Source organism: Amblyomma maculatum, chromosome 6 (assembly GCF_055883805.1).
Source record: "Amblyomma maculatum isolate TAMU_Amacu chromosome 6, ASM5588380v1, whole genome shotgun sequence".
NCBI lineage: Eukaryota > Metazoa > Arthropoda > Arachnida > Ixodida > Ixodidae > Amblyomma > Amblyomma maculatum.
Window position 1 is genome coordinate 12299590 of NC_139349.1, and position 123222 is coordinate 12422811.

General features: G+C 47.0%; 1 protein-coding gene across 1 annotated transcript; it reads right to left on the reverse strand.

The window, feature by feature from the left end:
- Positions 1 to 3764: 3764 nt before the first annotated feature.
- Positions 3765 to 95579, reverse strand: LOC146185091 (homeobox protein engrailed-1-B-like). Its single transcript, XM_084606079.1, has 2 exons — positions 95157 to 95579; positions 3765 to 5577 (listed from the first exon to the last, which is right to left on the reverse strand). Exons 1-2 carry the CDS (start codon positions 95548 to 95550, stop codon positions 5243 to 5245), a joined length of 729 nt encoding a protein of 242 aa, XP_084462205.1. The 5' UTR covers positions 95551 to 95579; the 3' UTR covers positions 3765 to 5242.
- Between the last annotated feature and the right edge of the window lie 27643 nt (positions 95580 to 123222).

A 123222-nucleotide genomic window follows, 5' to 3' on the forward strand; every position in this document is an offset into this window, starting at 1 on the left:
AACTGGCGTTGCAGCTCACTTTCGCTTTTAGTGCGAGCTACCACGCAGTTACAATAGAGTGATGTGAACCATCATCAGTACCGCATGGCTATGTATATACGCTGGCTCGATTCAAGCTTGCGACATCACCTTGTGCCAATTTACACGACTCTTATCCGCGAGATCTCGGGTTGCAGTATGTTAATTCGAATTGCATAGATCGCAAAATACACACCTCATCATTTTTTTGTTTTCATATGGTCTGAATCGTCTGGGTGTTGCCTTTGAAAAGGTTTTCTTTTTTTTTTTTTTTTTTTTTTTGCTCAGTTCTATGCATGTAGGCTCAACTCACCTAACTCTTCTTTTAATGCGTGCCGTGTGTGTTAATCAACGTCAACAAGGTACAGTCGTCCTGTAATTTTGGCTATCCTTACCAAAACATCTGCATCGTATTTTATAGGTATACATCTTGCAGCGATGCTTCCTGCGGTCGCTCACTTATTTCGACCTCTGCCACAGTGTATGTGCGAACAAAGCTGACATGCTGTCTTTTTGCTCTGTAGACTGCGTGTATCGGGTATCATGAGGCGGGCGGATAGCTTAGAAGGTTGTCTTCCGGCTGATGATTAAGTGCAGAGGAAGAAAATGCTACATAGGCTTGAAAGCAGTCGTCACTGTTTTAATGAGCCCCAGTTGAAGAACGAACGCAAAGCATGCCGTCATTAAAAGCTGTTCACGGTTATAAACGGCAGCCTTATTGCGCGCATATCTAAGGACACCAGGAAACCGTAATTGCGATCGAATTGCCACTGGCTTTTAAGACGGGAGAATTTACTTCAAACGCACCGTTGTCGCGCATGATTGCGCATGACTCATGACCATGACCATGCGCATGACCTCGAGCGGAGGTTGACAGTTGCTCGTCTTAATGACTGGTCAGTGTCTGAATTCGATATTGTTCAACGCATTGAAATCACCGACCGCATGTTTGAGTGGACGCTGCGGTTATTTGTGTAAGCCTGTGCAGTTTGCTAATCTCTTTCAGTTTTTGTTTTCCTGTTCGTATTTTCTTCTGTGTAAGGTATATGGCAAGTCAATTACTGTTTATACCTCCTAAAGTTGAGTTTTTTTTTTTATATTGCGTGTTTTGAGTTCGTCGCACGAAGCGCAACAAAAATATTTCAAGCGCTATATATAACCAATTATGAAAATTTCAATTTTAAGCACCTCCGTCCACACCAAGTCAGGATGTTTTTCTTTTTCATGTAAAACCGAATGAAAGCGGTTGTCATATTTCGTGTTTAAAATTAGCAACAATGTGAACTGCACCACAGCTAAGCAAGAGGGTCGAGCCGAACTCGTGTAACTCTAGCTAGTAGAAAGAAATGGTCAAGAAAGAAAAAAAATAAGACTAGTGCAGCGTTTTTTATAGCCCCATCAACGGTCAATATAAGCATATTAAGAAGAACAGAAAGCTGGGCGAGTTGGTGGTCGCGCTGTTAAATAATGGATAAGTATTTTAACTCAGTCAAATACAGGTATACGTGTTTCCAGATAGTAGTACTTGTGACGATCCCTCCCATGTGTCCCCGCCAGAGCGTCTTCTCTACGGCAGCCGAACTGGTCTGCGTGGGGGAAGAAGCGGGAAGGGAAGGAGTTAATAAACGCTCTCGCCGCGTACAGCGAGGAGGGCCAGTTTGTCTCCCGCTAGCGTGGCGTCACATGGTGGGTCACGAAGAGTCGGACACGACTGAACGACTGAACTGAACTGAGCAATGTGTACAGTCTCCTTTTTTTCTGGGCGCCTCACCCGGCCCGCGCCCTTCTCAGGGCACGTTGGTGACCCGGGCATAGACGTCTTCGGGCTCGGCTCCTAACAACCCCATAACAGTACTATTTTCATTAAGCCTCCCTTCCGCGGAGAAGTGGCCAACGTATTGCACATCCAGATATCGAGAAATCAATGGAATGTTTTACTTGGTAGAACACATAATATTTTTGCGGACAAGTTGGTTCATTGCAGATAAAGAAGTATATACTGCCCGAAAAAAACGGGACACTGGACGAATAATATATGTCCCGTTTTTTTCGCGCAGTGTATACATTTTTGTCTGAAACACATAATCATCGGACAAGAGAAATTATTGTATCTTGCCATATCATGAAATGGAGGGGAAAAGTATGTTTGTGACGCATTTATTACCTTAACGAAAAATGTGTATACCTTAATCCGATTGTCAAATGTTAATGCACGTGTTGTTTTTTTGTTGTTTTTTTAAGCCATGCTTTTCTCCTGAACATTTGTCACTTCCTCTTCTTTTCATGTTTTCTGTTGCCTTTTATCCACGTATTCTGTTAGCTTGACCAATATAAAACAAACACTGTCGTGAGTAAGAGCTTGTGTGTATGTGTGTATGTGAGTGTACTACCTTCTTTCGTCCTATTATTTGCGCTATATACGTTCCAAAATGCATGTACGGGTAGGTTGGAGAAAGACAATTATCGGGTCCCTGTTCTGATAACTCTACAACAGAAATTGAAGACTCAGAAAATTTTCACCCTTTGAACCATGCATATGATCTGGATAAACTGAAGTTATAACTGTACCATATCGAGACTTGTAAAATATATTGGAAGGGAAAGCGAATGGTTGGCACATATGAAAACGCATTGCTTTTCGAGTTCGGATCAATATGGCGAGGTGTTCTATCTAAAACGTGATGCTATAATAAAGCTGGCGCTTGTATGTCATATAGAATGGACTATTACACAAATTCGAGATATGCTTGAGTATTTAAATAATCACAGTGTAATAAAATGTTAAGAGATATAGAAACAGCAGAACAAGAGGAAGATCTGACAGAGGCAAATGGAGAGAGTTCATAGTTTAACTAAGAAGAGTAAATTTGCATTATCTATTTTTAGAAGACGTTAGGAGAGAGAGAGAGAGAGAGAGAGAGAGAGAGAGAGAGAGAGAGAGAGAGAGAGAGAGAGAGAGATTTTAATGGCAACAGGAGATGTCTGCCTGGTGGGGAACCTAGCATGCTACTCCTGATGAAGGGGGAGAGATGATGGTGTGACAAAGTGTGAGAGGGGAGGGGAAAATGAAAAAAAAAAAAAGGAATCACTGCCGCACACTTTCACACGCACATAATCACACAGATGAGTTTTAAAGGGTCTCGATCAACCCTGTGTCCTTGAGAAAAGTTAATAATGCATTTGTAGCTCTCGCAGCCGGCGACCCGTCGCACCAAGGACCCGGGACATGTTCAAGGCGCAAGGTTATGTCTTTAGATAATCTAAATTATTACTGACTGTCCTGCGATGGGCAGTAAACCGTTGACAGGAGGTTAGCAAATGTTCGAAATCTTCAGACACATCACATGTATAGAGCACAGAGGGCTGATGGCTATACCTATTTTATGTACGAAGTAGTTTGTGCATGACATTCAAGCGGATTCGATGTAGACAGTTGTGAACTATACGATGGCACCTGTTCAAATTAGGAGTTCCTGTAGCTGACACTTGCAATCACCTCGATAGAAAGGGGCTGCTGTTATCTTACTATCCATAATGCTTCCTGCACACACACACACACACACAAAAGGTACCTTTGACTTTTTTGTTTCTCAAAATGATACGGTGCGCATATATTCCGGTTACTGCGCAGTCGGTGTCTCACGGCTCGGAGCACCAACATCGGAGAGGACAAGACCACACAGCGCTGCGAGGCAGCGCATGGAAGCAGGCCAAGGATGCAACACACAACAGTGAGAATTGTAGGATGTGTATTTTATCCTCTAAGGGGCGCTCGCGAGATATAGGACAGTGTCCTTGCCGCCAGTGCAAGGACTGAACAGTGAGAAGGGACATCAGGCAACCTATGTACAGAAAGGGGAAAAGGGGTGAGAGCCGCCAGCACGGCGGCAGTCAATAGCACGAGCATGTCTTTTGAGTATCTGTACAGGTGACTATGCAACACACGCGCACTGACGCGCCAGTCATTGGGCCACCGCGCAGCACTGTTCCACTGCTCCGCGCGCTGGGCTACCGAGTCACGGCCAGCACACGAGACGCAAACAGCTGAGCCGACGGCAAGCACACCACTGCGTCGTTCGAAAACACTAGGCCTTCATTTTACAATCCCACGTGGTCGGCGAACGGACGCGCGACTATGTCCAGCACACGGAAACGTCTCACTTGTGCGGTATTCGCATGGGCCAGGTGAACTCGAACGCTGCGGTCGTCCTCGCCTTGAATCTCGGCGCTCACAAACTCGATCCCGCTTTTGAGCTTGCACTGGTGCACTCGTTGAGAGAACCTCGCAGAAAAATGGATTTGTCGGGGGTGCAATGCATGCGATTAAAACTGGGTGCAGCTTGTAGACTGATTTTACAAGCAGGGGAAGTGGTGTAAGTGCCTTGCGGCGTACGTGGCCGAGTTCATGTACGCCCGTTCCAAAAAAATAACCTGCGGTGCCTCTACACAACTTCCTATTGCTGGTGCGCACAGTAGTGACGGCGTCCAGAGGGCACGCTATAAGGTCTTCGCACCAAGGGAGTGACTTGCGTTGCCGCAGGCCATTTTCTGCTGCGCTCCCGTGTTCTGACATGGGCCGAGGCCTCGCGGTTCCACATGCTGGCGTCCGACATGAGCGATGCGCTCAGAGGCATACGTACAGGTCGGGGCTGCGCCCCTGGTGCACGAATGTCGGCCGTTCAAAAGGATCAGCATCGTTCGAGTCGCTGTAGCAGATTCTATAAGTTTGATTGCACCAGTCTTTCGGTGGCCGAAATTATTGCTTAAAACCCATACAACACTTTGTGCGCGTTCTTCTTCACTTTCAGCAACTAGTGCATGATGGCTATCCAGGTATACGTGCACTGCATCTTTGCCCGTGTCGGCACGCAAAGTGTGCAACGCGTTCAATCGTTCTGTCCTTGGTACGTCACTGTAAACCTTGAATGCGTCTCGGTGAAGAGTGCCTGTAACGTTGCGCGCATGCAGCCGATGGATCGCTGCTCTTTTATTCCACGTCATAACTGTCTGCCTGCACGGAGCCAGCCGTATGTAGTCGATAGATCTAACCAAGCAGAAGTCTCGGATATTTGTCTCATTTTCCTCGTTTGTGATTCTCGTAATCTGCTTCCTGTTGGAAGCGCACCTGCGTTCGTCAGTTGCCCGACAGCCTGCAGAGGAATCCGCAACGTGCGCTCGACCTCGCGCGGCCTCTGTTGGTCCCAGCGGCGGCGGAGGCTCAGTGTCACGAGGATGAGTTGTCGTCGTCGTCTCCCGCGTTGCTGCTCTGCTGAGACGAGGTGGTGTGGTTGTAGAGGCCCTGCGCCATGAGCTGCAGCGCCAGTGGGTTCCGCTGGCCCGACGCTTTCTTGATCTTTGCGCGCTTGTTTTGGAACCAGATCTTGATCTGCGACTCGTTGAGGCGCAGCTCCCGCGCCAGGTCCTGTCGGCGCTTCTCGGTCAGGTATCGGTTCTCCTGGAACTCCTGCTTGAGGCGCGCCAGCTGGTCGGCCGTGAAGGCGGTGCGTGGCCGCTTCTCCTCCTTCTTCTCACGCTTCTTCATGCGCCGGGAACGGGGGCCTGCGCAAAAACAAAAGGAAACAAATACACAGGCGCCGTTTGTAACATGCAGAAAGGACACGTCGTTGCACAGGTTACGCATAGAGGTCAATATTCCCTTAACACCTCTAGGTGGCGTCCTCAAACGACACATTGTGCGTGTCTCAAATGCACAGAAGTCGCATGCAGATAAAATTCAGCTGTATCCATTCTAACGCAGAAATTGATTATATATGGCTTGTGTATCGCTGAAATACACTTTGCTCCTGGACTGCCACATGCAGAGCACACACTGGTTTTTGTTAGTGTTCATACACCGCGTACATAGCCACCATGCTGCACGTCACATTAGGCTTCTTCAAGTGCACCCATGGATCAAACTAATCCAAAAGAAGACAAACTTGTATCCTGCATGCACATTATTTATCAGATCTCAACTTGATATATGCATCCGTCACGGAATCCTCCTCAAACTTACATGACAATTAAGCGCTATTGAATAACTTCAGGATAAAGCAGCCACGCGGAAATTTATTGCTAATGGCTATACCATCTCAGTATAAACCTCAAGCAACGGCTTAGCAATTGTTGCCCAATTCGCCATCAGAGTCCATATTCAGAGTATGTGTCGTTATAGAAAGTGTCGCTATCTCCTCGACGTCGAGATTATTGGTGGAGACACCGTAACCGGAAGTGGCATTGACATCCGTTGGAAAACTGCAATGCTGTTCTCGCTACCTTCCTCCATGTCGCAGCCGCTAACGACATGCATGTCGCTGAAGCGTGCCCATCAAGAATGGTGTGCCACGCAGCACAGCAAGAACATCGCCAATAATCAACAAGATCAAATGAATTGCTTGGTTTGGTTTGGTTTGTGGGGTTTAACGTCCCAAATCAACTCAGGCTATGAGAGACGCCGTAGTGGAGGGCTCCGGAAATTTCGACCACCTGGGGTTATTTAACGTGCACTGACATCGCACAGCACACGGACATATAGCTTTTCGCCTCCATCGACAGGCGACCGCCGCGCGCCGCGGATTCGATCCCGCATTCTTGGGCACAGTAGTCGAGCGCCTTAACCACTGCACCCCCCGATGGCGTATCTCAAATGACTGCATGTTGTAAAAGGCTGTACTTATTCGCGAACAGCTTTACAGATACAGAGCAAAAAAAAATAAAAAAAAAGCAAACGTGCGTTTCCGCTGAGTGTGTATAACATCGCTTGCTCGCATAAGAGCCATGCTGTCGTGAAAATCACGTCTATATACATTCACTCAAAGCCTGAGAAAACTCTTGTTCACAACAGCATCGGTGCATGGAAGCGAAGCACTGATTTGCTTCGTCATGTATATGTGCTGTACCGTGCACATGTATACGCATGAGAGTGCACGCGGAAGCGCTGCCGTCACGGCTGCACTATGCACTGCGTTCCCCCTTGTGCACAGCCGCAGTAGCGCTTGAAGAACCCAATAATTGAATGGGCGAGGAAGCGACTTCATTTCAGTAACAATGCACTGAATAATCTGTCCCATGCGTCCAACCGTAACCAAAGTGCTCAGCGTCTTTATGTATACACAGACGACCCAACTTTCCCAACATCATGGATGACGGAGTACATGCCTGCAGGCATGTATGTATACACCGAACGTAAACCGAACACTGCGTCATAAAAACCCAGCAAGGATTTTTGGAAACCGCCGCACGGCAAGTTGACTATAAGCGTAACAAATACAAATCGAAATACACAATGTATAGCAGGTACACACGCGGCAACCTCATTTATCGTTGAATAAGCTAGTATATTAGTCTAATTAGCGAGCAACGGTCAAGCCGGTTTCAGCAGTTAAACTGTATTACCTTTAGGTGAGTCAGTATAATGGCGCTGTAATACTAATTTGTCGTCATGCATGGCGAAATACCTATATGCCCTCTTGCATGAAATCGACTGAGTTATACGACGTATGCATGTGCTCAGCTGAAACCAGCCTAAAAGAATTTTAATCATCTTCGCAGTGACAGATCACTAGTCGCCCACCTCCACTCGTACCAGTAGCGGCGAAGATAAGGGGATGCGCTGTCTCAGTTCATCGCAGAACAGCTTAGGGAGATTGCAGGTCGCCCGGCCAGAGCCCCATGCGACGGACTCCTCTTGGCGGAGCCGATATGTGATACGCCGTGCCCGTTGAACGCATGTTTCCAAGCAGCGAGAAAGGGTATTGAAGGCGCAACGCATTCACTGCACACCGGACGGCGGAACCCAAGGCGTGTTCGCACGATCTCGGCAGGAAGCTCCTCGCGCCCCTCGCTCACCCGACCGCGAGGTTTTACGACCGCGAGGATCGTCACGCCCCCGAGTGGTCGGGCATCGCGCGCGTGCGTCCCTGACCGCTGGTCCAGCATCATCGAATCGGCGGCGACGGGATCCGATGCCACCCAGGGTGGCGCCCCATTATCGGCTCGTTTCCCGCAACCCTGGCCGCGCGTCGATAAGCGTCTTTCCCACGGGCTCTCCCGGCTCCGAGCGGCCGCGTCGCAGCCCCTCGCCTCGGTGCAGGTCACCGTGTACCGGAGCTATATGATTCAGATGACGCACCAACAACGCTGCCGTATTGCGAGACGGCGTCCAATGTAACTTCTACTACCAACAAGTGTGCCGTGAATACACATAGTGCAGCCGTGCTAGTAACGAAACGAACTCGTTTTCTATTGATCGACTAAGCATTCCTAATAAGCAACCTGCATGACACCAATTTTCTCAATACAACATTTATCCAAAATATTCGATATCGGAATAAAAGGTGCGCAGCAGCTATGGTAGATGGCTATATATAAATCTGTCAAAATTGGTTTGGTTTATGGATTTAATGTCCCAAAGCGACTCAGGCTACATGAGAGACGCCATAGTGAAGGTTTCCGGAAATTTCGACCACCTGGGGTTCTTTAATGTGCACTGACATCGCACAGCACACGAGCGCCTTAGTTTTAGGCTCCATCGAAAAGCGGCCGACGAAGCGGGGATTTGATACCTCGTTCTTGGGCACAGGACGCCGTATCCATTGCACCACAACTGCGAAACTTGTTAAAATTGTATCTTTCCCCTCCTCTTCATGAGGTTTCAGAAAAGTGGGAGTCACGCGCTTCGACATAGCGAAAAAAAAAGTATGCAAACACACCACTGTAATTCGACAGGCATTGAAGTACCTTTAAAGGCATATAGTATATATATATATATATATATTTGTACCCGTAACTCTGCAATCAATGCAAAAAAAAAAAGCATCCCCCGTGCTATATATATATGTATATATATATATATATATATATATATATATATATATATATATATATATATATATATATATATATATATATATATATATATATATATATATATATATATATATATTATAGAGCGAAGCGTACGCTTCATTTAAAGAAACATTTTATTGAACTCGACGTTTCGACCAGAAGCTGGCCTTCATCAGGAGTGCGAATGCCACTGCTAAAGGCCAGCTTCTGGTCGAAACGTCGAGTCCAATAAAATGTTTCTTTAAATAAAGCGTACACTTAGCTCTATAACTTTAAGCGGCCAAGTGCGTTAAATGTTCTCGCATCCTATATATATATATATATATATATATATATATATATATATATATATATATATATATGCATGCATGCTCGCACCTCGGCCATGGCGAGCAGATGTGGGCGTCTGACGTGCGACACCTCGACTTTGACCTCCGGCAAGTATCCAAGTGGGGAAGGGGCCCACCCTAATTCACCCCTCCTCACGTTATAAAGCCCGTGAAAAAATGGTAAAGAAAATATGACGTTTCTATATTGGGATTTATAATTTCAAAAAAAAAAATACAATTATGGAAAGTACGCGTATCACCCCATGCGCGCATGGTCACGTGACGATTTGTTAACGATGGCGAGAATGAATTATAATTCCATTTGGCCTCTGCTTTATGCTGTTTCTTTTCGTTCGCCGCTACGTCTTTCGTCCCTCGCCTTCGCTATCGACCATGAATCAAGATTCCAGGACGGTGGTAGCAAATGTTATAGAAGATAATGTATTTTATACCTGTCTCACACTGCGTTAGACGTATTCAGTACGCTGTTTACATAATAATAAAATAGAACGTTGAAGCAATAAAACCGCGCTAACAAAACGGACCCTGCTATATAGAAAACAGTGCACGAAAAAGTGCATAGCGTCTGGCTCCCCTCGTTTTTCATATCTCAGGATCAGAAAGAATTTTCAACCGCGAACACAGCTTTACAAATTGGAATTCAACTTTTGTCTTGGCCGTCTTATGCCTCCTCCGTTTTACTGCAAGCGTGACATGGCGCTTGCTGCCTGCTGCTTGCCTTATAATGCACAGCCATTCTGCGTATGACACCTCCATTTCCCTCGCTCACCAAAAATATATTGATTTTAAATTATATCGAGAGTCACGTTCAGCGTGCTCTGCAGCATAGACGTGTATGAAATCCCCAACCAATAATTTCTTCATTATCTAGAGTTCATCTTTATGCACTATTGAAAAAAAAAAACAATAATAACTAGTTCATGTCTTCACAAGGCGCGCGGTAGCCATCTCCAGAACAGCGCGAGTCGTACGCTATTGAAAAACCAGCGCAGTTCTGCTACACGTACTCCTCCGAGCCTCCGTGGCTCGATTGTGGCGCCCCATCCATGTCGCGAAAATCATCTCATCGGACCCAATACATATTCGCCGAGCCCCTCTGAGCAGCCCTATTTCTACTTGGCATATTACCCCTTCAGGCGCTTCGTCCGGACAATTGACGTTTATCGACAGCGTCGAAGAGAACTGATTCAGGCGAAGCGCAGCACTGAGTTCCCTTTCGAGCGCGCTTTGGGAGCCTTTCCGGGAAAGAAATTGCGACGGAAGGTATACCAGTGTAATTGCTGCAATCATTTTCCACCGAGAAACAGGTATTCGGAGAATTCCACCTGTCGGAGCTTTGTATATATATATATATATATATATATATATATATATATATATATATATATATATATATATATATATATATATATATATATATATATATATATATTCTTAACCCAATTTTTCGGGGCCGCGCGGACCATGCTCGGACAGGGGGAAAATCACGAAAAACAAACAAACCGGGAGTTCCTCGCGTATATCTTCCTCGGAAAGCACTGAGTGAAATAACATATCAAGCCACGGCTGTTGTTTCTCTTGCATTATTTATTTTCCTGTGCTCCACATTTAATGCGCTATGCAGCCGATTATACTACAGAAATGGTCTCGACGTCATCAAGGTGCTGTAACTAGTAATAATGTACATTCTATCTTTTCTTTTTCTCACTCATGCTTGCTTAATATTTCATTCATGGGTTATCTTTCTTCAGTTATAAATTTTATATACTTCGGGTGCCGCAAAAGGACTAATGATGGAAGGACGGGCAGAATGGGCGTATCCACAGCTGCACAATTAGCGCAACTTGAAGCGTCGATTTGTTGATGAATTCAGAAGTAGCAGTGGCCAAACAGCAAAACAGGCCGAAGATCAATATAGAGCGTTATAGCTATATAATTGCTCACGGAACGGTTCTCTAGCTTTTTTCGGCAGCATGTGTCGCAGCAAAATAATTCTAAAGCCGCCCATGCTGTAACATTTGAGCCGCGTAAATGCTGTTTTAGCATCGTGCAGTTACATCAAGACCTTTGCCTGGACTAGTTATAGTTATAGTTCATGCATGGCTAAATGGCAAAAGAACAGCGCGAAACAAAGGACGAAGAAACACGCAAGCACAGGACAGCGCCCGTCCTGTGTTTGTGTGTTTATTCTTCCTTGTTGTTCGCGCTGTTCTTTTGCCGTGCAGTTACAATTGCTCAAGCAAAGTTCATTACAGGCGAGAGTTCATGTTTCGCGAACTGATTTCGTCGTGCTTTTCTTAAATTCCTTCTTTCTTGGCGCCCTATACGCGTCGGAGGCGAGCTGTTATAAAAGTCAATAAACCTTGCGAGACTCCTCAGATCAAGCCATCAAGTAATAGTCGGAGTGATGGTGACGTGTGTGGCTGAAGTGCCTGCACCAAGCATTTCACTCCATGGAAGCAGAGTATCTTCACGACGAGGGAAATATACCCATCGCCGATTAGCTGGGCACGCGCTGAGCGTCATGGGAAATGTATTGGCCTTGCACTTAATTGCGGCTCTACTCAAGGAAAACAACCCAGAGAGGACAAAATCAACTTCTCAGTAAAGAATGCCACAGCGACAAACAATTGTGCACTTGAGCAACTATACACAGCATGAGTTTCTCATTCATACTGTGAATCATGTGTTAACACCACCCGCAATGCGCTTCGTTCAGCGAATGCTTCCATGTCGGATGGTCACAACGCGAAAGCATGGTGTGCTTCGCAGCTTAACGGAAATGAGCAAGGTTTCAAATTATTCATCGAGGCATGAACAACAGCTGTCCTGTCCGCCATGCATATGCAGACCGTAACTGCCTGCAGGCAGTCACAGAAGTCAATCCCGTTGGGAACAATAATAAGAGATGATATGCCAACTTCAGTATAAACCCGTTGTGCGCTCACAAGTATGAAAAGTATACCAAACAATTTAAATTAGTCTAAATGACTCCGGCGGTTAAGTCCGAAATCCACCTCGTATACGCGGGGCTCTATCATCACGTATTGATGCGCGGTTCGCCGATTTTTTAATATATATAAAAGCTTTTCCTATATATATATATATATATATATATATATATATATATATATATATATATATATATATATATATATATATATATATATATATATAGATATATATATATATATAGCTGGCCTTATAGCTTCTCCGCGGCGAAGTGCAAGAAAAATATTTCTTAGCATCCGTCTTGTTTAGCCTCACACCGTATTGCTCTCGTAAGCCAGTATATCCTCTGGGTCATTAAAATTCATAGTCGTCATTAACGATATACATGAGCAACATCGGGCTGAGAACGGCACGACACTGCGAAGGTTGTTGCTTGTAAGGAGTGGTCGGACGCAAAAGCCATGCACTTTACGTGTATATTGACCTGATGTTTGTTTTTTTTGCGCACGTCTGCGGCGGTAGGTCTGATAAAGAGGAGACCTAGCTCGACTCAGCGCACACAAGCAAGCATGCATGCATGTAACGACATGGTTGGACATCTTGATTTGTTGCTCCTCTCACGACGCCACACTCAGTGCGTTGGTTTCTCAGGGGTCGGCATTCACAAAAACGGCCACCATAAGTCACCGCACGGACGCACATATATCAAAACCTTCCCCACGCGCCCCGATGTATGTAATAGTCTCCTGTGCGCTCAGCGAGGGGCGCATTCGTCACAACTACGCGATGAGAGATGGCATCTCTGTAAAGAGGATTGGCGATAGCGACGGATGACGCAACCTCCGGTCACGCACTCTCTCGTGCGCACATCTCGGCCGGGCACTGCTCTCATGCGCGAACAATTGCCGTCCGCTGTCATGCATGTCTCGCACGAAAAAAAGGAAAGAAAAAAAGAGAACGTGCAGACAGACGCGGTGCAGCAGGACCTTTCCAAAAGAGATGGTGGAAGGTTGCGAGTTCCACAAGGGCGATAGTGACTCGAAGACAAGCCTCGCTCAAGAAGCTACAGCGGGGAAGCTGCGTGGTCGCCTGTGCGCTTCTTCTGAACCCGTGACTCGTTTCGGCGGCACTGAGCAGCAACGGGAGATGGAGTGGTGCCGGTAGGAGAATTTGCTGTCACAACGGTTTCGGACGCGTCAGGTAAACGTGCCGCTACATGTTGTTATTGGTCAGATGAGTGCATGCGTACGACTTCGGGCTTTAATCCAGAGTTCACGTTATAGTCGTGATATATTTCTTTCGGGCCAAAACTTCCTCGTGGTGTTATACTCCTTGTCGCGTTATTTACATCATATGATTATAGTCTCTTATGAATAGGCTCGACCGAATGCGTGCAGCCACCGAACTGTTCGTATATTTTCGTAGATATTTTGTATGTATGTCTTTTCATAAGCTTTGCCGCCACAATGAAAAGCGCTAGACAAGTATCGCCGAAACCGGGCCACGGGGAGTCGGCATTGAAAAACTCCACTCCGACCTGGGATATGGGATTAATGTTTAACCAGAAGAGCGACTAATTATTCCAGTCGAAAGTTGCGAGCCTTTAAAATTCTCGTTTACATTCAGCATTTTTAAAGCGACGTAAACCTCGAAGAGTACCGGTAGCTGCGCACGATCGCGATGTTTCCCCTCGACTCTCGCAATGCGCGCAGACATCGCGGAGCAATAACACGCTTAACCCTCTTTTGAGCGCCCAGCAAACAAGGCGTAGTCAAATTCAATCTAGCGGGAGCAGCGACGTGTGAGGCCGATGGAATTACAAATGCGCTTTTTCGCACGCTTTTATTTTGCTCTAAGGCGAGGCCGCGAAGGCGCCAGCTGTCGGCGCGCTCCGCTCGCCACCTCGGGGTGTCGTCCGCCAACACCCTTCTCTCCACGTCACCGCACGAGGGAAGGCGGTGCACAACTTGGGCACCGCCCATTGAATAAAAGCGGCAGCCAATGGGGAATGGGGGGCCGACCCGGCCAGTGGGCGAGGGGTCAGCTCTCTCTCACGGTGTCCTCCGGTGGAGTTTTGACAGGACTTCCGAACTGAGGCACCCCCCTCCTTTCAGGTTTCCCTGCGTGCTGCCGCTGTCGTAAATATTGCCGAACGAGAAGGAAAAGCGACGTGTCCGCGACAGCCATTTCGCGGCGCTTCACGAAGTCTTCTTTTTTGTAACCACCTGCGCCGTGTACTTAGGCGACACACTGGTGGACCGCTGTTTGGCGAGCAGAGCTGTCTCCTTTGTTTTTCTCCTTTTTTTTTTTCTTTTTTCGACCAACTTGCCGTGTGACGACGTCGACCGATGCGGTCTCTGGAAAAAAAAACGTCTGCGCCTGGCCACTGCAACGCCGACGGTGACTGGCTACGAATGGTCGTTTAACGCCCGGTGACGAACGCCTTGTACTATGTGTGGAGAGGCGGGCGTAAGATTAGCGGATAGCTATCTGAAAAGGGCGGCTGACGTCATCGGACGGCCGTTATCGCTTGAAGGATCGAGCTCCAAAAGCGATATTTGTCGCCAACGGTTTCCGGCTTCCAAGAAAGACATCTCAATCTGTACGCAGGGACAGTTCGGTTGACTCACGGTCGCAGCGCACATGCATGCGTCCGAATGGCGCTCGATTTAATTGAGTCAAACTGTGAAAAAAACAAACAAACAAACAAACAAACAAACAAGCAAATACGAATGGCAGCAAGTATCCAGCAGTCCGCTGGGTTTCTGCGGATTGCAGGACGAAGTATAGGTGGTCTTTCGCAGCTGCGCATTGGGATGCAATAATGCAATGCCTTACGACTTTTCCGGCCTTCTTCTGGCCCGTTGTCAATACGCCCGTGAAATTCCATTGCCTGTTTTTGCACGTTCTTTTCGCTTTGAATATCTGTGCAGTCGTCGCGACTCGCGGGTGCCCGCTTGATAAACTGAGTTTCTCGCTGCACTTTTGAAAGGCGGAACCCCACCATGCGGTCCACCTGCTACACATACTGTACAAATCACAAGACACATTGGTCATACAGTGTTTTGAGTATGCTGTGCGAAATATGGAACTATAGGACAAAATATCGCTTCGCAACGCGGATAGCCCCGCTTATAAACTCGGCGTAATCTATCTCGCCAGCAAACATAGGAATTTTGCGATGACAGAGCGGAGCCAAGCGGGTGATACGTTTTTAGCTATCGAGGAGTCTCCGAATTTTCATTGGTGCTATGAAGAGGTCTAATGGCGACGCCCCGAAAGCGATGGCGCATGTCATCTATACCCCAGCAAAACTTTTTTTTTTATTAATATATTTACGTGAACTGGTCAAAGCAAACCGTGTATGGTTACATATAGGGAGAAATCTAAAACGCAATGCCTTCTTTTCTTGATCCGTGCAAAATTCTACGAGCCATGCATTGTTTCATTATATTTACTACGGGGTGTGTTAATTTTTTTTGTGTGTGTGTGTGTGTGCGTGGGGGGGGGGGGGGGGGGGGGGCTTAACGGTCCCAAAGCGACTCATATCGACAGGTCACCGATATTTATTTGCGTTAAATGGTAACGCGACTCTATTTTTGCCTGTGCCAGATTTTTGTGAATGACCAAGAATCTGTGTTTCCACTTACAAAAAAAAAAAAAAAAAAAAGAAAAGAACACCAAGAGGTACCATGACCAAAATTGTTATTCTACGGAATAAGCTATAGCTGTATACATAATGCTAAGCTATGTTCGCAATGGCTTAGCATGCTCTTTTTTTTTTTTTTTGTCTCTCAGGCACGTTTGCTTAACATTTATGAACTTCTCAAATACAGCCGCATAAGCATAGGACCAGTAGTAATTTGAAAGGAAGTGTTTCTCAAATTGTTGGGCTTTACACGCCCCCGATGAATAAGGTGCGCGTGCCCTCTCTGTCTTTCTTTTTTTCCTTCAATGCACCAGCGCGGCCGACAAAAACGAAACAACCGAATGCGATGCATATGAATTTGGCTGCACTGCTCTTCCCCATCGTCCTCACAGTCCTGCCTTGGCATCGTCAGATTTTAATTTTCCAGAACGACAGGAACATATATCCGTGCCGTGAGGACGTGACATGGAGAAGGAAAAATATACAGATAAACACGCATGCGCTTGTCATGCGAAGCCAAACAAGTTCACCGAGACGTTAATATATATGCTCGGTGGTGGTATGGGCGGAGGAAATTGTTGTAAATTTCAGAAATTTTGAACAAAGAACTCGATGGAGATAAAACAGGTGGCTTTTTCAACACTCCTCGTGCTCAATACATAGTGCAATACAGACTAAAAACACGTGTATGTTTTACCTGCAGTGAGAAGAAAAGACGGTTAAGTACACTGTGCAATGATGTTTACGAGGAAGGGACTAAAGTGGTTATATAGTTATACTTCCCTAACACATATAAGGCCATTCTTTCGTTGCACAGCGTTCAGGATATAACTTCTTGTTGCACATGGGGTGCACATGCATCTTCAATAGTTAGGTTGGAGGCAAGTCGTTGCAGAGCTAGATTCGAACCAAATGTGTGTGTGTGTGTGTGTGTGTGTGTGTGTGTGTGTGTGTGTGTGTGTGTGTGTGTGTGTGTGTGTGTGTGTGTGTGTGTGTGTGTGTGTGTGTGTGTGTGTGTGTGTGTGTGTGTGTGTGTGTGTGTGTGTGTGTGTGTGTGTGTGTGTGTGTGTGTGTGTGTGTGTGTGTGTGTGTGTGTGTGTGTGTGTGTGTGTGTGTGTGTGTGTGTGTGTGTGTGTGTGTGTGTGTGTGTGTGTGTGTGTGTGTGTGTGTGTGTGTGTGTGTGTGTGTGTGTGTGTGTGTGTGTGTGTGTGTGTGTGTGTGTGTGTGTGTGTGTGTGTGTGTGTGTGTGTGTGTGTGTGTGTGTGTGTGTGTGTGTGTGTGTGTGTGTGTGTGTGTGTGTGTGTGTGTGTGTGTGTGTGTGTGTGTGTGTGTGTCTGCGTGCGTGTGTGTGTGCGTACGTGCGTGCGTGCGTGCGTGCAGTGCGTCCAACTGCATGTTTCCGCGTGAAGCACGGCAGTATATACGTCGAAAACCCAAACACACACCGAATATAGCATGCACCAACAGAAAGAACTGTAATGCATGGTCGAAAGCATCACTCTAAAAAATTCACTTGCGGGAATTTAATGCTTTCGCTTTCTTACACGTGCGCAGTCTGAAGTGTCTCGGCTGACCTCTTTTTTTTTTTTTTTTTTTTTTTTTTCAGGCCTCAAGCGACTTATATATACATATAGGCACCTTTGACGTCTCAAACATTGTTCGGTTGAGTAAACGGGAACAAGATGAGGCAAGAAAATGAATTTAAATTGTTTAGCAGTCGAATAGCACGAGGCAGGCATGCTATATATCCAGTAATTATGACAGTGAGTTCTCAAACAGAGAAGAAAGGGGGTGGTCATAGCTGTTTGTTCACTATAGCTGTCGCTTTTACTTAATTCTGGTTGAGGTTCAGTGGTAGGGCGCTCGACTGCATGCATGCATGAACGCAGGGGTCGAATGCGGTCCTGAAACATGACATCCGGAGAGGCTCTCCGCGGTCCACGACCGGTGAGTTATATATTTCGTCCGCATGTCGTAAATTTAGCACAGTGGGAGACGCTGTGGTGCTCTCGCGGTCTTCGCGAAGGTGCTCACATGGCCGACCCGCGCGGGACACGCGCTTTTCATCAGCGCTCCTCTTCAAAGAGCCCTAGAGCGCTGAAAGCAACATACTGCAAGCTGACGTCCATATATCTGAAATTCTTCAAGATCGGAAAGGGCGAACAAGAGTCCATTTCAAAGAGGCGAATGCATGTTACATTTCTCAGTGTTCATCAACTATGCATGGCAGCTGCGGCCTGCTTCAAGCCTCGGCTTTAATTATATGACACCGAGCCTTAACGCCGTGGGAATAGTGTTATGAGAGATTTAGTTTAGCGCTACCGCCATGGAGAAAGGAAGCTACCGCTCACCGCTAGACTTTCTACCGCTAGATACCGCGCGCCGTCAGCCGCGCACGCCCTGTGCTCAGAACCCCTCCGAATTTGACGGAAACGTAGCGCCATCTGTCGTCATCAGGGTGATCTACGCATGACGCTGGCGCGGTAGAGGTGCGTGGTGGCGGTCAGCGGAAGTGCTATATAAAATCATTTCATCCGGATGGACAAAATATGTATCACCTATATATGTGCGCATCACATTATAAAGGAAAGTGAAAGCTCGAGAAATTTTGCAGCATGGTAAACCCGAGATAAAATTAGGACCGCCATATATTTCACCACGCATTGATCACCGCCACAAAGTTTGCATTCTTCCTTGTCACACAAGATGTTTTCATGATTCATTTACCTAAAACTTGTGTCAGCTGGAATCACGTACCCCATAATATTGCTGAAATTACTGATACTGTTGCCTTTCGAAATGCTGTTATAGCTTTTATATATCTGTGTGCCTGTACTACTTTTAATTTATTATCTACTGCTTTTTTGTGCCTTTTCGTGTGTGTTATACCCACTCCCCTCTGTAACGCCTAACGGCCCTGAGGGTAAAATAAATAAATAAATAAATAAATAAATAAATAAATGAATACTCAACAACGAACGAGCTTGACACTCATTACGAACATGTCGAAGTACTTCAACGCCTTTTCTATAGTTGCAAACCCTTTAGACCTCACTTCACACGGTTTTCCCATCTGTACGCATTTACCTGTACTATACAAGAACCTGCTCCATTGTAGACAAGACGGCTGGGCGTATATGGATACAGTATACGCAGTATACGCGGCGGAGAAAAAGTTCGTGAGATCTTGAGCACTTTCTTTGGGCAGAGCGGTATGTCCCACGCACATAAAGGAAGCCACTTTAATAATTTCATTTTTCTAGGAACCGCACTCCACCACAGATGAAATTTTATAACAGGCTGGCAACTTTATTTGACTGTCAGAATTATTAATGCGAACATTACTTATTGAAATGAAACCCCTTATGATCGTTCGCGCTAAAGTAAAGAACAGCAACCGAGATACACAAAACTGCACTATACAAAAATGCAAATGTGCTCGTTCCCTAAGCCAAGGGTAACCAACAGCTGCCGAGAAGCTATGCATCGATTTCCTTTAACAACACAGCTAGATGGGGCACTAAGAAATGACTGCAGTGTTGCGGTGAGAAGCGAAATTTTGCAAGACACACAATTCTCAACGGTAATATAGCGAAACGAGATTGGCACTCGAAAACTCATGATATAGAATCAACCAAGCCGGTGAGACGATATCATATAAGGTCGTTCCGGAACCATGTCACTGACACACGTGTTGTGGTCTGGTGGGTAAAATATGCGCATGAGGCGGCTAGCTCAGACCGGCAGAAAAAAGACGCCGCGTCAAGGCGCCTCTAATCGGAAGAAAAAAAACAAAATGGCAGTGTGGGAACGCAGAACGCCCGAGAAAATTCAAAACCGGTTCAATTGAGAAAATAAAGTGCGCGGTTCTTCCGATCAGATCACACCCTTTTGACGTCCCGTTCTTTACACCATGAAATAGCTGTGTTGCTTAATAAACGCTTTCATAGTGTTTTTCCTTTATCATGCGACGCGCCTCCTCTCTTTGGAATGTGCAGAACGCGTGCACTGCGAAGTCTTGAAGCTAACTGAGCCAAATTCACCTTTGCTATGTGCATTGTCTCGAACAAATCGGTCACATGCATATCTCGGTAACAGATGTTTTTTTGGACCATTTATGAGCTTGCATTTCGAAAAACACAGTGGGTATACGTGTGTGCTGTCTGTGCAGGTGAGTTTCACAATTAAGAAGGCGGTCATCATGTACGCGGTAATGCTTGATGATTAGACGACTGAAATTTAACTGAATTGGACTATAAAGCTAAATTTACTAATCAGCTCTTATTTATTTGAAAAAATAGTATTACATTGCGAAGGAGAAGGCGTCGTATATAAAGCGAGCCCCATTTTAGATCTGAAGCTCTAGGGGTGCAACGTGTAATTTCATTGGCTGTTGCACAAACAACCTTGAACTTTGACATCAAACTTCTTCCCTTATGTGTCCACCTTCCTTCCCGTAAACCAATTAACGCCTGACGCGTCCGAGATAACGAAATCTACTTTTCTGGGCCGTACTCTCTACAATGAAGCTGGTTGCACGCACTTGGCGAATGATTTAAGAGCACGGCGTATCATAGCTTAAACGTCATCACGCAACAATATATATATATATATATATATATATATATATATATATATATATATATATAGTAAGTTTCGGAATGAGAAGGCGGTGTTTGAGGGGCTGTCACGCGAAGCTTGATCGTTGCTATCGCATAATTCAAACTGTCAGGCCGTGTACAATATTGCTAAACCACGCAAAACAATGCTTAACAGAGCTTTCGCTCGTACAACTATAGGTTCCAGCCATGCTTTAGCCCTCACTATTTCTTAATTTCTTAATTGGTATAGTGTGCCTCGAAATATTACATGCCCAAATACGAGTCACAAAATGCTTGAAATTATGATTTTTTATAAATTTGTAAATGGTCATGTCCAGTACTTTACCTTTCTTTTATCTTTAGGTTTTTTGCTCTTTATAGTTTTTGCTCTGCCTATAGGAGCACGGGTGTAATATCTCCATGTAGCTTATATATACCCCCTCCCCCTCCTCCCCCCTTCCGTCAGTACACACACACACACACACACACACACACACACACACACACACACACACACACACACACACACACACACACACACACACACACACACACACACACACACACACACACACACACACACACACACACACACACACACACACACACACACACACACACACACACACACACACACACACACACACACACACACACACACACACACACACACACACACACACACACACGCACACGCACACACGCACACGCACGCACACACACACACATGTAATACCTTTGCACTGTGAGTTCTTTGATAAATAAATAAAAGTAGTTGGAAACTTGTTGAGTTGGCTTTCCTACATTACATAATTATGTATTTATGTTCATATGCATAACAACGTCGCAAAGACTGCGTTAACTTCTACATTAGGGAATACACAAACGCCTCTGCATTAGATGCAGATAGAAGCATTTTTCAGAATGTGCAATGCCAGAAAGCGCGCTCAACATCTGTCGAACCGCACTGCTTTAAAAGCGGTGTTAGTGTTTGATGTTGGTGGCTTTCAGTGTCGCGTTACAATACTGCCCCTTAAAACAAAATAAAAGTTTATTTGGTGGTTTTAGTTAACTCATCATCTAATCATCGATCTCTATCACGTACACGATGTCCGCCTTGCTGTAAAACCCAGCTGCATAGACTTCACAGACGTGTACCTTTCGTATTTTAAATACAAGTTTGTAAATAGCTAAAAGAACTCCCCCTGTTTATTGAACGCTTGCAAAACGGAAGGGTCTGTCGACTTTCACACATCACATTGCATACTTTCATCACGAAAAAGGTTTCTGACGTGAACCTCTTCTCCGCTATGCATGCAAATATACAGAGAGTTTCTGAAGTGGACGTCATTTTACAGGAACCGCGGATGATGGCAGACCCATTTGTTGTATAGATAACGCTGGTGTCCGCGGCGCGATAAGCTTGTCTTGTCCGCCGTGGCAATAACTGAGCGACACATCTATAATACTTTACATATTCACCCATGAGTATATATATAGATCCCACCTGCCCCATGACCCGTAGCAATACTTCAACATATACCCGTGACGATATGTGAAGCTCGCAGTAAATGCAATGCAACAAGACAGACTCAAAGTACCCGATTGGTATAAAAAAGGTTCCGTATACGCATATATTGTATATGACAGCAGAATGGCGGCTTTTTGTCGCTCTCTCATCGTTCGTTGCATTAACTCAGAACTTATTAACTCATGTACGAAGATGAATGCATGCAGAACAATATTTTGGTATGAACAGTGAATAAACATTCGACAATTTTTATCGTCATTTTCTACACAAGGTTAGGCAGCACGTGATCCTGCACGTGAGCAGGCAGATTGATTAGTGCTTCACGAGTGCATAGCTCTTAAACCATGGCAGGGAAGGCGCACTTCGACAACACATATAGGTCGTCACCCTATAGCTGTTTCGGGCTAAAACGGCCTTGAGGTGACAACATATCTAACGCAAACCGAAACGAGGGCCGGCAGTCTATGGCAGTCACCCTTACAGTGGCTTTAATACCAACCGTGGTTCGATGCCGAAGTGTAATCGACGAGCTAGGGTCGCCATGCACTGAGCTGTTCGAGCTTCGTTTCGAACACGAAGACTGCCCCACCTCCTTGATCAACCTCTCAAGCATACGTATACTGAGCCAAGCGAATACATTGAACTTGTGCGTCACGTCACACACTTTTATGTGCATACGTCGGGGAAATCAAATTTCGATCCCCTCTTCACGGTTCAGGCCAGGAAAATAAGTGCGACGATGCACACTGTAAATTTGAAAGACGCCCCTTCGCACCACATTTTAAGATTTCATAATTAAAGTGAATACATGTGAGCCCGCGCACTTCAGAACGTGAGTATAGTTTATGCTAACTTTAGTTTATTTTAGAACACTATATCCAACGCATGCTGTTGTTAACGGCAGGTTTTGTAAGAGCACTGCCTTGCGAAACTATATAATGCTGCATACACTCGAGCGATATGGAGGGAGCGGAGTTTTTGAACTGCATGCCGTATATCAATGGCCACGGGTAAGAAACAAAAAAAAAGTATTGCTCGGCGGTGTCCCCAGAATGATAATCGCCTAAACCTGTATATCGCGACATCTTCGAGCGAGGAAACCTGCGCGCAGCTCTGCATGCAGCAGAGCCCGGGGTAAGCGCGTGTGCCAATTGCAGTTCTCATACCTTTCTGGTTGGACGTGGAGGCCTCTGTACGGACCACTAGAACAGAGGAATGGCACGTCTCAGCACAACGCTCAGGAAATCCGCGTGACGCATGCACATATTGCCTCCTCTCCGCCTGATTTATCGCTGCCTATACACTTTGTGTCCCGGGTAAAAGTGTCCAGGTGTCCCGGGTAAAAGTAACAGCGATTGAACGACAAAAAAATAAAACATAAGGGGTGGCCAGACCGGTGAAACGAGCTGAATACTGTTGAAAATCGCATGGCTTCCAGTATTCAATAATGTTTTTTTTTGTTTAATTTATGAATTACGATTAATTATGCAATATTTTAAGATATCGTTGCCAGAAATAAATTCACAGGAGGGCAGTTTGTGATTGCCTTCCAAAACAAATAGCTGAAGTGTTCGCGTCTAAACCCCGTAAACATAGCATTTCTTTTTCTTTTTTTTCAGCCTTCCGGCAACGGCTGCACAATGCTAACGCTAACACGTATAACAGCGATAATACTTCAGTGTCCTAAGGCGAGACTCGGAGATCAACGTCCGCTTTTCTACGCCGAGCTCTCTGAAGATCGAGAGACCTGCTCCAACAGCTGTCATGTATGCACTTTGTAGATTTCGCGGGCTTTCAAGCTTTAAGGCCATGGAACCTTGGCGCGAACGCTTTATTAAGATACTGCTCAAGACAACCTGCAGCTTATGAATTTACATTTTATCCCTGAAGTTAACTTTTAATCCCAAAGTTAGTTAATTAGTTTTAATAAATAATTAACTCTGGAAACAGAGAACACATTTTAAACTGGTCCATGCGACTTTTGACAGCACTGAGTGAGTTACACTCGGCTAGGACACTCCGTATTTTTAAATACTGCGGTGCTGATAGAATACATATGCCAAGCGAGCTATAACTTGAGGCCGTATTTTGGAATGATTCTCATATACTTCCGCTGCATCTTTCTTTCAGAGTATCATTTAGAATTTTCTGTTTTCTTTTAGCTATTGCGATTCCAAATGTTAATACGCAACGAATAACGAATAATTTTATAAGGTTCAGGTTGCAGAGCCGGTAACATTTACTACTTGTTATCGACGCGTGCTCTGAGCACAGGCATGCATATGGCCAATGGCAGAGGAGCGGAGGGATCCCAAAATGGATAGGCGAAAAACGCGGCTATATATACGAGATAAAAGTAGGAGACAGACAACTGGGCGAGTAATAATTTTCATTTGAGCTTGTCTGTTATGCTCATATGTTGGAATTGAGGCAGCCCGAATAGACCGATGGACAAAAAAAAAAAAAAAAAAAAACACGAAACAACAAAGGCGCTGACATTTTCACTTCGCTTTGCATGTGGCGGCTTTCCCGTGAAGTTAGGCTTTGGCGATTAATAAGTGAATAAAGTGACAGCATATTAAAAATAACCCGATCAACGGCCTATATGCGAGCTGCTGTTAAGGACAATAAAAAAAAAAAATCGTTCTGCGAGCTGTTCTGAAATATACACCTGCCGACAGCCTAAAGTTATATATCTCTCACAGGACAGGTTTGGTGGAAGAACTGATGCAGATTCCAGTTATTCACAACGACGTGTTGTGAACTGAAGGGGACAGCAGTCGAACAGCGTCTGCCCTGCTGGCTCTGCCTCTGCTTGTTCGCGTCTTTTCGCACTGTTTCGCCCAGCCTTGCCAAACTCCCCTAAATCCGTCCCTGATATGCACGGGCTGTGGATTTAGGGAAGCTTTAGCGGGTCGCGTTTCTAGCCAGCAGCCCCTTCGCATGTCTGAAGGTAAAGCAAATTTGGAACTGAGGCAAAATTATTAGCGTGAAGAAGAAAAAAAAAAAAAAAAAAGGAAAGGATTGCTTGCACAACGTAATACAATTTTCCTGCATTACGTTTTGCAAAAGAACAAGACATCGGGAAAGAATTGATTTTGCATTAAGTACGTGCGACGCGTATTCTTGTTTCCCGTAATTTTCGGGGCACACTTTGCCGGACATGTTTATATCACGCAATCATCTCATTCTTGAAAGGTTGCAAGCACGTGTAATCACTTAAGGCCAGGTTGACTCCCTGTGCCCCAGAACCAGCCATAATATTCCATGCGAAAATCGCTTATTATTTCCGGTTTATTTCCGCACATATTTTATTACTTATTTCGTCTGAAATATTTGTATACACAGAGCTTCATGCAAATCTTTCATCGATAAGTGTGTTTGTTATTATTTGTCTTCCTGAAAAAAAAATCCAGTTTACCACTCTTGGGGTGCTGGAGCAGTGTAACGCTAAATCTGTTAAGCTTATTCAAGAAAAGTCAAGGTAGAGCAAAAGTTCCTCAAGAAAAGAGAATTTAGGGGAGAAAATCCTCAATCGAAGAAGAAATATCGACAGCTATACCTTTTCTGCCTTATCGCGTCTTTCTTAGCGCTGAGACGACGCTTCCAGTTTCCAGTTACTCCTTTTTGCGTCTAATTATTCGCATATTTTCTTTTATAACTTTTCGAGCACCAACTTTCAGTTTTCATCATGATTGTCCTCAGCATCTGTTCTCCCATTGTCGTCTCTTATTTTCTGCTTCTTTAACGCTTTGTTTTCGCATCGCTTCCCTCTTGTTTCCATCTCGCCTTTGATGTCCATCCAGACATCGACTTCTCCCACGCCCTCGAGTGCACTCACTTTCTTTCCCGGTAGAAGGTCCCCTTGTCAATCGGAGAGAAATGGAGATTTTTTGTTCCGGTGCGCTAACTTAAACGCATGAATAGTATGCATGCACAGAAGTGGTATCCGAATGAAATTCATTCATGTCAACGTTGCGAATGCATATGAAGTACCGCGCCGCGTCATCAAAATCACTGATGTATGCACAGGTGTCTTAAAAATGTAACCTTTCATGGTGACCATTTGGGTTATGGTTGGTGCCAATCTAACATAGTCTAACAGAAAACCACTACAGAAGACGTAAGTGTTCAGACAAGCACCAACAGTTACTTCAGCTTCGTCGTCTCTCACTCTGTAGTCCATCATCGTCCTCTTCACTGGTATATTTATACGTAACAATATTGAACCAGAGAAAGATACAGAAACGCAAGAAAAGAAGTACATGGGACAGAGCTATCCCATGCACATCTTTTCTTGTGTTTCTATATCTTTCGATTGTTCAATATGTTAATTGTTATGCACGCAGGTGCCACTAATTGTTATATAAACGTTATTAATTTATTTGGACCGATCTTTAACGCGCGTGTATAATGGCTTCGAGAAATATCTTTCGAGCGTTTCTAAAATGCTGCACATAAATAACCTTGCTATGTTTTCCTAACTATCTTGAACCATGCATCCAGGGCTAGGGGTTATTATTTTCCTGGCGATGATATCGGCATGCACGTCACGTTGGGCTATTCGGTTCACACATTGCGATAGACGGCTGAATTCTCTCTGTTCCGTGATCCCAGCATGGTTTAGATGGCCTGAAGGTAAGAGGTCATTAATCATGAGCAGCTGTTCCTAAGTCGATCTATATGCGAACAGTCGGTATGTGTCGCGAATAGTGAGCTATGTATAGTTACCTTCCGTCTAGCTCTGTCGGCTGGCCTCGAAGGCGCGGAGACAAACTCAGTTTCCCACCACAAAGCGCGAGCTATCGAAAGAGCTAGATAAGGTGCATGAATGAGACAGAAGTGTGGATAAAAAGTTTACTTTCTCTGCACCTGCATGCAGGAACCCTCGCTTGTCAAAATATGCTGACCTTTACAACGCGAAGAAACAATATTATATCGAATTCACGAATATGCAGTGAGGGACGATCTGAAATGTGCCTATAAACACATGCACTCCCCCTCCAAGTATATATGTACTCACAAAAGCCAAAAGAAAGCTTTACAGACATTCAAAATTAAAGCAGAGATCAGAAAAAAAAAAAAAAAAAAAAAAAGGAGGTTCTGGACAGCGCATACTTTTCGAGAATTGGTAGCCTTGCGGATTCACCCGGGAGGGCTACTCGAGTTTTACGACCTCATAAAGCGGAGTGGATGCTGAGTATCGAATCTGGTGCGTGCAAAGTCGTATATACAGAGTCGGAATGCAGCGGCGCCCGCACTATATATATATATATATATATATATATATATATATATATATATATATATATATATATATATATATATATATATATATAGGGTGCTTCAATGCTAGCGCTTCTGTTTAGGCCGGTGGCAACGCACAGTTCGGTCGGGGGAGACTCCATTTTGTTTCACATACACTCACGACTTATTGTGTATTTCCAATTTCCTTCAGAAAAGAGACTTCTATACCTGACAGCTATATACCTATCGATCGCTAAGTCCAGGCAACCGAAAATGCGCCGCTTCGAAACGGAGGGGCATAGTAGTCGCGCGGCGAAGTCGAACGTCGTAGCCCACCCTACCCGGTGCATCTCAACGGTGACATTCAGCCCAGGCCTCGGTACCCGCGCTGTTCGCGGAATGAAGTCCGTTCCGGCCGGTGGTTCAGCCCGCACCTTAGTGCGGAGTTTGCGCACGTGGCTCGGTCCGACTACCGCGCCGTCGCGCGCGACGGCCTGAGCGATGTCCCTGCGCGCCTCCCGCGGCGGAAATCTCGTTCCAATTCCGGAGGCCGCGGCGCATTACAACCGAGCAGCGGCGGCGGCGCACGATAAATAGCTGTCTCTTTTTACGGCCGGGACGCGACGTCGGGACGGCGGACCACCCAGGTCGCCGCGGCCGGTTTCCGCGCGCTGCTCTCGCCGATGCACGGCGGCGGCGCGAGACGGGCGCGCACCGCCGCAACAACGCAACCCGTGCGCCCAATTAGCCGCGCGCTTCCTCGGGACCACCTCGGATTACGCGCCACTCCGTCAATGGAAAGCGGCCGCCGCAACCGCCGGACCTGACGCCTTGGCCTGGCCGACGACACGCGTGTACGCCTAATTCCAGACCCCGACAAGCGGCCGAAGGGGGGGGCGGTATTCGTCGTTCCGGCCAAAGTGCGTCTCGCCGGAAGTGGACGCTTAAATGCACTTTCGTGGGACCCCATGGACACCTGTTCGCGCTTTCCATTCTTCATGCACTTTCTCTGCTGCGTTTGACCACTTCGCGCGTCCGGAGTTACGTAGGTCACAACAGGAAGTCACTCACTTTGTGTTTGATATAGATAAACGTTGCGACATAATCATCGTGGTGCCCAGAACCTAGGTATCTCTCTCATTTGAAAAGGGGATGGGAGGTAATTTACGGTAGCGCTTGTTCATGTCTTCTAGTTCACAGGAAAGTTTTGGGGATAAAGTTAGCGTCCCCTAACCCATCGGTATCAGAAGGGGGAGCTGAAGTCCCCACTTTAGTGCACGCTCAGTGGCATGTTACGTATATATGGTATACGGTATACGAGATATCACGTCCGAAAGTTTTATGCAGTGGTCTGCGGGAAGTAGCATTGGACGGAAGGTTGTATCCGAATTAATTCCTGCCATTTCAGGTGACATCGCACAGCGCACCCACGTTTTATGACTTTGCCTCCATGTCTATAGAATTGGAGGGAACAGCGGATCGGTCTTCGGTGCTTCCTTTGCCGATTTGCCACGCGTTGTTTCTTTGGCACTGAACACAACAAATAATCTTGGTCTCATGAGGAAAGAAAGATGAGTCATGGCATGCAGGTAAGGTGGCGAGGGGGGACATGGACAGTTGAGTTGCAGCTGCCCGCGATACTTGCTTTTATGCGTCTGAATACTGCGCAGTCGAGTTTTGCTCACTTGCGCATACACATTGTACGCCACCAGAGGAGAGATATTCCCTGGCTGTTTGCAGGAAATGAGACAATTGTATTGCATCCATGCTGCTATGGCAATCGGCCCCCACATCCACGGATCTTCTTTCTGTTATGCACGTATGTGCACAGCTGCAACTTCACTTCTTTTCTTGTTGCGAAAATCTACCAAGGCTTCACAAACCCAATCTCAATCCTGAATAAACATACGTTCCTTTTCTGTTTTCAACTGGGCTGGTCCATGACGTCAGTCTCTCCGAAAACAACCAAAGATTACAGTTCCATGTGATCACAGCGCGCGTATTGACACCAGCAACTGCCACTGAAGGCCTGTAAAAAAACAAGGTGCTATGCGTTCATGCATGTGTCCGGATTTCGTCCATTGCGCGGTTTCTGACGTTTACGGGAGTAACGATATAACCTTTCACGGTGAACTTTGATGTAGTGAACGAATATTCTGCTCTAGTAATTTAGTATGCATCGAATTACTTTTAGGTGAGACATTTCAGAGCAAAAGTAATTAATAACAGTCCAAATTACCTTTATTTCGAATGAACCGCTGCTCTTTGTGCGGGCAATGATTTCATTCCTTATTTGCGATGCAGGTACCGGGTGCCTTGAAATCATATATCAATGTGAAAAAAGGTGTGCAAGGCGGACAAAACTATAGTGAAATGACGAAGGGCATCCAATAGGGCGAAATTTTCAACGTCCACTTTGAGCTCAGCTGCTCCTGCAATGCAGTAAAGTAAGAAACCTGAAATGATTGAGCCAGCGCTGAGCCCAATATATCTTTTTTTTTTTGTATTGAAAATGAAAATTGTGTGATCAAAAAGTAATTTAAAGTTTGGTTTGGTTTATGGGGTTTAACGTCCCAAAGTGACTCAGGCTATGAGAGACGCAGTAATTTAAAGGTAACGATCATTACTTTCTGAAGTAATTTTACAGCAATTCTGATGCTTTGTGAGCCATGGTTGTGAATGTAATATAATTAAATTTTTGCAATCTCCATCAAAGTAATTATCCTTGCAAAGTAATTACTTTTCAACTTTGCAGCGATGGATCAGTGGTTTGGATGCTCAACTATACTCCGTTTCATATATCAAGTGCAACACTACCAAAGCTACAGCTCTTGTTTGCGCTCTCCGCATCCGCGATAAAAAATAGTGCCTGCTCTTGACGATAGAAAATAATAGTTGCTTTGTTTGCAAGCTTAATACATTTTACAGTTGCCATCAACTTCATAAAAAGCACCTTTTTTAGGGAGAAAGGGTCGGATTCGGCTAATTTGTATGTTTTTTTATGTCGTTTTTGTTCGTGCCGCGTTTTGCTGCCCTGCAACCTTGCCAGCTGTGCCACCAGATGGCGCTGGCTGTGCCCTCCGCGCTGCGCATCTCTTTTTGAGAAAATGGTTCTTTGGTGCGCATTTTTTCTATAAGATCCGCTCTGTGAAGATGTCTAAGCATGCGAAGCATGTTATTGCAAACGTATATGCTCGGAATATAGCCCGTTTCGGCAGGAACCACTCGCCTACAGAACGAGCGCGTAGTGATACGCCTCCTGTTTTTTTTTTTCTTGCGGACTACTTGCGTAGCTTTCGCTGCGTTGCACCTGATGTATGAAACGGAGTATACTTATCCTGAATGCCCGAGTGTGATACCGCGGTAGTGGTGTCCGCATTTCGATGAAGGCGAAACGAAAGACGTCTGTATACTGTGCGATGTCAGTACATTTAAAGAACCACACAAAGACTAATATTCCGGGCCCTTAATTTCATTACGGTTTCCTTTATTTCCTGAGTCACTTTAGCGCTTTAAACCATGCACAAGCTCAGAAAGATTGATTACTATTCGAAGGTATAATGTATGGGCCTGGAGTGACAGCGTGCATGGGAACTTCTTTCGTGTGCTGGAATATGAACTCGCTCCGTATAATTTGTGCATCCTTGCAGTGGACCTTTCTTGCAGCTGATTTATAAATATTGTGCGCACGATTAATTTATAAACCTTATACCGCGGAGAGAATAAACAGGGGCTCACTTGAGATCCGCAATTACTTTATGAAGGCTAATTTAAAAAGTAATAAAAAGGATCAAACCTCTACTGAAGACTTAACGGGATACCATATAGTCTCAAAAAAAAAAAAAGAAAAGAAAAAAAAAAGACACTTGAAAAAGGAAGCAAATTTCTTAGTTTCCTCAAATAGCAGGACGCGTCATTGCCTACATTGCACACAAATGCTGTACACGCTTGGTGCACCAGATTCGAATATATAGGCAAATAATACTGCGCCAAATGACCCTGGAAACGGCATGAGATGACTATGGGCGTTTCAGCCAGAGCTGCCTTGAACGCAATGTCCCGTCGCAGCGCCAAACCACCGCCGTTGGCTCATTTCTAAATCTGCCAAGCACCTCCGTCATGCAGGCATGTTATATAGAGGCCGAATCGGGAAGTAGGCGTATATGGGTACACATACGAGTTGTCGCAGCGCAACCTGCAGCTAGTCGACGCCACGGGGCAATAAAACCACGAATTCAAATATATTGAGTATACGTTATCAAAGCTTTAAACAATTCGAAACACTGAATGCACTCTCGAAGGCGATTTAACGATGCATGTCCGATCAAGGAAGGCATCGCGCCATTAACGCAACCCTCTCTCTCTCTCAGCGTGTGAAAGAGTTTATTGCAGCCATTGGACGATTATAGCACGCTAGTCGAGGTGCTTCAAGACGCGTTGTCCGTTTTGTTTATTCAAACCGGATTCTTTTTTTCTCACAGCAAGCGAGCAATAATTTACTTGCGCCGGCTGCACGATTTATTGCCGCAGGCAAACCTGCAGACCGAACGCCAGCACAGCAACTCATGGAGTGACCGTGTTGCCGTTGCGCGTAGTCTATCCCATGTGCCAGCGCACTTTTTCCCACACCGGCAGAGCTCGGATATGAATTGGTCGGATAGACGGTGACACTTTCTGACAACGGGAGGCGCTAATATATGTGCTGCTCCTTTTTGTATTCTGAGAATTCTACAGGACCTAAGGATTACCGGCGCGTATAGAATGTAGTGATGCGGGTATCAAGCCACCAATACGGCTGCCTGATTTCATCCGATATGCGCGCGCTGGCTCTCATGGCGCCAAGTGAAATAAAAACAAACAGACGGTGACACTTTCTGACAACGGGAGGCGCTAATATATGTGCTGCTCCTTTCTGTATTCTGAGAATTCTACAGGACCAAAGAATTACCGGCGCGTATAGAATGTATAGTGATGCGGGTATTATGCCACCAAGACGGCATGACTGCCTGATTTCATCCGATATGCGCGCGCTGGCTCTCATGGCGCCAAGTGAAATAAAAACAAACAGCACAACAAGTCTCAGAAGCTGAGGAATTATCCGTCGAGTGCGCGTGTAAGCGAATCTGAGCCGGATTTTTCACAAGAGGCCCAGCCGGCGATGTATCGCGAAGTGCTTTTCACCCACAGCTGCGGCGACAACAGTGCGCAAAAAAAGGGGGCACATAGGAGAAGACGCTTCTCGTTTCAGTCGCGTTTCGCACGTACTGCTTTTCCTGCAATCGTTTAACACGTGACCTGTGTGGCTATAGTTGCCGTATTGAGTGCTACACTTACGCATACGTTCACGTTTCTACAGGGTCCGTGGCAGCCCTTCGACACACAGTTAACACGTATAGGAACGCCTTTAAGCATCCAACTGTTGTTTTAAGAATTCATTCCATTAACTGTGGGGCAGCCACTTGAAGCCTTGAAGCGCTCCCGCAAAGTAAGCGCGCCATCCCGCAGGGCGTCCCGCGAAGTCGTCGTTCTCGTCGACGCGTCGTTAGCGGCGGCCCGTTGCGAAGGGGCGCCCGTGGCAAGCGCTGAGCGGCATCGTAATGCCGCGTTAAGTGAATGCCCGAAGGCGTCACGCCAGTTCTTTCCGGGGCTCGCGCGCGAAAGCGGCCGCCGACTGTTTGATCACGCGAGCCCCCGGTCGATCGCACGCTCGCGTGACGCCGGTCTTGTGCACCAGTGGCCGGCGCCAAAGCACGTGCAGCGCGCGCTCGCCGATTCAACAGTGCCGACTGTAACGGCACCTTGATTAGCAGTAAATGAGCTCACGTATTGTTTACCAGCATTGCTAGGTGATGGGCTGTAGAACTGCGATAATAGATGCGCGGAGTGTGTCGAAATTAGCTCCTCAGCAGTCGACGATTTCATGCGCCGCTCGCGTTTTGTTGTCAGAAACGCATGCAAGCATCTTCCGTCGAAAACAAACATCGAGAAAAGTCGCCGATTGCATCCGCAGTGGTGAGTATGTATATATATCTCCCTGTGTGTGTGTGTGTGTGTGTGTGTGTGTGTGTGTGTGTGTGTGTGTGTGTGTGTGTGTGTGTGTGTGTGTGTGTGTGTGTGTGTGTGTGTGTGTGTGTGTGTGTGTGTGTGTGTGTGTGTGTGTGTGTGTGTGTGTGTGTGCGTGCGTGTGCGTGTGCGTGTGCGTGTGCGTGTGTGTGTGTGTGTGTGTGTGTGTGTGTGTGTGTGTGTGTGTGTGTGTGTGTGTGTGTGTGTGTGTGTGTGTGTGTGTGTGTGTGTGTGTGTGTGTGTGTGTGTGTGTGTGGAGAGAGAGAGAGAGAGAGAGAAAGAAATAACATTTATTTGCACCCGTCAAAAGGTTGGCGAGGAGGATCCGAGGCGCAGCTCGGTCCCAGCCGTGTCTTCCTCCCCAGCCGTCAACCGGGATCTGGATCTCAGCAGCGGCCACAGCTAGGGGGATTACTTCACGTTGTCCTTTTTCTTCCTGTTTGAGAAGTAGCGCCTCCAAAGACTCATTTGTTCTGTCAGATTGTCCAAATCTATAGGATACTTCCATATCATATGGATCATTTTCACTATATGCTCTTGCAATATTTGCACATGCATATGAAACTTTCCTGATGCCATTTGGCAAAGCTTAGTGTTTGGAAATATACTCCGGTTTGTAGCTTATATACCTCATCAACCCGTCTTGGCTTTTAGTGAGTGGTTTACAGGCTTTTGGAGGTACTGCTCTGTCTAATTTGTACTGATTTAGGATATCTTAGTACGCATTAAGTTCATCATCGAACTGCATGGGGCTCCTCGTCGCGCAAGGGCGATGGGTTGTACTTGAAACGTGTGAAGTTTTTCTTTTCTTTTTTTTTTTTCTCGCGGACCAACATACCTAACTACTAAAAAAAAAATTAGCGCATCTGTATTTGGAGGAGCTCGCTTTGAAACGATTCTTACCGGCGACTGCGAAGAATGCTTGCAAGTGAACACCAGCAATGATTTCCTCAAGTTAACGACTGATTCGTGAAACTCATATATTCAAGAGTGTTCTTTTCAAACCAAGGTGTCGGTGAGCAGAAGCTTCTCGCATCACTGGCGGAAAGAAACAGTATTCGTTGGACCACACTGTCCAAACACCACGTCACTCCAAGCCACCGCGGCACCCCTAGCCTGTAGAAAGAATCACTATAGACACCCAAATACACACATATCTGCATTCATTATGGGACCATCGCTCCAGACAGACATGAAAAACCCGTGAAGAGTTCATGCTCTGCATAATGGCAACATGCATTGTGAAATATTACTTGGCCGATGCATTCGCCACATCAGCACTTGTCGGCTGGATCAAAGACGATTCCTGAAAATTTATTGAGGCAGTGTCGTGGGATTACGCAATTTGCCCGTAATCGCAGCTCTTTCATCACTTAATGATGAGTGCCATGCACATACATGTTTCGCGCATTTGCCCCAGGGCTACTATATAAAGGCATTTTTATAAAGGACGCTATAGATTTGGAGAACTATATACGAAACGGTTTATAGAAACACTAGTGGTATAAGCTGAACGCTGCAAGATATACCGCCACGCGCATCTGCAGCGTCGTAACAAGAACTTGCTCAATACTAATGCGAACTTCGCGAACATATATACTGTATACCTTCTTACGCTGATTCGTGGCCACCCATGCATCCTTATACGGCGCTCGGATTACGCAGCTTTGTCGTCTTAGAAAACCTCGAGAAGAGACCGAACGCTGCCATCTTTAAGAGAGCACGTTGTTGGGCGAGTCGGTCGTGCATACTTAAACAAGGGAATTGCGCTAAAAAAAAAAAAAAAAAAAAAAAAGACACGGACGAGAAGAGGACATATTTGACCGGATGCTTATTTCAGAGACGCGTAGAATGCACTGAAAACAGAGCAATGGTATCCAATCATTTTGCTTAAAAACTATTGTAAATATCACAACGAGGGGAGCGCAGATCTGCTGCTTGGTTGCCCGCATGCCGCTTTGGTTGGCGTATGCACTTGTGACCGCTGCTGCCCACTACATGAGTCGGTAATAAAAATAACTTGTCTCAGATTTCCATCCTTCGTTTTCGTCAGCCTTTCGGATATGGAAATGCAAATTAGTTGAGTTGGTGCTGCAGTCATGAGGCGCTTGCTCCGTGTGCTGTTCCTGTCCTGGGCGGCCCCGTCTTGAAAGCTCGGTTGTCGCGGATCGAAGCGCTCCCAGGGATCGACGGGTAGCTCCTAAGAGCGCTTATCTCTTCCCGCCGCGGCGCCGTGCCGTGTTCGCTGCTGCGCTGCCCCCATCGATCCCGGTCCGAGCGCTTCGATTTTCGCGGGACTTCGTTCTCCCCTCTGGCCCGGCGCCAAGGAGCGAAAAGACGGCGGCGGCTCGCTTAGCGCGTCTACCCTACGCAGACGGGGAGGGGCGCCCTCACATCACGGAAACCGGGGGCCGAGTCGATTCTCGGCGCACAGTTGCAAAAAGAGTTTATCTTCTGGATGGCTTTAATGCGGCGGGCGGCAAAGGATTGCAGCTATACATGTATACAGAACTGTCGTAATTGTCACATTGTGTACTGGAGCTACAGAGGTCTTTCTTTTATTTTTTATTACTATACATGACCTTGCGCAGCTGGTCACTGCCGCGACAAATGTCCGTGCAGTTGGCATGTCATCACGAACATGAAACTAGCGTCTCGGTGTTGTAGCGGCTGCTTATATTAGAAATTCATATTTCTCCTTTCGCCGTTGGCCTACTGCAGTCGAGTGCATATCCGCTGGGGGTGGCCTAATAAAGACACATTGTGAGAAGGTATGCATACCATGGGATACAATGGATACAAAATGGGACCGCATGTTCCAAAGCACGCGTCAGTGATATAAGACCCGTTGATAATGAAACTTGTACTACTGAAGAAGTTGAAGTACCTCCAAAGAATTATATAATTAATAGACGTGAAAAGTCGCTTTACGTATTTATGAACAAATGAAACGCGAACAAGGTACTGAAACACGAATAGCCCAATGAGCCCCTTCCTGGATGAATATCAATGGCATAAGCGAAGTTACTCCGAAAGCCTGGAGGCTGTCTTTTAAAAATGTTATTAAGTGATTTCGCTTGCATATTGGATTGAGGACTTAATATTTATTTATTTATTTATCATTCCTCAAAGGTCCACAAAGGACATTACATGAGGGGTGGGCTGACAAAATAATATTAATGTGGATACAGATGACCTTCGATGGCAGATTTGAAGTGAAGTGGATTGATGATGGTTGCCACTTCGGATGGAAGGTCATTCCAGTCGGTGGCTCTTCTGATGAAAAACGACTGCTGATATGTTACAGTGCGGGATTGCTCAGGGTAGACTGCATTAGGGTGGGAATTGCGGGATATTCTATGAGCGCGTGTAATGGGGGTGACATCGTAGATGAAGCTATGATAAAATCTGTGATACAGAAAAAGACGGGCAATTTTGCGACGACAGGCCAGTGTGGGAAGATGGAGCCTATATAGATTTTAGTTGAGAAACGTTAGTGTGATACATAGTCAGAGCAAATGAATCTTGCTGCACGGTTCTGGACAGATTCGTGTGTGGTGATAAGAATAGCATATAGAAAGGATCATACGCGGCACATGCAAATTCAAGTTTTGGACGGATAAACGTTTGGTAAGCGAGTATAGTTTTATGGAACGAGGGGCTAATGAAAGGTTACGCCGTAAATACTCTAGAACTTTATTTGCTGAATTAGTAACATGATGTATGCTTATATGTTTATGTTAGCATTGAATATTTTGCCACAGCAGAAGCTGATAGAGCTGGCAGGAAGCTAAATCAGCAGGTGTTGCTCAACCATAATGGATAGCTCTGTATTTTGAATCCACACTTACCGAGCTCTGGGACGTCATCAAAAAGGAACGAAGCCCCGCACACTTGGTGAGAGCTTCAGTGAGCTCAGGCGAACGAGGTGAATCATATGTGTGTGTTATAATTCACTGAATACCAGCACGAACTGTATACGTGCATATATGGATGAGTATGCCCTGTATATACACCAATTCAGTTCAAGTTGCGACACACGTGACAGGTCACACACCATCGCCTCTCACGGCGCCTTATCAGTGGTCAACCACCACCCAGCTTTGATGTTCCCTCCTTAGCAGCCCTCTCATTCCGATCGTCCGCAGTCCTGCAGCTCGTAAAAGTCTTTCGTCTCCCACGAAGCACCAGTGCCATTAAAATTATATGGAATGGCATGTTATAGGCACAGGGCGCCAGTGCCATCAACAGGGGATTTCGCGATCATGCGACATTTGGTATGACAGCTTACTTGACAAGGGCCTTCGTTTGTCGTTTTTCCCAGCCAGGAACTCATCCGTCGTTTTTATGAGCTGCTTTAGGAGCTCGTACTTTGCCAATATGTCCTTCGGCCGCCCGTAACGAACCGCCTGAAGCATTTCCCGTAGAGCAGAAGCTATGTACTCCGCCCTGCCCGCGTTTGGCCAAGAGCAACATTCCTCCTCTCCCTCTGTCGACGTCGCCGCAATTCACGCGCGGCGCCATTAAAGGCGACCGGCCCTCTGTCGAGGTAGCGCGTATCTCGGGGACGCTGTTTTAGCTGCCGCGTGGCTGGCGTAGCCGACCGGTCTCCGAGATTGGGCCGCGGCGGTCGAGCAGCGCGCATATCCACCGACGCGGGCCGTTAAGCTTGATTGCCCGGAGGCCGAGGTCCGAGAAACGGTGAGGCGCCGAAGCCGCCGTGGGCGCCGCGAGGGGAGACTCGATCCCACGCGGGCGTCTTCGAGCTTTACCCCCATGCAGCATTGCGTTAGTCAGGGTTAACCGCGTGTTTTCGGTAAAATAGCGCGACCCATTCCTGCTTCGCCGCAATCAGCTCCGGGAAGCAAGCGCTTAATTCACACCGGTCCAGGGGCCTTTATTATATATATGACGCGCACCCAAATCCCATAGCATCGCCGTTCCGTGCCTCTGCGCTGCGTTTTTTGCTCGAGCCTTCTCCTCATTAATTTGACCAAGATCTATTTCCTGAAAGCCTCAGACCACGATTTCAATTTGTGCAGACCTCAGCTTGTTTCCCTTTGGTCACGAAGGCACGTTTAGTTAAAGAATATATTCGATATATCCTTACATTTCCCATCTCCCAATTTTTCCCATGCATGCCACTGGAAAGAAATTTGTTCCTGAGCTCACTAGGAGATGCTTAACTATGACATTTATCGCACTTGGACAAATATCGATTCTCCGGCTCTTTATTATGGCTATGTTAACGTTTGTATAGCTTAGGAGACTGATTTTAACCACCTCCCCCTCACGATCGATTCAATTTGGTGTCTACATAGACTGCCTGCCATAGTCTTGCAGTAAATAACTTTATTGCTTGGCCTCTGAGATCAGTGTACAAAAAACATAATTCTCTGATTATAGCGCAGAATACCATATATTGATGTAGAACGGCATTATGCTATGTTTCGTTATTCGTGCGTAGTTTTGTATCCACAGCGCTAACCGATAGGGAAAAAGAATGAACGATGCGAAAGGCGCTAAACTTGCAACTGATATTTTTCTAAAGTATACGCAAGTCATATATACACGTACAAAAAACAAAAAAAAAAAAACAAAAAAAAAAAAACAAAAAAAAAACACACACAGCGCACATGTGCATATCGTCGCGAGTGACAAGGTGCGTAAGAAGATAAAACGGCTTCAAAAGCACGTTGATATATACATGCTGAATCGTTATCCATTTTGTAGCATGTTTATTTCGTGAGAAGATAGCGTAAAGGCATACGCACCCTTTTCCTGGTAATATGAAAAGCTTCCACTGGCGTCGATCAGAATTAGCAAACAAAACTTCGGTGTCATCTAAAAGAGAAGTGCGTTAATGCATTGCTGGGTTAGTTTCTCTCTTTTTTAACCAATTAGCGTGCTCCATGAGCAGCACTTTAATGCATGCATCGGCCTGTCTGACCTATTTACGTATAAGGCCGGTGAACAAAGGGATTTGGTAGACAATGCCGATCTTACAAGGAACATATCTGTATTTCACGGCTTATGTTGCACATGTTTCTTCATGCGCTCCTCGAGTCTTCATTGAAGCGTCGCCACCACTCTGCCTATTTTGTATGGAGCAGAGAACTGGATTTTTTCTCCGCGTACTTCGCCCGCGCTCTCTTAATACTCCGTTCACGTGATCCTCTTGCTCCGTGAACACAAACTTCGTGGTCTCGCCGGGGCTTAGGAGCTAAGTTGATTCTTAACATTCGCTGGGTCGTTTCCATCGGCGCCTGACTGTTGGTATATCTTTAGAGGGACAACGGATTAAAATGTATGCTAATGTGGTCCGTGTAATCCTCGACCTCACTGTGCGAGATTATATTCCAGCCGCAGACCTCGCAAGCTCGTCTGAAAACAGCTGCGAGTTGTGGCAGCGCACAAGGCATGTTTCCAAAGTGTTGTAAAAAAATAACGATTTCACAGCACATCTGGACAATCCGCTTTCATCATGCGCAGTAATGGTACAAATACCGCATTCGTACACATGACAGCGCTGAGCGCTGGAGCGTATGAAGATGTCACGGCACTTGTACGCCTTATCTAGCTGGGACGCTGCGTTAATTCCAAGTGAACTGAACTTATCATTTGTGATGGGTACATATATGAGGTAATAAAAGACTCCTAACAGCGTGTCTTCAAGAAAAGTCGTGTTCGTTACTGCTGAATGGGCGTTTACAGCCAGCATTAATATAACAAAACCAAACCTGGCGCTTACACTTCCTGGCATTACGGTGGTGGACCTCCTTTCCCTCTGGAGGCAATTTTAAAGAAACATTTCACCTGCTCTGCGCCAGCCCGCCCCGCGCAGACGGAGTGGCGTGCCCGTGGAATGCGCGCGCATTGACCCCGGATGCCTAGTGCGTCACACCGGTGGCGCTGGCGTCTTATATGAATCACCCGCCGAACAGCGCGGCAGCCCCTTTCTCGAAGCTTCCGGCTGCAGCCTGTCCTTAAGTTAAGCGCACTGCGGACACGACGACTGCGCGGGTGCTGATGTTCTACGCCTCGCCGCCGAAGCTGGCGTCTTCCACGAATACGAGAAACTCAAGAACGACAATGTTATCAGCTTGCGAGCCAGGCTACTCAAAATGCTCGTTGATTCCCTTCTTCCTCCTCCTCATCTTCGTCGGATTATGAATGCGTGCCATGCCTTGCGTCTGCGTGCGGTCCTGAGCTTCTCAGCTGATCGCTGGCTGGCGTTGATAAACATGACGAGGGGGTGTGATATAGACTCGTGGCACGTAGCCTGAACCGCCTTTGAGTAAGCGGCAGTTGCTCTGAAAGGCTCATGCGCGCACACTGAGCGACCGCAGCAGCAGCTGCCGGCAGGCCGCTCATACATTTCACTGCGGGGCGATCGCCGGTGGAGAGTCGCGGCGAGAGGACGGCGGCGGCAGAACCCTTGCCGCGGCGGCGGATGAAGCCATCGCGCTTTGTTCGTCGCGCGCGCGGACCACCCAAGCTGCAGGGCCGGTTCGGCGACTTGGCGGCCGACGCCTCGTTAGCGCTAGCGGCAGCGCCCTGGGAGACATGCCGCCGTCGCCCCCCCCCCCTCCCCCCCCCCCCGCCCGCCGACGAGGACGACGCTTCCTTGCGCCGCCTAAGGTTCGAACGCTCGCGGCGCCGCGGGTGACGAACTTTGGGTTCTCGATTACAGTAGGCAGGCTTTAAACGTCACACAGCACCGCCTCAAGACTCGAACGCTGCCACTTTGACACAGAAAATTATGTTCTGTTCCTGCTCCGAAATTCCGGGAAACAGGCATACTGAGCTTAGGTGCAAATACCCCGTGCATTCACTGTGCGCACTGTGCGACGCGACCCAGACGATCGGAATCAATCCGAACCCCTGGCGTCTCTTGTACTGGACCGTTGAACCCCGAGTGTCGCTGTTACAAACCGGGTGGCCTTACGCCACGGGCAACGGGAAAGGTTGGGATTAAAGCAGTCTTGTTTCGACAAGAAAGCTTACGGTGTTAGCAAATCACCGTTTAGAATAGCCTTCTCGTTGACCACGAAGAGACCGCGCACAGTGTTCTCTCTCCAAGCCTGAGACCGAGGGGACGCGACGGCCGCCAGGGTTATGTACTGCGTTGACAAGTGAAAACCGGAGCCAGCAAATCGGGCGTCAATCCCGAACCAAACCTGAGCTGAAACTGAGCGCAGATGATAAGCAGCGCGCAACCTGCGACACGCTCCAGGGATGTGAGAGGGAGCCCTGCGGCGGCGCCCGGGTTCCCGCCCGCTGAATGAGCGGTCGCCCGGGCGCGAGCCCCTCGGCTGGGAGCCGATAAGGGGCACCGAATTAATGGCGCGTGGCCCGGCGGCGCTCCGTATCACCGCAGCCAGGCGCGATGCTCTGTCAGTGTGATGTATGACGCCCACCGCGCCCGGCCCACGCGATCGCCACGAAGCGTATACGACCGAGCACGCTCCGTTGTGCGCTAATAGCGCGCACGGCACAAGTAATGACGGGGTCGCTCTCCACGCAGCCGAGGTCGCGGGTTCGACTGCCAGTGGGTACAAACGCGGCGCGATGAGTACCTTAACCAAGCAAGGGCGCGCGCGAATCGGTTCGGAAACTGCATAGCATCTAGCCCCGGCACGCGTAGATTTCAACTTTTCAATGCACAACAGAAACCGCCGCCTTGCGCATCTACGACAGAGGAGTGGTGTGCGCACTCGACCCCTCTCTCCCCTTTTTTTCTTCTGCATTCCCGAGTGGCCGATAGGATCGCGCACGCAAGAGCGGCCCCTCAGGATCCGCGGCGATCGGGACTCAGCGGGCGTGACGAAGAAGCGGGGTTTTTCGAGGGGCTGATAATGTAACGATTATATTCGCTTCTCTTCAGCAAACCATTTTTTCCCACTCCTTCTGTCATACGCGGACGTCTGTGGAGCTTCGGCTCGCCGGTTTATCGCCGCAGCGTCCGTTCGAAGCTGGTACAGCCAGCGATAAAGAGATGGCACGCGAAATAAAAATAAACGACCTCCTCACACGCGTGCTATCAGAACTCGAGGATTGCGGCCGACTATTCTGCACCATCCTACACAGCGGCGCTCCTTTGGTCTTACGCCCATCGACGAGACAAAGGGCACGGCACAACTTGCATGCAGACGATTAAGCCGTTTACCGTCGAGTCGTCGACTCACCCCCAAACAAAAAAGAAAACCACCTCGTCTCTCTCACTTTCTCTCTCTCTCTCCCCGTATATTTTTTCTTGCTTTTTCAGTCCATTTTAATCTGCACCGTTGCGGGGGAAACAGTGCCAGTGGACGTAAGCCAATTTCTTGCGTGATTTGGTCCGCTCGCAAATTGAAGATGTAAAAGCTATACCTGCATCCAAAGGGAAGCAGAGGTCACCGTCGTCCTTTGGGGGTCACAGCTTCGCATTTATGAGCCGAGCGTCTCGTATATACTTGCACGCCGAAGAACAGGGAGTGTGCCTTTAAACGGGCACATATTCAACACCAAATAAAAGTTGGACTTTATGGGCCTAGATGACTAGCGCACGAGCAAGAAAAGAAGCTAACAATGTGAATGAAGCAATTTTAAAATATTTAAGCAAGTGCATAAAGTCTGAGCAATGATATGGTGCAATGACGCAATAACACGGTGCGGGATGATGCAGACTGAAAAAAGATAGTGCACCTGACATACATTCAAGATCGACACTTTATGAAACAATTGTTTGTCACTGTAACGCAACATATGAATGTTGAGGCGCATGCATATAGCATTATCATCATCATTAAATCGGCTGCACTCCCTGCACTTACCCATATATCTCCAATTAACACAGTCCTGTGCCAACTGAGGCCACCTATATATACATAGTCTCCGCAAGCTTCCTAATCTTGTTCGCCCACGTAGTTTTCTGCCGCCTCCTGATGCACGTTTGCCTCCTCTCAATCCATTTTGTCACGCTTAGAGACCACTGTGGTCTCGCGTTATATGTCTTCTCCATACCCATTTTAACCCAATGACGTTAAAGGCCCCGCCCCGTTCATAGAAAATCCTGCGTCGGTGGCAGTTCGCCGGCATTGATGCAGTGAGGGAAAAACCACGAGTATGGCACTGACAGCTAATATGACCGCGCATTGATTAGACATATAGGGTTGCCCGACGTTAAGTTTGGCAGAAGCTGCCGACTTGGGCCTCCCCGTTCACATGGGTGGATGATATCAGAATGAGCCTGCCAGGACCCTTGTATTCTGAATCAGGCCCATTACCCCCTTGGGGGTAATGGGCCTGCTTGGGGGACGCTTGGGGGACGCGCCTGTTTACTGTTCTGCAGGGTTGGTGCATGTCAAATACCGTGTCGGTAATAGATGTTTTCGACTCTGCTTTGGCCAATTGCCGTGACGGCTTTTCCCAATGGGCTTCATGCCTTACATCCCCTTTTAATGAAATAAATAATTTATTTATTGATTTCAACAGGGGGCATGCTGAAACATACGCTGAAGGAATACACGGGTATTACATGTGTAGTTTCAAAAAGCACTGCTTTCTTATCAGAGCAGCCTTCTCCTATAGGCTGCATAGGGTAACATATTCCTCCACAATGAGCTAATTTTAACTGTGAAACCAACTATAGAGGCGCCGGGTGTCCAAAAATATATTTCTGTGACGGCGAACATATACTACAACTCCTCCCATACCTTCATGCGTCCGCTGTTGCAGAACGCAAGAGAGCGCGTTCGGAGGCGAACACAGACGCTGACGCGATCGGGCTCTGTCCGCCCATGCATGTTGCCGGCGCTAGCATACACATGCTCCGGTGCAAGGGAAGTCGCCAACGGGGAAGCCGCGGCGGGAATGCGGGAAGGGAGCCTACTCCGCCGCCCCCGCGCTCTAATTGCACCGCGGCCTGCCACTTGGAGCCGGGATTAATTATTCGCACATTCCGGGCCCCGCCATTGGGAGTCCGGATAATTATCGCAGCAACATTCCGCAAAAGTGTCCCATTTGTTATCCATCAAGGAGCCGGACAATGGGGCTGAGCAATTAAGCGGGCGCCATTCGTGCGACGCCGTTGGCGTATATATCTCACGAAGCTGCGTTCCACGCGCCTATAGGGGGATTCTACGTGACATATGGGCTTGGGCAACACTTCACGCTGGAAGTCTCTCAACGGCGTCTAGATCCGATGTCGACACAACTAGCTGACACAGATGCAACTTGCTGCCGTCCGTTGCCATGCCTATTGCGTGTGAGCGGACTTCTCGGCAGTGTTATTGCACTACCGCTATATACATATGATAGTTATGTGTCGAGTGAGTGGCGTATTTCAAGCGGATCACTGAGAAAAGCTATTGTTGCTTCTTATCCGAGGCTACGTGCATGAGATCAAAGGTTACCATGGAAAGCGTCAGCGATCATTAATTATAATTAATTAATTCTTGATATCTCAAATGTTGCGTAAAACACTGAGTAGACGCTGTTGCCACGCTTTTCCTGACAGCATCAGATATGACAACAGTTCTTCAATACTTCTTTTGGAAAAACTTTGAAGGACTACGATGCGACTGTGCGGCTAAAAGAGCTGCGCACGAGCTGGGAGAAGGAAAACGACGGCAGCAAATGGACAGGCGAAAATACCCTCGTGTTGCATATATCTAGTCTAGAACGTCCGGGTACTAACATTTCTTGCGCATAGTTTTCAAGAATATTTTCTGTCCGGAAGAGTTCACCATTGAGAGACATCACTGCGGCCGACAATGTATGACATTGATAGAGGTATATATCCGAGACAGATAGAGGCAGTGCTCTTTTTGGGTATACGTAGCCCCCCCCCCCCCCCCCCCCCCTCTCTCTCTCTCTCTCTCTCTCTCTCTCATTTCCATACAAGAAATCAACTTGGGCCCCTCCCGAAAACAATTTCTCGGTGTATACGCATGCCTGAAATGCATGCTGTATATGAGGAAGCTGTCCTCAACCGTTACATGAAAGAGTTCAAGCCAGAACCGGTGCATTAGAAGCGTCGTGTCCCGCGGTACTCTACGTCCTGCGCTGCGCGATGCATGCACCGTGGACAAAGCAGGCACCCCTTTCCAACTCGGTGTCCCTTGTATAAAGAGTAAGTATATAGTGAGGGTTAAACGAAACAAGAAAATGATTGCCTGTACAATTTTCGTCGTGCCATTCGTACGTTAAAACGCTAAGAACAAATGATAAAAGGTAGGAAATACATGTAATATTCAAAAGAAGAAAGGAAAATGAATACACGAAAGAAAAAAAAAGTGTACAGTAAAGAGTCGACTTCTGAGGGCAGACTGCCTGCGACGGATTCGGCGAAAGTTGGCGGCCACTGAGACCACCGCTGATTACGCCTGGGCGAGTGCATGAAGTGACGAAAACACGAGCCCTTACTCCGATCCGGTTAACCGCGCGACATATATACACAAGCAAAACGCCGCGCCGCCTTTCTCAGCAGCTTGATGAAGTTGGGGCAAGCGATAAACCTCTCGGCGAAACTTGTGACGCGCGTGTGCAAATGCCGAGCCTTGGCGCAAAACTCGCGCTACCGCACCCGGCAATAACGCCGCCCACTTTCGTTGGCCGGCATTCCGAGCGTGATTGTCTTGGCGCAGTGCCGCGCGAGCGCAGTCTCTCGTTCGCGCCTCGCATCCCGCAAGGAGGAGAATCCCGCGGCGAAGACGCTCGTCCGTGCGCTCTTCCCGGGGCACAAGCGCCGGGAGCAGCAGCAGAAGGAGACGCCGGCGTCAGAGTGCAGAGGGGAGCATTCCAGTGCGCGCCTGGTGTAATTAATCTGGCGCAGCATCGGGCCAGGAATGCCGCCATTGTTCCGGCGGAAAAGAGCAGCGCCTCGATGGGGAACCGCCGCCGGCCTCTCTCCCTCGGGGTGGGCTTCCCCGCGGTGCCTGCCACCACTTGACTCCGCGAAGTCCCGCGGGCGCGGGGCGCGCGCTTTTGTACCTCGTGAGCCTCCCGGCGGCCCGCGGTGGTGACCAAATCCGCACTGGGCTCAACGCGACGGAATTGAATTAGAGCCGGATTGGCGTCCCTGAGCCACCACGTGAGTTTCAGGGATGGATTTCCCGTGTTGCAAATCAATTCCGTGGATGTAGTCGCGGCAGCAGGCTGCATGTGGATAAGAGGACCACAACAACTTCCGCCATTTGTCACCGACAGAAAAACTTTATCGTTTTCCTTTTCTGCGGCTTTGTTAGCGTTTCTATTCTTTTTTATTTTTTTTTGTAGCAAGAGACGGCTTCATTACGGTGAAAATCTTAATTAAAACAAAGATTTTCACGCTGTGTGACCACCGGCTGAAAGTACAGGGCGGTGTGACCATGTCCTCCGAGCACAGCTATGAAACATACTCGAAGTGCATGTTCCATACTACCCTTTTGCATCTATGCATGGTTTCGTTAGGCAGCAGGTCACCTGAGTGTCCAGGCTGTACTGAAATTGTTCCACTGACGGGAACCTAAAAAAAAAAAAAAAAAAAAGAATGCTGCTGTCAGCCGTTTAGGCCGCTGTCGCGAGAGCAGATTCTGAACCATTTAACGGAGCGCTCTCAGTCCTGTCATGTGTGGCTTCGAGAGAGCGCAAAAGTTAATGCCTCTAACCGTAGGCATGCTGCGCATGGAAAGCATGGGTCGATCCAGAAGCGCTTGAATACGAAGCTATATCGACTCGACAGCAACGGCGCAGTTTGGCATATATATATTATGTATAGTGCATAATATCAACTTGGCCGGCGACACGCGTGGCGTTGGTCAGCGCAGCATAAAGAAGCTAACAACATAACGTGGCTGTCGTCATAATGCGTGCCATTTGAATGCAAAAAAAAAAAAAAAAGAATAAAAGAAAAAAAAAACAGACGAAGTGCATGAACCTTTGCACTTCGCCAGCTTTCTGAGTTCGGGGAGCGCTCACACGCTGCGCTGATGGCAACTCCGAAGACCTCCGGCGCTGCATGGTTATACACACACACACACACACACACAAAAAAAACAATACACACAAGAGAATTCAACCAGGACGTTAACACAGATGATGCGGAGGTCTTCGGAGTCGTATAGACAACTAGCCCGCTCGCAAGTACTACTGAGCTGATGGCAAATAATAACGGGAATGCGTTAACGCGTCAGTATACGCACGCCCACTCTGCCGAAACCTCAATTCCTTGTCGGCATGCAAAGGTCAACCTACGTGCGTATCACCCAAGCGTATGATTTTCGTAGCCTCGAGTGTTCGGCTTGGTCGGAATCTTGGCGATAACAACGCATGCGTACTCAGCGAAAGACTCAGGCACTGGCATGTATATATGCAAAGCCGCAGAGCGCGAGTGTTGACAGTTTATTTGTGTTGTGTTTAGTCACATAGTCGTATTTAGCAACGCGCGATATATATATACAGCATACGGAGAGGCGATTTTCGACCGTCTCTGCGCGCTTTTGTGCTGCATGTATATGGTAACAAAGAAACAGAATATAATATAGATGAAAAAATATAGTCAGGTAAAGACGCGTCACCCACTTATGGCATACAACTATTTAATATATATATATATATATATATATATATATATATATATATATATATATATATATATATATTGGAGGCTTCAAACACGTGGCCCCTTGGCCTCAAAGCATGTCAGCCAGTGTTCAGAAATAATTACACTCGCTTCCTCCTCCGACGCCCACTGTCCTTATCTATACGTCGATCAGTTAGCTTATAGTCATGCATATACCGGGTGTCCCAGCTAACTTGAACCAAGGGTTACAAAATAATATATTTGGGGTAGATCAGTGAAACCAATTGCATACAACTGCCAGCCTGTTTGCGCACTACAGGCAATTTTTTGTTTTGCAATTACTTAATTAGCTAATTATGTTAATTTCTCTAATTTATTAAATATTCACCTTAGACCAAAAATGTGAATTGGAAAGTTGTAGAGCAACTTCAGAAACCCCCATTCCATTAATTGCGATAAAGAAAGTCTCCCGTGTATCTTTTTTTCCGGGCTCAAAAGAAAGCCCGCGAAATACAAATAATACCACGTGACTAGCGCATTTGAGCGCAGCGATCGTGGTGCTCTCAGTCGTGGTTTGAGCGAACGAAATCAGCTGCAGCCGTGACCCGATGGTCCCGTTGCAGCGGCAGGCAGAAATGTTGGCGATGGTTGGAGCGAGCGAGCTCGAGCTCGCCCGTCGTCACCGCGATCTTGGCCAGGCCTGTGCACCGCAGCAGCCTACATCACGACGGGCGGATGACGATAAAGAACCGGCAAATGAAGGTGCAGCGCTAATTTTAGACGAGTCACATGTCATCGCGCCCCTTTACCCAAACCAAGCCTGTATGCGCAGATTCAGTGGCTGATACCATATCGCTCATCCGTTTGCCGTCAAGTTCGCTGATTGGAGAGAAGGAGGGTTTGTTAAAATCCGGGTGCTGTCGGCTCGCCGCTCTCGGTGCTACTTGCACCATCACGTGGGCCGGCTGTCGGACTCGGGCGAAGAAGCCATCGCAGGCCTATCGGCCTGCCGCTTTAACGGGGCAAAGGAGACACGGCCGCAGCTGATTTCGTTCGCTCAAACCACGACTGAGAGCACCACAATCGCGACGCACAAATGCACTAGTCACGTGGTATTATTTGTATTTCGCGGGTTTTCTTTTGAGCCCGGAAAAAAAGATACACGTGAGACTTTCTTTATCGCAATTAATGGAATGGGGGTTTCTGAAGGTGCTCTAAAACTTTCCAATTCACATTTTTGGTCTAAGGTGAATATTTATAAAATTAGAAAAATTAACATAATTAGCCAATTAACTAATTTCAAAACAAAAAAATTGCCTGTAGTGCGCAAGCAGGCTGGTAGTTGTATGCAACTGGTTTCACTGACCTACCTCAAATATATTATTTTGTAACCCTTGGTTCAAGTCAGCTGGGACACCCGGTATATAACGCCGCAATCATGTGCACTTTATAGAAATTAAGTAACGGACTTGCTTTAAATACTTTCTGAAATCACAAATGTGATATCCGGAGGAGCATCTGGCTTTACTGCGCGAAATAAAAAGGATTGGTGACCAACTTAAAATATAAAAAAAAAAGAAAACAACCACATATTAAAGTAAAATGTATTCAAACACAAATAAAGAAAACAACCACATATTAAAGTAAAATGTATTCAAACACAAATGCGGTCGAGCTGGAGACACTGTAGATGCCTTCACTGCTGTTAATGAGAGTTCGGACGCCTGCAGATGGAACGATTTCGGTCATGCCTTATAGAAGTCTTTGTCCATCGGGCAGCGACTGTTGCTTATATCATGACGCAATTGCCGAAAAAAATCTAATGCATGACGAGACAACAACATTCATTAAAGAACAATCGCGAAGAGACCCCACATTTCTTTTTAAAGAGATACTACATTGCGTTTATTTGTTGAGAGGCCGCTTCATATCTCACCGACGGTATATAGTCCATTGACAGATAACTGCATGGCGCTGAAGCACGAAGAACAAACAGAAAAAAAGAAGGCAGCTCCGGCCTCGAATAAACCATCAAGGTTAAAGAGGGGAGAATTTTTAAATGCAGGAAGTTAAGCCGCCGGCGCCGCAGATTATCGCTTCCGGCTTAGAGATAAGACAGGATTAGTGGCGACACGAGTAGCCCTGCTGTCTCCCTAAAAACAAGAGTGACCGTGCCACGATGGGTCAGTGACGAAGTGGCGGCCGCTTCGTCGTGCGCCGACAATGCAGATGACTGCGAGTACACATCTTGCGCCTGTTTTGCTATGAGATAGATAGAGAAAGAGGGAGAGAGAGTCAGCCCCGCTCGGACAGAAGTCTTCACCGGCGAGAGGATGTACAGGGACTAAGACGCACCCCTTTTCAAAAGTTTGCAGCCCAGAGGTTGACTCCTCAGCCGCAACGAGTGGCTTGTAATGCACCACCAGTGCTGAAAACCTCCTGCGTAGGTAAGATTTTGGGAGCACTGCAACCAATTTTCACGAATTCTGAAGGAGATGGACTTGCAAACAAACTCTTTGTGCTCTAAAGTTTGCTGATATGATCGGTAGAAATGGTATAGCAAGGTTTCTCCATGCAGACGGGCTGATAAGGTTCTTGCCCCTTATACAGCAATAATAATTAAGAGGAAAACGATATTGCACATTCTTGCGTGGTAACCGTGATTGCAGCTATCAGGCGAGCCGCATGCAAATACCGGGAACGTCGACTCGTCGTCGGATGCACTATTAGAGAGATTTAGCCCACCGTGATCCGCGATCCGCTACCGTGATCCGCCACCGCGCGTTCCATTGCGCATGCTCAGATCCCCTTGGCGCCGATAGATGGCGCCACATACTGGATGTTGGCACACAGACGTGCCGCATCGGAACCAATCAGCTTGTGCGCCCCGCCCACGAACGGTAGAGGGCCACGGTGGCGGATCGCGGATCACGGTATGCTAAATCTCTCTATTATGTCGCTGTCAACCGCCTACAGCACATTCGAGATAGCAGGTCCACCGATGAGCAATCACCGTTGAGTTGCATTTGCGATATTACAGGGCTACAGTAAACTAAGGAAAATAAGTACCACTTGAAATATTTGCGTAAGTAGAATGCCTGCTGACTGATGGCAGCTATGGTTATTCAGAAAGTTATTTGCTATTATAATTCATCACAGGGTTCGTAAGAGGACAATGGTTACGGCGATTATATTTTATTCGAACACTGTGACTGAATCCGGCCAGCTTTTTCGGCATAAAGACTTGTGTTCTCTGCCTTGTGTATGTATACTGTGTGTTGTATACCTGTGTTCTTAGTGCGTTATATCATCAGGCCTAGTATGATATCTTCCCCTCATCGAAAATGAGTAGTCGGCGCCGTTTTAAACAATCAACATCATCTTATACACTGTAAAGAGGCTCCTTCAGCCGCGAACTATGTTGCTTTTAAAGAAAGCTGCCATGAGACGCGAAGCGCGCTCGCGAAGTCCCCGCGGGCTCCAGTCGCGACCGGGGTCATCGAATAGACGCGGCGAGCCGCACACGCACGCTTGGGGTGGGAAGGGAAAAGGCGGCCGAAGCGGGCCCGAGTCTCGGCGCTCGTTTTCCGGCCCGCCGGTGACGACGCCGAGGCGAACAACGCCGACATGGGCTGCCGCTAATTGCGGCCATTAGTGCAGCGACCAGCCGGGCCGTTGCTATGGAGACCGGCCTCATGTGGCCACCGGAAACAGCGGCCGGTCCTGCAGCGCACCGCTGACGGCCCGAAACAGCTCGAAACAAAACGTGTCGAGATGTGGCGAAGGACGAGCGACTGTGCTACGTGCCGGCGAGTCTTTGCCACAACTTCAAGTCATCTGCCTTGCTGACTAGGCGCCGCAACACGGCATGCGATGGAGCACCGCTAAATATTATTATTAAATGTGTGGCATTTCGCCATATGCGCTTTCGGTAACGTTTACCTAATGCAATGGTGAGACTTCAATGGCCAACCTGCAAACATCTTTTTGTTGGCACATGGTTGGCAGACTGCGTGCTTAGTATAGCACTATATGCCACAACATAGAAAGGCGTATTGAGCTTGCCTATATATTATAATCTCCGACGGCCTCTGAGAAGCGCGGAAAGGCCTTCCTCTGCTCCACGGGCGTGAGGCTGAAGAAAAAGGGGCGTAGTTTCGCTTAGCGACTGTATCTGCTCTGCAGCAGTTTGATGTGTTCCATGTATACGCTCAGAGGTTGCAAAAGGAGCCAGCTTTCACAGGACCTATGCGGCAGGGTGAGGAGCGCAAAACGTAATTTATTGCATGAACCGAGATCTTAAGTGACGTCACACTGTCCTCTCGTCGACGCAGCGCAGCGAAAAAGCCGTTCCACTAGTCATGCGTTTGAAACCTCCGAGGAATGCCTGCGAGTGTCGCGTCACCCAGCCGTCTGTGGCCAGCGCCGGTGGTCTTGGGAGCGCTGCGGTAGGCCGGACGTCTCAATCGGCCCAGCGACGCAGCACTTGTTTGTCCAACCTGCGGGGACCGTCCCCACGCTGCGGCGGCCCCCCGTCGCGAGCTCCGCCGCCGTAGAGCGATGTTTGCGTCGCCCAAACACGGCCCGCGCAGTAGCACTGCGGGGATCACCAGCCACAAACTTCGGCGCGCTCAGCAACACCGGACGCGCGCGCGCGTCGAGCACCGAGACGGACCTGGTGCCGGCCGTGCAAACACGGTCAGCGCGCGAAGGGCTCTCCGCGTGCGCGTCTATGTAGTGTTGTGTGGACCTCGAGTGTATACGTCTCGGCTGTCTGCGGAGCGTCGTGTCTTTCTCCTCTCTCCCTGTTCGCAATTCATTTCCTGCGCAAGATGTCTCAGTCAGCTCTTAGCGCCGCTTCGAGCTCTCATCGTGCGCTGTGATGGACGAATGTTTGGAGAGAAGCCCCTCCCCGTGTTGCAAAGACGAGACATGGGTTCGCTGAACGGAACGCTTGTGCCCTGGGTATACTGCGCCATGCGATGAAGACTGCGCGAGGACTTCTAGTAATGCACCTGGAATGTCAAAATCGCGTTAGCACGTTTCATTCGATGGCCACACCCATGGAACATCTCAGCCACGTAAGACCCCTTGTATTGCATACAAGGACACACAGCCTGCCACTTTGCTTCGATTCACGTAAGCGGCTTTCCAAACACTGTCTCCGTTTATTTTTGCCTCATTTTTTTTTTTTTTTTTCGTTCTGCGTCGACAGCCGTGTGAAGGAATTTTTTCGGGCCGAACGGAGTCGACATGCTACTCTGTTTTCTGTTGCAAACATAAGGACAACAAGTCGTTTATGGCAGCCTGCGAATGGTCGCTTCTTCGGAGAGGGGGCGACAGAGGTTGGGAGAAAGGGTCATTGTTGCTAGAAAGCCTCACTGTCTGCATGACTCCTTTTATCTCTGGCTCGAAAGGAAGAAATGCTCTGCAGCTGACGCCAGATAACTTCGGCACTGGTGTCATTGCAACGGTAGTGCAATGACACGTGTTTTCCATCGGATGAGACTGATTGGCACTTATTTCATAAAATAAGTTTGGTAAAAAATATCAGCGCTCATGAGTAAACAAGGAAATATAAGCGATCACCAGTGTCACCCTCCTGGCGTGGCATCAGCGTTCACAAACAGTTGACAATCAATGCAAGTCGCGAAAATTCTCACAGACTCGGGACTCATCGGCTGAACCAATACGAGGGGGAGGCGGCCTGCGGGCGACTAACGTGCCTAAAGGCACGTATTTTATGCATGTCCTTTCGGTATCGGAACACTTATAGACATTCATATCATGAACGACGCGACCGATTGCACGAAAGCAGCACCTTAATTCCCCGATTCTAATGGAAGGGTGGAAAAGTTTGATACTCTGCGTGTAGGTATTCTTTCTCTTTTTCACTTCCTTACCCCGTTCAAGAAAGCGGGTCACTATTGCCGCATTTCACGACCCAGAGAGCCTCCTCGCCCCCAGCTCCATCCCTCGTCGGCGCAAAACTCGTTAAAAGCCGCATAAAGCAGCCGGGCGTCGAACCAGTTGTGCACGTTATAGCCAAGCTGAAGCCACGGATGGCAGAGGCGCCAGTGGAGCAGGGAGTAGACGACGTACGGCGCGTCCGGGGCCAATCAGTTAATTGGCGATGTTCGGAGGTGGCCGTTATGGCCACGGGCGGTGTTCGTCGCAGGTGGGCGACGACAAGCGCGTTCCTCGGTGCGCTTTTGTACGCGGCGCCTGCGAAACCCCGCACCTTGGCGGAAAAGGCGGGGTGAGGTACAGAATCCCGGCAGGCAACGCGCGAGCATCGATCGCTGAGCGGGTCCAGATTGCCGCTTGTCCCCGCCTGGTCCGGTTGACAGCGAAGAATTTAATAAAGCGCCGCTCTCTTTATGAAAGGGCGCTCCGCAGAATCGCCAACCTCGAGGCGCCCCGCGATATAGCGATTAGCCGCTGGGGGCGCGCCTGCATGGAGTGCAAGCTGCCATGGAGTAAGAGCACGGGACATGGCTGCTGTGTGTACAAGGGCTTGCTTCAGCACCATGATTTTTTTGTGTGCCGAAAACTTAATCCATTGCATCATTGTTCTGTTGATTTCTCGTGGTTCATTTTTGAACACATATGAGCGGCAATCTTGACGTCCGTGCTTCCGCAAATGAACGCGACGAAGACCGCACGAGGTTTCTACATGCTACCAGCTTCTATACACTGCAGATATATTCGTTACGGAAAGGAAACAGATTTTGTGCGTTCAACCAAAGATTACTTGAAAAACAACAGCTCAAAGCGCACTTTTTCGTTTGTTCGATTATGAGTAGTTTTCCTCCGAACGTGGATATATCATCCATGAAATATTTTCACCTTGAGTGAAACTAACAATACAACTCGCTGCCGGGCATGCGAACACATTTTCCATATTGAATCTCTGCATAAACACTGATCAGGAGGTTCATGTAAAAGGCGCTGTGAATGAACATCGGATGCAGGCGGCAGAAAATAAAATACAGAACATAATCGCTCACTTTGGTGCAAGCAAATATAGCCACATCCTTGCTTCATATTTCTCAAACCGAACTTCGTGTCTTCTGAAGCCATATATATGAGGCTGAGGTTTGCCTGTTCACGATTTTCGCGCTGGTAGGGCTCAATGGATGACCGACAACGAGTTATGCGTGTATTTTCCTGTGTAGTCAGCGAGGGCTCTTCACTCGTCCTCGACATTTTTAGCGACGGCTGTAAGGGAGTACAGCTTGTCACATATAATCTGGAGCAACCCTTCCCAGCAATATATAGCCTCAGCTCTACAATACGGCACACTGGCTGGCTCTGGTACTCCAAAGCTATGGACATATCTAACACTTTAGAAATGTTTACGGCTTTATACGTCCATAGCGTTTTAGGGTGTATATATAGCTCTGCTCTTCGCACTATACAAGTTCCAAGGTAATTAATTCACTTGCGCGTTTGATCTTGAGCTTCCGGAGTGGGCTAATATATTCTAAAAAAAAGTTCTTTAGAGTGTATACTATATATATAAAGCGAGCACTCCTGCCCACTGTTTTATCTGCCCCCAATCGTGGACACGCAAGCTTTCCGCTGACGCAGGGGTTTGACAACTGCTTGGTCAGCGCTTGGTTGCTCAGCTCAGCATTGCCATGAGGTGGCACGTAGCACGAGAAGATATTGCGTATAGAAGAAACGCAAGTATGGCCGTGTATACATATACTTAACAGAGCGTATACTCTCGGATAACAAGGTTTAATCGGGATAAACCTCAGCAATTTATTTAGTGAAATGTTTTATTCACAATGCCTTTTACAATTTCAACACCTGCGGCTCGGAACAGTGCAGCGTAGCGGAAATAGCCTTGTTTGCCTACAGAGTGATTTTCCTAAGATTACTGATGAGCGCGAAGAGTATAGAGGAGAACAGACAAGGACAGGCGCTATACTATATATAACAACTACTTTATTCTTCTTGGCAACAACTCATATATAGACCTCAGGCCACTATAGTGCAAGCAGACAAGAAAACGACATGTCATCTGGTCCAAGTTAACCAAGTTGCGAGCACAGGAACTGATATTATAGGCTTCGTACAAAGAAATAGAAGTTTCGCTATAACACATCCAACCAGTCTCCAACTTTTCAATTTTCCAACTGCAGTCTCCAACTTTTATCTTGATACAAAAGGCTGCAAGGCCAACTGCGCGTGTTCATTTTTGCTTCTGCCAAGAATCGGCGTCTTACCATAATGCGGTGCACATTTGCGAGCAAGAATATAAGACACGAAACCAGAGAACCTTGCTTGCAAATGTGCGCCGCGATTTGATAAGACGTGTTAGGGGAGGAAGAGTGGGGGGGGGGGGGGGGGGGGAGGCATCACTGCATGTTTCATGCAATGTTGATGCACAGGAACACAACCCTTGAGTATGAGGAGTGAAATTTTCAGAACAAGGAGGATGCATATAGCCTTTCTTATTAGCGTACAATTGCACCATAATGTACTCCTGCATGCTCGACCTGGAGGTCTTTAACGGGCACTGACATCGCACAGTAAACGGGCGCCTTACTTTTCGCCTTCATCGAAAAGCGGCCACCGCGGCCGGGATTCGGTCCCACATCCTTGGCACAGTAGTCGAATAGGAATAAATGCATATTGCCAATTTATCGTATCTAGTAGATTCTCTGCTTCTGATCGAGCACTGCCTGAAAACGAGTTTTGAGACATTCGTATAAATATATAGCGTAGCGTATACGAGAGTATCACTCAGCGACCATTCGTAACTGTCCAACACAGCATTACAAGTTGCGAACCCGGCGTACAAGGCCATGGACCGGCGGTGACGGTCAGCATCGGACCATGTGACCCCGGAGCAGAGGCCTCGGGCTGGAGACCTCTGACACACCATGCACGACGCATCCGTATGTGGATCGCAATGCGTTCCGCACCACGCTTTGGGCAAAAGCCGGCATGATTGAGCGGTTTTATTCCCAGCATACATTAGCAAACGGACGCAGGGTCGTATGCGCTCCGTCGTAGTGGGCTTTTACAGGGACCCCTGACTCGCTTCGCCTAGGCTGGTCGCGGTGCATATGCGAGCGGAGTGCGCTATTGTCTCAGCGGACACACACAAGTGTGACTGGGGGTTCGCCCTTTCGGCGACAGCGGCTCTGAACGCGCCATGATTCAGCGCCGGCGCGCCCGCAGTTCATCGAGCCGCGGTCCCCACGCCTCGGGGCCCGGTGAAAAAAAAAAAAAAAAAAAAACATGGCATTCCGGGCGGCGAGGAATTCGTTTTGACTCAACTCGCGCGCGCCGGCCCGAAATTGTCGCATTCTTTGGCGGCCCTGTTCTTGCACCGGCAGGGCGCGTCTTTTTTGTGCGCTACTCCGGGCTTGGCTGCGACCCTCCCCTACTTCAGCTCTGCTGCTTCTGCTGCTGCCGGCGTCGACAACGTGGGCTGCACTTTTTCTTTCCCGTCGGGGGCCGCTGTTTGCACATGACGCAGGGCGAGGAACGCGCGAGCCTTCACACATGGGCGCTCCTTGCGCGAAATTTATTCGCTCCGGCGCGCCGCACTCTTGCGTAGCTCTTTTTCCGGCTCCCATTGCTTGCCTCTGCTGCTGCTACTCCCAAACGGGAGCTTCTTTTCTTTTTTTTTTTTCTTCCCCAGTTTCATGAGTCTAGTAGCAACGGTGGCAGATTCGCGGACCCTGGGTCCGTCCGCGGATTCAGGGCAGAGAGGATTCCTCTGGCGACAGCTCATCGGGATCGCTCGGTGGCCGCGTCTCCTGTTGGCCACACTGTGTCGGGCGTGCAGGCGCCTGTATAAGCGGTATGCTTGCAGAGTCGTTCCTCACGCACATTTAAATGTTTTATGCAAGAGCTCGGTTCTGTAACAGGTGCCCACGCGCCACCATGTGGCGTCAACAAAGTGCACGCATGCACACACAACAAACAACACGCGCGCATATATATATATGCATCGTCACGAAGCCCTAACGCCCGGCTGTATGACAATTGCCCTTTAAATTTGCTTCTCATTGGTCGGAACGCCAAAAGCAGGGTCGCCATTTTTGCCGATTTCTCGCCAAATTGGTGACTTTTGCGGGCGTCCAGCGAAAAAATTTAGGCATGGTGACCTTGGCTCTATTTTGGCGACATTTTTCGGCAATAATTCATGTACTGTCGAGTTTTCGGTACACATGATTTACACCTTAGAACTTAATTAGTTGCTATGTGGAATTAACACGTTACTAGATACTGTCAATAGAGATTGTGGATATTGTCGGTGACACTGGCAAGAGTGACTTACGAAATGGAATGCCCACGAACTGCTTCTTATTCGCTTGCCCCCTTCCTGTCTATGTGGTTCCTGGTGCGCTGCCTCATAATCAAATGGCATACCAACTAGCCCAATTATGCCCTTTATTGTTGTTGACCTCAAGATACAGCTCCGATTGTGCCTGAGAGGCGCCACTGTAGCTCTGCATCTGATGTGCTGTGTTAAATAGTGTTGAGGATACTGACATGCCCGTAGCGCTCTTTATTTTGGATATTTTGTCTTCATATAAGATTTTTGCTATCCACCTGAATCCGCGACAGGGATGCTATGTGACAGCATTTTTTTATTATTATTCTTCATTTGTCACAATATATAGGACAGAACAATAAAATCTTAAAAGGTATTTTTTCCTTTTTTTTTTGTTCACATTGAAATGCCCGTATAAGTTTTCCTTGCCTAAGGGCGAAGAAGTTGCAACGATAACTGTACACTTCGCGTTTCTCCCTCTACTCTATATGCACCCTATACAATGCACCTGGCGCCTCTTCGTTGCCGGACCGGCAGAGCATTTGGCGACACGAATTTTCACATAATATTGTCCGAGAACAGCCTGGCCTGAACTTTTGGATGGCGTTGGTCATAATGGATATGCAAAGAAAACGCCCATCACATTATGACACGGAATGAAGGTGTTTAAGCTTTCGACAATGGCAACATTTTCCCAGAGGCAAAGTCTAATAGAGGTATCGCAGGAAAATATAGATGGAAATTGTGCCTTTCTCATACAATGCCGACTTTTTGGCGACTAAATAATTTTTTTTTGCCAGTTGGCTCCTTTTCAGATGTTTTTTGGCTTTTATTCCCGTAAGACCGTGGAAACCCTGGTCAAGATCACTGTTAAAAGCCGCCGTTACAATGTCGTGTGCTGAACTCTGCCACAAAAGCTCGAAAACCTTAAGCGACATGCGTACCGCGGGCGGAGCTTTTAAATGCATATAACGTTCATGTAAACTTCAGAACGCACAGCCTTGGCGAAAGATACGCGCGATGTCTCATTTTGATCGAGGATCATTAATTTCTATGTTTCACACATGGAATATGATTAGAAAGAAAAAACGAGAATGTAATTCCTCCATCGGACGATTTTAAAATGCAGCCGTGCGAGTGTAAATTATGGTGGCGAAGTCAGAGGCAGTGAGCGTAAGAATGTATAAAAATACTCCTACATGCCTCAGCAACAGCTAGAAAATGCGGAACGGAAAGAAAGTGCCGTAAATAATCCGAGGCGCGGATAAGTATTGCCATTGGCCGAGTCGTGCAAGGTATATATGCATGCCTTGGCACTCGGAGCACGCGCATGTCGTGTAACAGAGGCGACCCACCGACAGAGTTTGTGTAACTGCTACTGAGTTTCCTCGTTATTTTTCCTGTTCGTGCAATACGCTTTTACGGTTCGACATCGCTGAAGCAGTGGAACTTCTTTCAGCGGGTTTAGTGTCGCGATGCATAAACGGGTGTGTCTGTATCGGCACGAACACGTAACCGCGGGAAACCCCGCTCTGTCGAGTTATTTTTTAATTTAGCGTGCTATTATTCGGAAACTTTGACCGTGAAAGCACAGGCAGAAGTAATGGTCAGTACAACGATTGTGTATACGTACCGGACCTGTATATAGTAAAAAACAACCTCTTTCGTCGGCTTCATCATCTGTTTTTTCTATTGCTCAAGTTGTGTTTACCTTTGCTCTGGCGAGCACGAACATTTGCTTTGATATCCTGGCCAGGAGTGTGAGTTGCACGCACTGCTAAAGGGAACAGCGTGCACTCTATTACGCGAGTCTCACCGGCACGTGCATCCTCAGCCACTGCGCCCGAATCGAATAAATTTGACTCCGTAGCGTATATGGTACATCGCTGAAATATATAGCTCATTTCTATCAACAACGAGATTAAATCCAGTCAAGTTTATCACGTTTCTTCTTATCTTATCTGTCAACAGCTTCGCAGCTGATAGTCTTGGTTTCTTCCCATGCTTTGGCTAAAAGATAGCAAGGGAGTATCAGCATCTTACGTTTCAGCGACGACGCGCAGAGCTATATTATTTAGTGTGAAGGGTCCCGTTTGGAGGGCTTCGCCAGAAGAAATAAAGCCACTCCTGTAATGTCACGCACATCGCATGGTTCACCTAACGAGTGACCACAATGTTAACAAACGACGCGCTGGCGGTTTGGCAACCATCGTTCCCTAAACCTAAATGTATGGATGGTAAAGCGAGGTATACATATGCGTGACGTCACATAGAGTAGTGCCGAAAGACCTTAATTATTTCAGGAAGGCTCCGCTCAGCATGCCGTTATGATTTTAACTATTATGTCCAAGCCTAGTTGATCGTATACATAAATTTCTCTGTCTCCTTCTCGTATAACTCCTGCTCCTTCACACGCCCGCTTTCAGTGTATATATACCGTGCATTTCTGCAGTTCGCACACGTCAATTTGCAGGCAGCACGCGTACAAGAACAAAGGCGCGGTGCCGGCATGCATCTTGCAAATGGGTGATCACATATGCTGCCACCTCCCCTCTCCTGCGGACATGCTCAAACCGTCTCACGTGTAACAGACTGCAGCTCAAGCTCTGCCGTGGGGAGAGCTTCAGATCGGCTCCCGCTCGCAGGACCAATGGCGATCACCGCGCCCTCTCCCTTCGGACGCCCTAATCGCTCTCGGGAAATCGATCGGCGGTCGTTGCCCACGGTTACGTCGACGCTGCTGGCTCGCATGTGCGCCCCACTCCCGCGCACCACATTACAAGGAGGAGCACACCTCACTCGCAATGGCCTCTTTTTTTTTCTTCTTCTTCTTCTTCTTATCCTCTCTCCTTTGCTTCGTGTACACGGCGCGTAATTTCTCTGAAAGCATTGTTTGCGGCGCTCCCCAGCGGGCCTCTCCAATCAGAGGAGCCCGAAACGTCGCAGGGGTTCGCGCCCGCGCGACGCCGGGAACGCTAACTGCTGACGCGTGCTGCCGTGGCGGCTGACGTGCGCCCCTGTGACGGCAACCATCGGGGCGTAGCCGGAATTGCTCAACCGTCGGTCATGCTGGGCAGACCGGAAGAGCCACTCGATATAGACTATATACTTCTCTACCGATGCAACTGCGCGCCAACCTTAAACGAAAATTGTGCTCTCTACGCAATTAGCGAAGATGGAGCCATTGCGTTTCCTCTGCGCTTCGAAAATGCCATCATTTTGCAGTGTATGATGTATCCAAGAACAGACAGGAATTCGAAATTCCGTTAAGTATATTTACATGACCTCTTAAAACCCAAATTTTTGTATCAGAGCAGGACTTACAATTTGGCTCATTTGTTAATGAACTCAGACGTAGTAATTAGCGCAAAAAGGCGCACACAGGTGTGTGCCACGTCGTTTTCCTCCTGTCTGTATTTTTGCGCTGGTATACAATGTTTTGAATCAGGCCTAATGTAACCGAAGTTCAATCGGCGAGTCTCGATGAGGAGGTTGTCTGCAGGCACGCAACATTTCGCACGAAGGGTGTTGGCTTCATGAGCGCGAGTGTTTCGACTGAAAGTTCACGTGAGTGGTAAATTGATCCTGAGGAACCAGGATTTTAATAAAGGGAGATATTGTAGGTAGCGCTTAAAAAAGACTGCTATTCTGCATGCCGATTCGAACAAAGGCGTTAGGATTCAATACCGGGTATAGCAGAAAGTGTGTGTATGTGTGTGTGTGTGGGGGGGGGGGGGGAGGGGGGGAGTGGCCCAAGGTTAATTTCCGAATCGATAAGAGAGAGAGAGAGAGTGAGGAGGGAGGAGAGAGCGAGGGAGGGGGGTTTGTCATGATGCACTACGCAGCAGCAGAGTAGGCGACGAAACACAGGAGAGGCACACAATATGCACCCACACATAAACAAGGACAATGCTGCACCGAACTGATTATAGAATAGAACAAAAACGGGGTCTCTGGGGGTTCGTGTTTAATACCAGCACTGACAACTGCACTGAGTGAGTGCAGGGGTTGGGGTTGGTGGGGGGAGGGGGGGGGGTTTGAGAAGGCGTGGGCCCCCTGTGGCTCCGCCCCCCCCTCTTGTCTGATCAAGTATATAGGTACGCACACGCACGCACGCACGCACGCACGCACGCACGCACGCACGCACGCACACACACACACACACACACACACACACACACACACACACACACACACACACACACACACACACACACACACACACACACACACACAACACACACACACACACACACACACACACACACACACACACACACACACACACACACACACACACACACACACACACACACACACACACACACACACACACACACACACACATATATTATATCATCATCATCATCATCAGCCTGATTATACCCACTGCAGGGCGAAGGCCTCTCCATATTTCTCCACTTAACCGGTTCTGTGCTAGCTGCCTCCACTTGACCCCTGCGAACTTCTTAATCTCATCCGCCCACCTAACTTTCTGCCGCCCCCTGCTACGCTTTCCTTCCCTTGGAATCCAGTTTGTTACCCTCAGCGACCATCGTTTATCCTCTCTTCGCACTACATGTCCTGCCCATGTCATTTCTTGTTCTTAATTTCTATTTATTTATTTATTTATACAATACCTCACAGGTTCCAAACATGGAACATTGAGTGAGGGGGAGGGGTTACAGTGTATCAAAAGGAACAATGGTACATAGTTTAAAATACAAAAGGTAACAGTTATACACGACTGGAACTGCAAATAAGTATTAGAGCATGCATGGGAAGTAATAAACAGAGGATTATGACATTATACAATAGTTAGCGCATTGGACGAAATCAACCTGACACAGTGAACGCAATATAAAAAAGTTATTCTGACTGCAAATAGTACTCAATTCGTTTTTGAATTTTAGTGGGTCAGATATGTTAGCGATGCGTTCGGGAAGACCATTCCAACCCTTTATAGCCCGTGGCAAGGCAGAGAAGTTAAATGCATGTGTTCGGCCGAATAGACGTTGAAAACTTATTTTATTATTCAGGCGGTGGGAGGTGCGAGTCGGTCTAGTAAGTGGCACTGTTGATGCATGGTGGCTGTAGATTAGTTTGTGTAGCAAGCAGATAAGCGCGATATCCCGACGTGATTGTAAACTTGTGAGCGATAAGGACAACTTGATGTTAGTCACGCTGGTATGGCGGCTGTAATCATGGGAAATAAAACGTGCTGCACGGTTTTGAATAGCTTCCAGGGATTTGATTAGATACTCTTGATGTGGTGACCAGATGGCTGATGCATATTCTAGTTGAGGACGAACGAAAGTTAGAAATGCGAGCTTACGAGTAGAAATAGGTGCGCTATGTAGATTTCGCTTTAGATAGCCGAGCGTGCGCGATATTTTGGCGGTTATTTTTTCAATATGCGTCGCCCATGAAAGATTTTCGGTAAGATGAACGCCGAGATATTTATAAGAAGATGTGCGGGTTAGTGAAATCCTGTTGTGTGAATAATTGTGGGTTGAGAGGGAATGCTTCCTACTGACTGTCATTATTTTGCATTTTTCCGTATTAAGTGTCATTTGCCATGATCTGCACCAGTTAGTTACGTACTCCAAGTCCTGCTGAAGGATGACATGGTCAGTGAGAGAACGGATTTTACGATAAATTATGCAGTCATCAGCGAACAGCCGAACTGATGATCTTATGTGAAATGGGAGGTCATTAATGTATATTAAAAATAATAAAGGACCGAGGACGCTACCTTGAGGAACGCCAGATGTGACGTCGCTAAGGGGAGATGAAAAGTTATTGAAAAGAGTGAACTGCTTGCGAAATGACATAAAGTTTCTAATCCAAGAGAGTGTTAGGTTGTCTAAATTAAGCAGTGACAATTTAGCTATGAGGCGACAGTGGGCGACGCGGTCGAATGCACGAGAGAAATCAATGAATATGCAGTCAGTCTGGCAATTTTCGTCCATGTTCTTAAAGAGGTCAGTAGTAAATTCTAATAATTGTGTATCACAGGAAAACCCTTTTCTGAAACCGTGTTGGTGTGCGAAGAAGAAACCGTTTCGCTCCAGGTGGAAGGCAACGTTAGATGCAATGATGTGTTCTAGTAATTTGCATGGAACACTTGTTAGCGATATGGGGCGGTAGTTACTGACAGAGTGTTTGTTACCAGATTTATACACGGGGATTATTTGACCAATCTTCCAGTCATGCGGAATTTCGCCAGTTTCTAATGACTGTTTGAAAATATGACAGAGGATGAGGCTAGAGGCATCTACAGTGTGTTTTAGAATTTTGGTATTTATTCCGTCTAATCCTGAAGAAGTAGATATTTTGAGACTTTTGATTAGAGATGCAATGCCTTCTATAGTGATGTCTATTGCACTCATGAAAGGGAAATCGGTTTCTTGTGGGCTAGGTAGGTTGGAATGGTCTTCGTTAGTGAAAACAGATGTGAAAAAATCATTAAAAACTGTTGCACAGCTGTCCTGAGGAATGGGACATCCGGTTGCATCCAGTAAAGAAATATTGTCGAACGTGCGTGATGGGGGGGGAGATGTTTTTCCAAAATTTGGCTGGATTATTTTTCATGAGCGATTGAAGATCATGTGACAGAAATTTGCGCTTCGCATTTTTCGTTCGACTAGAATGTCGGTAACTCGAGTTATTTTTCTGACCCAATCTGCACGCTTCCTATCTCTTAATGTTACCCCTACCATTTTTCGTTCCATAGCCCTCTGGGTTGTCCTCAACTTAAGTAGAACTCTCTTGGTTAGCCTCCACGTTTCAGCCCCATAGGTGAGTACAGGCAAGACGCAACTGTTGTATACTTTCCTCTTGAGCGATACCGGTAAGCTGCTAGTCATAATCTGGGAGTGCTTGCCAAATGCGCTCCATCCCAATCTTATTCTTCTTGTTATTTCCTTTTCATGGTCTGGATCTGCGGTTACTATCCTGTCCTAAGCAGACATATTCGCCTACTACTTCCAGTATTTCGCTACCTAATGTAAACTGCTGTTCCTTCCCGAGGCTGTTGAACATTGCCTTAGTCTTCTGCATATTGATTTTCAAGCCTACCTTTCTACTTTTTCTGTCTAGGTCATCAATCATTATTTGCAGTTCATCCCCCGAGTTGCTTAGCAAACCAATGTCATCAGCAAATCGCAGATTACTAAGGTATTCTCCATCTACCCTTATCCCTAACTGCTCCCATTCCAAGTCTCTGAATACTTCCTCTAAACAAGCTGTGAATAGTACTGGGGAGATTGTGTCTCCTTGCCTAACACCTTTCTTTATGGAAATTTTGTTACTTTCTTTATGCAGAACTATGGTTGCTGTGCAGCCACTATATATATATCTTCCAGCACTTTCACGTACGGCTCGTCTACCCCCTGATTTCGCAATGCCTGCATCACCGCCGAGGTTTCAACTGAGTCAAATGCTTTTTCGTAATATATATATATATATATATATATATATATATATATATATATATATATATATATATATATATATATATATATATATATAAGGAAACTGGTGCAGATATAGAGGAGGAAACAACTTTATTCAACGCACTATTGAGCGTCGAGAATGTCCTGAACCGGAGTCACCAAGGCCAACTGGTCCTTCAGCTGGTCAGAAGCTAACCAAGCCCGCCAGGTTGGGGGAGGAGGGTGTGGAAAGTGAGGTGACTGTATTGCAACAGGGCAGGAAAACATGCAGTGTTCTAAATTTGCACAGTGTTCAGAACAATTTGGGCATGTGGGGGAATATCTGATTCGGTATAGAAATGATCGCGCAGGAGTAAGGATTGTATTTAGTTGTATGCGTGTAAGTATGCGCATTTGCGTGGTTCAGTTCAGTTCAGGCGTTCAGTCGTGTCCGACTCTTCGTGACCCTATGGACCATGTCACGCCACGCTTTCCGGTCTCTCACTATCTTCTTAACATCACATAGCTTCATCTGCAATGCCTCGAGAATGCCATCTAACCATCGCGTTCGCTGCCTACCCCTTCTCCGGCGACCCTCAACCTTTCCCAACATCAAATCTTTCTCCAGCGACTCCTCTCTTCTCATCAGATGACCAAAGTAGCTGAGCTTTAACTTTAGAATTTGACCCTCCAATGAGCAGTCAGGGTTTATGATCGACAATATCGACTGATTTGATCTTCTGGCAGTCCAAGGAACTCTTAAGAGTCTTCGCCAGCACCACAATTCAAACGCGTCAATTCTTCGGCGGTCAGCCTTTTTCACAGTCCAACTCTCGCATCCATACATCACAACTGGAAAGACCATAGCACGGGTTATACGGATCTTGGTTGGCAGACTAATGTCTCTGCTCTTTACTAGGCGGTCAAGGCTAACCATTGCTCTCTTGTCCAGAAGCAGGCGTCTCCTAATTTCATGGCTGCAGTCTCCTTCCGAGGTAATCTTGGCGCCCAAGAACAGAAAATCTGTCACGGCTTCCACTTCTTGTCCATTGATGCTCCAGGACTTGATAGGGCAAGACGCCATGATCTTCGTCTTTTTAATGTTCAGTTTAAGCCCAAACTTCTCACTCTCTTCTTGTACGCGCATCAGAAGTCGCTTGAGTTCCACTTCACTTTCTGCCATTAAAGTGGTATCATCCGCATATCTAAGGTTGTTGATACGTTTTCCAGCAATCTTCAATCCAGCTGAAGACTCGTCCAGACCGGCCTTTCTCATGATGCACTCTGCATATAGGTTAAATAGGCAGGGCGACAGTATGCAGCCTTGCCTCACCCCTTTCTCAATCGGAAACCAATCAGTAAGACCATGCTCAGTTCTGACTGTGGCCTCTTGCCCTTCATAAAGGTTCCTGAGGAGACAGATGAGGTGAATTGGAACTCCCATCTCTTGGAGAGCTTGCCACAATTTGCTGTGATCTACGCAGTCAAACGCTTTCGCATAATCAATAAAGCAGAAGTAAATGGGTTTCTGGAACTCTCTTGCTTTTTCCATGATCCAGCGAAGGTTGGCAATTTGGTCTCTAGTTCCTCTGCCCTTGCGAAACCCAGCTTGCACGTCCGGAAGCTCCCGATCCACATACTGCTGCAGCCTACCTTGCAGGATTTTTAACATCACCTTGCTAGCATGCGAAATAAGCGCGATCGTGCGGTAGTTGGAACAATCTTTGGCACTGCCTTTCTTTGGAATGGGGATGTAAACTGACCTCCTCCAATCCTGTGGCCACTGCAAGGTTGTCCAAATCTTCTGACATAATGTATGCAGTGTGTTAACAGCGTCGTGGTTGAGGTTTTGAAGCAACTCAGCTGGAATACCGTCAATTCCGCTAGCTTTGTTCTTAGCAAGGCTGGCTAAGGCCCATTCAACTTCACTCTTCAGGATGCCCGGCTCGAGATCAGTAATCACAACCGTCTTATGTTGGGTTTGCACATCCGGGTCCTTCTTGTACAGTTCTTCTGTGTATTCCTGCCACCTCTTCTTTATCTCTGAGGCTTCAGTGAGGTCCTTGCCTCGTTTGTCCTTTATCACGCCCAGCTTAGCACAGAAGATTTGCGTGGTAGTGACGGATTTATCAGGAAGAGGAAGTGTACGAAGCGTTTCCCTAATGTTGTAATAGTGAGCGTTGATTATTATTATTTTTTTTTTTTTGTATTGAAGAGTATAGCGTCCCACGTGGGTGGGTACGGCCAGGAAATCCCAGGCGCCCGGTGTTGAAGTTCGCGGGCGAGGCGATGCAGTATACCACATTGCCTGGGATTCCAGCGTGAGCAGGAATCCACCTCAGTGTTACAGTTTTGGGACGTAGTTTGGTGATAGCTCTGTGTAGATCATCTTGCAGTTCTTCAGGAATGCGACCCGTGGGAATGGCGCCTATAGCCTGTATGAATCAGTGTATATTGTATATCCTGAAGGGTTAGGGGGTGCTTGTGCGAGGTCTTGAATACTGGCGACTATTGGTCTCGAGAGTCGCTGTAGAAGGAGGATCTATGTAAGGACCGAGGGTTACTCTTAAGTTATCTGGGAGCAGGGAAGGAGGGGTAATGATAGGGAGGGCGATAGGTTTGAGTGCAACTTGTTGAAGTATCTAATTTCCTTTTTTGGTGCGAAATATGTGTCGATGTTGGTGTATGAGGTCTCCCAAGGGTAAGAACAGCCCTGTTGAGTATAGGCGCTCCGTGGACGTATATGTACAGGGACGTTAAGAGCAGCCTTATACAATATATGAAGTGCATGTAACCTCAATTGGATGTCTTTGGTGACAGATTGGAGTAAGGTATGGAACTGTATATAGAATTTTGCTCAGTGCTAATGCGTGGACAAGCTGCCTTACTGGACCCTCGCTAGCCCAGCGTGCTTATTGACAATGCGGCGAACTATAGATGCGTAAGCTGATTGCAAACTTTAACGGTTGTAGAAATTAACCCGGTTCTGTGTTACAGCGGGCTTCTGATACGCTGTAACCAATAAAACACACATAAATATATACACGCTATAGCTAGGTTTGTATTATACCCCATTTTTATTTTAAGAAATCATTAATTATATGCATTCTTCGACACTTCCTGCGGCGTATAGAGGGGATGGGCGCCTGGCTCACGGCGAGTTTTTGCTAAGTTCCGCGACGAGATTTTTATGCCACTCAGGTATACGTCGCTGAGTGCTTTTATTTCTTTTTTTTTTCTAGCTATTTTTTTTTAGTCGCTGCAATCAATCGCGAGCAATATTACTCCGCTTATATTGAGCTTCTATCATTTGCAAGTTACACCGACATGTTTCTATGATAACGGTAACACGATAATGTCTTATAGCTCCATTAATTATGTGTATTTTTAAATAAACCTAAATTTAATGCGGGGGGGGGGGAGGGGTATTTTTATCCATGAATATTTTTTATTTGCGATTCATCGCGGACGACTCGCTTCTGCGCGGGAAACAGACTCCATATTAATGAAGCCGGGCTATAATATGCTGTTTATATATGTCTGACCTGTCCAGAAACGTTTCGAACGTCACCGGTACTTTAAGGCTGCGTATCTTCGCCGGCATGATGTCTAAACAGTTCATTAAGGTGAATAATGTTCGAAGGACTGACAATTTTGCACCCTAGTGCTGCAGCAAAAAAAATTCGAGGGCACTTTGGCGACTAAAGTGATGAAAGGCGAAAGCCTGAGTGCTGCATTCTGCTACGCGACTTTTGATGCATGTAGCGATGAATGCTGCTACGAGTAAAGCGAGCAATCGACTACTCTCACATTCTGCGAGTGCATTTATTCAGTGAATTCCGCTTAGCAGCGACGAGACCACGCTCCTTGTATCTTCGCAGTTATTTTACGTTTACTGTTGTGTGGTTGATTTTACCGGGTTCGCGGATTTAATTAATGATTAATTACTAAGCAAATGTCACTAATGAGTAGTTATTACTAATTAGTCATTGACTAGCAATCAATCATTCAGTTAGTTAATTATTCAGTAATTATTTAGTTATTAATTAGTGATTTCGCATTGGTATATAGCTATATAAGGCCCGCATTCGCGCATACTGTGGTGGTGCTCTGTGATTGGTCGAGACCTCCATGACGTCATCCCGTCTCGAACAATCAGAGCCGCCGCAAAAGCGTCACACTTTTGTGACAACATCGATGAGGCAATAAAGGTTTTCGCCTTAAAAACGAAGTCAGCTGCGTCATGGAAAATGCAGCTCAAGCGCGTATATCCTGCGGTAGATCGGGTGGCCCGTCAGCTGGTGCGAAGCCAGCCGGGTTAGGCCCGCTACACTTTGGGAGATGCATGGTATTGAATGGCAACTTAGCAGGATAAAAGGTAACCTTCCAGATCAGTTCAAGGTACGGTGCAATGTATGCTTCAGGGGAAACGACAACGGTCAGGAAAAAAAAAAAAAGGCATTAATGTGGATGAGCGGCTGAATCAGGGAGAGGTGCGCGTGGGATGATTTGTCCGAAAGAAAGAGTGCGAAGAGGTTCAAATATGGTGACCCTATCCGTTAATATGGAAATAGCGGTGCATCAGTGTGCACGCGCCGAATGAGGCTAAGTATGATAGCACCCAACCTATATATATTCTAACTGTGAACAAAGCCGTCACAGTTTGCTCAAACTGCATGCAGGTGGTATCGCGAGTTAATAACGTTCGGAAATCAGGGTAATATTTCCTAAATAATCCTGCTCGATGCCGTATACAGATCGGTTGCCGACTTCAGATATTGTGAAACCATGGATTCCCGCCGTTAAACAATCATCATAACTAATACCCGCATTTCATGTCCGCCATTGTGAAGGAGAGAACAGCGCTACTATAGAAAATGTTTGACGAACGAGCTGCAGGCACCGGTCACCTAGTGGAAGATTGACATACAAGCATCTTGGGTGGCATGATCGTTCCGATCGAAAACAGCGAACTTATGAACCGAACGCAAAAGTTGCAACTCGGAAACTTCATCGGAATGCCCTTAATTACTTCTTTCGTCGAGCATTCAAGTCTCCGCGGGGTGGCGTTCTCGCATTTCCCCACCAGGCAGCTTTTTCGCTACCCACAGCGCGACCTCTCGTTCCGTGGTGCGCCTCCTCAGCGTAGGTTGTCGCTGCTCGCGCATACGGAGGCGAACAAAAGACGGGGCTGCCATTTCCAATCAACCCGACGGTGCTCCGGTGCATGCACACGTCACGAGGCGCTTCCGAGCAGCGCCGGTCCAAGGGCGCAGCGTCGCTTGTACGGCAGCACAGGTGTCGTGGCTGCGGCGGCGGCTGTCGTCGCCGTCCTTTGTGCGTCGCCTGACGGCCGGACCACCCGGGCGGCGGCGGCGGCGGCCGATGCGAGCCAGATACGAGCTCGCCCCGACAACACGCCGGGCGGGAGAGACTCCTTCCTCGCTCTGTCGCCGGCCGGATATGCGGGACGCACCGCGCGGGACACGCATGTACCGGCTCCCAGCGGCGGCTGCTACTCGGACAACTTCACCCACGGCGAAGCTTGCCCGGCGGCGTGTTGCCTTTCGGACTCGCGTCGCTCATCGCGATGAGCGGCCCCTCGAGTCGGCTGTTGCTCGCGCAAAAAACATTGCTCTGTAATCTCCGCTGTCGTACGCTCATGCAAAGAAAGAGGAAGGTGCGGCTACGTCACGTTCCTCGCTTCCGTCTCTGTAGCGTCTGAGGGATGCAATGAAAGCAACGGTACGGGCTTATACACGTATGTGGTTTAGCATCGCGCATGCTTTAGGATGAAGCACTGATAAATATTCCAGGCCTGCCTATACAGGTCGGATTCGGCTTAAAACCCTCCAGACTGACCTCCCCTGAAGAGATGTGGCCTTCAACTCGCCTTATCGACATTTTTTCTGCAGTAAAATGTGAAAAACGATGCGGCTTGTACTGACTTGGATAAAAACCAGGCGCTGTGTTCGCGTTGCTTCCGGTAATAGCATCACTAACTTTTCGCTTAACATGTCAATTCGTTATCCCATAGGCAGTGGCATACAACCAGTTCTGCTTGCTCTCGTAAAATCCTTAAACGTCAAAATAGCTCCTTCCGTTGCGATGTGTGCATGGTATAAATGGGCTTTAAAAATACTTCCGACGTTCTAACCGAGTAGTTAAGACTGCCATAAAAACCAACGGGTTTTGTTTGCGAAAATAATAACTGCGAGCCAACTGTAGAATATTGTACACACACACACACACACACACACACACACACACACACACACACACACACACACACACACACACACACACACACACACACACACACACACACACACACACACACACACACACACACACACACACACACACACACACACACACACACACACACACACACACACACACACACACACACACACACACACACACACACACACACACACACACACACACACACACACACACACACACACACACACACACACACACACACACACACACACACACACACACACACACACGGCATAAGCTTCCTGTGCTCACAATAATTTGTCTTTCCATAGAATACAAATGGAGTTTGATCAAGTATTTAGGGGAATCCTCGGTAGGTATAGAGTGGTTAGACCACTACGTCTTTTTTAAAAATCTATACAGTCGCACACTCACGAGCTGGCAAAAACGTATTTCCAAACAATGAAGATATAGGGACTGGGTGCATGCCAAAATTGAAGATGTTTCTTTATTAAATAGGTGAATAACCTCATGTTTATTCTTTCTTCAACCGGATATTCTGACAAAAGTCATACGCCCTTTAATAGAAGAAATCAAAAGCAAATATCAGCTATAGCTCGCGCGGCCCCGGTTGCTCTTCAGATGGCGCTGTTATTTGACTACAAGCGGCACATCTTTTCTCTCTTTCACACTGCGTCTGCTCTTGGCCAAGGAAAAATTGGGCATTTCTGCGTGCAGCTTCTATACATCAGCAGCAGCGGCAGCCGTTCGAGGCGACAATCGACGACGGCTAAACCGCGCCGGGCGACATCATGCGGCCGGTGATTTGGAGCACCTGGCATCCCGAAGGTTATCTCCCCTCGGCTTATCGCCGGCCATCCCCGCGCAAACCGACTGTACGCAGAGAGCCACCCGGGGCGTCGTAAATAAGGCGCCGAGAGAATTATCGCCGGCTCGGTAGTGCAAGCAACGTTTCAATTAAGCACTCGCCCGGAAGGGGCTGTGTGTATGCAGCATGCCTGCCGTTTCTCGGCAATAGGCGCCTCAGGGCTAGTGTTCGATGGAAATGCTCGATATTCGAAGAGAGATGGGAGAGCGTACGACAGTTTATGAAACGCCTTATCTGTTCGAGCTGGTTGTTTCGGGATTACAAAATTGGCGCTCTGGCCCTTGCTTCAGAGCAGAGTTAAGCACATAAGGAGGTACATGTGGTGTCTCAGCTATGATCGACCAACATTCAAGAAATATATAAGCGTTCTTCCCAACTGATATCAAGTGAGTGCTCTTAGCAGCCATATAGTAAATCATCACTAGGTAGCTCTTCGTTTCACCTACTTGAATAATTAGTAGAAACTCATTAACTTCTTAAATATCACTATAAAGTTCAGAAGGGAATAGCACGTGACAGCGCGCTTCGCATGCGCCCGACTGCGCCCGCGCGCTTACAACGTTCTCATACGCGACTGAGTTTAGAACACTCACATTTGCGCCTTCTGCGATGGTCAGAGCTGTGGGTTGCGCTCAGAGGTAAGCGCTACAGCATCAGCATATACGTGCTCGAAAAGCGCGCTGTCGTCATTGAAACTTAACTCGTGACTGCAGCATCAAAGCGATGCTCTGTCGTGAGCAGCGCAAAAGGACGAATTCGGCAGCGTTTTACCAAGTCGCAGAGGAGAGCGCTAGATCTCAGCACGGAATTCGGTGTCAGGCGATATTTTTTAAACTTCGCGGGTTTTCATTTTTGCTGAATGAAAACGACTATATGTCGCCGAAAACACCTATAGTTCGACTATCTTCGACAAGTTCCCCATCCATATGCATGCCTAAGTATGTAGAGCGGTTTTTGAAAAGTTGATTAACGTCGACTAACTATTCAAGTAGTCGGAACAAAAATAACAGCAGTGGTACTCTATATATACTGCTTATAACGCTTAGCATTAAAAAAAATCTTGGTCTGGAACACCCTTTGTATATCAGGTCGGCACAATGTCCTCTTTTGCACCGTCTGCTTGCCTTGATAGTATCACGTACCCCCCCCCCCCCCCCCCCCCCCCCCCGCGTTTTACAGAATGTCATGTTTAATCTGATCTTCATATTTTCATTTTTATCATCTTTTGCGCTGTTTGCCTTTAGCTTATTTATATAAGCACGTCGCTTTTCTCCGCAACATCACACAGTACTCGATGCATGCCCCGCGTGTATATGGAGCCTGATAATTTCATTGGTATAGTGCATTGAATAACAATAAGGAGCTACAGCGAACAAATCCACTGGAATTATTTAGCATGATATTATTAGTCACAGCTAGATAATATCCTACTGCCCCATATATATATATATATATATATACTCTTTTCTCATAAATTACGAGTCTCTTCTTTTAGAGCGAGAGAGGACGCAATGCTTGGATTGTGGAAAGTTCAATACCATGTACGCAAAGTAGAAGCAGAGCGCAAAAAAAAAAAAAGTAAAAATAGGGACACAAGAGGAATATAACGACAGGACTGGCGCTGAGCTTCAGCACAGTCCTGTCGTTTGTGTGCTCCTCTTCTGTCCCTGTTTTTTTTTTTTTTTTCTTTACGCAGCTTATATTTTACTTATGATAATGCCACCACCGACTAGCACACCAAGATCTTGATTGATTCCATATGTATACACTTGTATCGCGGGAACCTTGCCAAATTTGTTTCACAAATAAGCGGATCGCTTTAATCGTGCAATGAAAACGAATTGAGCGTTCCACCCTTAGGGAAAGCACCAAAGCTGAAATCTGGAGTGACACCTCACATAACTGCGGGAGAGCCAGAGCACGTAGTATCCAAAATATCCGTCCGGCGATCTGTGCGAGAACCGAACCCGGGCGGTAAGTTTGTGGCGCCCTTCCCTGCGGCACCTCTCCTTCTCTTCCTTCTTCCAAGCCCTTGCCCATCCCTTCGCTACCGCACGATTAGTGTGACCTACATAGGGGCGAAACATGTTCAGTTTCTGTTCGCCTTGTTTTGCTCAAAACCAAGGCAAGTGAACCCATGCACCACTTCATGCAACCACGTCAGCATCCTTGCCAGAGGCTGCAGCCTTACGTCCGAGGCAAAGTGTATATACTATATGTATTAGCCTTGAAATTATTATTAAGACAAATCTCACTCATATTTGCGAGCACTATATACACACGACACAAGTGCATCTCCTTGCAGCGTGCTGTGAAACACAACTCAATAGAAGCCGCGACGTGCGCTTGAGACTGCGTGGCTGTTCATAGCCAAGTATGGGACAGTCGAGCACTAAATGCGGAACTAGCTGGCAAGTGAAATGTACTAGGCCCGTATTCCGAGTTTGCGTCGTTAATGATGTTGCCTCCTCTTCCTGTTCCGTAGTGGCAAAACCCTGTTTCGACGGGAGATATCGGGAAGCCGGGGAGATATCGACACTTACGATAACGACGCAAACTCGGAATATGGGCCCTGGTGAACTATATGCTAGCAAAAATTAAGCTTTGTCACGTGGTCTCGTTTACATTGTATTGTTTTGTTTGCATAGACTTCCGTGTTCTGAAATGTGAGGCCATATATCGGAAATATATAATTCGTCTATACTATATATGCAAACGACGTTCGTGAGAATGAATCGCGACAGTCCGCAAGGACGAATTATGCTTTCAATGCGGTGTGACAGTTTTGATGCGAAATAATAGGCCTCATCCTACACTGTGCAGCATTTACTGTGCACATCCTGCACAAAGTCAATTTAGATATACGGCTTCTGTGGCACGCTCATTGTACACGCGCCGCGACAGGCATAATATGAATTAGACGATCAACGGAGCAGGTGCAGCCAGCAAGGCAGATCGGGCGGATGAAGGCGAAGGAATGCATGCACCGTGAATCCTCTCTAGAGACTAATTCAGTTTTGTATGCAGATGTACCACCCCTATCAGGCGCTTGCATGAAGGTTCGTTAAAGGCATACAGTAATGCCGGTTGGTGTGCAGGATCTACATGCCCCGCATGTAGCAACGAGAGAAGTATTACACGGCATGCATTTTATCGCCAGTTTTCGTCAACTTACGCCCATTTCAGCAGTGTTGAGCCCCGCAGCAGCAAAACTGCACCTGTAATGGGGACGAGCGATAACTACTTCCCCATCTTGCGAGTATAGGTGCCACTATCACGCCTTTCCGGAGAGCCCAGTCCTATTAACAACTTGGTGAAAAGAGCGTATACCCTTAGTTCCGTTGTCGTGACGCTGGGGCTATGTCGACCCGGCCTTCACTTGGTAGCGTGCAGAGACTCGGGGTTGAAGTAGGATTGAATCTTCGAAGTTGGTGAAATATGTACAAGCAGGTTTAATGACACTTTGAGAAAACTTATTTACAAGATTATTTACACGAAAAAGAAGGGTACATCAGCAAAATGGCAAGCGTTAAGAGTTCATAGCGAGAAGCGACTGGATGAGCCGTTTACCCAGGGCCCAGAGCGACATTTCGTGCTCTGCAGCGTCCTTAAAAACCCCCTATGTCCAGCCCCTCTCTGAAGATGCTGACCAACCAAATCCAGGGCACGCCCCTCAGGTATCGGCATCCAATCGAACACATCACTGCACTGATGGTCTGAAGCACTGACTGGTCCGGCATTCATTCGTTGGGCGTGATCACTTGTTGGCGGGAAAAGCTTGGGAACGGCGAGGAGAGGAGGTACATTTCTATTCTTCAGCAAAGAAACCACAGGCTGGTTCTGACAAGGGGTTTTACTTCTCAGAAACCCGAGTGCACGTGGCGCCGCATAGGGCTCCCAACATGGTCCCTTTTCGACAATTGCAAATCTTTCCTGCATTCCCGGGAAATCACTTAATGGCCGTATGAGTCATGCTCCTTTCTTGTCCTGCACGTCAGCGGACATGTCACTCTGTCGTCTCCTTTGAAAAGTAGACATTCCTCACTGGACGATAGCCCTTCTCGACTGGAAGGGTGAACAAAAGAAAGCACTTCCTGCTATTTCCCGCAGGGGGACGTTTCTTTGTGTTTTTCCAGACGTTCTCTTGACAGGGTCAATTTGGCATTTGCAGGTTGTCCACAAAGCAAAACAGGCTTACAAAGCAGGATTCCTGGAAACAGGCTCACTTAGAGCCATTGGACCATCACCACATATTCACAATACTTTTCCATGCCCACAGGCGAACAATAGAGCGCGCAAATGCGGATGCACGGTCGTAACAGCCTCCTCCCCCGCCAGAAGAGACTCGGAAGGCAGCAGTCCCAGCTGCTGCATGAAGAGACGACTTAATGGCCTGCACGTGAACGCTTGAAGCTCGCTGTTGCTTGTCGCGTTGTCTTGATTGTTGTAGGCCAAATTGCTCGAGCTGTCTGAAACTCAACCACATGTCGAAGCAAGCACTCGGCTCCCGTCTGAAGAGACCAGGTCAAAAGAAAACTGCCATTGTTGTTCGAGAAAAGCCCACTCTCAAGACGTTCAGGACCCACGTATTCCTAGAAAACCAAACGTGCTGCTTTACATAGTCACACATATACAAGCGCACGAAGAAAGAAAAAAAAAAACCTGATTATCAATTTGGATACATGGTGAGGAACATCTCGGACCGCTTAGAAAGAGCGGCTAAGCGCGTCCGCATTCCCATTTAACTTCCCCTTTTTGTATCTTATTTCAAAATTGTACTGCTGTAAAATCAAGCTCCACCTAAGAAGGCGACTGTTCTTCGATGTCGCAGTTTGCAGCCAAGCCAGGGGACAATGGTCCGTCTCTACGGTGAATTTGGCCCCTCCAAGATAGCACTGCAATTTTTGAATGGCCCATACAATGCAAGCGCATTCTTTCTCTGACGCGCAATAAGCCCTCTCTCTAGAACTCAGTTTTCTGCTCAAGTAGAGCACGGGGTGCTCATTACCGTCGTCATCTCTCTGGCAGAGAACAGCACCTAACCCTCGATCACTGGCATCACACTGGACCGTGAATTCTCGGTCATAGTCTGGAGCTCGCAATACCGGACGGCTAATCAGCACAGCCTTCAGGTTTACGAAGGAGGCTTCCTTTTGTTCGTCCCAGACTACATTTGTCGGTTCTGTCTTGCGGAGAGCGTCGGTCAGAGGGCTAGCCAAAGCTGAATAGTTAGGGATGTAGTGATTGTAGTACCCAGTCAGACCCAGGAATGCTCGAATTTCCGTCTTCGTGCTCGGCCGCGGGTAGTCTGCTACCGCAGAAATCTTAATCTCGCTGGGTTTCCTGAAACCTTGACCTACATTGTGACCCAAGTAGTCCACGGTCGCCCTTGCCAGGCAACATTTCTCGGCCTTTACGGTTAGTCCAGCTTGACGCAAAAGGCTCAGTACAGCTCTTAGATGTACCATATGGTCCGCCCATGAGTCGGAAAAAACCGCAATGTCGTCTAAATAAGGCACCGCGAATGTTTCACACCCCTTTAAAACCCTATCCATGAGTCGGGAAAAACAAAATGGAGCATTTTTGAGCCCGAAACTCATCATTGTTGGCTGGTAGCTGCCCGTCGGAGTGACGAAAGCCGCGTATCTGCTGGCGCGTTCAGTGAGCGGTACTTGCCAGTATCCTCGAGTAAGGTCCAGCGTAGTCACATATGCCGCTCTACTGACCTGTTCTACTCTCTCCTCAATATTCGGAATAGGATACACTTGATCCCTGGTGAGAGAATTTAGCTTTCGGTAGTCTACAACAGGCCTAGGGTCTTTACCTGGAGCTTCTACTAAGATCATAGGCGAAGCATAATCGCTTTCCGAGGGTTTTATTACTCCCAATTCCAGCATGCGAGTTACTTCCCTATCCAGAATTTCTCTTTGCCTTGGAGAAAATCGGTAGCACCTTGATCGCACTGGCACGTCTGAAGTCAGCTCAATATCGTGCTCAGTCAAATCAGTTCTGCCTGGCCTGTCCACGAAGCAGGCCTCAAACTCTGTTATTATCTCGCCCAGATCGGACAGCTGGGAGTTCTTTAGTTCTCCTCTCTGCTCCGTCTTTTTGAGAAGCTCCTGAGCGTTGCTTCCTTTTCCGCTGAGGCAAATCAAGTTATCCCCCATCTCCTCGGGAAGGTTTAACGTTAGATTTACCACGGCTTCCCTCTGCACATAAGGCTTCATAAGATTGCAATAATAAATGCGCACTGCTTTACGCCTACCGGGGAATTTCACTTCGTAGTTAGTGTTAAAAAGCTTTGCAACGACTTCATCAGGTCCTTCCCACTGTACTTCGAGCTTATTCCTGAGATCATTGGCTTGCTCCATAGCTAAGTCCTCTCGGGTTCCACTTAGAAGTCTCGTGAGATTACTAGACACTGGCGGCAAGAGGTTACTCTCAAGAACGTCCTCATTCCGTGTCTCATCAAGCTCACTTTCAAGTTGACTTATTTGAGATGCCTCGCTCTCAAAGTTTTCTGACCCGCTATCTTCCACATAGACCACTGTTTTAACTGCCGTTTCCTCCGCTGTGGAATTTTCTGGTATGAGCAGTGTAGCTAGTTCTCGCGCCTTTGAACGTGTTAATGCTTGCACAACACTGTCTCCGAAAAGGATGCCCCTCTTTCGCAGCAGCATGTCCGATTTGTTGGAGAACAAATACGGATAGCACTTAGGAAGCTTTCCTGAAACGGCAGCCTCGGTTGTTAATTCGCCGAAAGGGCCCTCGATGACCACGTTCGCGATCGGCAAGCACACACTCTGTTCCTCAACTACCTGTCGGATCCATGCACACTGTCCTGTATAGTCGGAAGGCGATACATACGCCGGATGGACAACATCCATCGTTGCGGCCGAATCGCGCAGTACCTTGCAAGGCTTCCCGTTGACTACTAGGTCATGCATGTAAGGTTCCAAAAGCTGCATATTTTCATCGCAGTCACTGACATACGAGAAAACAAACTTTTCTTTCCGGCAGTTGACGGCAATGTGACCCTGCTCATTACATCTAAAGCATGTGAGCGGCTTCCTAGCCCCAAGCTTGTTCTTTGTGTTCTGCGCGTTGGTCACTTCCCCACTTTTCTCACTGCCGTCCTTTCTAGGGCGTTTGCCTGAAGAAGCCTTCCTTTCTTCGTTTGCAAATCTAGCAAAGTGCCTTTTCTGACGGTTATTTACACTGAACGTGGGATTGCGGAGCCTATCTACTGCTGGGTTGCTGAATTGTCGGCGCGAAGCGTACTCCTCAATGAGTTCGGCAGCTTCAGTTGCCGACTTAATTTCGCCTCGGTCCTGTAACCAATTTCTTTCTTTTTCTGGGAGGCAGCTATAAAACTGCTCCAAAAGAATTCGCTCGACTACAGCGTTCCTATCACTGTAGGAATCAGTGCTCTTTAGCCACTCGCCCAAATTAACTCTTAAATTGTACAGGAATTCAGGGTAACTCTCGTCCCTGGACTTAGTAGCGTTCCGAAAACGTTGTCTGAACGCCTCGGCGCTAAGCCTATACTTTCTCAGAAGGCAAGCTTTGACCTTCTCGTAGTTGTCCGCGTCCTCCTTGCTTAGCCGCGCGACAACCTCCGCTGCCTCGCAGGGCAGAACCGTCAATAATCTCTGAGACCACGTGTCTCGCTGGAAGGACAGTTTTTCGCAAGTTCGCTCAAAGTTAGCCAGATACAGACCGATATCCCCTGATATCACATATGGCTGCATGTACTTTGACATCTTGAAATCTGTCTCCTTGTTGAGAAGAGGTACCGCTAGCTGGGGACAATCGCCCGACCTCTTGCTCAACTCTAGTTCTAATTTCCGGAGCTCAATGTCTAGCTTCTTTGCCTCTCTTTCCCTCTCACGTTCGCGCTCCTTTTCCTCTTTTTCCCGCTCCTTTTCCTCTTTTTCCCGCTCTTTCTGCTGTCTGAGCTGCTCCTTTTTTTGACCGATGAGGTTCCATGCTTCACTGAGCTCCTCATCATCGGTTCCCAAATCTGTGATTGCCTTTATAATCAAAGGTTTTCGTGCCAAACCACTTGTATCAATTCCCAATTCCTCACACAATAGCAACAATTCCGGTTTCTGCAGCTTTTGTAGGTCCATGATCGCTCCGAGTGTCGGCTACTTCCAAAACAACAGTGCAAACTACCAAACCTAAAGGCGTTTCCACACTTTTTACCAGTTCTAAAATCTAACCCTGTTCTAGAACCTGGTCCACATCAGAAGAAAAGCCAAGCACTCACCCACACATGCGATCGATGTTCCGAGCTGCCCTCTTGTTGGCCGATTGTTGCGCCTGCTTGTTGCTTGAGATGCCACCTCCGATCACCAGATGTTGTGGCTTGCAGATTCTGATCCACCTCGAATCACCAGATGTTGTGGCTTGTAGATTCAGATCCACCTCCAATCACCAGATGTTGTGGCTTGTGGATTCAGACCCCACCGCTGCCACCAGTTGTCGTGACGCTGGGGCTATGTCGACCCGGCCTTCACTTGGTAGCGTGCAGAGACTCGGGGTTGAAGTAGGATTGAATCTTCGAAGTTGGTGAAATATGTACAAGCAGGTTTAATGACACTTTGAGAAAACTTATTTACAAGATTATTTACACGAAAAAGAAGGGTACATCAGCAAAATGGCAAGCGTTAAGAGTTCATAGCGAGAAGCGACTGGATGAGCCGTTTACCCAGGGCCCAGAGCGACATTTCGTGCTCTGCAGCGTCCTTAAAAACCCCCTATGTCCAGCCCCTCTCTGAAGATGCTGACCAACCAAATCCAGGGCACGCCCCTCAGGTATCGGCATCCAATCGAACACATCACTGCACTGATGGTCTGAAGCACTGACTGGTCCGGCATTCATTCGTTGGGCGTGATCACTTGTTGGCGGGAAAAGCTTGGGAACGGCGAGGAGAGGAGGTACATTTCTATTCTTCAGCAAAGAAACCACAGGCTGGTTCTGACAAGGGGTTTTACTTCTCAGAAACCCGAGTGCACGTGGCGCCGCATAGGGCTCCCAACATGGTCCCTTTTCGACAATTGCAAATCTTTCCTGCATTCCCGGGAAATCACTTAATGGCCGTATGAGTCATGCTCCTTTCTTGTCCTGCACGTCAGCGGACATGTCACTCTGTCGTCTCCTTTGAAAAGTAGACATTCCTCACTGGACGATAGCCCTTCTCGACTGGAAGGGTGAACAAAAGAAAGCACTTCCTGCTATTTCCCGCAGGGGGACGTTTCTTTGTGTTTTTCCAGACGTTCTCTTGACAGGGTCAATTTGGCATTTGCAGGTTGTCCACAAAGCAAAACAGGCTTACAAAGCAGGATTCCTGGAAACAGGCTCACTTAGAGCCATTGGACCATCACCACATATTCACAATACTTTTCCATGCCCACAGGCGAACAATAGAGCGCGCAAATGCGGATGCACGGTCGTAACACCGTGCACAACAGTTTCCGCGTATGCTGCATGCCGTGAACACACCGCTTTGCCTGATCAGTACAAGCGCACAAGTGCAACAAGATCCACCAATGTTATAACCGAGCCACTGCACGTAACGCATGAAGACGTGGTCCTGAATAACGGAACGTAGTACCCAATTTGTCACTGTATACGCTATGCGACAAAAAAAAAAAAAAAAAAAAAAAAAAAAGAAAAGCGCATTTACTTTGCTACTCGCTTCACCGTCGTGTTAAGAATAGGTACACACATGCCGGCCACGGAGGCAGCTTCTCACGGACCGAGCTCTCCCTCGGTCGTAAACAGGCCGTTAGCGCGGCTTGTAGGGACGTGACCGCGACTCTCGGACACTTCCCGGGAGGCGAGATTTTTTCGCCGATTGGCGCGACTCCGCGTAGCGGCGTCGCCCGCGGCGCGGATTCTGGGGAAGAAAGAGAGCCGCGTTAACCGCAAGTGGCCGCTAAACGGCCACCGCTCGTGGGCACACGCGGTGCGCGGAATGCTCGTTGCACAAAGGGAGGAACCCGCGGCCAAGTCACCCGCCGGCGAGGACAACAACGGGCGCCGTCTCAAGGGGTACCCGGCGCGACGAGGGTGCCGCGACTCTCAGGGGGGGCACCCATGCCTGTGGCGGGGGCGGCGTGTAATCGCCACCATGCAGGCGCTCCCCGCCCGGCACACACGAGGAGAGTGGTGAGGCGAGCATATCGCGCCCGCTATTAATTCACCGCGGGAGAGCGGTGTCGATGAGCGTGAGAAACAGGGGACCGTCTTTTGTCGATCCCCCAGCAAAAATCTGCAGTTCGCAGAAGCAGCACTGGAGGAAAAAACAAAACAAGAGACGCCATTACAACCCCGGGGAGCAACAGTGTAGCCATAATCTGAGCCCACATAGAAAGAGCTCCTCGCGGGGGACGTTCATGTATATGATGCCCGGTCGTGTCAATTATACGATTAATAGTGTGTGGAATGGGCAGCGAATTCGCCCGGTCGCGTGTCACGGTCGGGGTTCGCACAATCATGGTGCGGATGCGGATGAAGCGCGGCCGCAGCGTGTGTATACAAAGGAGAGCGTGCTGTGACGACCGTTTTGTCCAGCGGCTATATCCGCCGAGGTGCCAGGCATTCCCTCTTCCGCGACAGTCTTTTGTTTTGCTTTTTGATCTCTCTCGTACACTGGCTTCCGATGTTGCTATTGTAGATGGAAAAGATAACTGTATACACCGCACTGTGCTCGGAAATTCCGAGTTCTCGCGAAGGCCCCACGATTCCGTTGTTGTCAGCAGCTTAACGGTCGTCATCCGCACTCGCCTTAAATGTTTTGTTACAAAGAAATATATATATGTGACCATGCGTGCTGGTGGTTATGCAAGCAAGATTGATTTAAACTGCAGGCTGTCACTAAGCACGTTAGCGGTGATTAAAAACAAAAGCGAAGCTTCTAGAAACAATTGTGACAGCTCACCTGCATACAAGCAAATAAAGCTAAATTCGCTGCTGACACGGCCAGCCGCCTTCATAGAGATAATTAATACCCGCTGTTTTATCGCCCTCTTTTTTCCGTGTGTGTATGTATACTGCCAATGTCACATCCTGCGTTGAATGCGTCCATCTAGCTTTTCTGTCTCGTTTCGCCTCGCATGACTTCTTCTATCACATAATTAGGGGTTGCAGTTTTCGGTTTTTATTTTCTGATAATTCGGCTGGACATTTTTCGGTGTTTATTTGCAAACACAACTTCCGGTATTTTTCGGTTAATATTATCTTCTGCTGAATAAATATCGCCTTTTTTTTCGGTGAGATAAAGCTCAGTGTACGGTTAAAAGTGACGTATTGTACATTTTGGCTTTTGTTTTTCTTGCATCTTGTTTTATACACTTATATTTAATGTACAGTGTGTCATATATACAACCAAGATTATGGAAGAAAATACTATTGTCATGGTGAAAATTATCGTTAAGACACAACGCATATGTAAAAGATAAATTTACACGTTTGACAGAGGAGTAACTGAAATATTATTTATTACGATCAAATTTTTGCATAAGTCAAATTACTTAAAAAAGAAACGCGCTTCTCTCGGCTTGTGTCTAAGAAGTGTCACGTGGAAAGAAACTGACGGGCTTTAGTCTCCGCGATTTCCTAGACACACTTGCGCTGCAAATTCTCAGGTCTGTCCTTCGCCCCTCAAAGTGCCTGCCTCGCCACAGGCGCCCCTTCTCAAACGCTTGGCATGTCTTCGAGGGTCGGGAAGAACGGCTGCCATTTTTTCCCATTCGTGATACCATGAACAATGCGTCAAAACCCTCAACCGCTGTACACAAACCAACCACGATCTCAGGTCATACCACTGTTGTAATTTTCTCGCGTCATCGAGAGTTCGCGGTGTGCATGGAGAGGTACTGACCTCTTCCGGTTTAAACCGAACTTTTTCGAATGCTTTTGGCGTACCTTTATCGGTGTTTTTCGGTTCAAACCGAAAAGTTCAACCACTACGTACAATATCGCATACATAATAAAGCATGAAATGGAAGTAGTGAACATCTCTGTGCGAGAAACATGCACTGAATAATGCAGCATGGGCATATATATATATATATATATATATATATATATATATATATATATATATATATATATATATATATATATATATATATATATATATATATATATATATATATATATATATATATATACATACACATACATCCGGCTGGACACGTTATGAACTCCCTGTACTTTTTATTTATTTCAAAATACTGCAGGCCTTATGGCCCAAGCAGGAGGGGCACACCAGGGAACAACCACACACAGAAAAACAAAAAAATACAATACACACTACAATTCGGCGAGAAGAAAGGAATCATACTAGTAATAGTGATTATTAAAAAAATTTGACTGTCTCAGAAATAAAAATAGACAATAACACACAGCGCACAGCTCAGTGCGTGCGACGTCACGTGCATGAGTTAGCCAAGTGTCCTCTTGGTTGGTTTTCAGTGGCCTTTCACATCGGTTTCATTTTGTTCAAATAAAATATTTGACACCTGCATATACGCTGCAACTTTTGATGAGGTTTCCACCACGAAGATTCGTGAATATATTTGACAGTGCGCCAAAGGGTCGAGCGCCGTGCGCGTGCGATCTGGCTTGACGAAAATATTTCACGGCGGTACAGAGCAGCCAATACTAAGTTAAAAAATGAAAAACAGAAAGCACGTCTTGCAGAAAACCTTTCTGCACGTCTGGAAGGAAAGCCTAAACATGGGATTCACTGCCACAGCATGCAGCATGACATACTGGCGAGTTACGCTGAATATACACTGTTCAAACAGTTGCGCACAGTGCGTGTCCCAATGTCCGCTAATTTATATTCCATGGCAGTGTGGAAATAATCGGTAATCTCAAGGGCAATCTTTAAAAACAAATTTCAAAATTTCGCCCAAGTTGGACATTTATTCTCTTTTTAATTTATATGCGAGTGACGGTGTGGCAATAATCGGATGGTGCATATGAGATGAAAGCACACAGGCTTGCGCGCCCTTGCGTAATCTGCATGCAGATGTGTGCCCAATCACGGCCTTGCCTGGTTTGCATTTTAGTGCTTGTAAGTATAATTTTCAGTACCCAGAGCGCATTAGAAACAGTCACGTTCTGCTCACAGCTCGATTCCGCGGTGCCAAAAGCTCTGCGTATGGACGTCATATATACCCGGAAAGAGAGCTCACTACAGCTAAATACGGTTGGTGACGCTCCATTACGTTGTCGTGATGTTATTAAGGAGGCTATCGCATCGTGATGTGATATTCGGAAAAAAAGAAAAATTATTTGCAAGTTCAGTGCCTGTCCGTGTTGCATCGTCTTTCTTTGACCCCGTCTGTTAGCGCTGTTGTCGAGACAGGACTATGAAATTTCGGTGTTTAATACCTTAATTTATTTTGGTACCTTCTGACAGGGAAATTATTTGCCTTATCAGAAATTCTATTCCGCGACTTTGAAAATCCTCTTCTCGGCCTTATTATATTTTATTTTTTGTCGTGTGGGAACGCCGAGCTGAAAGGTGAGAGTTTTTAAAAGTGTTTACCTGCATTTTTCTTAAAATAGCTGTTTTGGATGTTTACGTACCCATCTGTCAGAAACACAAAGGTGTAATCAAAGAAAATTTCCCGCACATTTCAATCAATGCTTTTAGATGACTGGAAGAGAGGCTTATTTCAGTTTATATCTTTATAGTATACAGGAACGTTCAATGGGTGGGGATTCAGATGAAGGAAAAGGAAATGAGCGATTTTACAAAAGCCCAACTTGTGTAGCATAACCATTTCTGCTCTCACACAAAATTTCAAAACTCTGCGTCTATAGTGCATAGTAAAGATACACACGCAAAAACAAAACAAAAAAAAAACATAAACAGCATTAGAGAACATTTATTCCAGTTAGTTCTATAATGCAAGCCGCACCCATTTAGATTTTGAACAGATTGCATACCCATATATAGGTATTTTGTAAGGACTGCTCACAGGCAATTCTTTGAAAACAATTTTCAAAATCACGCTCACCATAAAGGTTATGTATTCTCTCTTTTTAATAATAACTTCCATATTCCGCTGGTTCTGCAGGAACGCTGTATAGGGGAATTGGGATTTATCTTATAGTCGTATGCAATTTATCAAAACACCGAAAGTATACACAAATCACATCAAGCATACAACATATGCTTAATGCGATGGCATATGCGTTACCAAGTGTGTATGTCCTATATATAGGTACAGTTAACATAATAAATCAAGTTTTAGCGTGTTCTCACCGCCATTATGAACTCCTGTTGCTTAGACATGCTGATCGAGGTAATAATCTATAGGTTTGAGGTAAACGAAATCTATCGGTATGAAATCTGTATTCTTCGCCTAATTTGCGTGTTGTACATGTATACGCGAACGTCATGAGCCGTACACATTTGCTGCCGCCGATTCGCAGAAGAATATAGTGTAGATATGCACGCATTTTCAGTGACTGTTGGAATTCATCTGTGCGCACAACGTTATAACTTTATGGTCCCTCGGAAAACATGCATGCGCAGTTGTATTATATACGTGACGTCATTTGCCGCTACACCGCTGAATGGTTTTCCTTTTTTTTAAAAAGCGCGATACAACTTAATCTCATTAAAGAGTGCTTCGCTGGCTGTGTTTGGAAGGTGTATAGAGCACGGCAATTAATACAAATCTCTGAGAAATATCTGAAAAAAATTCCCGTTAGTCTGTTTACATGCACTTGTAGAGCTCTCACTGATAAAGTCTGGATTGAACAGCTGCCTATAGCATGGGCTATCTGCGACAAGACATTCAGTGTCCACGCTCGGAGTTTATACGCAAAATACCCCCCCCCCCCTCCCCCCCCCCCCCCCCCTCCCCCGTCATTTTTTTATTTTTTTTTTTCGTAAGAGCATTCTCTTCTTTAGATGACCGTCTTTAAAGCGCCATATACCCGAACAAGGCAGGTTAATTTCAGTTTGTCCTCAGATATATATATGCATTCGAATCAATGCCTTTAGGACTATAATTTGGCGTATGTATGCATGCATCGCAGGTGCCGCAGAAACGCCGATAGAAACGATACTTGAATTAATGATATTTTACAACGTATTAGTTTAGGGCAAACGCCGACATATACAGGCGCGCACACACTGACCGGCACCAGCAGCATAAGATTCGCATTAACCAACTACGGGCACACTTCACTCTATCCATATATTGGCCCCGCGCGATCTCCGCTGTCACGCTCGTTATTGCATGCGGTCAGCTGGCGCCCGAGTGTGTTAATCGAAATAAAAGCGAAGAAAACGAGTCCGCGACGAGAGAACTGTTGACGGCCGCATAAATCAGCGCCCTAACGATCGGGCTGGCTGCGTCAGATCGTCCGCATAACCGTCGCATATTCTCAGCCTCTCGTTAAAGTGCCTCCAATGTGCGACTTTCCTGCTCGGCGCGCGAAGAATGTCACGCGCGCGTGCTTTTTGCCGCCAGTGAAGACGAGGAGTTCCGCGTTGTGCATGCAGTTTCGAAGACGCTCTGACGAGCCCCGCAGAAGTGGACGAGCGCTGGTCTGCAATGCATGCAATCGCCTCGGCCTGTGTCAGCTGATGATGAAAGAGGGAAAAATTTGGGAATACAGCGCCCGCTTCCCTCTGTGATGTCTGTGTCGGGTGCTTGAATCAAGATATATATATATATATATATATATATATATATATATATATATATATATATATATATATATATATATATATATATATATATATATATATATATATAAACGCGCAAAAGTGTTCGAAATATCTCACGCTCGCAGTTCGTATTGATTCCTCAAATTACACAATACCAATGACGCATATATCCAGATATTTAATTGGAAATCCGGCCCAAAGAGGACAGTGCACCGCTGCACGACACTTATAGCTCCTTCTTTTCTTTCCTTTCTTGTTGACGATGAAGTGAAATGTGCTCAGTTTGATGCATATTCGCGTAAGACTAAAAGGGAAAGGGTTCAGTGCGCTCCTCTTTCACGCGGCAAGGCTTAAAAAATCACAGCTGAGCACGTTATTTAGGTCCTATATAAGCCTTATATATATACAAAGAAGACATCTCAGGAAAAATAACGGCAATCTCGCGCTTATTCCAAAAGATATATGGTTTAAAATAACTGACGATGGTGAACCCCTTTTAATGCTTGATATTCATTACGCTGCTTAATTTGAACATGAGCTCTGGTATACATACACACAGGTCGGCTGCCTTTTTAAAATTTAAATGGGCTTTGTGACGCTGGATATGTGTATACACTTTCGGAGTGTGTATATACAAAGATAGGCAGTTCTATATACGGACGCTGGTGCGCTGCGGCAGAGTTGTTAATGCAATACAAAATAATTTCAAATTTTTCCTCCCGTCCAATTCAATTTATTTCAAATTATGTCATCCCGTCAAATTTGTTTTATTTCAAATTATTTTACAGTGCATTATAGTACAGTGCTTGTAGTACAAGAAATAAATGTCCTCATTATACCCTGAAGTATCAATACTGTTTGCGAAAATAATAAAGTTCATAAAATGGGCCGGGTTGGCGCAGTATAAGGCTCTCGACTACTGTGCCCAAGGACGCGGGATCGAATCCCGGCCTCGGCAACTGCGTTTCGATGGAGGCGAAACGGAGTGGCGTCCGTGGGCTGTGCGATGTCAGTGCATGTTAAAGAACCTCAGGTGGTCAAATTTTCCGGGGCCCTCCACTATATATGGCGTCTCTAAGTCGCTTTGGAACCTTAAATCCCACAAACCAAACCAAAATGGTCTTTACAACAAGAAAAAATATAAAACCGTCATGAATTCCTCCACGTACATCGCATACGACTGAAACAAGCTTCCTTCTTCCATTGCAACATTTCTATACAGCATGCTGTTGCTGTTTGTAATATGTATGTATACGATGTTGCTCGTATATTTGTTTTGTGATTTTCTCTTTTGATAATTTATTGCTCTCCCACTCCTAGTTTACATTTATTCAGTGTTTTATTTATCACCTTCTTCCGTCAGTAATACCATCCCTTGAAGGTGTGATAAATAAATAAATGAGCAAAAAATGCATCATCGTACCTCCCACACGAAGTCGTAGCTAGCAGAATTTCTTTTTCTAAAAACAAACAAACAAAACGAGAATTCTTGAATTATAGATATATATCTGGGAGATAAGTCGACCTGTATAAGAAAAAAAAAAAAAAAGAACGAGAAACATATCACTCGGTAAAAGGAATCCGCATTATATATGGCATCTCACATTTATACTTGCCACGTACTTAATATGTCATTAAAAACAGCTCAACCCAATACAATGCTGCACATTACAATATGATATATAGTACCTCGCACACGCACAAAAACGGACATATACCCTGAAAACCCTGTATTTATACCGCCGCGAAGGGGAATAACGGCCGCTTGATAAACACGTGGATGAGCTTGCTGAACAGGGAATAATGGTGAAGTGCTATTAATTGGCCTGCTCTGAACACTTTGCTGCGAGATTCACTGCGGCGTGTGCGTGTCGAGCGACGTCGACAGAAATCGCCTGCAGGAAAATCTAAACGGAAAGGATATATGTACACAACTGCTGTTTGATGGAGAACGCGCGCTCCATTTCTACGCACAAAGCATGAGAAGAAAACGAAAGACAACGGCTTTAAAAGCTTGCACGCGAGGACTATATACACGCGAGGAGTATTGAGGCGAATATTTGCTGGAGACGGAGGCACTCAATCGATTCATAACCCTCTCGGGCGTGTGAGTCCACAACGGGAAGTCGTCAAATATACGCGACCGCCCTCGCCCGTTGTGTGCTTTGGCACCACCGCTCGCTCGCCCATCGCCGCGCGGCCGAGTCGATTTTGCACTCGGGTATATTAGGAGAGCGCTGTCACACAACCGGAGCTCCAATAATAGCGCTCTTGTAATATGAACGCTCACGCTGCGTGATTATCTATTAGCGCTCTTCTCGCCGCAACCGCTGCACGAGTAGTAAACGAATTATGCTAAGGACATCGATCGAAGCAATTAAAGCGCGAAAAGCTTAAGGCGCTTCCTCCACGAAAGGCAAGCCACGTATACTAAACGTAAATGCCTTGTAGCTGCAGTCATGACGCTTTTAACTTAGCTACTGTATAAATAATATTTTCCTATTCGAATTTATGTCGTATAAATATATCGGGTTCAATTCACAGCAAATCTTTCACCAGTCTGTAACAAAGCACGCAGTGAACGAGACCATTACAGGATTCGTGTACGCCGGAACCTGTGAAAAACGCCGCTTCGTAAACTCGCATTTCTCACACTTGTTCGCCCATTGTTGCATGAAATTCGTCTCATCTACACACACACACACACACACACACACACACACACACACACACACACACACACACACACACACACACACACACACACACACACACACACACACACACACACACACACACACACACACACATATATATATATATATATATATATATATATATATATATATATAAAACATGGGTCCGTTCAAAGCAGACCTATCGGCTTATACAATTTTAGCAACTTTAGTCGCCTCACCAGTTTCTTCCTGTCATATTAAAACCTCAATTACAAGCATTTGAAATTCGTCGTTCAATTTCACTCATGTGTTTATTTCCTAAATGTGTTTTACACCCACCCTTTCTTTTGCATCTGGAATCATTTCACCGCTTTTCACGGCGCTTACGATCGTCTCAAGTTCAACTGCATGCATGTACATATATGCCAGACTCAGTCTGAATATTACCTGCATTACCAAACTATAGAGCAACTAAGCGCTGATCTTCCTAACATAGCAATCTTTTTACCTGGTTCAAAAAGTAGGGAAAGGTATACAGCAAATAAACGTAAAATGTCGTTCCGAGTGTTGTATTAAGTTTGTTTCGGTTGCTCTTTGTTGTTTCTGATGTATATTGTTTAGTGAACCTGGTTACCTATTTCTCTCATTTCACTCGTTCGCATTTTCTGTTTTTGTGTTCAGTGACATTCTCACTCCTCTTTATTAGTTCAATTACCTTAGTGCTTTTTTCGTGTCTTCGTGGTTTATCGCGTTCGTTGTTAGTATACTGTTATTCTGTTTCGTTATTCCCCTCTCTTCCTTTTATTTGATAGGTGGCAGTTTACATTGCATAAAATTATTGATTTTTTTGCGCTGCTTTACGCGAGAAGCACAGAAGGTGCATATACTATACCACTGAACACTATATATATCGAGCACAGCAGGCATACAAGAATTTTAACTGATTGATGCTCAACCTGTATAGACGGTGCGTAGTCATCCTGCATGCATTACAAGATTCCTTAAAGCTAAAATAAGAAGACGTGATGAGACAAGCAGATTGGATGCCCATGGACTTTATAAAAGCCGCACGAAAGCAAGTTCATTTGGCATGTTCTTTGCAAACACCTGAACGTTGCATGCCTTCACGCGCAGTTGTGAGTCATGACGCCTTTCCCGGGCATATACGCACCTCTCCTTCAATAAGCTGCTTCGTTCGTCAAAACTGCGCCATAACGTGATAATATATATATATATATATATATATATATATATATATATATATATATATATATATATATATATATATATATATATATATATATATATATATATATATATATATATATATATATATATATATATATATATATATATATATATATATATATATATATATATATAGTATACGATGACTGCATGAGCGTCTCCCAAATATGCGCATTTCAGCTGATGGATGGATGGATGGAATATAGCATCCCCTTTGAAACGGGGTGATAGCAGTTGCTATCATGCTCATCCCCCCCCCCCCCCCCCATATCTTAATTAAGCTTGTATTTGAGGGGATCCCCCTAGTGGTTGAGTCTATGCAAGAACAATTAATTACTCGATAGAAAGCACATGCATACATGGATAGAGGTCGCCTTACGAATATTTAGCTATGTAACAGAAGAAAGCTGTACCGTATAGGCATGAAAGTTCGCAGTGGAAGAAAATTTTGTCACCTGGGATACGCGTGTTAAGGTGCCATTTAGGCAGCAAAAGTTTGGGGGATGCTTATTCCCTGATGAAAGCATTCTCGCTGCCACAATCGCTTTGTAATGACGCATGCATTGTATCAGCGGATGTAGCCTCCCGACACCTGATGGAGATAGTTCAGGTTTGTGACAGCGCCCATGTCTTTTTGAAACCACCTTCTATCATGGAAGTTATTTTACCATGACCTCATAAAATCAAGGTATTTATTTTTATATACGTTTTCATTATAAACAGGATAAATGAAGCAGGATGTGCCATTTCAGTATAGTTATATCATAGTTGGCTATCTGAAAGCGGCGATGCAGCTGTCAAGCCCCAAAGCTGTATAAGCGCGGAGGTCAAGAAATTCATCGATGACATTTCTTCGAACGTTACCTCTTTTGCACTCGTTTGAATAAATATACTTTGTGTATACAAATTGTGACCAATTCTGTCTTCCTTTAAAATCGGTTCTGGCTGAGCTGTTCAAGTACTTGGAGCATGGCATGCAATTTTAACATAATCAGTTTCCCGATTTCTATCCCCCCTAGCTCCCCCTACACACACACACAAAGCCCCCCCCCCCCCCCCCCCCCCCCCCACACACATATATATATATATATATATGAAGGAAAGAGCCAACAGTCGGCGAGGCCAAGGAAAGCGTTGGGGATGGTACTTTTATGTCTTTTTTTTTAATGTTTGCTTAGATAATCACAGAAATTAGTAATGTAATCTGTTTAGGGGAAAGATAATTAAACACAAAGTAGAAGAAAAAACAACGTGCCGATGGTGGGATCCGAACCCACGACCTCCGAATATCGCGTCCGGTGCTCTTCCAACTGAGCTACATCGGCCGCTGTTCCCCCTGCTACTTGCTTTGGTATTTATGTTGTCTGTATACTAACCTTGAGAGTATATATATATATATATATATATATATATATCACCGATCCCCCCTAAATCTCGGCCGTAATTGTCGAGCCTTCGTCAACAACGTACGACTATAACAGATGGTGCTTATATAGAAGCAAATTGCGTCGCAGTGCCATGGTCCGACATGTGGACACAGTTCATGTTCCCACCGGTGCTTTCGCATGCGTCGCTGCTTTCATTTCCACGGCCGAGAGTGCCCTTCGGGATGGGGTACATTTAGGCTAGAGTACCGTGACGCGTGCATAGTGCGGACGTGTCTTGTCCCGATAAGATAAGAAAACGCGCTTTCCGCTAACAGGCTGCGCGACAGGCGAGGGAAAGAGCGGCGGCTGTCACATCTTCAGCGTTGCGTTGACTGTATAGACGCGACCGGGTGGTTCTGCGGGCGAGGTCTATTCAGAATCATGCCGAGTGCAGCGTGGCGGTGTGTTCAGGCTGTGCGGTATTATTTAAGCACGCGCTGAACGGCGGCTTGAATGGGGTGCCGTGTCCCGGGCCCATCCGCACAGCCTTCTGAGAGGCACCAACAAGGGCGAGCTTCTCGGTAAGACGCTGTCTTACTGCGGACATGTCTTCCTGTTGAAGGGCATGTCGACGCGAAAAACAGTCGTTGCAAGCTCCGCTATTTAAAAGACAGTCGAGTCAGTGACTTCACTTTCTCCATGAACTGCACAAGGTATAGAATAGCGCACGCACTACATGACCTTGTGTCCGCTCTCCCCTTGCTTTACTTTGGTTCAGGCGTCATTGCTTCCGCTGCCTGCCCAGCTAAGGAATATTCAACTGGTCTACATGAATTTCACCAGCCAGCGAAGAAAAAAAAAATAGTACAGTCAGGTGAAAGAAGAATCCAACTATATTGCGACCTGCACGGAGGTCCGAATCGACAGGGATACACATATACGATAGATGGTTCACTTTAAGCATTAAGATACTCGAAACTATAGTTTTGCCCATATAGGAGCTGTCAGGGAGAGCCCATAGTGTACAGATTGAAGCCTTTCTGTCAACATTATGGAGTTATTGTTTCTAACTGCGCTGTTTGATCAGCTTTCATGGAATACGTTTTTTTACCCTTTCCAAATTATGCGTCGCTATCAGTCGCGAGAAGCATTGCCCTATAGGTAACGTCTCAAACGATATATAGGTTATTCAATGGTGTTGAGAAAAAATTTCCTCACTGCAAATGCCGTTCATTGTCTTCCATTAGTCACCAATTCAATACCGTGTTAAACGAGTTAGTAGTCGCACAAGAAGGCTTCTAATTCGGTTCATCGCCTTCTGAAGTGACATTTGAAACCGCTAAAGGATCGCGGCAAGTTAAGCTGAGAAATGCATCCCTCTAAACTACGTGGGCGGCTGCATGTTGTACAACGGGTTTCTTCGACCTGCGAGAACCTGAGCAGCGTACTTTTCCGCCGCTCGAGAGCGTATGCGGCATCGAGTGCGCTCACCTGAGGAGGGCCGATCGGAGTAGCGCGTGCAGTAGACCCAAGCAGGCCACATCAGTCCTTGCTGATTGGTGGGCGACGTTGTCGTTGCTACCTCGGCAACCGGCTTGGCGCGCTCTTCCTTGCGCGATGGTGGCGGCGTCTCCTTGACGGCTGCGCTGCGTCCGCCGGTCGGTCCGAACTCGGACGAGAGGATGCGCTCGATGGAGAACTTGAGCGGCGGCGTAGAACCGGCCGCCGGCGCAGGCTGAACGGCACCACCCTGCTGCTGGTGTGGCTGCGCCGCCGCGTCCGCCGTCACCTTGAGCCGTCTCTCCGATGAAGAAGCCGGCGAGCCCGGGCGGCCGGGGCTCGGAGCCCGCTGCTTCTCCAAGTCCAGCGCCATGGGCGCGCGCATCCAGACACGCCGCAGCACGTACAGCAGCCGCGCTCGGCCGCCACTGCGCTCTCCAGGCTGGCCACGAGTGCCGCGACCGCCCTCAGGAACCGCCCACCCTGGGCGCCCCGCCTCCCAGTGGACACGTGGATGATTTCTTCCTTCTCTTGCCCTCCACTCATTTCCTGGCCCCTACCTGCTTGTTCACTTCCCTTTCAGCTCCCTTTTCTTTTTTTTTTTTGGATAAATTGTTTCCGAAACAAGCTGCTCGGCTCGCGCTCTTCTTTTTCGTGCCCATCTCAACATCACTTGCCCCGCCCACCACCGCTCAGGTCACGCCTATTTTTTCAAGCGGCTCTGCCCATCCCGTGTGGGCGCGGCGGCGAGAGAGCGCTCTCTCCGCCGAGTCGTGATTCGCGGTTCCCTCAAGGCGTCCCAGAGCGGCTACGGCCGGGACGAAGGCCCTGCCGGAGATAATAATAGAGACCTTGCGGATTGATCACGCCGTTGACACAGGCCGCGCGGATCCCTCCGCTCGGCATTCCTGTTCACTTTGACGCCGCCGCGAGGCATGGCACAAGAGGAGCGGGCTGCTTTCGTTCGTTTTTCTGCTCGACACCCCTCGAAAGCAGCGCCCCAGGAGCGCATCAAGCCGCCGCTTTCGCAACGCCGAGAAAAAAAGGCCGCGCGTCGCGCTGCCTGCTTTCACCGCTCTACCTACGGCAAGACCTAGTAGAGGCTAATTCTGGAGCCAGCTCGTACGTCATTTTCAGACCCCCGCGCGACAAGGGTCAGCAGTTCTCTCTTAGGGCATGCTTCAGTGCATACGACTCCACCCTGCCCGTTCTCCTATCTACCGCTGCATCCACTGCAAATGACAGGATGCCTCAGGGCTTTGACAGTGCGCTCTGACGAGCCCGATAATTCCTGTTTTGCGCATTTTCGTAACTCTTTGGGGCTAGATATCTCTATATATAGGTATGCGCATTTACGCGAAGGCTATTCTAAATTTGAACTTACGCTTGCTAGCACATTCAATAGCAGTCGATAATTTCGCTACTGCAAAAATTTCTGACTGCGCAAGCGCAGCTTGCACAACCATAGCGGTCTATCAAGAACGGCAGAGTTCTGTCTGAAGCTTTCATTTGCCAATGCAGTTCATTCAAGGGACTCCCGATTGCTTACACAGTGCAATGGGAAGCGCGCAGGAAGAGTAAAACTTTTCATTATATGGGCATGCACGTAAAAAAGTGTTAGCATTCTGAGGGCGTCATGCATCTAAACGATATAGGATCAGTATTGGTTTCGAGGCAAGTGGTCGTGTCTGCCGACGAGAACCATGCCGTTTTCAAGGCAATTTTGCGTGACACCCGAACGAACGAAGAAGAGGGTTGTGTTTGCGCATACTGCCTCGGACGATGACCGGAAGAGCGGCCGGAAGTCTCAAATACCACAAATGCATGTTTCTTCAAGACGGGAAAGTAACATTGCAAGCATGCAATGATAAAAAAAAATAAAAATGTTTAATGATATTATTACCGTGGGACGCATGAACGACGAAGTGCATGGCATGATATGCACTCAAAGACGGCAACGCTGAAATTGTGGATGCTGGACCGACATAGAAGCCTCTGCGCTGTGTTCCGCCCATCGCAGCGCATGGTCTCAATAAATACTGCCTCGTGATATACAGCTTGATCAAACCTTCCCCCCCCCCCCCAAAAAAAAAAAGAAAAAAAAAATCCGAGGCAAACATTCCACTTCCATACAATATATATATATATGTGTGTGTGTGTGTGTGTGTGTGTGTGTGTGTGTGTGTGTGTGTGTGTGTGTGTGTGTGTGTGTGTGTGTGTGTGTGTGTGTGTGTGTGTGTGTGTGTGTGTGTGTGTGTGTGTGTGTGTGTGTGTGTGTGTGTGTGTGTGTGTGTGTGTGTGTGTGTGTGTGTGTGTGTGTGTGTGTGTGTGTGTGTGTGTGTGTGTGTGTGTGTGTGTGTGTGTGTGTGTGTGTGTGTGTGTGTGTGTGTGTGTGTGTGTGTGTGTGTGTGTGTGTGTGTGTGTGTGTGTGTGTGTGTGTGTGTGTGTGTGTGTGTGTGTGTGTGTGTGTGTGTGTGTGTGTGTGTGTGTGTGTGTGTGTGTGTGTGTGTGTGTGTGTGTGTGTGTGTGTGTGTGTGTGTGTGTGTGTGTGTGTGTGTGTGTGTGTGTGTGTGTGTGTGTGTGTGTGTGTGTGTGTGTGTGTGTGTGTGTGTGTGTGTGTGTGTGTGTGTGTGTGTGTGTGTGTGTGTGTGTGTGTGTGTGTGTGTGTGTGTGTGTGTGTGTGTGTGTGTGTGTGTGTGTGTGTGTGTGTGTGTGTGTGTGTGTGTGTGTGTGTGTGTGTGTGTGTGTGTGTGTGTGTGTGTGTGTGTGTGTGTGTGTGTGTGTGTGTGTGTGTGTGTGTGTGTGTGTGTGTGTGTGTGTGTGTGTGTGTGTGTGTGTGTGTGTGTGTGTGTGTGTGTGTGTGTGTGTGTGTGTGTGTGTGTGTGTGTGTGTGTGTGTGTGTGTGTGTGTGTGTGTGTGTGTGTGTGTGTGTGTGTGTGTGTGTGTGTGTGAAGGAAAGAAGCCAACAGTCGGCTAGGCCAAGGAAAGCATTGGGGATTGTACTTTGTCTTCTTTTTTTAATTTTTACTTCGGTAATCACACAAATTAGTAATGTAATTTGTTTAATGGAAATATACACATATACCAGTGCGGACCCTTGCGTCCAAAAAAAGGGGGCATATATGGTGCATAAAAACAAGAGCACACAACAACAGCAAAAAAAAAAGTGATACAAATTTATACAATTTTTGTCGCACAGTATATAGCCATTTTTAAAATATCGTTCTAGTCTGATATTGTTCGAGGGAAAAAGGAGAACTTAAAAACATCTCGAGCATAGTCAGTCAGTCAGGACGAGGATGTCTTGTGTGGCGTGTTATTAATATGTATAAGGGGGCTGGTTTATTGGAAGCTTGTTACTAATCAGGAGACTCGAATTCAATCCTCAGCTGTTTTCTGCGGGATTCAAGTGCGGGAATAGAATTTTCTATCATTACTAACCGAACTGCCTTTCTTTGCATTTTTGCAAGGCGGTTGATATTTGACTCAGTGTTAGGATCCCATGTATATTCTAGCTTAAATAGTAAATATAAGAGAGTAATTTTACGGAAGAAGGGGCGCTTTTGAGTTTGTGTCAAAAAAACAGAGTTTGCGGAAGGCAGAGGAGCAGATTGTATCAATATGCAAGTTCCAGGACAGAGTATAGAAGTTAAGGCAACACCCAGGTATTTGTAGCTGTTAGTGCCGCGCTGCGGTGAAGTATACCACAGGAGTAAGAAAAAATAAGCGGGGCTTTTTTACGAGTAACACGGAGGAATACTGATTTGTCAACGTTTATCAACGTCCCCCTTTCACTGCATCAATTCAATATGTTGTTTAAATCTGTTTGAAGGACAATATGACCATGTGAAGTCGTCACATCTCTATACAAAATACAATCATCAGCAAACAGTCTGATTTGCACACCCGGACTCACAACATTCACGATGCCACTGATGCATGTCAGGAATATCAAGGGTCCCATAACACACCTTTTGGGGCACCCCTGACGCGACTGGAAGAATGGTCATGCTGCGTTGGCCAATATTGAAGTGATCCCGCCGGGTTGCGCAGTATAAGGCGCTCGACTACTGTGCCTAAGGAATTCGGTATCGAATCCCGGCCTCAGCGGCTGCGTTTCCGATGGAAGCGAAACGGAGTGGCGTCCGTGTGCTGTGCGATGTCAGTGCACATAATGAACCCCAGGTGGTCGAAATTTCCGGAGTCCTCCACTACGGTGTTTCTCATATAGCCTAAGTCGCTTTGGGACGTTAAACCCCACAAACCAACCATTTAAGTGCTGTATTCGTTTAGTAAGGTAAAAAATAAATAAATAAATAAATAATAATCTAGTTTACAAAAATATTAGGTATGACAATAATTTTTGATACGTATAGTTTGAATATCAATTTGTCGTGCGAAACCTTATCAAACGGTTCGGTGAAATCTGAAAATATCACATCAATTTGTCATGTCGAGGGATAACGCAAAATTATGAATTGCTGGCACCAATTGTGGAAAAACCCTTTCCGAAGCCATGCTGAAACTCTGTGAGAACATTGTTTTCAGCCAATAATTCTTTGATGCAGTTTACCACAATGTGCTGAGCTTGCAGTATTGAAATGTTACTGAGGCGATAATTCTGCAGTATTTTTCGGTCTCCCTTTTGAATTCCGGAACGAATCGGGCCACCCTTCAGTCACGGCCGTCCCGACGAAAGCAAAACAGAAAAAAAAATGACAAGAAATTTCGCAACATGTTCAGGATACCGTTTCAGGAAGATGTTTGGGATTTCGTCAAGGTCACATGACGTTTCGGTTTTAAGATTTTTTTTTCCTCCATATGTGGCGGGCCTCGAGCAGGCCTGTATACCATTTTCGAGAATAAATTGCACATGGTGACCCACCGCGACGGCTCGTCGCCTTTCGATGGAGATGGGGGCGAAGCGCAATATTATTCTGTTCGGTGCTGCCTGGTGCCGCGCATCGAAGCTTTAGTAAACGCACGCGCGTATTTCGTGCTTGCATCTATGACAACAACGTGGCTTACACAGGTGGAAATCCAGTGCGTCAAAATTTCCCTCTTTGAGATTCACTCCATATGCACCGTCTCATCAGAGCGGCTTTGACTACATACGTGGATTGTCGGCAAGGGAATCTATCGATCCTCAAGCTATTTAAGCATGCATATTGTGACTTGCGTAGTGGGGTAGGGGTATGGAGGGGTCAGTCAGTGAAGAAGCTGCAGCTGCAATAAGACACTTCACAATTTTTCGTCCTTTCGGCAGACGAAGTCTGTTCAGCTAGAAAACTAATTTCAGGATGAAGCAGCACTGTGGAAACTGCGCGGAATAATAATTAGCCCACGTATATATACGTCGTCAAACGTCGTCTTTCAGCCCTCTCTCTTGTTCTGCTCCACATGCAAGCCACGAATATTGGTAGCATATTCACCGCTTTTGAAGTTGCAGTCTTTTGCAATCGAAGTGGGCGAAATAAGGCGTTACAAGAGGGGGAAAAAAAAAAATAAAGGTAAGATTGAGCATGAACAGGGTCTATATAGAGCAGCGTGGATAAATCCGCGCAGAGTCAAATACTACTAATTTCTTAAAGAATGGCTTGGTGGCATCTGAGCGATCAGAAGCCCAGCAAGAACGCGGTGATATAGTGCGACTCTATATTCGAAACATGCGTAGGAGGTGTGCTCAAAGGGTTTACGTAGTTTAATTGAGAGATACCCAAAATTTGTCCCATATAGTGTCCTATAGTAGCCACGTTTTCAAAATCCTAGAAACTGCATGGTGTGGCTGCTTTACCAATGAGTTGCTGCAAATGTTTAATTGCTACCTGTCACCTAAGTGTATAATTAAAAAGTAATTGTCCAATATATATATATATATATATATATATATATATATATATATATATATATATATATATATATATATATATATATATATATATATATATATATATATATATAGTGCCGCAGATTAAGCCGTCTTCATACCACTAAAATGGATGATTTTAAATCTTAATGGCGGGCTTTCGTGAGCTTACCAGACACGATAATCAGTTTCCACTGCAGTCTAAACGACTTATCCAGAAGTCGCCAAAGAAACAATTTACTAAGTTATATCTCCGGGCGATCGTTGGTGAGCAGCAGTTGGTCTGCATCCGATGTACTGTTTATTATTTCCTTTTTTTTTTAATTGCGAAAGCAATACTATGACAGCCAAAGCGAGACGCATGGGTGGCCGCAGCCGTGAAGAGAAGTGAAAAGGCCTCTTCAGCTACGGTCTCCTCATAAAAAGCAGCCTGCCATGACGTTTGAATTCACGTTACTCCTATGCCACGGGCAGGAGCTGCCAACTATAGGGTCGCTCTTTCCATATGGGAAGGTGATATAAGAATCTGCCTGCCAGAACCGTTTGCATTCTTGTTGCCCCTAAGACACGCAGGCACGTCCATACGGCTTGGTTGAAGCGTGACTTTATATGTGGGCTGGTAGCTTACGCTCTCGCGTCATACCCTTAAAGGATGAGCTTAAGTGTACTCAATAATGTAGCACCTTATACTGATAGGGCGTGATAGGGGAATAATGTAGCAGGCAAAAGAAGCTTCCGCCGTTGCTTTCGCAATTCAACTATAGCTAGGGTTAATAAGAGCTAAACCACAACTATTTTTTTTTCTGTCTCTTAATTCCCTTGTCATTCTCAAACTCCAGAAGTCGCCAGGCGAGCGAATACCTTGACATCGACGCAAATGAGAGATTTCGCCGAGAGCATCGCCCTTGTTGTGCCTGGCCAAAGCCGCCTAGAAATTCAGCCGGACGCCAAACTTCTTCGGCGAACGCCTCCTTCACAAACTTTGGATACTTCTCTGCAAAGCACCAATGCACTGGAGGCGAGCCGTACCAAAGGGACAGAAGCGACGTATTTCAGCATGCGCTGAACGTCCAGACAGCACGGCGCGCCGTGGCCCTGACGGTGAACCCCTTCTCGCCCCGCGGCATATTTGAAGCGAGAGCGCAGCGAGCTCTCCCATTGGCCCTGCGAAAGTGCTGCCGTCGGATTGGACCATTTTGAGCGTCAACGGTTCTCGGCGACGGAGTCTCAAGTGCTTCCGTTCGAGACTCCGAGTGTGAGTTCGTCACGAGCGTCCATCGGGAGCAGTTCGCCCCCTGACAGTGCGGACGCGGCGGAATCTCCCCGGCCGTCGCTGCGCGAGAACAGTCGCGTATGGCTATGTTAGCTTTCGGCCCCAGAGCCGATCTTGTTGTGTAAATACATGTAAATAGTGTATAAAGCCTTTTCTTCATCTCACCAACGCCGACTCGGATTCATCGCTACCGCCCAGGGAGCTGACAGCCCTCGTTCACGAAACGGGTGACGAGCGCTGCGTTACCAACTCCTTGGCACAACCCTGTTGACGGTGGGCTACTGTGTGATAACCCCACCGGCACAACATTGGTGGCAGCGGTGGGATCCGCTGGCACAACATTGGTGGCAGCGGTGGGATCCGCTGGCACAACATTGGGTGGCAGTTGCAGGATCCTTGGCACAACCCTGTTGACGGTGGGCTACTGTGTGATAACCCCACCGGCACAACATTGGTGGCAGTTGCAGGATCCACTGGCACAACCCTGTTGACGGTGGGCTACTGTGTGATAACCCCACTGGCACAACATTGGTGGCAGCGGTGGGATCCGCTGGCACAACACCCTGTGTTGTCTCCACCCTCCGTTCTGTGCCTGCTGCGGTTTTATTTTCCTTATGTATACTATGTGGACCACTCCCGAAAACTTTCGTTGCATACGTGCCGGCCTTCAGTAAAACTTAGTTGTGATTAAATGTTATATGCATCGTTAGTTTAGTCCTTGAAAAGTATCGCTGTGGCACAGCTCACTATACGAAAAAGACAACATACCAAAAAATGCAATAATTATTAACCTGCATGTGTGATCATCTCTTACTGAAAATGAATATGCCTTGCAGTTAATCTTTAACCGCCATTTATACAGAACATATACAGAAGGGGACATATTCTGAGGGAACGCTGAAGATGTCTTTTAAGATTGCGTAAGAAAACGTTCATTCAGACAGCACTTAAAATCGATCACTGAATACCAATATTCTATTTCACCTGGCAACTCCGGTTCAATAAATATATATCTTTGCCATGTCCATGATATCCATTACAAATTGTTGCCGCGAACGTATTTTGAGAGCGTGTTATCCGGCTCGAGAACTTATACGTGCGTGTGCCGGCATACATAAAAAAAGAGGGGCTCGTTTTTACATACATATATAAGTATAGAGCCATCAGTTATACCGATATATACCAAGGAACGCATGGAGAATGGCTGTTGCTCCTTTTGCCGCCATATATATGAGAGTGAGACTGTGACTGGTGTATCAGATTGGTCCGGCAAAGCGTCTGCAGCATGACAGGGGGCCTAATTGCCATGTCTAACGCGGGGAGAGTTGCAGGCGCCTTAGAAAGTCGCCAAAAAGCGAAGGTGGCAGTTCCTCGTGGTACAGTGCGACAGATGGCGCCTCTGAACGGTCTCTGCAGAAAAGAAGACGGGCGCAAACATTTGAAAACGCGGTCTAGGTCTGCCAGTGGGCGCCCCTCTGTGGCAGCCGCCGCACTTAACGCCATTAGCACATCTCCCGCGGTGCGGTCGGGGCGATCATCGCGTGGACCACCTGGATGCACCCGTCTCCCCGCGATAAATTCCGCGCTCGTCGTGTCCCTCGGCGGCACGGACAAGAGCAGCGCTGAATGGGAAGAGGCGCCCACAATGGGCGGCCTCACAAAGACCTCACAGGTAACATCTGCCTTTTCGGCGGCAGCGGCCCACGCGGGCCATTGTGGATCACCCCGTGGCACCCGACCGAGCCCTGGGTGCCGGCTCGCCCAACAGGGGGCGCCCGCACACGGAGGCGGCGGCGGCCATGGGAAAGCACGCGCCCTCAAAAGACCCTCTGGCCTTAGCTGGGCTGTATACCACCGCTACAACCGCTGCTCGCGCGGGTCCCACCGGCGCCTGCGGGACGGCCCTGTGCCGAATTATGCGCCCCATAGAGATGTGCACCGAATAATCGGGCTTAAATTTAGAGAACGTCTTTCTTGCACATTACACCCTCTATCAGAAGCGCTTCATCGGGGTGACGGGTTCCCCTTGTTCTTCACTTTGCCAATACGAGAAACACCACACATCAATGGGTGATTTCGTAACTGAGAATACTATATGCTTGCTCATGAATTGTTAGGCCATTTATTATTTTGTTTATTGCGCCCCAATATGGCTATATTTAAACACTAAAACGGCTTGATGCATGTATCTGTGTGTTAAGCAATAATAGCACACGTCTGTCATTACTGCTGCACCGAAAGAAGGTTGACGATTTTACGACGAAGAAGACTAGCACAGCTAAGAACCCTATTTTCCCGCAGTGCATGAGAAATTTAAAAAATTCAAACTTAAAAGATCTGCAGCATTTCGCACAAAGCAGTGCAAATACATATAGTAAATGTATAAGTTATTTTAAGTAAGGCTAACCAAGAGAGTTCTACTTAAGTTGAGGACAACCCAGATGGCTAACGAAAAATGGTGGGTAACATTAAGAGATAGGAAGCGTGCAGAGTGGGTCAGAGAAATAACTCAAGTTACCGACATTCTATAGTGGAAATTAAGAAGAAGAAATGGGCATGAGCAGGACATGTAGTGCGAAGAGAGGATAACCGATGGTCGCTTAGGGTAACGAACTGGATTCCAAGGGAAGGAAAGCACGTAGCAGGGGTCGACAGAAAGTTATGTGGGCGGATGAGGTCAAGAAGTTCGCAGGGGTCAAGTGGATGCAGCTAGCACAGAACCGGGTTAAGTGGAGAAATATGGGAGAAGCCTTTGCCTTGCAGTGGGTATAGTCAGGCTGATGATGATGATGATAAGTTATTTTTGAAATCTTGATTTCGTGCGTCGCTACTGCGTTTATTAAAATCGAAGGTGTGTGTTCCAATACTTAGTCACACAGTTTTTGGCATTCTCACATCTCACTTTATTATCTTCTATTTCCCGACGCGCCTGGAGTCAACTCCTTCCTTCTGGGTTTTTTTCTTTTTGATGGCTGGCTATGTTTAACTTTTTCATATTGAAGCACAGTGTGACATGAGGGACACAAAGAAATAGGATAGACAACAGAGCGCCGTGCTTTAGGGAGAATGGAAACTCGCCCAACTTGTCGTCCGTCAGAAGTTATTGTGGCTAAATACGCTAAATTTCAGTTATAGCGTATATAGAGCTGACGCGGACAGGACTTGCCTGCAAGTTCCTGTTCCATCCCCTGGTTGGGCTTTATGCAAGCGGCTGGCACCGCGGCTTATATATATATATAGAGTTAAAAGAGCTGACAGTCAACGAGTCTAAGGCAAACGTGGGGGATGTTTTTTTATTTGATTGTTGCTATCTGTAAAGAATTGGTATTATGGTGATTATTGGGATAAAGGATATTTAATGGCAAGCGGGAGGAAAAACAACACTCCGATGGTGGGAGTCGAACCCACGACCTCCGAATGTCGCGTCCAGTGCTCTTCTAACTGAGCTACGTCGGCTTTATCCCGATAATCACCATAAGACTAATTCTTGTCAGATAGCAACAATCAAATAAAAAAAAATCCCCCACGTTTACGTTGACTGCAGCTCCTTTAACTCTGTAATAACGAGCCCCTCATTTCCCTTTCATATATATATATATAATATGGCTTCCCTTTCTTAAGCAAATGAGTGTTTTCAAATAGGTCCGACCGAAGCGACTGCAGAATTCACCAAAAAGAAGAAACCTTCCGCAGATTTCACGCCTTTCATAGTGAGGTCGAAGGACAACCAGCAAGGATCCTATCACAATTTATGGTTACAAATTATCTACCAGGAGCCTTGAGCTCAGGATATAGTGTAACCAAAATAGCTTATGAAGCCCTTTGGACTGACAATGTAAAGTGCTGCAACTTGACATCCCCGACACAGTAACTGCTGATTAAACCCGGCGTGAGTTCAGAAAACATAGTGGAATTTCATTATGAAAACGTTCGAAATGCTCAGTTATCTGGATCTCCATAGAGTAAAAATACTGAAGGGCAACAAGGAAATCTGTACAAAATACCTAGTCCTTATTTTCAACTATATTCAGCACAATTCCAGGCACAATAAGAGTACGATTGCTGAAAATGTATGTTCACCTATAAATTCCAGTCTTCCTTTGATGATTAAACTGCCAGAAATTCGGCCATGAATCACAGAGTTGCTGCGACCGCCACACACGCGCTAAATGGGCTTCAAAAAATGAACCCATTGAGAATTAACTGTCCAGATCCACTGCACTGCGCAGAAAATGAAGACGAGCACGACATCTACTCCAAGAAGACTAAAAATAACATGTTGAGAAAAAGGGGATAACTCAATTTAAACACTTTTGTCATGCCGGCAGCACTTTCGAGGTTAAAAAACAAAAACAAATTTCACCATTGGGGTTCGAGGAGGCAACACACCGACCTCTGCCCCAACCACGCTTACAGAGTCTGCGGTAGGGTCATCTGTGTCCCAGGTTGGGCCGACGTTTTTAGATAGTGATCTAGAAACGTTGTGCTGGGCAGCAACGACTAGCATGCCATCTTAGACGCCAGCCCTTGAGTCGGCAGCCCGCAAGACTTTCCGCGATCAGAAGAGGCCGACCACCAGCGGCTTCTTCGTATACTGAAGTGCCTCTAGGGAGGCTATAGACACAACTTCCATCTTGACACCGCTGCAGCGTGACACAGGTTGAGCGGTAAAAAAACGACAAACATTTACTGGACTGAACTTAAGTTTGCTTAAGAGAGCGAACGGCGAAGACCACTTTACAAAACTGTTTTCACTGACTGCATCGTCATTGTTATCCCTATATCATCACCATCACTATCATTACTGTCAATTATATTTACCCCCATGGTCATCGCTGCCACCATCATCATTATCATCACTGATTGCATCGTCATTGTCATCGCTACTATTATCTTCATGCTATCTCACGAGCATGTAACAAAATATCATGCTTCAAAAAATGCCCGGCGTGGCTTAGAGGTTTGCGTGCTTGGCTGGGAATGGGAGGGATAGTGTCTCGATTCCCAGTGGAGACAGATTTTTTTTTTTCCTCAACTCTCACTTCGTGCGAACATTTCCGCAGACCGCCTAGAAAAAGAAACGCTTTCGCCTTAAAAACAAAACGCGAATAAATGAACCCAATAATCCCGACACCCATGCATGTCTTCAGCGACCGTATATACGCGGATATATATGCAACTAAGAACATTTTTTTTTTCACGGGCACATAATAAAAGCGTAATAATTTATTTATTCTCTCATTTAACCAAATACAGACATTCCAAAGTCGAAAAAAAGAACAACAAAAAAAAAAAAGTCTTGATCGGCAGTGCTTGACAGCAGGGCAAAACAACACACATTGAAAAAGTGCTGAATTACCAAAAGAAACAGCTATTGACAATGCAAGGCGAATTTGTACTTTCAACGAAAAATAAAGGTATCGTGAGCATTGAAATTTATAAGAACAAAATAGAAATGCATCATCAGGCAAACTGTTCAAAATCGAGGCACGTATACGTTTCTTACATTTAGTCTGCATTTGAGGCAAAATTAAACGTTCTCGAGCTCAAAAATCTCACACCGAGGGTATTCTTAATAGAAAAATCTTTACCCCAGATGTATTTCAGTACAACTGTTAATTTAAAGAAAAGATCAAAATTCGGTATTTGCAGCCGGAAAAAAAAAATCGCATCAAAAGGCATGAGCATTGCATAGCAAACGTATTTAATTAAACTTACCAGTATGCTGTCAATTTTACCACACCAGATATTAGAGCAAGTGAATGAGTAAATTATACAGTAATGCAACATTCATGATATGTTTACGACTTCCGAGGGCCAGAGGAATTTGATTTTGCATTCTTTAAGCAAGCTGTCTTAAGACGTTCAGTGCGCACATCAGCTAAACCCATCTTTCAGGACATGCCATAATCAACAAGGATTCCCAGATATTTTATGGTAACTCGCAACTAGTAGGGTGCCGTGCAACTACTAGTAGGCAAACGCCAAACTTTTTTTGAATTTTTCTTTAAATTTTTTTTAACATATTCCGTTATGCCCTGAGGCAATAAACAACGTTATCAAAAAAAAAAAAAAAAAAAAAGAAAAGAAAGGTGCTGCATCAGACATGTGCTTAAACGAACTGTGAAAACAAGCCTTAGTTTCTGAACGTTATGAAACCAGCTCAACGTATAACACAAGGAAGCAGTTGAATACCTTAAAAAATACAATAAAATAAAAGTATCAAATTATAATCCTATCTCAGCCTGTTCTAGACTATATACTCCCTACTGAGGGCAGACGAAAAAAAAAAAAAAGTGGAGAGGGCACACGCCGTGCACGCAAATACAACGACAACCGATATTTCGGCCACAAATGGTGAGGGGCACCACTTCTGGAATGTCGCGACATCAAAAGACGCGTTTCCGACGCGTCAACACACGGCTCTCACGCAGCAGGGGCCCGCGTCAGCGCTGTGCTACCGCAGTTTCGTCTTTCGTGCAGCCCAGTCTTGTGCTCATTCGCCCTCCTTTCCTTTCATTATTTCACTCACCTTTTTTAGTTCCTTTTCTTTCTCAATTTCGCTGCACCGCCTTCTTTTTACGCTCGCAGCCGCCCCACATACCCCGTTCGTTCGTTGCGCGTTCCCAAAGTCGTCTAAAAGTTGGCTTCTTCTGGCAACTTGTTAGTGCTGCGGTGAAAGTTCCTGTAACTATCAGTAGAAAAAAGAAAAAATAATCGCGTCTTCTCCGAATATGATATGCAATACGCTCGGAAACCGATGAACTGATAAAGAATTCTGGAATTAAATTCGTGCAGATAAGGTATATTCCCGAGAGTCATTAACATCGCATTTGCAATAAACTGCGATTGTCATAGACTCGTGAAGTTTATGATATAATGTACTTTCCAGTCGTTTTATCTCTACAAGAGACAAGCTTAGGAACTCAACACAAATACATTTTGAAGAAGCACTAGGCAGTTAGGTGCAGCTGAGAACGAAAAAATGGGCTCTCTGGAGGTGTTGCGTTCATAGTGAGTTGGCAACTCGCGAAATCAGCCTAGAAAAATGATTACTGCTAAGCCCTGCCTATGCAAGCGAAATATTTGTTATGCTTAATTATTCTATCTTGCTAAGCCAGGCTGGAATCGCATAGACCTGAACCTAGTTTAGAGAGTGAGTGCTGGATTCATGGTCAGACACGACTGGCTATGGTTTAACTCCTCCACACCTGTCTGCGAACGTCAAGGAAACGCAGCCGAAGCAGGATGACTACGTTCCTTATGCTGAAGTGCATGTGGAGCCTCCGTTGCGCTGCTTCCTCCATGGATGGTTTGCGAACCTCAAAGGCATCACAGACTGGTCTAGACGAAACGAAGGGGTCGAGAGTATATTGAGGGGGGAGATCCCAAGAGGCTAGCCAGATGGGCAGTAGTGACGGTGGAGGGAAAGGGTGGTCAGGGGACGGGAAGGCTGTGTGGTATTGTGCCAGGCAATGTTGCATATTTGGGGATATATGTGCCAGTACGAATGAAGTTTGTCAGGTGTGTGAAGAAGCAACTGGTGCATTAAGTAGAAGAAGCCAGCGGCGCTGGCTCCTGGCTCCGCACCTGAGGTTAAATTGCCGGCGCCGATGCCCTTGGCTTGGCGAGGCTAGTAATAATTTTTATTTGAAATACTGGACGTGGTGGAAACGACAAAGAGATGTTTGGAGGCTGAAGCGCTGGTGGAACACGCGCGACTGCATCGCGTGAGCTTCCGTGCTCAGAATACTTGCTCAGTACTCAGCGTTTTTGTCCTTTGGGTGCGTTTTTGTTTACACTAATTTTTGGTCGGAACCGAAGAACACCATCGGTCCCCGGATTCAAAGATGTCCCTATGATCATCATCATCACCATGACACCAGATATGGAGCTATTGTACTTTATCATATTGCCGGTTCCAAAACACTCAACAGCGACACCTAACATTGGAATGCATGCATGGCTCTCCTCCCCCCCCCCCCCACACACACACACACATGTATCACGTATATATATACAAATTATTCACTATATCCTCATCGTCTGCAACAACGACGAACCAAAGCAGCACTATTGCAGCACTGCCGCCGTTTATATATATATATATATATATATATATATATATATATATATATATATATATATATATATATATATATATATATATATATATATATATATATATATATATATATATATATAGAGAGAGAGAGAGAGAGAGAGAGAATGCTGCAGTCCAGATAGAGATAACGCGCTGTCACCAACGTTTTTAGATTAGGGTCTAAAAACGTTGGCTGTCACTGGCCACTGTCTCAATGCAGCCAACTTATTGTTCATCCGTGTCGCACGCTTGAAAGCAGCACAATAACGGAGCGCAAGCTTGGACCGGGGTGCCAGTGCCATGGCCCTACGTGACCTGGACACATGCACGTAATGTGAGGGCCGTGCGGTGGCCCTGGGCCCTTGAAGGGTCCAAACTCGCTCGTTTAATAAAGTTTTTTCCTCCTCCTCCTCCCGTCACGTGGCATTTTTTCATATTTTGCGGGCTTCCTTTGGAACACGGTGAAAATGACCACATGGGATATATCTTTAACGTGCGCTGACATCGCACAGCACACGAACGATCATGGCGTCCGTGTGCTGTGCGATGTCAGCTGTTGTTTTTGTTGTGGCTGTAAGAAGGAAAAGAAAATGCACGGGCCTTCTACTGGCTCTGTAGCTGAGCCACCTCCGCTGCCTGCCCCGCCGGGGTGGTGCAGTGGTAAGACGCCCGACTACTTTGCCGGAGTACCCGGGTTCGAACCCGACCTCGGCGGCCGCGTTTCGATGGAGGCGAAACGAAGAGGCGCCCGTGTGCTGTGCGATGTCAGCGCACGTTAAAGATCCCCAGGTGGTCGAAATTACTCCTGAGCCCTCCACTACGGTTCCTCTTTCTCTCTTTCCTCTTTCACTCCCACCTTCCCTTTCCTTACGGCGCGGTCGCGGTGTCCACAGCAAACAAGTGAGACAGTTACCGCGCCTTTCCCTTCCTATAAAGAAATCAGGCAAATCAGGCACCTCCGCTGCCTCGTGCAGACAGAAGAAAATATAAAGAAGAAAAGAAAGAGGGAAAGAAAGACGCGCGCCGCAACAGCCGTCGTCCACCACCAGCGGTGGCGTGTGCAATGGCGGCCTACAACAGATAAAAATTCGATGCCAGGCTAGCCCCCGCCGCAAGCGGCGGTGACCCACCTGTACCAGCCATTTCTGTTAAAGATCCCCATTAATTATTAATTGGCTAACAGGAAGGGAAAGGCGCAGTATCTGTCACACTTGTGTCTGTGGACACCTGAACCGTGCCGTAAGGGAAGGGAGGAAGGGGGGAGTTAAAGTGGAAAGAGAGAAAGAGGAGCCGTAGTGGAGGGCTACGGAGTAATTTCGACCACCTGGGGGTCGTCCACCACCAGCGGTGGCGTGTGCAATGACGGCCTACAACAGATAAAAATAGCCCCCGCCGCAAGCAGCGGTTAAAGATCCCCAGGTGGTCGAAATTACTCCGTAGCCCTCCACTACGGCTCCCCTTTCTCATTCCACTTTCACTCCCGAGTCCCATCTTCTTCCCTTCCCTTACGGCGCGATTCAGGTATCCACAGAGCAAGTGTGACAGATACTGCGCCTATCCCTTCCTTTGAACCAATTATTATTATTGTATATCATGTAGAAACAATTTTTTCTGAAGGTGTCCTAGAGCTTTGCCTATCACACTTGGGGTCTACAGGCAATACTTAAAAATTTGAATAATTAAAACATTACAATAAGTCAGTTAAGGGGGGAAAAATACCAAACTCAGGCTAAAACCTTGCCTCATGTTAGATGGGTATACCATTATATAGGCGGTGGCGTCCGTCGGAAAGGATTCGATATTCTGAAAATGAAAACATATGGGACGATCCAAATGAGCTTAAGAAGGTTCCTGCAAGGGTGGTACTTCAGAAAATAAAAATAAACCTGTACAATAGTTAAGCAGCTCTATTTCCGGTCCCGGGAAGTGAACCCAGACCCCCTGCATGCCAGACGGTCGAGCCACGTGAAGGCCACAAAAGTTCGTTGACACAAGCATGTTAGATATCCTAGTGAATGCGTTATGTGTGCGGTGACGTATAGTAACTGTATACGAGCACTGCTGGGGCGTAGTGTTTCGTGTGCTCTAATTAGGGCATGAGCACTGCAGTTTTTCGGTGTGCCGAAGGATATACAGAAGGCGACCGAGGCCTATCCGGCGTAGAACCTCCCTCCATTCCCTACTGCCCCTTTCCCCTATGGGATAAATAAAGTCGTTACTCACCCGCAGTTGAGTTTACCGTGTAGTATAATTCGTGTACGCGTATCTATATGGCAGTGTGGTATACCGTGCTATATAACCAGGTCGGTAATTTGTAATTGAGTCATGTAAAAAAATTTAGGGGAGGGGGGGGGGGGAGGGGGGAGTTAAGATGGCTGGAACTTAGTGATAGAGTGAAAGCTGTGTGCGTTGCAGTGATTGCCTCTTTTCACCCGCTTTTCATTCCGCGTTTTTTTTTTCATAATTTTAATTTAAATTATGTTTCGGGGAAAGGAAGGAGCCTTATACTTTTGAGTGAACTTGTGGGCACCTACACCTAACTAGGTCAAGATCATGTTTTAATTTTTTTTTCTTGTGCATTGTACACTGGGAAAGGAAAGCCGCTGTATCTGTCTTTGACCATCAAGGTTGTCTGTGACGCTGGCGGCTATAATAATAATTGGTTCACAATAAAGGAAAGGCAAGTATCTGTCACACTTGTTCTGTGGACACCTGAACCGCGCCATAAGGGAAGGGAGGAAGGTGGGAGTGAAAACGAAGAGGGAGAAAGAGGTGCAGTAGTGGAGGGTAAACACCATGAAATCGTGGACATCCGCACTTAAGTAGTTCAAGGTCATTTGAAGGGCAAATTTAGCGTCATGAAAAGCTGTGATACCTAGCGTAGTGAAGGCTTCGTTTCCACTGTAAACTGGTTTATAAGAAAAGAAAGGCGCAGTATATGTCAAAGTCACTTGAAGGTGAAAACCGACGCTACGCTGAAGGCTCGAACTACCTGCTGCAGTGAAGTTTTCGCTTTAAAAGAGAGAGAGACGAGAAAAGGAAGGTGCTATCCCGTTTCCTCTTATTGTGAAGCTTAAGGGACCTCCAAGATGCTATTATCCCACTCTTCATCTTAGGAAAGAACGAACGGACACTGGAGGTAGTATTTTCGAATACTATTAAATTTATCATAAATAATGTCTGCCTTCTGATTGCAGCAAATCACAAGTACTGCTCTCTGAGAACTGTGAAGTCATAAGCGAACAATCTTGAGAAAGCTCGAACTCTGCATTCGCTTCCGATTATGACTCGTGACAATCAACCTATAATTGCAGCTATTGCTTCATGGTGAGGTATAGTTTCAGACTTAGCACGTTAGTGAGTGGTTACAGTTAACTGTTTGTACTCGCTGAATTATTCTGTTTGTTAGAGTTTCCATCACCGGTGACCAATTTCCGTCGGCGAAGAAGCAGATGACGTTTTCGTCGCTTTGGGAACCCGGTCTGTACTTGGGCAGCGATAAGAGCATTACACTAAGAAGTGGGCTAAACAAATCTTTGTCATCCCTTGACTTTTCTTCTCTTGTCACCCTTGGCTAGCGCGAAGCGTTCAGAGTAGACATTCTTTATCACATAGTGTCGATGTCCACCGAGCTCCGACTCCACCACACTTTGAGAAAACTTCCAGAACATAAACTGAAAAAACTTCGAAAGCGTAGCAGTTGTAGGCTGTGCCATGAACAAAAAAATTGCCGACGATTACGTTACTTCCTAGTGCGAAATTTGAGCGCAGCTCATCAACTGTTTTACGTTTTCGATAGATTGAGGCAAATATTTCGAGCAAGACACGTATGTACAATTACAGACAACTTTTTTTTTTAATTTTTCACACGTATTTCTTCAAGAAACACTCCACTAACAGTTCTTGGCTGTCATGAAGCTTTGTGGTCGGAGAAATGAAGAGAGCAATTAAGTTATCAGGAGTTTGCGAGAGACAGCGCGTGGGCCCATAGGAACGTTGCATGACGAACAGATAGCATGCGACTGACTGATGCCGCTGACGCCGCGCTGACGCCGCTAGTGAGTGAAGAGAACGTGACTGCGTTTCGGCTTGGGATGCACGCACCGTGATCCTCTGATAGCGAGCGGCGTTTCGGCAACCGGAGAGCACCCTCGCCGTCACGCAGGAAGAGGGGGGGGGGAGGTAGAGCGCGCGCAGCAATCTGATAACACGCGCGATCGCCGCCACGGAGGAAGCAGGAGGGGGATGGGGAAAGGAGGGCTGCCCCAGCTGCGGAGCTGGTGGGACAACGCCGCCGACACCGACGCCAACGACGACGTGAAATGCAGGAACGGGCACCAAAGAGCTGCGCTCTAAAAAAGGGTGCAGAAAACGAACGATTTCTTGTGACGCTTGTGGTTTCTACTTGGACATAGGCCACGAACCACCGCGGGTTCGAGCGTCGCGCGAGCCGAAGCCCCGATCAGCCGTCACCACGCGCACACTGAAACACTGCAGCGCGCACTCAACCTCCATCGGGAGGAGAGCACTTCGCTGCAAGGACACAAACCTCCGAGTTCACAAAGGAGACGTTTATTGAAACGCCATCCTCCAGCGGCACACACACACACACACACACACGCGCACACACATACACATATTTACAAACGCACATACGCACACACATATTTACAAAACGCACATACACGCACGTACGCACACACATACACATATATACAAAACGCACATACACGCACATACGCAGTCACCGTGTCAAGGGAGCGCGCGAGGAGCTGGGCTCCCCTGCGCGCACGAAGTGACACGGAGTGCGCGCCGCAAGCACGCAAGGGCGTGCTGTGATCTCTCTCTCGCAGTAACCAAAGGGTTCCTTTGAGAGAGATTGGGCAACCACCGCAAGGTACGCCTGTCGCGGATCGTTGGATCACGATCGACAGGCTCGAGCTTCGCTCTCAGGTAAGACCCGGAGCAGACGAACTCGAGTACACACTGGTCTGCGCGGACAAAGGCCGGCAGACAAGAACAGTTGCGTACGCACCTTGCGATGTCTCGGAGGGGTCTCCCTCTGGGCTCCGCTCGGACAGTCGCGCGAGCGCGGCTGTCGAAGCGGTGCCGTGTTCCCGCCAAAAGGCGCCAATGAGAACAGTCACTGGGACGCCAGGGCGGAGCTGTGGCCCGAACGACAGTGACAAGTCGCTCGAGCCCCTCTCCGCCGCCTCAGGCGGGAGAAAGGGAACGGGGAGAACAACTGGGAAGCGGGCGGCGGCCGTGCAAAGGGCAGGCGCAGCAAGCCCGAATCCCACATCCTCCTCTCCTTAATTGCCCTCCTACCCATCAGTGAAAGCACGCGGCAGGTCCCCAGCATGAGGAAAAGAATGCTATCCTCACGCAACAAGTCAACTACACTTCAGTTCCAGCAAGAAAGATCTCGAAAAGACAGACACTCAAGAAAGACAAACATTAGCAAGGCGCACAAAAAAAAATGAACAAGATGACATGAAGAATAATGTACAAAATTCCGGAGGCTAAGTAACAACGACTATGTACAGAACACAATCATGTACAGAACACAACTATGTACAGAAGTTCTATGTACAAACACAACTATGTACAGAATTTCCAAAGTTCGTCGGTGCAGCCAGGGAATCTGCGGTGACTCACCGCGCGTTGACTTCTGGATGGCCAAAGTTCATCCTTGGCTGCAAACGATCTCCGTCAGTGGTGGTGCAGGTTAGGGGCAGGAGCAGCGAACACGCCGAAGGGGCCCCAGGCGTTGAAAGTCCGTGACTCCGTGGCGATCCAAGGCGCACATGGGAAGACCGCGCGGGGCTTCCTTTCCACCGCGCTCCGCACACGCCGGCAAACACACATGGCGCGACGTCGTCGCCTCCACGCCCAGGCACGCACACGCACAGCCACTCACACACCAAAGGGTGATGCCGACCTTCCGCGGCGAACCTGTCCCGAGCACCTTCGCAACCACGGCGGCCTTGGGTGAAAGGGGCATCGTCATGCTCCCCGTCCCCAAACGGCCCCAACTTCATTTCCACACACACAGAAAAACCGCGCGTCGGGGCTGCCTAATGAACAGCCCTTGCAATTTCAAGAAGAAAGATGAGTGAAGACACGCTGTACAAAGTAAGGCACTCACTGTACAATATTTACAAGATAAGAAGCAAGAATGGAAACAGAAGAAAGCGAAAAATGGGAACAGAGGCACACACAAAAAAAAAAATAATAATAAAGCACACAGGCTGGAACTGAGCGAGCCAGAAAAGGGGGAGACCAACCTTGCTTCCGGGTAGGGTTGAACGAGCAAGCTCGCTCGGTGAAGCGGTATGCCTTCGGTTGCGGAAAAGGCCCGCCGTCCGGCATCAATCACACAGGTGAACGTCGCCTCACCTTGTACCGGTGCGGGGCACGGCTGCGTTCCACCGCATCGGGTGTGCCTTGGCGCTTGCCTGTGGTGACAACGGGCACCAGCGCAAGCTCGTCAGACCGTTACGCATAGGCCTTCAGGTCTGCAATGTAGGCACGGCTGGCTTTCCCCATAGGGGGATTCTCCAGCAAATGAGCCCCTGCTTCTTACTGGGGAAATGCCCCATGAAATCGCAGGTGGCCATCTGCCACGGACGCACACTGTCAGTTGGTTTCGTCATGCCCGGTGGCTTGCCACCCCTTGACTTCTCCATTTGACAGACATGGCAGGAACGGCAACAGCGGAAAATGTCGCGCTTCATGCCGGGCTGCAGTCACCGATTGACTCAGTTTCTTGAAACCTTGGAGCCACTCAGATGACCAGCCAATGGTTTGTCATGAGAGAAACGCAACAGAGCGCCGCTCAGACATTGGGGAATAGCCACTTCAAATGGTTCATGGACTCATCATCCGTGGTTATGTATTTCAGCGCGAGCCCGTCATGGCCCAGCAAATATGAATCCCCGGGGCACGCCGCGACACACGCTGGCTCATGCCCCCCTGCGCCCGCTCAATACAAGTAGCGTAACGGCGCTGCGCCCGCTGCAATACAAGCAGCGTAACGGCGCTTCGTCTCCCAGAGACCGTCGCTGACATCGCGACAAAACGGGTCATTCTGCTGGACCGTCGTAGCTCTTCATGGCTGAAAACGATCCCAGTCATCCCAAAGGAGAGCCTGGTTTCGTCCCCCCGCAGGTTCGCAGCAAAACTTTCGCTGGCATCGGCGTCTCAGATGTGCTCACAAAGAGCTTTCACCCTCGCCTGCTTTGCGAAGCGCTGCTTACCCGGATAGCGGAATGGGGAACCCGTCTGCGGGCGTCCCCTCCGTGCCGCTCTGCGGCTCGTCCGCTGTTTCGCCCCCTTCGCCCGCCGTCCGTAAAGACGCCGCCGCGGGCGAGTGGGGCACGGGATAGCGCGTCAGCTACCACGTTCGTTCTCCCCTGTAGATACTGCACCGAAAAGTCGAAATGCTGTACCAAGAGAGAATGGCGCGCCAGCCGGCTCGCAAGTTCAAGGAGCCGCATCAGCCAACTGAGCGCGCTTTCGGTCCGGTTTCCAGTGGGAGCCCGGCCGACGCCTCGCCGTTCCCCGAACAGAAATGTCTGCAAGCGGGGTACGGGTGCTGTTGTGCGGAGATGCCGGCAGCGGCGGCGTCGCGCACATTGCTTCCGCAACGGCGTAAAGCTGAAACAGCGGAGGCATATGGTCAACGGTCGCACCGTAGGGTGGTCCGAAGAACCATGTTCGTGTTTCAGTGCCTTTGCCGAGTGCCGCGCAGGGGGTGGCAGGCATGGCGCATGAGCTTGATCGTCAAGGCGACCGGCTCGGCCGATGTGCTGTCCAACGACTCATGGAGCCAGGGACAATTCACGTTGGGCGCCAGTTGTGGTTTCTACTTGGACATAGGCCACGAACCACCGCGGGTTCGAGCGTCGCGCGAGCCGAAGCCCCGATCAGCCGTCACCACGCGCACACTGAAACACTGCAGCGCGCACTCAACCTCCATCGGGAGGAGAGCACTTCGCTGCAAGGACACAAACCTCCGAGTTCACAAAGGAGACGTTTATTGAAACGCCATCCTCCAGCGGCACACACACACACACACACACACGCGCACACACATACACATATTTACAAACGCACATACGCACACACATATTTACAAAACGCACATACACGCACGTACGCACACACATACACATATATACAAAACGCACATACACGCACATACGCAGTCACCGTGTCAAGGGAGCGCGCGAGGAGCTGGGCTCCCCTGCGCGCACGAAGTGACACGGAGTGCGCGCCGCAAGCACGCAAGGGCGTGCTGTGATCTCTCTCTCGCAGTAACCAAAGGGTTCCTTTGAGAGAGATTGGGCAACCACCGCAAGGTACGCCTGTCGCGGATCGTTGGATCACGATCGACAGGCTCAAGCTTCGCTCTCAGGTAAGACCCGGAGCAGACGAACTCGAGTACACACTGGTCTGCGCGGACAAAGGCCGGCAGACAAGAACAGTTGCGTACGCACCTTGCGATGTCTCGGAGGGGTCTCCCTCTGGGCTCCGCTCGGACAGTCGCGCGAGCGCGGCTGTCGAAGCGGTGCCGTGTTCCCGCCAAAAGGCGCCAATGAGAACAGTCACTGGGACGCCAGGGCGGAGCTGTGGCCCGAACGACAGTGACAAGTCGCTCGAGCCCCTCTCCGCCGCCTCAGGCGGGAGAAAGGGAACGGGGAGAACAACTGGGAAGCGGGCGGCGGCCGTGCAAAGGGCAGGCGCAGCAAGCCCGAATCCCACACGCTCCCAAACTTCATTTGCACTCAAAAGCACGTTTCTGTTTCGTCGCCTCGCATAAAAGCCGTAGGTGAAGCCTCCCTTCTGAAAGAATAGGATGGTGCAGAAGAGCAGCACCAGCTCAAGACATATCCTATTACGCGATCCATATCTTCAGATGTAAAACGTCGCTCCGCATTTTGTATATTCAGAGTTTTTCTTCTCGTTGTTATAGCCATATTTTTTATTTTTTTTTTAATTTTCCTTACAAAGTTCTCAGTAGATTTTTCCATGCTAAATGCATAACACATATGTGAAATACTTTTATGCATGACGCTTGGTCAGCGTCACGACGCTTTAACCCGTCGTTTGCCGGCTCCTAAATAAAGTTATACATACATACATACATACATGAAAGATAATTTATATAGCAACAGTTTGGTAAAGTTATGTTAAAGTTGTTAAACAAAGCTTTATTTAAATGTGCTTTTTTTCCGAAGGGCTCTTAAAACCACCAGTTTTGATTTTTTCACGGTGCCAGAGAGGGGGTTCCGGAGGTGTCTATAAAATGCGTGCATTATGTAGAGGAAATGCTATTGAGCATGCATGTCATGTAGAGATCCCGAAAATCGAGCTGATAATTTACAAGAAATTTTCAAAAATTCGATCGCTCCAGGGGGTGGTCCGCTGTGCCGGACGTTTTCCCGAGTTTGTACTCATTTCATCGTCATGCACCCGTGAAGCTAGCAGTAGCGTGCTGCAATTAGTTTGACAGCGCCACAGCAAATAAGGCGGGGCACGCCGGCAGGAGACCGCATAGAATCTCCCTTTCCACCCTCTCCTGGGCTGTCCAGCTGTGACGCAATAGCAAGCTGCAAAAAAATAAATAATAATAATAATAATAATAAAAATAAATAAATAAATAAAATAAAAATGAAAATTAAACAGCCAAGCCCAGTTGGCTGGTTTCTGAAATTACTACTTTACAGTTATGATAAGCTCCAGATTAAGAGTGCTATCAACCTGGGGTTCTAACCAAATCACTTTAAATAAAGCTGCATAAGTTGTTCAAAATAACACTGCCCTTTTCATTCCTTCCAACTATAATCGGGCAGCCAGTATTATTGGCATGCAGGAAGGATGGCATATTCCTACCCTGTTTGTCTCTCCAAAAAAAAAAAAAAAAAGGTGATATAGTTTCACTTTCAGCATTTCCAGGGTCACCAAAGTGACATCCGTCGTCATCTCTCTAAATGATGACCTACTCCTCGTCAAGACATGGTCTAAAGCAGGAAAGCCACAATTAACTTCCGCAAGACATGGGGCGATACTAACGCGCAGTTGTCATGGTGATAAATGCTCAGCGCCTTTGACCACATGGTAGCCGGGAGTGCCGAAGCGCGAGCGGTTCATTTATCGCGGAGGCAGGGGAGAGGGAAATACTAGCGCGGTCTGAGCGAGATAACACCAGCTGCCTACTAGTTTACAGTCTCTTTAGGAGCTGGTCCGCCGGTGTTTAATCATATATGTTTGCCATGGATTCTGTACAGGATGTGCAGGATAGTGAAAGGGCGGTGTTGCATGGACGACGGCATTTAAGCATGCATGGAGTCCGGAAGTGTGCTGGAAAGGCGATCGAATCGAAGACCACAAAAGAAAGCTGACTATAGGCACGTGAGTGCAGAGAGGTTGAAAACGCCTTTAAGATGCTCAATAAGGCAGGCACGAAAAGGCAAAAGAGCTATGACTGTAGCCTCAGGCATGTCAGCCATTGATGTCAACAACATTTGCTCATTAGTGCACTAATACGGTATGAACTTCGATCTACTATTTTTATTCCTAGTTTTTGATGGTTGATGGTTGATTGGTTCACAGGAAAGGAAAGGCGCAGTATCTGTCACACTTGCAGCTGTGGACACCTGAACCGCGCCGTAAGGGAAGGGAGGAAGGTGGGAGAGAAAGTGGATAGAGAGAAAGAGGAGCCGTAGTGGAGGGCTACGGAGTAATTTCGACCACCTGGGGATCTTTAACGCATTTCATGATTTATAACACCGGCGCAAACCTGCAATAAGATACTGCCACGTAAACGCTTTTAGTGCGCACACCGAAACATAGCCGAGATTCGTGGGTCTTGCACGAGCTCAAGGGGAAAAATATATATAATAAACCGTCGGAGCGGATTCGAACCCAAGAACTTCTCGCGCGAAGCCAGGTCAGTCAGCTAGGGTATACCGCTAGAGAGCATAGGTCAAGAAACATTGGCTAATTATAGCGAAATCGCGTGACACTACAGGCTAGGCAGGAGGATATTATATCCACCTATCGAACGCAGATTAAGCGGACAAGGTAGCGTTGAGGAAGCTCAAACAAACGCATATCCAAACCTGATTTTCACCACTCACATCTGGTCAGAGCTAATATCAGACAAATGCAGACTTTGCGGTCTTAAGATCGCTAGATCATATAAGATGGGAATGCGAAAATAGCCCGGACAGAAAGGGATCACCAAACCCGCCAGGACGGCTCTTTTACAAAGTGAAGACGAGGAGGACCAACTGAAAGCAGTCCAATGGCCAAGGCTGCCGCCGAGACCCAATGACTCTCGGCCTTCACCTAAGCTGACCAGTAACCTGCAGAGACACCCAGAGTTCCGCTCTGGACTAAGCTGATCTCTCTGTTGGACGAAACAGTTTATTTTTCTCTCAAGGTTTTTTAAATTTCCTGTTTACAATATAAAATATCGCCGGGGGAAAGTCTCAGTGAAATTACAATACTACTGAGAACCCCAGCGAAAAGTGTCTTTTACTGCCATTCTCTCGCGCTGCGCATCTCATGTCGTCGTGTTCATAACTTCCATCCGTCTCAGTGGATCCAGAGCGCTATCGCATTTCTCTCTTAAGGTTCTTTAAAAGACGGTTCGAGTAATGGACTTGGCTCACCCTCGAAATTTTCGTGGCGCACCCACTAAATTAACTGTGCGCTATTCGGTAATTGGGTTGTTGATGACGACGAAGACAATTTTTTTTATCAGTTAAAGTTTGGAGGATGGGGACCATATTGGCCGGGAGCCCCAGATACCCGGCGGCCTTCGGGGCCCATGGAACGGCAGGACTGTTCACTCTAAACACGGTAACCTTTGGGTAACCTTTGTAAAGGTGCACATTTTCATATTGAAGTATACCTATAATTTAAAGGTTACAACATGTAACCTTTCCACTTTAACCTTTGTAAAAGTTACAAATGGTAAAGGTTACTTTTTTATGCATAGGTTATGCAGCTTTTTTTAGCACTGTAACCTTTATAAAGGTATACATCATCGAGTTAGGCATAGGTTACATGCTCCAAAATGTGTAATCTTTGTACACCAATGGCTGCCTAAATATGGCGAAACATTTATTGCAACTTGCTGAAGCTGATAAAATAGAGGTCTGCTAGATTTCGATTTGAATGTAACAAAAATTGGCCAAACAAGAGAATGGTTTAGGAAGGTGAAAAATGACAAACATCGGGATGATAGTCAAAGTGTTCATGGACTCCAACATCTTCAAGACTAGAGGAAATACATAGCAACAAACTTCCCAAATATTGTGTACATTAAAAACAACAACTAAGGAATGTAACATATGCAGGTATGTTCAAGGCACAATTTTTGCAAAAGGTTTGCAAAAAATATATCGGCAATAAATGGGCATGCAAGATACTTAAATATGGGCCCACATTACAGTATTACTGTTGGCATTCCAAACAGAACCATGCTGAACACGCAACTCAATAAAGGAAGCTCAGATGAAGTTTTGCTTCGAATAGAGCTTGTTTACAGCATATCACTCTTATTACAATGTAAATAAAAAATAGGCATATGATTGTAGCGCTAAAATGAACAAAATAAAAGCCCAATAATTCAAGACCAAGTGCAAAGTCAACTTGAGATTGTGTGTGGCCGTGTGGGCGATTCCTCTGCCCAAGACACTCACACACAGCGGGCCGTGTAAGGAGCATCTTTTATCTCACAGTCGAGTGTCCATGCAGATGCGGGGGGGGTCAGGGGTCGTTGTCAGGAGAGCAGCTCGGC

Bases quoted from the DNA above. Each gene is read 5' to 3' on its own strand.
- LOC146185091 (XM_084606079.1), bottom strand. From the start codon at position 95,550: ATGCGCGCGCCCATGGCGCTGGACTTGGAGAAGCAGCGGGCTCCGAGC. The intron at 5,578-95,156 runs GTGAGCGCACTC...GTTTTTGCGCAG, and splicing joins CTCCGATCGGCCCTCCTCAG to GCCCCCGTTCCCGGCGCATG.